We start from the raw sequence: 144179 nt of genomic DNA on the forward strand, positions 1-144179 counted from the left end.
GCATCACATTGTTGGCTCATGTTTAACTTGTTGTCCACGAGGACTCCAAGGTCTTTTTCGCACACACTGCTGTCAAGCCAGGCGTCCCCCATTCTGTATCTTTGATTTCCATTTTTTCTGCCGAAGTGAAGTATCTTGCATTTGTCCCTGTTGAACTTCATTTTGTTAGTTTTGGCCCATCTCTCTAGTCTGTCAAGATCGTTTTGAATTCTGCTCCTGTCTTCTGGAGTGTTAGCTATCCCTCCCAGTTTTGTGTCATCTGCAAACTTGATGATCGTGCCTTCTAACCCTTCGTCTAAGTCGTTAATAAAGATGTTGAACAGAACCGGGCCCAGGACGGAGCCCTGCGGCACTCCACTTGTCACTTCTTTCCATGATGAAGACGACGCATTGGTGAGCACCCTTTGGGTTCGTTCGCTTAGCCAATTACAGATCCACCTAACCGTAGTTTTGTCTAGCCCACATTTTACTAGTTTGTTTGCCAGAAGGTCGTGGGGGACTTTGTCGAAGGCCTTACTGAAATCCAGGTATGCTACATCCACAGCATTCCCTGTATCGACCCAACTCGTAACTCTATCGAAAAAAGAGATCAGATTAGTCTGGCATGACTTGTTTTTGGTAAATCCGTGTTGACTATTAGCAATGACCACATTTGTTTCTAAGTGTTCGCAGACCACTTCCTTAATGATCTTTTCCAGAATTTTGCCTGGTATTGATGTGAGGCTGACCGGACGGTAATTGTTTGGGTCGTTCTTTTTTCCCTTCTTGAAGATAGGGACCACATTCGCCCTCCTCCCATCTGCTGGAACTTCTCCCGTTCTCCAAGAACTCTCGAAGATAATTGCCAGTGGTTCTGAAATAACTTCCGCTAGTTCCTTCAGTACTCTTGGGTGTAGCTGATCTGGCCCTGGGGACTTGAATTCGTTTAGAGAGCCCAAGTGTTCCTGGACAACTTGTTTCCCTATTTGGGGTTGGATTTCCCCCAATCCTTCGTCCATTCTGTGTTGCTGAGGTTGAAGATGGCTTTCTTTTTCTGAGAAGACTGAGGCAAAGAAGGCATTAAGTAGTTCTGCCTTTTCCCTGTCCCCTGTCGCCATCACCCCATCTTCTCCTTGCAATGGCCCTATCGCCTCCTTTTTCTTCCTTTTTCTACCAGAAGTGAACAACATTGAAATCTTATCTGTGGAACTTGATAGTTGCACCGTATCATCACTCTATAAACCACCTGGGGCTGATTTCTATTTTACACCCCCAACCAGTTGCCACAATCATGAAGCCCATTTTGTTGTGGGAGATTTCAATAGCCACAGCTGTGTCTGGGGCTATGACGAAGATGATAGAAATGGCGAAGCAGTTCTAACGTGGGCCGACAATAGTAGAATGAGCCTCCTTCATGACAGTAAATTACCACCATCATTTAATAGCGGCCGATGGAAGAGTGGTTATAACCCTGATCTGATTTTTGTAAAGGAAAGCATAAGCCACCAATGAACCAAAAGGGTATTAAACCCAATACCTAACACACAACACAGACCAATATGCTGCGTAGCATATGCAGCTGTAAGACCGAAAAGGGTCCCATTCCGCAGAAGATATAACTTCAATAAAGCTAACTGGACAAAGTTTACAGAGACCTTGGAAGCTGCTATTTCTGATATAGAACCTTCTATAGAAAATTATGACCTGTTCATAGAAGCTGTGAAAAGATCCTCAAGGCTCTCAATCCCTAGAGGCTGTCGCACAAGCTACCTACCAGGCCTAAACGAAGAATCACTAAATCAGCTACAAGAATATCTCAGATTATTTCAAGAGAACCCATACAGTGATGGGACTATAGCAGCAGGCCAAAAACTATCTACAGCCTTAGCTAATGCTAAGAAAGACCGTTGGATAGAGCTGCTTGAGAACCTGGACATGTCCAAGAGTAGCCGAAAAGCCTGGCAATTGCTGAGACGCCTGGATAGTGACCCCCTGGTCAACCCTGGACACGCGAACGTGACACCAGATCAGATAGCTCACCAGCTAATTCAGAATGGGAAAACCAACTGCAGCAGAATAAAGATGAAAATCAACAGGGTGCCAGAACTTGAAACCCATCTAAAGACAACTTGGCAAGGTGGCACTACCTGGAGGAATCCTCCACCTTGTGTAACTGTGGAGCTGAACAAACAACTCAGCATATGTATGCTTGCCCACAATGCCCTGCCTCATGTACGAAGGAGGAGTTGTTTAAAGCTACAGACAATGCGGTTGCTGTTGCCCGCTTTTGGTCCAAAACTATTTAGTTGCTTGTGATTTCTTTTCTTTTTTATTTTATTTCCATTATTTGAAATGTATTTGCTGTACCAATGCTTTTGACACGAAATATATTATTACCTGTAGGCAGGAATAAATATTACATGTAAAACAACATCATAGCTGATAGGCAGAAGCTGAGAAAAGATTAGAGGACCAAAATAAACATTTTGGGTCTTAACATCTTAACAAGAGGCTTAATTTGGACCTGCATGGCTTTCCAGTCAACTTAAATTTAATAGGATTATTTAGACAGCTGTTGTTGTGTGCCTTTAAGCAATTTCCGATTGAGGCAAACTTGTCAGATGTGTTCAGATAAGGTTTGCTCTTAATTGCATCAGAGGCTGAGAGATTGTTACTTGCCCAAGGTCTCCCATTAGGTTTCCATGGCTAAAGACAGGCTTGAGCCCTAATCTCCCATGCTCATAATCCAACACTCAAACCAGTACTTTTGTCTTAAGAGTTAACACCTTCTCTGCATCTAAAACACATATTATTCCTAATCTGTCCAATTATTATATCATATTGCAAAATCTTAGAGAAGAAACAACTTAATGCTCCTGATAACTATTGTGTCTAACATAAACTCGCAAGCCTATACCCTGGAAATAAGTTATATTATATGAAAGTGTGTTGAGACCATTGCATGCAAAGCGAGGAGCCGGTAATTCAGTATTGTGTCACCACATACTTATTGCATTTTCACTGACAAAACACTTAATAATTCAAAAACTAAAATGCTATTTGGAAGCAAATTTTTGTAGCCAATCAGTCTCAGTCACTCACATTTCCCACTGACAACCACAAAGAAATAGGTCATGCTTTTCTGTATGTCCAAAATACGGCATATGATTAATAATGATGACATCAGTTACAATCATCTGGAACTTTTCTGAGCATGGAGAAAAGAAGGGATTACACATACACCAGTAAGAGTACTAACATACAAAGTGCACAGGAAAAGTAAATGTTTTGCTTAGATTTGAGGGTGTGGATGGTGTCAAGGAAACACTGTGTTTACTAACCAAGACAGTAGAAAGAGAACTTATCTATATCCAGAACTTGAGTTCACCCATATCTATGGCAGGACAACAAATTAAAAGATATTTGTAAAAATATTTGTCCTAATTGTTTATCTCCATTAAACTGAGAAATGTGTACCGTACCTTTTAAAAAGATAAGTTTAATGAAGCGAAAATAAACTATAATCAAACATTTTAGGGCCTTTGCACTGTGAAATACCCAAGTATACAAGGGATTGACTTAAATACATTTGAGTAACTTTAATCTGTATCTAGATGTGCAGAGATTAATGGGCAGAAGCCACACTGATGCTATCATTATCTGGAAGGCCTTGAAAATTCTGAAATAAATACAGTTTTCTGTATCAACCTTTTTTTTCTTGCTTTCTCCAGTTTTATGTGAAAGGCCTACTTGACCTGGTTTTTTGTGTCATGAGAATGTATCCTTGTTAGTATCTCTGGTACTAAATGTTCTAGTAATCTGTTATGTTTTTAATCTGTTTTACTGCTTTTATGTGTGTTAATGTTTTATATGTTTTAACTGTTTTATAGTTTGATATGGCTTGTTTTATTGTTGTTTTATGATGTGGAATTGAATTTTTGCTAGAGTTTGTAAGCCGTTTTGAGTCCCCTACGGGGTGAGAAAGGCGGGCTATAAATAAAGTAAACAAACAAACAAAGAAATAAAATATTAAAGAAGAAGTGTCCAGGAAGACATCTGTTTTGTTTGTGGAAGTATACCTATGCTATCAAATGATTTACATTACAATCTATTTGCAAGGTTTCAGTCCAGGTTACCAAAAGTGTGTGTTGGGCAATGTAATATTCCATACTGTAAATCAAAATATTTTGTGAATTGTGAAGCAATTTTAGGCAAATTCAAAAATAGAAACTTCTTAGGAACAAAGCTTCCTATATGAGTGAACTACACTACAATGTGAATGTGCTCAGAAGCAGCAAATACCGTATATACCGACGATAAGCCGAGTTTTTCAGCCCTTATTTATGAGCTGTGAAAGCCTCCCCCAGCTTATAATCAGGTCAAGGTCAAGCTGGCAGTGGAGCCTGGAGGCTGTTGCTTGCAATATATGATATACAGTAGAGTCTCACTTATCCAACACTCGCTTATCCAACATTCTGGATTATCCAACACATTTTTGGAGTCAATGTTTTCAATATATCATGATATTTTGGTGCTAAATTCATAAATACAGTAATTACTACATAGTATTACTGCGTATTGAACTACTTTTTCTGCCAAATTTGTTGTCTAACATGATGTTTTGGTGCTTCATTTGTAAAATTATAACCTAGTTTGATGTTTAATAGGCTTTTCCTTAATGCCTCCTTATTATCCAACATATTCGGTTATCCAACATTCTTCCAGCCCGTTTATGTTGGATAAGTGAGACTCTACTGGATTTTCTCTCTCATCTTACCCTCCTTTATCAGTGTTTTCTTTTCCAAAGCCTCCCTCGCTCTTAACCAGGAGAATATTTTGAAAAGGGAATGAGGCCCTGGCAAGTCAGGAAGAATATATATATATACCCATTAATCTTATAGAAGCATTTTCCCTGAAATATTTGTTAATCTCTGCTACAGATTTATAGGCATTTTCCCCTGCAAGCCATTGCAATCCCTCTATGTACCTTTATATTTGTATCTATCTATCTATCTATCTATCTACATTAATTTTATATATGAATTTTCCCCTCATATGTCTGCAAGTCTTTGCAAATCCTATAAACATATAGATATCTAGAGATTTCAATGTACCTGTATATCTGTATCTGTGTGTATACATTATTTTATATACGAATTTTCGTCTCATATGTTTGCAAGTCCTTGCAAATCCTATACAGATATAATTATATAGAGAGAGATGTCTAGATAGATATATATGAATATAGAAATGTAGAGTTTGCAAATATTGCAGGGAAAATGCACACACACACACAGATTTCTAGATAGATATAAATATAAATATATCGGGCTTGCAAATATTGCTGGAGGGGAATGCACATATATAGAGAGAGGATTTGCAAATGTTTCACGGGGAAATGCATATGTGAAATTAGTATATATAATTATAGATCTATATCTAATTCTTGCCTTGTTTATATAGGCACTGAATGTTTGCCTGTTACTATGTTGGAAGCTGGCCTGAGTCCCCATGGGGAGCTAGGGCAGGGTACAAATGAAGTGTTTATTGTTGTTGTTGTTGTTGTTGTTGTTGTTGTTGTTATGTTATTGCTAATACCATCTTGTTTTTGTTGACCCTACTTTTCCACTTACAGAGCTAGTTTACTGTTTTTCTTTGAAATACAGTAAATATTAAAAAACCTTTAACCTACTGGTGCCTCAATATAATTTCATTGGGATCTATTTTCATTTTGAAATTTACCAATAGCTGCTGCATTTTCCATCCTCGGCTTATACCCGAGTCAATAAGTTTCCCCCTTTTTTGTGGTAAAATTAGGTGCCTCGGCTTATATTAAGGTCGGCTTATACTCGAGTATATATGGCACTTCTTTTCAAAATAATTATATAATAATTAGTAGAGCAGATTAGTAAGATCATAGAACGGTACACAGGGATAGTAATTTTTCATTTGCTATAAGACGTGCAGATAGCACCGTAGGGTGAAAATAATATTTTAGAGTAAAATCTATGTTTAACTGACAGACATTTAGAAAATATCTAATTGTGATCGTTTTATTGAATATTTTGGACTTTCTCTTTGGCATGCACAATCTATAATTCCTTCATTTTGTTTGTAAGTTTTTAGAGGGTTTTTTTCCAATTTTGATTAGAAGTCGAATAGTGGAACTTACATATGAACCCCATTATGTTTGACTATTTCAGCAAATATGGAGATACAAATAAATAAAATTAGGATTCCCTTTTCATAAACTACTCTTCACATCTGTATGCTGTGGAGCAAATGTTTCCATCCCAGCCATCTAGAGTTCACCCCCGAGAACAGAACTCAGCAATTTAGAAACTGTAAAGAAGCATTTCTATACTATTAAAGACTATATAAATTATATTGAAAGCATAGTTGCAAAGAATTGTAATGAGGAAGAAAGCCAGGAGGTATCTAAAGATACCAAGCTGGATGAACAACTTATTTATGTGATATAGTATTTGATGTAATGAACTTGCTATACTGATTTGAAAATCTGTCCTTCTATATTTATATGTTAATTTGTGGTTTTAATTATACAATAGAGATCCAGTGTGTGTGTGTGCAAACATTTATAGTGGGCAATGTGATGTATGCCTGTATATAGTAATGATCATTGTTTCTTTCAACAGGAGCAATGCAGGAAATTATTCACTTCTGTAGTCATGCCTAATTGTAGTTGATTCTTGGTAATGTATTGAAATAAAAGAACTGTTAAAGTATCTTCTTATGATGTGAAATTTAATTAGATGATGTTACTTAAGGTCCTGACTTACATTTGTCAACCTCTGTATCAAAGCAGCCTTGGAACACTGATGTTTGATATGAAGTTCTTAAATGGGGCTTTAAGGATTTTGCATAAATATTTTCTGTGTGATCTGAAAATACCTAAAGGCCAAAAAACCTGATGTGTTAATTCAAAAATTTCCTCTTTTTTGTGGTTTCTTTGTGAACTGCTGCATTTTCTTTCATGTCAAAGCCTGAACAGAGGAAACAGAAGAAATTATGAAGTTACACTTTAAAACGTACCTGTTCCGAATTACACACAAATTAAATTTAAGAACAAACTTACAGAACTTATCTTGTTCATAACTTCAGGACTGCCTGCAGCAAACTCTTGGTATCTGTATTATTATTATTATTATTATTATTATTATTATTATTATTATTATTATTATTATTATCTGCCAGGGTTTATTCCAGGACCCCTTGTGGATACCAAAATCCATGGATACTCATCCCATTATATATAATGGCTTAATAAAATGGTGTCCCTTATATAACATGGCAAAATTAAGTTTTGAATTTTGGAATTTTTTCATGTAGAGGGGAACATTTTCAAGCTCTGAATGATTGAATCTGTGGATACAGAATTCGTGAATACAGAGGGCTGACTATAGAAGGCAAATGCTTGTTTGCCATAGAAATAAATGTGCAATCTTCTATTGCAGTTTTTCTTCCCACGTGTATACAGAATTCAGAAAATGTAGCAATTGGGTTTTTTTCTTCAAAACAACCCTTTTGTTATGGAAAATGTTTCAATAATCTGATTTCCCACTTTCCCATTTTATATTTGTGACGGCACCTCTGTTTTCTGGCACCTTTGTTTTCTACCACTCTTATAAAGTCTGTCTGCTCACTTTGTGAGTTGCAAAGGGATAGAACTTTATAGGCTACAGGAGTTTTATTCCCAAGGCACTTGGTTAACAGGGAAGCAAATAAAAACTAAACCGCCAGATGCCCCAGGACCATGTTATAAATTTACAAAATTATACACTTCCTTAATAATGTGGAAGCAACAAGACACACCACACACCCTCTTACTTCAAGCCATTAATAATTATAGCACATGTTCAAAAGGAAGTACAACAAACATTTTAAATGACTTTCAGCAACTGCAAAATTCTCTACGCTAACAAAAATGAATAGAAATCAAATTTAGATTACTCAGAAATAGATGCAGATTTGGTTAAAGAAACCAGTGTAATCAGTTTTGGTACATATAAGGTAAAATGCAAAAAGGCTGTTTTTGTAAATGGTATTCTATTACAGCTAGCCAGTATGGTGTAGTGGTTTGAGCACTGGGCTGGGACTCTGGATACCAGGGTTCAATTTGCTGTTCAGCCATGGAAATCCAGTGGGTAATCTTGGGCAAGTCACACTCTCTCAGCTTCAGAGGAACACAAAGGCTTTGAACAAATATTACCAAGAAAACCCCATGACAGGTTCGCATTACGATTGCTATAACTCAGAAATTACTTGAAGATACATATGTTTATGTGAAGAGCATGTTTTGAGGTATCTACATTTTGGGAGCCTCCGGTGGCTCAGTGTGTTAAAGTGCTGAGCTGCTGAACTTGCAGACCGAAAGGTCCCAGGTTCAAATCCAGAGAGTGGAGTGAGCACCCTTTGTTAGCTCCAGCTTCTGCCAACCTAGCAGTTCGAAAACATGCCAATGTGAGTAGATCAATAGGTACCACTCCAGCGGGAAGGTAACGGCATTCCATGCAGTCATGCCAGCCACATGACCTTGGAGGTGTCTACGGACAACGCCGGCTCTTCGGCTTAGAAATGAAGATGAGCACCAACCCCCAGAGTTGGACACGACTGGACTTAATGTCAGGGGAAATCTTTACCTTTACCTTACATTTTGGCTGAAAGTTCAGAAGAAAATGGGGAAAAGACGTATGAAAGAGTGCATCTATAATGCAGTTAACACCACTTCTATTGCCATAGCTTAATGATATGGGATCCTAGGATTTGTAGTTTACATTTTTTGGCAAATGTAAAACTACAACTCCCAGGATTCTTCTTTCTTACAAGGCACACCACACTGGTAATAAGCTATTCAGATCTATATGATCATAAACCAAGGGCTATCCAGTCCAACCCCCTTCCATTGAGGAACACACAACTAAATAAATCAATCAATTACTCTTCAAAGGTACCTAGCTGATGCTTTCCTGTCTTTGTCAGAGACAGGAAGTGTGTGTGTGTGTGGGGGGGGGGCATATATCAAAAATAAGACATTCTTTACACAGCTCCTTTATAGCTATCCCTATGAGCATTATCCATTAGCAAGATCCAAAGGCACTCTTGCTCTGAAGTTTGGCAGTTAGAAAGGCCCTCTCTGAAAGCTCTGCTGTGGGAACCAAATTAATCACTTCTCACAACATCAAACCTAATAGGTGACCTGGTAATTTGTTCCCATACTGGACCAAAGGCAGCATCCTACAGCTCGAAACTGTCATCAACATAATTTTTGTCTGGACTTTAGTATTCCCATATCTGCTTCAAAGCACTAGAACTATCAGATTAAAAGTGAGCTACATTCTCAGAGACAGACATCACCCTCCACGCTTTTTTTCCTGAAGATCTAATGAGAATATTGTGTAAACAGGAAAATACCTATATGCAATGTGAGGTAAGAAGAGTAAAAAAATCTACAAAAATATACACAAATATTTTAGGGATTACAAATAATAATTGGAAGCCTGCTTGTGAAAACATCATAGGGATTGCTTTGAGGGAATAAAAGAATGCCATAGAATCCAGTCACAAAGCGTGACACTTGAAGATGATAAAGTCATTAATTTCTTGTGCACTGATGAGCCATTTCAGGTTTAAAGGGGTTCATTATTGCCACTCTTACAATTCCCATTAATTGCTTTTGCATGTGTCTGGAAATCAGTCAACAAGTAATAATTCTGCTGTAACACGCCTTGAAATCTAGGACAATACGACCGGTAAGATGATCTGCCAATGTTAGGGACAGAAACCTAATTCTAGGGAATGTGAAAAAACATGGCAACTGTATGGCATAGTCATTCGCAATAGTACACAATTGGACTATGCCTCTGGAGCCCAGGTTTTGAATCACCACTCAGGCATGGAAACTCACTGGGTGACACTAGGCAAGTTTCACTCTCTCAGCCTCAAAGTGGGCAACCCCCATGAGCAAATATTGCCTAGAAAATCCTATGATAAGAGCTGCTGTCGTAAGTCAGAAACAAGTAAAAGGCACATAACAACACCAAATTATGCTCTAATTCAAGCCCAGTGGTTCTCTTTCTATTACTTTAAGAAAACATACACAAAAAAATGACTTGTTTTGTTTCACATGCTATCAAACTTCCCATCTTAGGAGCAATTTCTGGGTTTGACAGTATGGAGTTCTCTTGTTCACCAAAGAATGCTTTCTATATAGCACAACTGACCTGTTTCTTACCTGTTTCTACCAGTCTCTGAACTGGTCCTATTCCAAATTCAAACCCTAGTAGGCCCTTGCCAAATCTAATCCTGTACATCCTGTATATTTTACCAAGAAAAGGGAGAATTAGCTTGAGACGATAACGAGACTTGCCTTTCCTTCCCATTTGGTTTTCATAAACAGTAAGCTGCAGGGTGCTCCATATCTTGCCTCGTTGGGCGAAAGAAATGGCTGTTTTCTCCCTGAAGAATACGGACATATGTATATATATATATTCATATATGGATTCCACATAATTCTGCAGACATATTTTCTAGCTTTTGCCAAAGCAGAGGCATCAGTTCCTTCGGAAGAAAACTAGCTATTTATTTTGAATCTAAATAACAAGTGAGGCCTGAAGACTCTCATTACTTTTAATTCCAGCCACCATTTTAAGATTTCTTGTACTTCCCATCCTTCACTAGGAGGCAGGGAGGCCCTCCTCCAAATATTAACCCACAATTCACCAACACCACTGTTTTAGTTACTAGTTACCAGGCCTCAGTACTTCTACAATATTAGGTTCTTTTAACAGTTGTTTGTGCAGTGGTTCCCAAATTTTGGTTCTCCAGGTGATTTGGACTTCAAGTTCCAGAATTCTTGATTGTTAGCAAAGCCTACCAGGGCTTATTGGAACTGATGTCCAAAAAACCTGCAAGGCCAGAGTTTAGTAATCACTGGTTTAGGCCCCTTCCACACAGCTGAATAAAATCCCACGTTTTCTCCTTTGAATTTGAATATATGGCAGTGTGGACTCGGATAACCCAGTTCAAAGAAGATATTGTGGGATTTCCTGCCTTGATATTCTGGGTTATATGGCTGTGTGGAAGGGCCCTCAGGTATTCACTTTGCATTTCTTCACATTTTTGTTCCAAACTTTGCCTCTCCCCACTCTCACATTTTAGACTCTGCTTCTTGGGAGCAAGTATGCTTGCTTCTGCTACAAAATACCATGTAAAGTGAAATGCCGTTGTTGGAACCCTTCTGTGAGTAGAGAGACTAGCGTTTCTGAACGACCCATTGGTCTTTTGACAAGGAACCATTGTGATATACAATGTGCAGCATGATCATTGCTCTCTTAGCATCCATGTGTACTCCCGCTGGCTTTTATTTTAAGACTTCTAAGGCCCCTTCTACACAGCTGAATAAAATCCCACATTTTCAGCTTTGAACTGGAATATATGGCAGTGTGGACCCAGATAACCCAGTCCAAAGCAGGTATTGTGGGATTTTCTGCCTTGATATTCTGGGTTATATGGCTGTGTGGAAGGGCCCCAATGCTCTCCCTCCATCTGACGAGAGTAAATGTCATTGCCTGTCTTCTCCACCAATATTCATCCCAGCTGTTGTGAGGCACCATGTAATACTATGAAACATAGCCAGCCAGACAAAGGAGCAAAAATATGTCAGCCCAATTGTGCTGCTCGCAACTTCTTTTGCTTCCATACTGACTCTTTTGCCTCTACAGTAGACCCACTTAACTGGCACCTATGATGATTAGTAGATGTTGGGTAAATGTAGTTTCTGGTTGCTTGAGAGTTATTATTAAAATAGGCCTAATACTATACCCCAGACTACACCATACCATAACCTCTGTGTTAATTTGGTGCAGGTGTTAGAATACAGAAATTAAAATTGCATTAAGACAAATAAAGACAAAGATTCACATAGTTTTACTGTAGTATAAAAATAATTTTACTGCATCTTGAACAATTATTTTATTTTAATTTGTATTAAAGTATTATTTCTCTGATTTTTTTGCCAGTTGCTTGAGAGTTCCAGATACCTGAGAGTCTACTGTATATTTGGCAGGTTGAAAAGTCAAACTAAGGGCCCTTCCACACAGCCCTATATCCCAGAATATCAAGGAAGCAAATCCCATAATATCTGCTTTGAACTGGGTTATCTGAGTCCACACTCAGGTAATGTGGGATTTTCTGCCTTGATATTCTGGGATATAGGTGTCAAGGACAGAACGCCACAAGATTCAAAGTAACAGAGTTTATTAGATTACAGAACTCAAAAATGCCCGTAAAACACAAGGGCCAGGCAGTTTTTGCCTTTAGGAGCAAAAAGGGGCAAAAGTAAATGTTCAAAAGATAAACCGGATTAAACCGGAGTTTAATCCGGGTAAAAAACAAACTGCTTGCTTCAGCCTGGGTATAAACGAAACGAAAGCCAAGGAACAAAAGATACAAAGAATGCAACTAATTGGCAGCAGATTCCTCTCTGCTGCCAACACTGTGCTTAGAGTAACTTGCGTCGCTCCCCCACACACACAGCAGACAGGATCTCCAACACGAGTAAATCAGCCAAGGATTGTAGCAGTTGAGTAGACCAGTTCCGTTCCGTAGATCAAAGCCAGAAGCAGACGTTTGTAGTTTTTCCAAGTCCAAGAAGGGGGGAAGACAAGCCGTGGTCAGTTCAGTCCGAGTTCTCAAAGCAGGAGATGGCGTCCGTCAAGAAGACGACGGAAGGTCAAGGTCACAGCACAGGAAAGCACACAAGTCTTCAGGGAAGCGTCCCACACACACACGGATCCCAAGCGTTTGCCCAGATTACCTTGCCCAACGCAATTTGCAATTGCTCCCAAGCCCCATTTTATGCCAGTTACAAATCTTCATCACTGTCAGCTGTCCTCCTTAACCCGGGCGTTTCCTCATCACTTTCCTCGTCAGAGCTGGAACACCTCTGACTACGCCCAACAGCATCTCCAGCTGTGGATCCCGTCCCATCCCTCCAGCTAAACCATGGGTCTAATCCTGAAGGTCCCCATTCATCTTCTGTCCCATCATGGCCAGTGGCACCCACTTCCTCCCTTACCCGAGTCCAATCCATCTCATCCTCCTCTGAGCTAACCAGCCCCTCCTCCATTCTCTCCGTAAACCCTTCGAAAGACTCCTCGTCAGATGGTGCTGCAAATATGTCTCGCAGTCTTTTTCTCTCTCGCTCCTCGAGAGTATCTGACTCTCGAGGAGTCTTACGCCCACGTCTGTCAGTAACAGAGCCATGAGGCTCAATCATAACACTATCCCCTCTCACAAAGGCCTCCTCCCCCGATGGCGGAGAAGTGGCAGTGATACCCTCCGCTATAGCACCACGACGACTAGAGGTATCAAGTTTCAACAGCGAACGATGAAAGACTGGATGGACCTTTAAACTAGACGGTAAACGCAAACGAAACGCAACAGAAGAAATCTTTTTAACGATAGGAAAGGGACCCAAATACCGAGGCGCAAACTTTCCCCCAGCCTGTTTAATATGTTTGGAAGATAACCACACCAAATCCCCTTCTTCCAACTCCTCCCCTGCCTGCCTGTGGCGGTCAGCCTGAGTCTTCTGCGTTGCCTTAGCTTCCAACAGTAAGCGACGGGCAACATCATGCAATGCAGCCATTTCCGAAGAGCGGTACACAGGGTCCGAAGAGACCACATTGGTCGACGGCGCCACACCTCCCCGTGGGTGAAAACCATAAGTTAGCTCAAATGGCGTATGCTGACTAGACGTGTGCACCGCATTGTTGTAAGCAAATTCCGCCACCGGTAACCACTTTACCCAAGCCGTGGGTTGATCTAAACAAAAACAACGCAGATACTGCTCTAAGAGCCCATTAACCCGTTCCGACTGTCCATCCGTTTGCGGATGGAAAGCTGAAGACACGTTTAACTTAGTCCCCAAACACTCATGGAAGTGTTTCCAAAAGCGTGACACAAATTGCGGAGCCCTATCTGAAATAATCACCTCGGGTGCTCCGTGCAAACGATAGATGTGCTTTGTAAATAGTAAGGCCAACGTAGGGGCCGCCGGAATGGTTGAACAAGGAATAAAATGAGCCAGTTTACTAAATAAATCCACCACCACCCAAATACAAGTATAACCCCCAGACTTAGGCAAATCTGAAATAAAATCCATGGAAATGATTTGCCATGGCCTCTCCGGAACAGGTAAAGACGATAACAACCCTCTAGGGCGCCCAACAGGCGTCTTACTCTGCTGACAAACGGCGCAGCTGTCACAAAAGCGCAGAATGTCTTGCCGCATCTTTGGCCACCAGTAGCTCCTGGTGATAAGCTGTACGGTCTTGAACCTGCCAAAGTGCCCAGCCATGGGTTCGTCATGGTGGGCTCTAATCACCTCCAACCTGAGGGTCCCCACTGGTACGTAAACCTGCCCCCTACGCACCAATACCCCGTCTTGATCCTGGAGATGTGGCAGTATGGTACGGTTACCTGCAGAGAGCAGCATCAGTTGCTCCTGAGTCCACACATCATCCTTCTGAGCCTCAAGGATCTGGTCATGTAACCCAAGCTCATTATCTACAACACACAGAGAGGCAGTAGGCAAGATGGTCTGACATACTACCTGCTCATTGGTCTTAAATTCCGGCTTACGGGATAAAGCATCGGCCCGCAAGTTTGCCTTCCCCTCCACGAACTGCACCTTGAAGTTAAACCTGGAGAAAAACAAAGCCCAGCGGATTTGACGCTGGTTTAACTTCTTTGCTGTTTGCAAGTGCTCTAAGTTCTTGTGATCAGATCTGACCACGATCTGGTGCCGTGCCCCTTCAAGCCAGTGCCGCCACACCTCAAACGCCACCTTAATCGCCAACAACTCCTTCTCCCATATGGTATAGTTCTGCTCGAAGGGTGTTAGTTGCCGCGAGTAAAATCCACAGGGACGCAAGGTCCCTGAGGAATCCTTCTGAGACAATACAGCCCCCAACGCGTAGCTAGAAGCGTCCGCTTCTACCACGAACGGTCTGTCAACATCAGGATGGGTTAGTATGTTGTCCGATTGAAAACTAGACTTTAGTTGTAGAAACGCCTCGTGAGCTTCCCGCCCCCACACAAATGGCTGTTTCTTGCGCAGAAGCTGCGTCAAAGGTACCGTGAGCTTTGCAAAATTCGGAATAAACTCCCGGTAGTAATTAGCGAAACCCAAGAACCTTTGTACATCCTTCTTAGACTTCAGCTCCTGCCATGAGTTGACGGCGTCAACCTTATGTGGGTCCATTTTAAGTTCCCTACCTGACACTACATGACCTAGGAACTCCACTTCAGGCACATGAAAGACGCACTTGGAAGCCTTGGCGAAAAGCCCATTAGCCCGCAGTCGGTGCAGAACCTGCTTGACATGTTGACGATGTTCTTTCTCGTCCTTAGAAAAAATCAAGATATCATCCAAATAAATCACTAAAAATTGGTCAATTAGGTCCCTGAACACATCGTTCATGAACCTCTGGAATACCGCAGGAGCATTACAAAGCCCAAAAGGCATGACTCGGAACTCGTGGCATCCGAAACACGTGTTAAATGCCGTCTTCCATTCATCCCCTTCCCGTATACGGATTAAGTTATAGGCCCCCCGCAGGTCAAGCTTGGTAAAGACCTTAGCCCCTTGCACCCTTGATAACAGTTCCGAGATTAAAGGGAGCGGGTACCTATCCCGAATGGTGTATTTGTTTAGGATCCGATAGTCACAGACCAGCCTAAGTTCCCCAGTCTTTTTGGCTACAAAGAATACTGGTGCCGCAGTTGGAGAACTAGATGGGCGAATAAACCCCTTGGCTAAATTTTCATCTAGAAACTCCCGCAAAGCTTGCCTTTCCGGTACAGTCAAGGCATACAGCCTCCCTGCTGGCAGTTTCGCACCTTCTGCCAACTTGATGGCGCAATCATATGGCCTGTGCGGTGGTAATTTGTCCGCTTCTCTTTTACAAAATACATCAGAGAACTCCCCATACTCAGCAGGCACTCCCTCCATATCAGAATGAGTAACATTTAGAGTGCAACAGTCCTGCCTCTTTAAGATCACTTTACGTGTTGCCCAATCTATTTGTGGGTTTACTACAGCTAGCCAATCCATCCCCAGGATCACATCATATCTAGGCAAGCTCGTAATATCCCACACAAACGTTCCCGTTACTCCCTGCACCTCCCACGTTACTGCTGAGGTTTCATGGTTAACCACCCCAGTCTCCAGCAGTCTCCCATCTGCTCCTTCCACCCACACGTCGCATGCCTTGCGCACTCTAGGAATGCCATGCTTCTTAGCAAACTCAATATCTACATAGGAGACCGTAGCCCCTGAGTCCAGCAGTGCCAAAGTAGAAACAAGTTCCCTTCCCCCAACAGATAATGTAATGGGTACGAAAACATGCTTCCTCCCCTCAGTTGACTGCTTGAGGAGCCCTAGTGCGTTGGACTCACGTCGCACTAGGGCTGACCTTTTCCCGAAAGCTGGGAAGGTTTCACATTACAATTTTTGGCAAAATGCCCAGCATTCCCACAGTACAAACACAAGCCCAGCTGCCTCCTACGGCTCTTTTCCTCTGTAGACAGCTTTTTAAAGACCCCAAGCTCCATGGGCTCTTCCCCCATCACCACAGGTGCCCTGGTTACATGCATGGGTGGCGCACACATTGCTTTTGAGTGTTCACGAGCCTCGAACCTTGCGTCTAAACGCAGCACCTTAGCTACTAAGGCGTCCCAGCTTTCAGCCGGCTCCAAGCGTGCTAATTCATCCTGGAGCATATCACTTAACCCGGCAGTAAATAAAAGCATGAATGCATCTTCCCCCCAATCCAGCTGGTGGCGATACAGGTTAAACTTATTTAAGTAATCCAACACAGTCCCCTTTCCCTGTTTCAACCGATACAGAGCCCACCCAGCGTTCTCCGTGCGGAGAGGATCCCCAAAAGTATCAGTTAACAACTTTTTGAAATTATTCAAATTGTCCTTGACTGGGTCATTTCCCAAAATTAAATTAGTGGCCCATTGTCCTGCGGGACCGGTCAACAAACTCAAAATAAAGGCCACCTTGCTAGTGTCTGTAGGAAAAGCATGAGCACTGAGCTGAGAAAAATAAAGCTCCACTTGTGCCAAAAAGGTTGGCAACTTGCACCTGGTTCCGTCAAAGCGTTCAGGAGTCAAAACATGTCCTTTCACAGCCTGAGCTGTTTGGCTAACGGTAAAAGCCGTTTGCAATTGGTCTACTTTGGCCCTTAACTCATCCATCGTCTTCCTGACGGGTTTATTGCTGCAATAAACTTTTTATGGGCGTTGGGCAATCTGTCAAGGACAGAACGCCACAAGATTCAAAGTAACAGAGTTTATTAGATTACAGAACTCAAAAATGCCCGTAAAACACAAGGGCCAGGCAGTTTTTGCCTTTAGGAGCAAAAAGGGGCAAAAGTAAATGTTCAAAAGATAAACCGGATTAAACCGGAGTTTAATCCGGGTAAAAAACAAACTGCTTGCTTCAGCCTGGGTATAAACGAAACGAAAGCCAAGGAACAAAAGATACAAAGAATGCAACTAATTGGCAGCAGATTCCTCTCTGCTGCCAACACTGTGCTTAGAGTAACTTGCGTCGCTCCCCCACACACACAGCAGACAGGATCTCCAACACGAGTAAATCAGCCAAGGATTGTAGCAGTTGAGTAGACCAGTTCCGTTCCGTAGATCAAAGCCAGAAGCAGACGTTTGTAGTTTTTCCAAGTCCAAGAAGGGGGGAAGACAAGCCGTGGTCAGTTCAGTCCGAGTTCTCAAAGCAGGAGATGGCGTCCGTCAAGAAGACGACGGAAGGTCAAGGTCACAGCACAGGAAAGCACACAAGTCTTCAGGGAAGCGTCCCACACACACACGGATCCCAAGCGTTTGCCCAGATTACCTTGCCCAACGCAATTTGCAATTGCTCCCAAGCCCCATTTTATGCCAGTTACAAATCTTCATCACTGTCAGCTGTCCTCCTTAACCCGGGCGTTTCCTCATCACTTTCCTCGTCAGAGCTGGAACACCTCTGACTACGCCCAACAGCATCTCCAGCTGTGGATCCCGTCCCATCCCTCCAGCTAAACCATGGGTCTAATCCTGAAGGTCCCCATTCATCTTCTGTCCCATCATGGCCAGTGGCACCCACTTCCTCCCTTACCCGAGTCCAATCCATCTCATCCTCCTCTGAGCTAACCAGCCCCTCCTCCATTCTCTCCGTAAACCCTTCGAAAGACTCCTCGTCAGATGGTGCTGCAAATATGTCTCGCAGTCTTTTTCTCTCTCGCTCCTCGAGAGTATCTGACTCTCGAGGAGTCTTACGCCCACGTCTGTCAGTAACAGAGCCATGAGGCTCAATCATAACAATAGGGCTGTGTGGAAGGGCCCCAGGTTAACTGCTAACCTTTCCAGGAACACACTTTGCTGTTTGATATTAACTAGGGGCCCTTCTACACTGCCCTATAATCCAGAATATCAAGACAGATAATCCACATCATCTGCTTTGAACTGGATTATCTGAGGCCCCTTCCACACAGCTGTATAAAATCCCACATTATCTGGTCTGAACTGGGCTATATGGCAGCATGGACTATCTGGATTATCTGAGGCCCCTTCCATACAGCTGTATAAAATCTCACATTATCTGCTTTGAACTGGGCTATATGGCAGCATGGACTCAGATAACCCAGTTCAAAGCAGATACCGTGGATTATTATCTGCCTTGATATTCTGGGTTATATGGCTGTGTGGAAGGGCCCGGAGTCTACACTGCCAGATAATCCAGTTCAAAGCAGATAATCTGGTTTTTATACAGCTGCATAGAAAGGGCCTTGGAAGCATTAAAATATACAAGCAAAGCAAGACACTAAATATCAAACACAACTTGGCATCCAGTATTTAAAGTTTTGCTTTGTTTGAGATGAATAAACTGGTGAATGCAAACTACAGTGTGTTGTAATAGTTCTGCAACAAGATGTAACAAAATCTCACAGATGCCCACAAGCAAGGCTGGCTGGATTGAGAAGCCTTGTTTGCCATTGTGCTGCAAAGTCACACAAAGCCCTACAATATTTTATTTTATTTATTTATTTACAGCATTTATATTCCGCCCTTCTCACCCCGAAGGGGACTCAGGGCGGATCACATTACACATATAGGCAAACATTCAATGCCTTTTAACATAGGACAAAGACAAACAAACATAGGCTCCGAGCAGGCCTCGAACTCATGACCTCCTGGTCAGAGTGATTCATTGCAATTAATTGCAGCTGGCTTGCTCTCCTGCCTGCGCCACAGTCCGGGCCTGACTGGATTGTCAATTGAGTTTTATTTCAGGGAACTTCCCCCATGCCTGAAGCAAGAGATTAAGGGCCCTTCCACACAGCCATATAACTCAGAATATCAAGGCAGAAAATCCCACAATATCTGCTTTGAACTGAGATATCTGAGTCCACATTGCCATATAAACCAGTTCAAAACAGAAAATGTGGGATTTTATTCAGCTGAGTGGAAGGGGCCTAAGGGTGGATCTACACAGTAGAATTAATGCAGTTTGGTACCACTCTAACTGCCAGGGCTCAATGCTATGGAATAACAAGAGTCGTTGTTTTAGAAGGTCTTTAGCCATCTTGTAGTGACATCCCTTCATAAATCCCCTCAGAAATAAACGTCTCTGGACCCTTCCACACAGCCATATAACCCAGAATATCAAGGCAGAAAACCCCACAATATCTGCTTTGAACTGGATTATCTGAGTCCACACTGCCATATATTCCAGTTCAAAGCAGATAATGTGGGATTTTATTCAGCTGTGTGGAAGGTGCTTTTGTGTCTGTCCCACAGCAGGTGCAGCAGGTGAGACTAAGCCCGCCCACTCCCTCTCTTGATTGGCTGCCTGGCTGAATCCGTCTCAAGATTGACAGAAAACAGTCAGTGCCAGGCAGGTGCACAGATTACCTCATGCGGCTTTTTTCCTCCCTCAATTATTCTGCTGAGGGCGGGGAAAAGCCCTCGTTTTGTGGCATAGCTTGAACTTTTCATGTGCCACAAAGAAACTGAGTGGATCACCAAAGGGGAAATAGCTTCCCTTTATATAGTTTGCAAACGGTTTAACTCCTCATATCAACTCAACAATGGCTTTCACCCACAAGACAGACTGGAGCTTGTTCACTTTATTGGAAAGACACCGGCTTTCCCTCGAGGAAGCAATGGGGAAACCTGTTGGGCCCAGTGATAGCGATGAAATATCTAGGTAAAGGCATAGTCATGAGAGGAGATTGAAATGGAGCCGCTTTCCATAAAAACAGCACAGAAGAGAGTCAGAGCTCTCCATCTCTCTATATCATGCATGGGCAAACTTGGGCCATCCAGGCATTTTGGACTTCAACTCCCGCCATTCCTAACAGCCTCAGGCCCCTTCCTTTTTCCCCTCAGCTGCTTAAGCGGCTGAGGGGAAAAAGGAAAGGGCCTGAGGCTGTTAGAAATGGCTGGAGTTGAAGTCCAAAATGCCTGGAGGGCCCAAGTTTGCCCATGCCTGCTCTATAATCACAGTTGTCTACATACCTAAAATGGTACCACAGAAAGAGGATACCCTATATAGTCCTATATATTATCCTTTCGACTTGTGGAGACCTCATCAATGTCACGGGCCTTATTAGCCTTCACTTTAATCCAAATATACCTACCTAATTTGCAATTTGCTTTGATGCACAGATAATCTGTGTATTTTACTTGGATACTTTTTTGCATCGAAAGGGAAAACATTCAAAGCTGTTTATGTTGTCCTTCAGAATTGACACAAACAAACTGACCCTAATATGTTACAATCTTGTGAAGTTATGGTTTCGTTTTCTTTTCTGTGGTTCCATTAGCTGAAAAAGCCAACGTGTTGTAGTTTTGAATTATGACTCTGAGACCAGATTGGGTCTCGATCCTCACTGCTATATAATCAGTTTCAGAATGCAGATAAACTGCATTGAACTGCTTTATATGACAGTGGGGAAAGCAAGTGTGGAAGAACTTTCCTTCAAGCATGCGCTTATTGATAGTAATAATGGATGTTGGTGATTTTCCCTTAGCTCCACTGACAACACATGCCCCTAGCTACAATGTAACCTGAAGACACAATTATAACCAGAAGTATACTTTATAGACTCACATTTTGAGAGTATGAAGCAGTTACGTATTATAATGAGTGCCTCTGGAGCTCACATTTGCCTTCTTTCTTTAGACTTGGCAGACTCATAACAGGTAAACCTCAGAAGTCCCATGATGGTGAAGTAGGCAAATGGTTCCTCTACAATGCAATTTGACACCATTTTAACTGGCACAGCTCAATGCTATGGCATCCTAGGAGTTTTATTTTGATGAAGCGCCAGCACTATGTAGTAAAGAAGGCTAAAGGCCTAGTAAAACTACAGCTCCCATTGTTCCATGGCGTTGAACCATGTGGTGTCAAACTGTGTTAATTCTACTGTATAGATGCACCCTTAAGACAGCTTGTGCTAGATCCTTTCCACTCATACAACCTGCCTTTACCTGCTTTTGAACAGTTCCAATTACAGCCTCATCAACACTGCAGTAATGCAATTCATTACAATTAAACTGCCGTATAATAAACTGCATTATGAAACTACATTATATAGCAGTGTAGATAGATCCTCTGGGGCCCCATCTACACTGCCATATAAAATCCAGATTACTGGTATCTGCTTTTACCAGGATTATGTGAGTCTACACTGCTATATCATCCAGTTCAAAGCAGATAATCTAGGTTTTATATTGCAGTGTAGATGGGGCCTGAGTGTTGATATTCACTCCTGCTGTCAGCTTGCCACTTCTTGTGGAAATGCTTCCAGTCTTCAGCAAAGACTTTTTGGAGTGAGGTGGCAGTCTGTTAGCAGTCTGTGGTGGGGAGAAGAATGGCAAATTTCAACTTGTATAGCACCTTGTCTGTCTCCTGAGAAATCTGTATAAAGACCAAGTAGCCACAGTAAGAACAGATCACGGAACAACAGACTGGTTCAAGATTGGGAAAGGAGTATGGCAGGGCTGCATACTTTCACCCTCCCTATTCAACTTGTACGCAGAACACATCATGTGACATGCGGGGCTTGAGGAATCCAAGGCCGGAGTTAAAATTGCTGGAAGAAACATTAACAACCTTAGATATGCAGATGATACCACTCTGATGGCCGAAAGTGAGGAAGAGCTGAGGAGCCTTATCACCAAGGTGAAAGAAGAAAGTGCAAAAGCTGGGTTGCAGTTAAACGTCAAGAAAACCAAGATCATGGCAACTACGCCTATTGATAACTGGTAAATAGAAGGAGAAAATGTAGAGACAGTGACAGACTTTATATTTCTAAGCGTGAAGATCACTGCTGATGCAGACTGTAGCCAGGAAATCAGAAGACATTTACTTCTTGGGAGGAGAGCAATGGCCAACCTTGACAAAATAGTGAAGAGCAGCGACATCACACTGGCAACGAAGGTCCGCATAGTCAAAGCAATGGTATTCCCCATAGTAACCTATGGATGCGAGAGCTGGACCATAAGGAAGGCTGAGCGAAGGAAGATAGACGCTTTTGAACTCTGGTGCTGAAGGAAAATCCTGAGGGTGCCTTGGACTGCAAGAAGATCCAACCAGTCCATCCTCCAGGAAATAATGCCCGACTGCTTACTGGAGGGAAGGATATTAGAGGCAAAGCTGAAGTATTTTGGTCACATCATGAGGAGACAGGAAAGCTTGGAAAAGATCACGATGCTGGGGAAAATGGAAGGAAAAAGGAAGAGAGACCGACCAAGGGCAAGATGGATGGACGGTATCCTTGAAGTGACTGGCCTGACCTTGAAGCAACTGGGGGCGGTGACGGCCGACAGGGAGCTCTGGCGTGGACTGGTCCATGAGGTCACGAAGAGTCGGAGACGACTATATGACTGAGCAGCAGCAGCATAGCACCAGATGCAACACCATATCTCCAAAAGGGGAAATTTATAATTTGCTTACAGAAAGAGGCTTAGACAGAACCACGGCCTTGACTTATTCCATCCTGGTTCATCTAGTTTCTTCATCATTCTGTGTCATTTGGTACTTTGGAAGAGATAAAGCAAGAGGACAGGAATAAGGAAAGTATATATATCCTCAGCTCTCCTGATTGAACAGGGAGGATCTTGAATAACTCTTTTACCACCACTCTTTCTGCTGCTTTTAAAATATCCTTGTTTCTCCCTCTTTTCCAACCTTCCCCCTTTGTCCTCAGTTTTCTTCAATTGCTGCGATATCAAAATGAAAAAGTTAACTTGGGAGAGGAGGAGGCAGAATCATGCCCTTCCCAATATAATTGTTTGGTGCCTTCCTGTCATTTCCAGTGAATCTATCACATGATTTTCTTGTCAGAAGGGTTTGCCTTCTTCTGAGGCTGAGAGAAAGTGACTTGTTCAAAGACACTCAGTAGATTTCCATGACTGAGTGAGGATTCAAACTCTGTTCTGCCAGAGTCAAAGTATAATGTTCAAACCACGATGCTACACTGGTTCTCACCCCTTCTCAGTTCACTCAGGCAAAACCAAACTGTTACAGCAGGTATAGGCTGTTAGGAAGTATGAGAGTTGAAGTCCAAAACATCTGAAGGACCCAAGTTTGCCCATGCATGTGCTACAGCCACTCTTAGCTTGTGTATTCTTCCTCATTAATACTTTTGCCACCTTCACCACTCTCTGATGTTTCTTAGCCACATATGTCCTGTTTTTCATACTGTATGTAAAATGTTGGATGGTATCTGAAGTGTCCTTGAGCAAAACAGGGCAACATACAGTTTTGCAGCTGTATTATTTCAACACTATTAGCTTTTCCAGTGTCACACACACACGCACGCACGCACACACACACACAAACACACACAAACACACTGGAATCTGGGGTGTGACATGATCAAACCAACAGGACTAAAACACTTTTTAATCTCTTTTCATCTCTTGCAAAGAGCCTACTACAAAATTTGATAGACAATATAATAGTTTAAAACATCACAAAAGTGAACACTGACAATTTATAGATATATGACACAAATACAATGGATATGTAGTGTAAATAATTTGACATTTAATACAGATATCTTTAGCAATGTATTGTTTTTTCAAATTTAATTCAGAATATTTTGAATATATATTTATATAACATAGTTTGCTAACATACCTAAATGGTCTTCCCCTGCCCCTCCATTTAATTCTGTAACTGATTTTAATTCCTGTTGTGAAACAATGATTTAAGTGCATTTCTATTTGAGTTGCCAAAAAGAAAGAAAGAATGTTCATGCTGTGACTTGCTGGAAAAGAGCTGACAGGCCTTATCCTCATATGATACATCTGTAGTGCCTTGCTGTTCTCAGCTTAGATTTTTCTGTAATTAATGCTGAGAGCTTTTTAAGTTGGCATGTTTGGCCATTAATGCATCTTTTTCTTCTTAAGGGTTACTTCATCTTTAAGAAGTGGGAGCTAAAATAAAAGAGAGAACATATGTGATTTGTTCCAGTAAGCATGCCATACAAATCCTTTCCTTTCTCCTTTAAAGCACTCTCAACTTCTGTTGGCTCCAAACTCCAAGACATTAAGCTGAGATGTGAAACCTGGATCTGTCATTTGGCACTGTTTACCAGCCACACATTTCTGAAGATGAAACAAAAACATATCTGTCTAAATTATCTGATTTAGGCAGAACAATGGCAAAATTCAATACACATGGGTCTTGAAAGAGCACTGCAACCGCATTAGAAATCGAAGGAATCAGAAGTAAAATGATAAAAAGTAGCAGAAAACATGGCAAATCAGCTATGCTGACAGCTCTTTGATTCTGCCCATCAAAATAAGTTTATTCTGAAGCATTTCAACCTTAAACACCAGAAAGTTTTAGATAAAACATATCTGAAATACAAGGATTGCTTATTTATAAAGTAATAATAATAATAAAATAATAAAATTGTATTTATATACCGCCCTGTCTCCTCAGGAGGACTCAGGGCAGTTTCCAACATAAAGACAAACATTTAATTGACCATACAACGGCATGAACATAATAAGCATAATAGAACAAGAACATACAATTCAAAACAATCCACAAAAGTTAAAGTGCAGTTACAATATGCTTCATCAACAGGTTCAATATAACAGTGACGAGAGCTTCAGAGTGGACATGGCCAAGTACTTCTGATTCTGATAAATGTTAGACCTCTAATTTTTTAAAAAACAATTTTCCTCATTTTAAGGCATGATTAATGTACAATCATCTTTAAAAAGAGTTTTATATACTTTTAATAAGAATGAAACGCGTCATGGGAATCTGAAGTTCATTCTAATATATACCTCAAATATGCTCCTCTTCAAGGAAGGACCACAGCTGAATGTGATCACCCAAAGTTAATAATTTAGTTATAATCCAAAGAACCACACAACCAGTTCTTCATGCCAAATGGGACTTTGGATTACTGTTCTTTGAACTGAAGCCAAACTTACTTGCAGTCCACCATCTCCATTCACATGGGAAGCTATTTCTGAAACTGAGGGAAATCGCTAAAGTGGTTTGCAATATGGCAGTAGTTTTCAAGATAAAAAAGGTAAACACTTAGAAATGCCTTGAGTAAATTTTTTGTTGGATTTTAAACACATCACCAATATTAAGAGATGATCAGAAAAATATTCCAAGGTCCTGTGCTGCCTACCAATATCTTGTGGGATCTTAAAACTCTCACACAAAGATATTTTAAGTACTGTACTTACAAAACATTGTCAGCAATAAATGCTGGTTGTGGTTGGCCCCCTGGAATCACATCTGGTGGTATCCTACATGCTTAAAATCTTAGAGACTTGATGTACTGCAAAGCACCCAGTATATTCGGAATAATGCTATAAATATTAAAATTTAAATGATAGGTTTATTTGGAAAAACTTTTAGTTATGAACACTTCCCCTAAAACTCCTCTCTGTTACTGCCTATGTTGTCACACCTCTCAACATGCTGTGGGCATCACTTTTGTTTTGCTGGAAATATATACATTTAAATTGGCTGTTTCGTATCTTGGCATACATTTCTTCTATGAGCAAGTCAGAGCGTCTTTTGGCATAATGCAGATTTTCTATACAGATCACTGAATGTGATTTTATTTTATATATGTTCACAGAGAAACCTAAGCAAGATGTAAATCAACAGATCAGAAATCATTGCCTAAGATAGCTATGGAGGTCTATGGTAAAAAATAACCAACTTGATTCAGTTAATCTAACTGCATATCAAAAAGCATAAAAATCTCTTTTTTACATTCCAACATTTCACAACTGATATATTTACAACTAATATCTGATTTTTAAATAAATTCATAAAACCTCTATGACAGTGGTTCTCAACCTGGAGTCCCCAGATTTTTTTGGCCTACAGCTCCCAGAAATCCCAGCCAGTTTACCAGCTGTTAGGATTTCTGGGAGTTGAAGTCCAAAAACATCAGGGGACGTCCAGGTTGAGAACCACTGCTCTATGAGTTTGCTGCTATATATAAAACAGAATCCACTAAGAGCACAGTTATGCAATTTGAGACGAGGGGATTAAGAAATTAAGCAGAGCTGTCATTTTGTTTACAGGAAGCTCAGATCAAACCACTATTTTTTTTAAAAACAACAACACCGGGAGCAGAACTTCCGCCATTCGTAGTTCAGATCATAATGCATTTTATCTCTCTTCCCTCCGTTGCCACACACACGATGTTCCTATCCAGCCAAATCCTTCATATAATTAAAAACCACAGGCACTCATTCAAAGTGTCAGATCAAAAGGTTAATGTGCTATGGTAAAGAGGAAGTACTTATATTATACCCTTGAACTTTTTTTTTTGAAGTTTACAGCATTTAAAAACAAGTTAAGTCAAACCCTGGCCAAAGCAAATATTACATCATTTGATTTAAAACATTAATCATAGTTGTTTTAAACAAGCTGATCCAAATATTGGCTGGCTGAAGAAAAAGCCTTATCGGTAGAGGTTGGCAATATACTTTCTAAAGTTGAAATTTCTGCACATGGAATGGTAGATTACAATTTCTAGGGGTACTAAAAATGAAACAAAGTGCAGGTTTTTGGTTTTGTAGTTTTAAAAACCCAGAAAACAAAGCAATTATGAATTGTTTTTTTTCTTTTTCTTTACTGTCTTTGTGGAACTAGAATGCATGCTGTGTGATACTGTCAATCAGTTTATTTTGTTTCAGCCCTGAGGTTCTTAGAACAATAGAAAATGTTATTGAAGATGCTATCACGTGTCTGTCCAGAAATGAAGCACCTGTTCTAATCCTGAAAAACAGATCCAATTGGGAAAATATTCAGTAGGTAACTTTTACCATGCTTATTACTCTATTGTAAACTAACTGTTAAGACCAAACTGTTAAGGAAATCATGAACAAAGCATCAGATATATAGAAGCTAGTCTAGACACTGGTCTATCTAGTACAGTCAACTCTGATTTGGTGGCAGCTCTTCATGGTTTTAGGTATTTTTCCTAGTTCTACCTGAAGATCTCTGGTACTCTCTGGTTGTCTTTTATCATGTTCTACAAGGGCTGAACCTGCTTAGCTTTCAATATCAAATAAGATACACAGGGAGATATGTAGTTCTAAATGTATTTATCCTTTCATATTGTCCTTCATTATATTAGTTTTAGAGTATTTTTCTTATGCCCTTGTGTTCAAATCACAATATATACATTAGAAAATAAAATAAAGCTTGGTTAAATAGAAGGCAGTAGAAAAGGAGGAAGACCATATTATAGATGAATTGACTCAATAAAGGAAACTATGATTTGCGAGACCTCATCAGAACTTTTTGATGATCAGGACTCTTGGAACCTCAGAACATGAAGGTTTATATACCAAGAGGCAGCAGGGTGAATCTGTGGGGCAGAGGGGGAAACTGTAAGGCAGAGTCCCATATCGCCCCCTTGCTATCCCACACTGTTTCGCGTCTGACCCAGGCTTGGTCTTGCGCTGTCCCTGGCTTAGTCTAAGACAATGGTGGGCAACCTTTTGCACTTGGTGTGTTAAAATTCACCAAAAAACGTAGCATGACTTGGGTGGTGTGTCACTTCGAGAGAGAGAAACATAATTTCACAATATATATAGTTTAAATAACAAAAATATATAATTGTAATGTATTACTGTATTTAATAAATCAAAAACTACTACCATTATTTCCATGTACAACAATCTATGGTACCTCTTGCAATTTCCATGCTGATTTCTCTCTATTGTAGTTTCAATGTAGTCATGAATAATGAATAATATAATAATATAATAGTAATAATATACTAATATACTACAATAATAATAGAATTTTATATATATATATATATATATATATATATATATATATATATATATATATATATAATGTTCATAATTCCCATGGAGTAAACAACAAAACCGCTGGACCAAATCACACCAAATTTGGCCACAAAAGACATTAGTCATCCAATCAATCTGCATGCGGCAGCGTGTCAGCAAAAATGGCTAGGCGTGTCAGTGCTGACACACGTGTCATAGGTTGGCCATCACTGGTCTAAGAGAACACAGGTAGTTTTCAGGGCTGCCTCTTAGCATGCTATGTCACATGATGGGCTCCGGCGGGCTCAATCCTGGCTGTGTCTCGGCAGCATCCTAGGACGGGCAAAAACCCAATGTGATAAGGTTCTTGGACCTTTTACTGCTTCCTCCTATTTACCAAGCAAAATTGCAATTTCTAATGAGTGATGTCCAACATATGACAGTCCTAAATATCATGGCTTTTTTTCATGTCAAAAGCATTGCGTAATAAATAAGTTTAAAAGCGATAAAATAAAGGAATCACAAACAGCTAAATAGTTTTGGACCAAAAGGGGGCAACAGCAACCGCATTGTCCGTAGCTTTAAACAACTCCTCCTCCATGCATGAGGCAGGGCATTGCAGGCAAACATACATATGAGGAGTTGTTTGTTCTGCTCAAGTCACACAAAGTGGAGAATTCATCCAGGTAGTGCCATCTTGCCGCTTGTCTTTTGATCTGCCCACTCCGCTTCTGAGTCTGTTTAGGGACTTCAAAGTTGTCCATTCTTAGTTTGCCCCTGGAGGCAGACCCTCATGGGGGGGGGGGGGGGCACCCAGTTGGAATTGCCTGATTTAGCTGCCCAGAGGCATACTCTTGCTGTTGCTCGGGGAACATCAGGAGGAGTGGTGGTTCTCATGAAGCTTTTCCTTGATTTGAGTCTACTGGGAGGGGGCAGATAGTCATGCAGTGGATGGCTTTCACAATGTTCGACCTTATTTCTCTCACAGTTAGCAGCAACTTTCCGTCACATATCACGGGAGGCAATGCCAGTTAACCTATAGAGTTTATCAACAGGTGTAGGTTTAAGGCATCCTGTGATTATTTTATATGTTTCGTCCAGTGCTATGTTCACCTGCTTTGCATGGACAGACTTGTGCCAGACAGGACAGGTGTACATCATGGCTTATACAAAGACTTCAGGCTTGAGTCACTTTCAGGCCCACTTATTTGTCTTTTTGGCAATCCATAGAGTCACAGAATTCTCCAGGACCCCATTTCAAATGAGTACACTACTGTGCTGTATGTTAATTCCCCATTTTTAATGGAAAGCAATAGAGCAGGTTGGCAACAAAAAAGAGGAATATGATTGATAGAACTCACACACAATCATGGGAAAAGCTAGTTAAATGTTGTTGATAACTGCCATGAAATCCACTTTAATTTATGGCAACCCTACATGAGAGGTTTCTAAGGGCCCTTCCAGACAGGCCCTATATCCCAGGATCCGATCTCAGGTTTATCTGTTTATCTCAGATTATCTGGCAGTGCAGACTCATATAATCCAGTTTAAAACAGAAAACCTGAGAACAGATCCTGGGATATAGGGCCTGTCTGGAAGGGCCCCAAGTCACTTATCATCAACAGCCCTGTCAGATTCTGGTGGCTCAGATCTGTGGTTTCCAATTATTGAGTCTATCCAGAAGCAGTATGGTCTTCCTCTTTTGTTACTGCCATAAACTACCATACCAGTGTTGTTGTCTGTTTTTTTAGTAAGTCATGTCTTCAAATAATATATCTGAAGTACAGGAGTCTCAGTTTAGGCATCTGTGCTTTCTAAGAAGAATTTAGTCTTTATTTGCTCAGAGATCTTGTCTATTTCTCTCCTAGCTGCTTTTCCAGGTTCTAGTCTTCTTCTGAATACAGTATTTGATTGCAATCTTGACTGAGACAAGATAGAGGTGAACTATTTCATTAGGTCTTCTCTACACATTACTAAGTCTGAATCCAACCCAATGTCTTAACATCTTACAATTTGTATTGGGCTACTACAGCATTTTTTGCGATGTTACCATAGAGTCTGCTGCCACCTTAAGGCCTTAAAAAACAGTGCATTCAACAAACAAAAAACCAAAACTCCAGTCAAGTAATGCTTTGCCTGCTGATATTTTTCATACTGGAAATTCAGTCTTGCTGGCATTTGAATTACAATCTCTCTAGATATTTCATTTCATGATAATTACAATAACCCACAATTATCTAAAATTATCAGTTTGTGTTCTCAGTTCTACACATAATTAATTCTGCAGCTTTTGTGAAATATAATTGGATTAAAATAATATAAGAACAGGAGCAAATTAGTCAAGCTTTTCCTAATGATATAAATTTATGTTTATATTAAGCAACTGTTTCCTAAGGAATCTTACACATTATGGCATACACTGAAAAGTGGTATAAAAGTGATGTTAATTTTCAATCAGAGTATTTGCCAATATAATGAAGCTTCCTTCTAGATACAATTTTTCAGCACAGCCACTATGAATCAGCTTGATCTTTGCCTCTTTCGTGCTACGTAATTTTCAGTTTCTGATATCTTCTCACTTTGTCTGCTAACAGTAAATTCCCCAGACAGAAACAACTTCAACGTGTTTTTATTGACACAGTGAGTGTTACACAGATGATACTGAACAGCTGTTTAAACGTAGTAAGAGATAGCACATAATATTTAATGGTTCTGACAGGATCTCTGAACTGATTTATAAAATTACAGGTTTCAAGATTCTGTAGGTTTGCAGTTAGCCACCAATTGCAGCACAAGGAAAATAAGATGCAACTGTCCCAAATCAGCAACAAACTTTGGTAAGTGTTTAGCTTAACTTTTTGTAATATTGTTCAGTAGGACTCTGCTGCACCTGGTTCGGTTTAGCCCGATATCAGCACATTCAGAAGCAATCTGGATGATATTGACATTCAGAAAACAAAAAATAAGCAGAAAAAAAAGAAATCAGACACATGTCTTCAGCCATACCATAAGGAAACACCAAGATGGTGTCTTGCAAAGAGGCCGGAATGGTGGGAATGTTGTATGTATCACTGCAGCAGCCGGCCAGAGAGCTCATGTCCATTGCCAGGTGCTTTTGCTGATATCAGCAAAGGCGTCTTTGTGACCAAGGAGGAGGGGGTTGCCTCCTTTTCCAGTCAGGAGATCTCTGGAGCTTTCTGGATGGCTGCTGCTGTGAATCAAAAACAACACAGCCCTAATCTCTCCACTTTTTCCTGCACTGGGGAATACAGGGAAAGGGTAATGGTGACACTAGACTTTGTGGACAGATTAGTATAGGTTAAGCTGTGCTCACTAACCCTGAAGTGTACAGCTGATCTGTAGTTTTGCTGAAACTCTGGAGTATTCCCAGACTTCTTGTAATGGGATTAATCAGTTTTGTCCTGCATTACAGACTTGAAGTCCCAGACATCAGGTTCAGCTTCTGATCAAAGTTGGGATTTGAGGTCATATTGACAGGCCTTGAGTCATGAGATATCGCTGCAACAAAAATACAAATAGAGATAATGCCCCAAGGGCCAAATTAAGATAATTGCATCTTTACTTTCTGATGGTTCAGTGTACATAAACTTTGTTTCATGTGTAAAATTATTTTTGAAATGTATAAAATTATCTACAGGATATGTGATGAAATGAATTTCATGTTTAGACGTGAGTCTCATCAACATTATATCCCATGGTGTACATATATGCAAGTACGGGTATTTCAAAAGCCAAAAAAATCTAAAATTCCCAAAACTTTTGGTCTCAAGTTTTTTGGATAAGAAATATTCAACTTATATGTATTTATAATACAATTTCTATTTTAATATGAAGCCTCAATGGTCCATGAATATCAAAAAAGAAGGTGATTATTTTGTTTTTGTATTCCAGCACTATTTCTTAAAATATTTTCCATTGTTTACAAGATGGTGCAGACAAACATTTATGCAACGAAAAGGTAGTAATCATGCATCTAATTGCATCTGTTTGGCTCAAGCTATGATGGTGTGATCATATATTCATTAAGGACTTCATCCCACTCAGTAAAATAAATATTTCTACACACTTAAGAAACTGCAACCCACAGTGCTCTTCATACGACACAAGCTTCAACTGTGAGGTTGAAGTATTTTGCCGTGTCTAAAGTGTTGGTTTCCCCAACAATTCCTAGTTGATAATTATTTTTAAATTCCTTGCATAGAGATGGGCAAATGGCCAATTTCCCCGTGTGATGTTAATCCCTGGTGCCTGGTTGTAAATAAAACAATGATACTGTGTGTGAGAGGAGCTGAAATGCCCATTTCCCCAATTGTCCTGAAAAGATATTGTCAGTTACACTTGAAAAAAAAAATAATCAATTGGTTTTATATGACTAGAGAAAAAATAAAGGAGGATATAACTGTAGCAACTTTTCATCAATTTTAATGTGTTTTCAAGATCTGAATATTGAAGGTGGACCTCAAATTAATTACTTGTGCAGGGTTTTCCTCTGCCCTCTGCCCTGGGGGGAAAAGAGAGTGACTCCCCGCGCTTACCCACATGCTTCGCAACACTTTCTCCACCTTTCCCAGTGGAAGGCAGAGATAAGAGTAACTCAAAGTAAAACCACTTTTCCCTCTCCTCCCAAAAGGAGGAAAGCACTTTGAGGCGCAGCAGAACATGGATAAAAGCTTATTCTATGTATGAAGGACTACATCAATTTTCTTGATATCATATCTTGATGTGGTGTCCTCTCCAGGCATAGCTTAGAAATCGCAAAGTTACAGAAATATGTTATACTCCAAAGATACTGGAACCAACCAGCTAGGGAAACAAAAAATCACATCCTCAACTGAACTAAAACTGTCCCTCACCACTTATATAGTCTGTTCTTTGGTTTTCTACACCTAGAGAAACAAGATTGATTCTTTTGAAGCTGATAGTCAGTATTCCAAGAGGAAAAGCTGAAAGAACAGATAAACACCCCTGGGAACAAATGCAATAAAACGTTCATATCCCTGAACTCCAAAGATTTTAGATGTTTTAGTACCTCTAAACCCTTCTGCCATTCTAAGTGGTAAATTAACCTGCTATTAATATATGAATGATTTGGCAATCTATATATGTGGCTATATCTCAAATGTAATTATAATTATTAATGTGTTTGTCACTGTCAAAGTTTTTAAAAGAATAAAAAGATATTTTAGAGAAGAAAATATCTAAATAAATAAATATTATTTAGTCTTAATATTTATTTTAAATTACTTTTTTCTTGACAGAGATATATTCTACACTGATACAGTACTTTTTGGTAATCAAAAAGTTGTTGATGATATTATCACTGATATTTCCTGTATGCTCAAGATACCTAGAAGAAATCTACATATTGTTAAGTATTAAATCATTCTTATATAGCACGTGAAAATGTATACATTTGGAAACAAGGAGGAAATTCTTATTAATATATGTTTGTGGTAGAAAATGATACAGTAAATAGAGAATGTTGGTTCATTTCTGGCAGAATAGTGCACAAATGCTTCACACCATTAAGTTCCTCAGCTCAAAGCCATTTTGATAAGTGAGCACCTGAGATACTCACAAGGAACAGAATTTAACTATTGCTTTCTTGAGAAAGCCTCTATTTCTTCTAATGAATTACCTTCCCCCTGCTGCATCTTTCTCTCTGTTTTTGGCTATTTCCTGGTCAACTCTCGCTAAAGCAGCAACATATTCTATGCTTTTCAGATGTGGTTATCTTGGTTGCAAAGCTTCCTGTTTGCTTGTATGAGGGCTATCCACAAAGTAGGTTACGTTTTGAATTTTAAAAAGGACAAAGTATAGAAGAAATCATTTACCATATGCAGCTGAAAGACACATTCCAATACTACAATCTCATGTAATCCCCATTGAAATCTAGACACGTCTCATATAGATAAATGAGTTTGGGGTAAATTATAGATAAATTTATAGATAAATTTACTGGGGCAGACCTTTTCAAACTAATTTATCTATATGAGACATGCCTAGATTTCAGTGGGGATTACATGAGATTGTAGTATTGGAATGTGTCTTTCAGCTGCATATGGTAAATGATTTCTCATATACTTTGTCCTTTTTAAAATCCAGAACGTAACCTATTTTGTGGATAGCCCTCGTATATTCAGAGACCTTATTTAATTTTTCAAAGAATTATAATTCCTTAACAAAACATTTTATTTAACACCTGTATTGTGAGAAGCATGTGTCCATTTTAATTCATGTAATTCTTCTTAGGCATTAGTAATTGAACAAAATTTGAATGTATCACCTCAGAAATAAGAATTTCAATACTCATGATATTTGCTTTTTCCTTAAGTTGATTATTACAATGCTGGCATTATTCTGTAGTTCAGATAGACAATCAGTTTCAAACTAATCTTGTTGACAAGGCTAAAGCAGCAATGCAAGCAACAGAAGAGGATAGTTTTTTTCTTCCTCCTCTTTCTGGTGGTGGTACTCAAGTGCCGAGCCACAGCACTCTCCTTTCTATGCATAGCATATTTGACGGAGGTGTAGGCCTTTAAAAACTACACTTCATAGGGAATACTTTTGTGCTAGAAAGGGAAGAAGCAACTTCAATCCCTTGTTGCTACAATCCTACTGCCAAGAGGGTGAATGCCATCCTAAGAATGGTGTGAAGGATTAGAGGTATCAGTGGTCAAACTTGTTTGGCATCTTAGACTGAATCCACACAAGGGCTATATCCCAGCTCCACTGCACAATATCCTGCCCCTGGTTTGAGCATATTAATGCCACACTCAAACATTTAAATCCAAACTCAATGAAAGTCACACAATTCCCATAGAATTTGTTGAAATGTCATCTCAGACCTTTGGGTATATGAAAAGTGGTTATCAGAATAATAATAATAATAATAATAATAATAATAATAATAATAATAAACTGTATTTATACCCCGCCACCATCTCGGGGCGGCTTACATGGGGCCATGCCCAGAACAATACAATATAAACAAAATATAATAGAACAACAAATCATAGCACATTAAACAACACAATAAAAGAAAATATACACTACGTTAAACAAGATCAAAAGAACAATAAAACCAAGGGTGGGCCACATGAACACTAGGTTAAAACTCGGGGTGAGAAAGGAGGTAGGAGTAAAAACCACAGAGGACAGGGTCATAAAGTGGCAGTGCAATCTGGAGGACAAATATTGAAGGAGAGCAGCAAAAGGGATTTATGTAGTGATTACTCTCCAAAGGCACAATGGAACAGTGAATGTAAAAAAAATATGGTGACATCACACTTGTTGGATGAGGGTGCCAAGATAACCTCCCTTCAACCTGTTCAGCCCTCCAGCTGCCTCACCCACTGATTCCATGCCAATCCCAATCCAGGGCATAGGTTATACTTGTTTTTTCCTGGAAGCTGCAAAGTAAATTAAAAATAAAAATAAAAAGCAATTGGATTGAACCCCCCCCCCAGTCATCTAAAAAAAGTGCTCCCATTTTAAAACCATAGGAATGTCATGTGCTTAACCAAGGGTTGAAATAAAAATGAATTATTTTGCAGGTGTGGATTCAACCCTATTCTCTAATTAAATTATTTTCCAATTTCTGGGAACTCACTAAAATAATTGCTAGTCCAAATATTTTAAAATAACAATTACAAAAAAATGAAAATGTCAGTACTTCCATTCACTTAGAAAACTCTAACCTTTTCTACCTAGGATGTACAATGAATAATAAGTACTATCCTTCAACTACATAATTTTAATTTTTTTTTTATCTTGGCAGCTGTCAACCAGCAAAGGACTTATTGCTGGGAATCTAAGTTATATTGAGGAAGATGGTACAAAAGTAAATTGTACCTGCAGTACAACGGTATGCTTGACTTTTGGCTTTAGGTTAATACATTTTCTATATTCATTTATAGTTCTGGAAGGATATGTATTTATGGTATTGCAGCAACACAAGTAATTAGAAGGGGGAAGAACATTCGACCCATAGAAAGCACTATAATATTTCCTCAGGAGCAAGTTTTATTCAATTGTTTCAAAGTGAAATTAAAACTGACCTCTACTCCAGAGCTACTCAAAGTGGTAGCCCCCAGTGAATTGGGGAAAAAAAACACTTGTAGGCAATGGTAATATTGAAATTAGCTGGCCCTGATTGATTCATGTCTGGAATTCCTCTGTTTTCAGAGTGCTGTTCTCTATTTACTGTTTTGATTGCAGTTTCCCAATACAGTAGAGTCTCACTTATCCAACATTCTGGATTATCCAACACATTTTTGTAGTCAATGTTATCAATGCATTGTGATATTTTGGTGCTAAATTTGAAAATACAGAAATTACTACATAGCATTAATGTGTAATGAACTACTTTTTCTATCAAATTTGTTTTATAACATGATGTTTTGGTGCTTAATTTGTAAAATCATAACCTATTTTGATGTTTAATAGGTTTTTTCTTAATCTCTCCTTATTATCCAACATATTCGCTTATCCAACGTTCTGCCGGCCCATTTATGTTGGAGAAGTGAGACTCTACTGTACTAAATAAAGAACAACACTCTGAAAATTCCAGACATGAATTAATCATAATATTATTCAAAATAGTATTTAAATTATGCTTCAGGACTTAAATATTTATCATTTATACTCTCTGGGACTTCTGGTATATTAATTGTATTTTCATAGATTAACTACAATTTCACCAAACATGGTTGCCTGGAAACATGTTAAATTCAACTATTCCAATTTTCATTCAACTTCTTGCAAAGCACCTACATTTTGCAGTCTATTTTGGGAATTCTTGCTGCAGCATCCATTTTCTGACCAAATACAGTTCATGTCAGTCTATAAAGCATCTCTAATGGCTAGTCTAATGTAATTAAATATGGCAGTATATTCCTAAAATGTTAGATTGTACCACTTCTGGATGGAGGTGAAGTGCTGTTTTAGTAAATATGTATCATATTTAAATACATTAAAAAAACAAAAAGAACATAAGACAGGAAATTAGGTAGGAAACCCAAGATATTTCTTGAAGAAAGTTCAATAAAGTGGACGAAGGAGCAGGAAAACCCATGAATATTCAGGTACAATCCAGACAAAAAAAACCCTGGATAGTTCATTTCATGTGTGTGTGTGGGGGGGGGGGGGGGGGGGGGGAGTTGAAGGAGGAAAACTACTTTTCCCATTTTTGCTGGTTATTACCCCCCCCCCCCTTTTTCCCATATCATAAATGATGGTTGTTTTGATGACGGCGACATGGATGGGCGAAATAACAAGAAAACAGGAGGAAATTGTTTAACTCCTTCAACTCCTCCCCCCCCCCCCCCCGAAATGGACAATCCTTCTCTTTCTAGCACCCCCTTGTGGCCTCTGCCCCAATAATGGAACAGTATCAGTGAAAGTTTAGCCAGGAACACATTGGTTTGTCTTTACCTAGAAGTCCTTATGGGCTCATAAAGCTCCCCTGATTGTAGATGACAATAAGACCTTGGCAGGCAAGTTCAGTGAAACCCCATAAACCACAGAGCCTATATACACCATTTCACTTATCTGAGCAAAGGGGAAATAATTTCTAGGAATTTGCTAGGTGCTCCAGATGAATGTGTGGTCAGCTTCTCTGGAAGTTACCACAGAGTCACCCTGGACCATCTAGCAAATTCTTAGAGATGATACCTCTTTAGGAATGTCCTGGTCCTTCAGGGTAACTTTATGGTATGCTAAAGACCAGATGTCAGATAATAATATCTTTGGTTTTAGGTAATTGCAATCCAGCTAGGAACATGTTCCACACTGATATGTAGGTCTTAATGAATCATAATGGACAATATTCTTCAGAAAAATTAATAGGGGAGTTTCAATCCTAAATAAATTAAAACAAGAGCCAATGAAAACATTCTAAATATACCTAAATATTATACTGTGGGCTGCCACAATGACTGTGAAATCATTCTTTAGCTTTTTTTTATCGTGTCAGAAGTGAACTGAGGATACAGTTGTAATGTATTTAAAAACACAAACAAAGTTTAAAAACTTGGCATTATACTAAATATCTTTTAACCAATAGTTGGCCATTTGGAATGCCTCTGGTGTTGCTCCATTGTGCATGTGGCAGACTGCAGACTGCATTGTAATAGATGGTCTATGGTTTGCTTTTCTCCACACTCGCATGTTGTGGACTCCACTTTGTGGCCCCATTTCTTAAGATTGGCTCTGCATCTCGTGGTGCCAGAGCCCAGTCTGTTCAGTGCCTTTCAAGTTGTCCAGTCTTCTGTGTGCCCAGGAGGGACTCTCATCCGATATCAGCCATGGGGTGAGGTTCCGGGTTTTAGCCTTCCACCTTTGAACTCTCGCTTGCTGAGATGTTCCTGTGAGTATATCTATAGATCTTAGAAAGCTATTTCTTGATTTAAAGCATTAATGTGCTGGCTGATATCCGAACAGGGGATGGGCCAGAGAGGTCACTGCCTTGGTCCTTCCATTGTTGGCTGCTACTTCCCGGCGGATGTCAGGTGGTGTAATACTAACTAAACAGTATAATTTCTCCAGTGATGTAGGGCGTAGACATCCTGTAATAATTTACAGTGTCATAGGCTGTTGACAGGTCTATGAAGACAACTCCTATAATCTGCTGCTTTTCAAAACCATCTTCTATGTGCTGAGTTGGGTTCAACACTTGTGATGTGCAGCTTTTGCCCTTCCTGAAGCCAGCTTGCTGTGGAATCATACATGAGCCTATTTTTTCCATAATTCTATGCAGAATAAGTCTCTCCAGATCTTCGTAAAGATGGCACAAGGAGATTGGTCTATAGCTTTTTGGATCATTGCTGTCTTTGCCTGGTTTCAAGATGGTCATGACTCTTGCTATCCTCCAGATTTTGGGCATCTGACAGGATGCAATGCAGTTGTTCATCAGCTTCAGCAGCCAGCACCTTGTTTTATTTATTTATTTATTTATTTATTTATTTATTTATTTATTTATTTGCAACATTTCTACCCTGCCTTTCTCACCCGAGGGGACTCAAGGCCAAAGTTTTGGGCCAAAGTTCTTAATTTGTTCCATTGGTAGATCATCCAGGCCAGCTACTTTGCCATTTTTACATTTATTGGGAGCGATGTCCAATTCAATAGATGTAAAAGGTTCATGAAGGTTGTTCTCATTTTCTGGTTGAGATTCTTTAGCTGAGATGAGGCCATTTGGTTCATATTTTTCCTGCTCCATGTTCAAGGAAAGGTGATAAACTTCCATTCATGGAACTGAAAACTATTAAAATCCAATAGTGTATTTTTGCTGGATCTGCTTCCACCAGAATTAGCAATCACACCTACACTTGCACATTGTAAATAACTATTCTGAGGGTTAGGGAACCTTTTGGTACAGATATTTAAGCATCATGGAGGTTTACATTGGGTGAGGTGAGAAAAGAAAGCCTCTGTTGTTGAATAACAAGTAACAATGCTGGATCTTGGCAGTTATTTGTATATAATATAGTTTTCCAGCCAACAATATCAAGAAATAAGAGAATACAATATTTAGTTTATTGGAATCAGATCACCTATGCTTTCCTGTTAATGTGGAATAGAAGTTTCTCATCTTTTGCTATCACAAAGAAGGGCAAAGATGAGCAAGGGATGTGAGAGCCAAAGATGCACAGCTGTCTGTTTGCAGAATGTTATTCTATAGTACAGTATTATGTCTGGTCAATTAACTTTATAATAAATTCCCAACTAGATGCAGTGAATGTACACACAGTTATCTCATATGCACATAATGGCCCGTTCATCCTGATGATGAAAGATAACCATATGAGCAATGCAACACATGTGTGAGCTGCTTTCACCCCTGAAAAAAACAACAGGTGTAAGCTATTATAAATTTAGAATGCCTATGGGTGCATAAGTGTGTTCCAATCTGAAATAGATTGCTAGATCCAAGAGCTGATCAGAAGCTTTGACAGTTGAGAATTTTTGGTTGAAGGAAAAATATGTTATTGGGAATGCCACTTTTATTTTTCCTGGTTTTGTAGGACTAAAGATAAAGGGCCTTCATTTTTAATTTTCCTCTGATATTCTTCAAATTACAGTATGCTTGGCTGATCTGTCCAGGACACCTGCAGTGATACAGCCATATTTCAATCCTTGGTATATAGATTTCTGTGCCAATTGTTCCCTTTTTCCTGTTTCTTTCTCCATATGTTTGCCATATTGAGGCAAATTCCAATATGAGATATATAAAATGTTAACAAAACATCCCATGGCTCTACATATCAGCTGAAAAACAGTAAAACAAAGGGAAAATAAAGCAGTTTAAATTGTCTGTAAATATCTGTCATCATGTTGTTTAATTTTATCCCTCTCTGTTGACCATATGCATATTTTTGGCACTAGAGGAAGTTATATTTTGGAACTGTGTCTTCAACCAGTTGGCTTCAATTGAATTAACTTTCAGTGGAGTATGATTGAGACTGAATGATCAAACATATACATTAGAATCTCAGACATAGCAAATGTTGTGGCAGAAAATTATTTAGGAAATTGAGAACTCTGAGATATATTTCCTCTTCTGCAGTATCTAATAATTTTAAATTAATATATTTCCTTTACTTATCCAGTTTCTTCTTTTTTTGTTGTTTTAGGCAGCTGTACCGTCTAATGTTGAAGGAATGAGAAGTATCCTTTGCAGACAAAATATATACTTGAAGACTAGGGGAGTGTTTTCAGTTTTGTTTAATACTAAATATAGACTGTGGAGCCCCAGTGGCAAAGTGTGTTAAAGCATTGAGCTGCTGAACTTGCAGACCGAAAGGTGGCAGGTTCAAATCCCAGGAGCGGAGTGAGCGCCCGCTGTTAGCTCCAGCTTCTGCCAACCTAGCAGTTCGAAAACATGCCAATGTGAATAGATCAATAGGTGCCACTCTGTCAGGAAGGTAATGGCGCTCCATGCAGTCATGTTGGCCACATGACCTTGGAGGTGTCTACGGACAATGCCGGCTCTTCGGCTTAGAAATGGAGATGAGCACCAACCCCCAGAGTCAGACATGACTGGACTTAACATCAGGGGAAAACCTTTACCTTAAATATAGACTAATGAGCAGAATTTCCAGACTTTCCTTTAAAAATAAAATATCTGATACAAAGTTACAGAGCAATAAAAGAATGAATCAATTTAACTTTTACAAAAGTATTTGACATTGTATTATGTACTAAAGTAGAATCCCATCAAAATTTTTGCTTAGCCTTAATGTTACAGATTTGATCACAGATGCAAAATTTATTCTAATTGTAGAAAAAGATGCAACGTTTCAGAGATTGCTAGATGACAACTTCTGCAATAAAATGGACCCATGCATAATTGTTACTGTATGAAGTTTGTGTTTTAGTTGATCAGATCCAAGTCCACTTGGACAATGGTTATTTTTTTAAATTGAAGTTTAGGGCTAGCTTTAGGGCTGCAATTGTCTTGGTCATTCTGTCAGTTAATTTGAACAGAGATAAATTTAGTAGCTTCAGTAGTCAATGCACTAATTCACAAGTGTGGAGATGGTAACTGAGAGTTCGAAGCAACTTCAAGTGGAGTTAGTAGAAATGACTGACTCTGGATCCAAAATAAAAACTTGTAATACTAAATACCTAGTTTACTGAATATTTACTTTTATGGGAAATTTTAAAGAGCTTTTTTGTTTGGAAATTTTAATCAAACAAATATATTTTATTTCTAACAATCTAAGTAGTCTGTTTTACATTGCAGTGATGAAATGTCTTCTGTTACTATTTTACTACAGTAAATTTGTTATTACTAGCAAATATATATTTGTCATTTTGAGAGAGTCAAAGTTGGACACTGGTCAGTAGAAAATAGAAGAGTCTGAGTCAAATGTTTAGCATGCCAATTGCATAGCCTTACACTCATGACACCCCATCTACATTACAGTAATATATTAAAAATGAGACTTCCATTGAAAATGACAAATTAACTACAAATTAATTATAGCAAAAATACTGATTGGGTATTTCAACAATATCATGTATACATTTACAGTGGCATTCAAATCTTCCAAGATTCGGTTCAGTGCCAGTTCTCATAAATTAAGCCGTACATGGTTTGGACACTCATTATCTGAAGACCCTTTTCCTATATGTTCTATGTGAACTGAAACTGTCATGAAAGACTAATTTGAATGCCAACACTAATTCAACAGTGAGCCTTCTCTGTAGTAACCTTCCCAATTAGATATGTATGGCATTTTCTTGGCAATATTCATAAATATATTTATTTTTATTTATTTCCAGCATTTTTTTCTGCAACCTTTTAAAACAGTTGTATTCTTGTTAACCAGTTTGTATGTCAAGTGGTTTTTAACTCTTTCAAACTTTTTAAACTATTATGACTTCTGGGGTTCTGAAAAGGGGGATGTTGATCATGTAAAGGTGAGTTACCATATATTTATACCTTTTGTGTTTTATTTGTATGTATGTATGTATGTATGTATGTATGTATGCTACCTTGAGAATAATTACTGTAGAGTGACTAAAAATTGAATAGATACTTAAATGTGTAATTCTAGAATGTTATTTCTGAACATAAAATTGAGGCTTATCATATGATAATAAGACATTATTTCCTTAGGGGAAAGGTGTACCAGATGTGAATACAAGACTTCTACTCAAAAAGTTATGGGATACTTGCCATGTACCTATTTTTGCCCTCATGGATGCTGATCCACATGGTAAGTATAGGAAAATCTAGAGAACACAACTGTATCATATTATTTCAACTGGCAAAATGGGAATAGAGACAATCCACATCAGAAGTAGGACTATTTGTCTTATTAATATGTTGGGGGCCACATGTTGGTGGGTGTGCCCATGAGCTAGTAATGGGTGAAGCCAGAATAACTTCATGCTCTCTCATTTTCTCTTAACGATATTAAAATGAAAGGAAGTGTGAGATCATCAGGGTGATGAATTCATTTATATTATCTAGTGCTGTTCTAAGGGGAGGGCAAATTAAGGAAAGTAATATTTGCTACTCATTTCATTGCTGTTGGTAGGTCCTTGACAGATTTAATGTCTGAAACATGCCAAGCCTTGAAATTAAGGCAAATTAATACATTTGTCAGGGAAAAATTACCATGTTATCCTTAATTTTTATACCACTGATATTTTATATTATCTATATACTAGGTATTGAAATAATGTGTATCTACAAGTATGGTTCTATGGTAAGTCTTTTCTGTTTTAATCACTGATACTTGCTTAAGTGATAACGACAAGTTATACACCATTTTGGTTATGGAATAAAAATAATTTGGGGCTCAATATCCTTAGGAGATATAATTATATCAAAAAAGTGGTTGTATCAACTCAGATTTTGGCAAGTGAGTTTTGTCCTAAATAGCAAGGTGAAATAATTGATATCAAGAAGATTTCCAATGTAACTAGCAGAGAAGGGAATACAAACCTTTTGCTTACCCTACCAGTCACTTTTCTGGTACAGTCACTTCACCCCAATAGATGGATTTCCTCCCCCTGATAAGCAGATGCATTTCAGACCCTGACTGATTGAAATGCAAGTAGATAGAGAGGTTGCTTAGGAAAATATATAGTTAGACGAATGAACTTCCCAAGTGTTCTTGTTCTTTTGGAACCACTACAATTCTGCACATGATAGTGGAAATCAACCAGAAAACCCTACTTCCTGCCAAAATGTACAGCTTAACCCTATGTGTACATTGAAACCTTTCAGCACATAAAACAATTGCTTTATTATATGTTTTGTTCACATTTATTTTTTAAATGTGTGGACAAAATGCGTAAGTAGATTAGCGTAATTATAAAAAATCCAGAAAAGCCAGGATATCGAGGAAAAACAGCTAGATATCATAGCAGATATAATCAATCTATTGTCTATTCCAGTATCGTGCTATCATTTGTATGAAATAAATGTTCTAAATTACATTGACTGATTTCTATTGCTTGAAAACCTTATTTTGACATATGTTACAGTATAACAAAGGCAAATAGAAATATTACAGAGTAAAATAGTTGCTATTTCATGTTTCAGTCTATGTCCTTTGAAGCCCCAAACCTTACAGTTCCAGCTGTAAGATGGCTTGGAATTCTTCCATCTGATTTTGAAAGGTCAGTAATTTTTTAAAAAATGAAATGTATTATTACTGCACAAACTCACACATGTATTCATAGTCCCATATATTCATTGTTCCTTTTTCTTTCTCACTGTCTCATTGGAGATGCTTCCCCTGCTTCCCTTTCCACCCCAACAATAACACTTGATCAGTAAGCTTTAATTGGTATTGTTTTGAGAAGCCCAAATACTGCCTGTATTTAACACTCCAAAGTGGCAGGCTACATTTTTCTAGATAGAGTTATAGTAGGTCATGCAGATACATGTGTTTAAAGATATTAGTGCAAAAATAGATAGAAAAACATTATAACAAAAAAAGATTATGATGAACCACCCCAAAGTAACAACTTCATGCCCCTATAATGTATACTGAAATGAATAGCAGAACATTGCATGTTCTTATCAGTTCTTTCTAGACATTTTGTATTATCATTGGTTCACCAGCATTCTTTTGTGTAAGTAACATAGCTAACTATCTAATTTTCAGACTGAACATACCCAAGACTGCATTGATTCCACTGTCTAAAAAAGATCAAAGTAAACTGGCCAGTTTGCAGATGAGACCATTTATTGCTTATCAGTCAACCTGGAAGAATGAAGTATGTGTGAACCATTATTATTATTTGATGATGATGATGATAAATGTATTACCCATCTCTCCTTGTGGCTTGAGGCAGTGCGCAACAGGTTAACACAGGGAAATAAAACAGTATCACAATAAGCCAAAACTATTTTAATTTTCATTTGAACACAGAAAGAAACACCTGGCTTGTACAAACCATGGCTAAATTATGAGAAAATCAGTGTTCTGGGATGTTCCAGGACATTTGTATTATCTCGGTTTCCAGGAGTATTGGAACCCAATTTTCCATGTGGCGGCAGCTGTGAACTACCGTATATTCTCGAGTATAAGCCGACCTGAATATAAGCCGAGGCACCTAATTTTACCACAAAAAACTGGGTAAACTTATTTACTCGAGTATAAGATGAGGGTGGGAAATGCAGAAGCTACTGGTCAATTTCAAAAATAAAAATAGATACCAATAAGATTACATTAATTGAGACATCAGTAGGTTAATTGTTTTTGAATATTTACATAAAATTGTAATTTAAAATAATAAGACCTTAATAAGGTAAGACTGCCCAACTCGTATACTTGTATACTCGAGTATAAGCCAACTCGAATATAAGCCAGCCAGGACCCTCACTCAAGTATATGCTGAGGAGGGCTTTTTCAGCCCTAAAAAGGACTGAAAAACTCGGCTTATACTCGGGTATATATGGTAACTGAAACAGGATACTGCAACCAGGTTGTTGTTGTTTAATTTTTAAAAGAACACTTTTAATACTTGCTTAACTCAGAGGCTTAACTCAGGTTCTGAATTCGACCATAGCAGTAGCTGAAAGAATTGGTATGCAAACTGTCAATACTTACTTAAGTGAAAAGGAATAAGACCTTCAGCCAACACTGAATTATTTTTAAAGCAAACTGTGCACTTTATATAAAAAGCAATTGTAATGAAAAGATTCTTGTAGCAGCACAGAAAAGTTTAATTAGTATTTCTATTAGGCAGTCACATTTAAGCAAAATAAGCTTTGTCTCTATCCTGTAAAAAAGGTTATTTTCAATCATTGGAAATTGTACATAATAACAATTTAAACTGAAATATGAATTCTGATTTATTTATTTTTTTGCAGCTAGATATTATGGAAACATGCCAAATGAAGGCTGAAATTCAAGCACTGAATTCTTTTTCATCCGATTATCTTTCCAGAGTGTATTTGCCAAACAAATTGCAGTTTGGTGGGTGGATATGAATCTTCAGATAATCTTCCTAAGTTTCTTGAGACAGATTTAGTTCTGAGTTATTAAAATAATACACCTTATAAAATGAGCTTTGTTCATGAAAAAGAGTTATGGGGTGCTATTTACAGTTTGGAATAGATAGATAGATAGATAGATAGATAGATAGATAGATAGATAGATAGATAGAATTTGTTTCTGCCCTTATTTCCAATTTGGGATAATGATTATTCCCTTATCCATATCAGAATTATTTTATAATCACTTAAAAAGAAATTTTATGTACACTGTTTAAAATACAGAAGAGAGGGAACAAGTTTTAAAATTAGGTTACTGTTCCAATATCTGGGTGGAGGCTACCAGGGGGCGCTAGAGAGAGAAGGATAGTCCATTTTATGGGGGTGGAGGATGGATTGCAGGAGTAAAACTATTTCCCCCTGTGTTCCTGTTATTCCACCCCACCCAGGTCCTCGTTGTGGAAACAACCCTCATTCATGATATGGGGAGGAGGGGAAATAGCCAGCAAAAATAGGAGGGGGTAATGGTTTTCCTCCTTCAACTCCCCATGCCTGTAAAATGGACTATCCATCTCTCTCTCTAGCGCTCCCTTGTGGCCTCTGCCGGGATCATGGAACAGTACCAAAATCAGATTAATTCCCCACTTTGGTTTCTAGATAAAGGCAATGAATGTGAAGTGTATGGGAATGGGACTGCCCTAAAGCCTGCTGCAAATTAATTCAGATTTACACATTACTTGTAAATTAAAATTAATCAAGTGTAAGTTTTAGCTCTTGTTTACAATTTATTATAAAAAGCTGATCTTTGAATAAATAAATGTAGGAATCTGTTTTTCCAGTTTGCTTTCTTTGTACTAAACGTAATTAGTAAATAAAACTAATGGCTTCTGCACTTTTCTGTAATACATTTCGTACAAAAACAAACACTGAATTTGTATCCTGAAATATTTTCTCTGTGTCTAATGTGCGCATAATCTCTGTAAAAGCAAGTGTTTTATTAAATATCATAAACATTAATGAGATAGAATTATAGTGTTGGAAGAGACGTCACGGGCCATCCAGTCCAACCCCCTGCCAAGAAACAGGAAGATGACATTCAAAGCACCCCCAACATGGCCATCCAGCCTCTACTTAAAAGCCTCTGAAGAAGGAGCCTCCACCATGCTCCGGGGCAGAGAGTTCCAGTGCCTAACAGCTCTCACAGTTAGGAAGTTCTTCCCAATATTCAGGTGGCATCTCCTTTCCTGCAGTTTGAAGCCATTGTTCCATGTCCTAGCCTCCAGGACAGCAGAAAACAAGCTTTCTCCCTCCTCCCTATGACTTCCCCTCACATATTTGTATATGGCTATCATGTCTCCTCTCAGCCTTCTCTTCTGCATGCTAAACATGCCCAGTTCTTTAAGCCGCTCTTCGTAGGGCTTATTCTCCAGACCCTTGATCATTTTAGTCACCCTCTGGACACTTTCCAGTTTGTCAACATCTCCCTTCAATTGTGATGCCCAGAATTGGACACAGTATTCCAGGTGTTGTCTGACCAAGGCAGAATAGAGGGGTAGAATAGCTTCCCTGGATCTAGACACTACACTCCTATTTATGCAGGTCAAAATCCCATTGACATTTTTTGCCACCGCATCACATGTTTAACTTGTTGTCCACGAGGACTCAAAGATCTTTTTCACACGTACTGTTGTCGAGCCAGGCGTCCCCCATCCTGTATCTTTGCATTTCATTTTTCTGCCTAAGTGGAGTATCTTGCATTTGTTACTGTTGAACTTCATTTTATTAGTTTCAGCCCATCTCTCTAATCTGTTAAGATCATTTGGGATTCTGCTCCTGTCTTATGGAGTATTAGCTATCCCTCCCAGTTTGGTGTCATCTGCAAACTTTATGATCATGCCTTCTAACCCTTCATCTAAGTCATTAATAAAGATGTTAAACAGAATGGAGCCCAGGACTGACCCCTGTGGTACTCTACTCGTGACTTCTTTCCAGGGTGAAGAAGACACATTGGTGAGCACTCTTTGGTTTCCTTCACTTAGCCAATTACAGATCCACCTAACTGTAGTTTTGCCTAGCCCACATTTGACTAGCTTGTTTGCCAGAAGGCCATGGGGGACTTGGTCGAAGACCTTACTGAAATCCAGATACACTACATCCACGGCGTTCCCCACATCTACCCAGCTCGTAACTCTTATCGAAAAAAGAGATCAGATTAGTCTGGCATGATTTTTTTTAATAAATCCGTGTTGACTATTAGCGATGACAGCATTTGTTTCTAAGTGTTTGCAGACCACTTCCTTAATGATCTTTTCCAAAATCTTGCCTGGTATCAACGTGAGGCTGATCCGGATGGTAATTGTTTGGGTTGTCCTTTTTTCCCCTTCTTGAAGATAGGGACATTTGCTTTCCTCCAATCTGCTGGGACTTCTCCCGTTCTCCAAGAACTTTCAAAGATGATTGCCAGTGGTTCTGAAATAACTTCCGCTACATGTAATTGATCTGGCCCTGGGGACTTGAATTTGTTTAGAGCGGCCAGGTGTTCCTGGACAACTTGTTTCCCTATTTGGAGTTGTATCTCCCCAATTCTTCATCCACTCCATGTTGCTAAGGTTGAGGCTGGCTTTCTTTTTGTGAGAAGACTGAGGCAAAGAAGGCATTAAGAAGGTAAGAGGAATTATTACCATCAGCTATAATGAAAGCTAATGAAACATATAAAACCAAGAGTGTCTACTATGATTAATTATGGAGACTCAGATAATCTTCAAAGTAATCTGTATTCATGGTGTTTGCTGGTCCCTACACTGACTATGTATCTAGAAAGAGAAGGGCTCAGTAAGGGTACATCTATACTAGGCATGGCCAAACTTTGGACTTATCGGCTGTTAGGAATTGTGAGAGCTGAAGTCAAATACCTGGAGGGCCGAAGTTTGCCCATGCCTGATCTATACTGTAGAATTAATGCATTTTGACACCACTTTAATTGCCAGGGCTTAATGCTGGCAATATGGGATCCTGGGTATAGTAGTTTGGGGAGGCTCCAGTACTCTTTGCCAGAGAATGCTAAAGACCTTGTAAAACTAAAACTCTCACGATTCCATAGCATTGAGCCATGGCAGTTAAGGTGAAGTCTAACTGCATTAATTCTACAATGCAGCAGATGCACCCTTGGTTAGGAAGCCTAACTATTTCCTGCCACTCCAATAGCGCAAGACCTACAGAGAGAGGGAATAGCATTTGTAAGATGCATACTATATAATATAATATATTGTATATGTATATAATTTTAATATTATTTTGTAATACAATACAATACTAATAATACAATATAATAACATTAATTATATATTTATATTACATGTTATATTATTAATAATATTACAATATATAGATATAGTACAATAGGGTAATTTATTGCCAGTATTGTGCTATGCTAATAATATAATATTGTATGTAAATTTAATTTGTAAGCCGCTCTGAGTCCCTTTCGGGGTGAGAAGGGCAGGATATACTGTAAATGTATTAAATAAATAAATAAGTACCATCCTACCTTAAGTTATCTAGCAAACATCGCCTTAACACTCCAGGAATACGTACATCCAAAAATGTTTGACAAGCTATTAGTGGAATCGAAATGCACAGCGGCGCGGAAACAAAGGGATTGGGCAAACTTTGGCCCTTCAGCTGTTTTGGACTTCAACTCCCACAATTCCTAACAGTATACCGGCTGTTAGGAATTGTGGGAGTTGGGAGTCCAAAACACCTGGAAGGCCAAAGTTTGTCCATGCCTGCTATACACAGTCGCACACACTGCAAGAAACTCAAGTGTACGGTCCTGCGTTTAAAAAATGAAGATTTCCCTCTGCAGCGTCTCAGTCGATTTTGCCTTTAAGCCGAACTATAAAAGAAGGCTGTTATAGCAGTTTGACAGCTCTTTAATTGCCAAGCCTCAATGCTATAGAAACTGGGGCTTGCTATTTTGTAAAACATTTAGCCTTTTCTGTCAGAGAGCTCCCATGCCTCAAAAAAACTACAAATCCCAGAATTCTATTCGAATTGAGCCGTGCAGGTTTCCCCTAGTCACGGACCGCAGCGGAAAAAATATGCCTTCGCCTTGTGTGCGTCCGGAACAGTGACGTCACTACCTGGGGCGTGAAGGGAGGCGGAATGGGACCCGCCTCCGAAGGCAATAGGCCACGCCCACATTTAACCCGTGAGTGGCTTCTGTTTGACGCATGCGCAGTGAGGACGGGCCTATTGAGCGGCGCGGCACTTCTTGCCGCCCGGCGTGGCTTTGAGAGAAGATTGCTGCGTGAAGGAAGAGGAAGGGAGCCGTCGGTAGGTCAGTCCCTTGCCTTCTTTCTCGCATCACTCGGGCGCCTTTTATCTCCCTCCGTTTTCCCTCAGTTCAGTGGGGTGAGTCAAGGGAGGCTTCCCTTTCTTTCCCTCCTCTCTTTCCTTCCTTCCTTCTCCAGCCCTGAGAGGGCCTACCTCACAATGTCTCCATGTCAACATGGTTCTCTTTGTGACTCCTTCTTCCCTTCCCGTCATACACGTGTCACCTTTCCTTCCTAGTGACGTCACAGAGGGCCACTTCACCTACCAACACACTTTGTGGGACAGACAGACAGACAGGCATACTTTGATATATTACATCATATAATCAGTCATGTTATTTAGTTGCATGCTTAGATCTCCCCACTCTAATTTTTTATCTAAAACTAGTCCCCCCCCCTCGTTTGCATGCGTATGTATGTATGCACACACACCCACACAGATTATCTTTACTTGCAATCTCTTTAGAAAGGATATAATATGCAGGCTGTACCCGAGTTAGAAACGACTCATCGTTATGAACGGGATTGAGACAACAGGAAGTGAGAGAAATCTATCCCTTGAAAAGGAAGTTTACTCCTGAAAGAATTATCATAGGGAAAAGGTGTCTCCTCCGAAGCTTTCTCACCAATCCTTGTTTCTACAACGAGCTAAAATTTTCAAAATCCAGTTATCACAGGAACAGAAAGTGAGTTGAAATCTTCTGAACAGGGGCACAGACAGCAAAGCAAACATCACGGACATTAACCCTTCCTTATGCAATCTAAAGCTTATATGGTTGAAGTTTTAAGAACTGAACCTGTTCCGACTTACATACAAATTCAACTTAACAAACCTACAGAATCTATCTTGGGGACTGCCTGTAATAGTAAAAATAGAAAATGCTTTCAAATGCCTTTCAACCACCATAAAGATTTCAATTTGAAATTTAGATTTTTCAGCTTTTATACCGTAGTCAAACTCAAGGCCCGTGGGCCGAATCTGATCTGCCATGTCATTTTATGTGGCCCTCCAGATGCTGGACTACAACTTATGACCGTAGTTGTGATGCAGTTACATCTGGAAGGCTGCAGCTTGTTCTGTTTAGTCATGATAGTGTGGTTTGAATTTAGATACAAAGCTTGTCTTACTTTAAACTGTCCTTTAGCCTTTCCCCAACCTCAGAGCCACAAGTGCTGTTGGGTTGCAATTCCCATTATCCTTAATCCATATGGTGGGTAATCAAAAGTGATGGAAGCTTTCCCATCTGGGAGCTCAAATTGGGTAAAAACTAAAGAGCAGTAATCCCTATGTAAAAAAAAAAAATAGAACTTGCTCTCCACAGATTCTCCATCCATGGATTCAATTACCCTTTGAAGGCAACCATAAGAACGATGTGGCCTTCGAGGGAGATGAATTTGATACCTCTGATTTATAACACCTTTGTGAATCTTTCAGATCACTTTGTCTGCTAAATCATCCAAGTGCATCTCTCTCAAAACATTGCAAAGGATTCCATTCCATTGTGTGCTTCAGAGCATACTCTCAGTTCATATTATTACTATTATTATGTTTATTTATATCCCCTTTTTCTCTCCATAAGGAAACTCAAAGCGGTTAATATTAAAAGCCTTGCAATGCAATTTAAAATATACAAATTTTAAAATAGAATTAAACATCATTAGTATTAAAAACAATTCAGATTAAATCCATAAAAACATAAAAAACCACAGCACCCCCTGAAACGATCTTAAAAACCTCCTTTAAGGCCTGCCTGAATACAAAGGTTTTAGCCTGCCGGTGGAAAGACAACAGGGAGGGAGCCATTCTGGCTTCCCTGTGCAGGGAGTTCCAGAGTCGAGGGGCAGCCACTGAGAGAGAAGGCCTCTTCTCTCATTCCCACCAACTGAGTTTGAGATGGAGCTTAAAATCTCCCGAAGATTTCAGGGCCCGGGCAGGTTCGTATAAGGTCACAGGTCAGCCAAATAGTCTTAGATTTCAACATTATGTATTCATCTGGTTTATACAAATGAGAACACCAAAATGTTGAAAGTCCCATGAGCTGCACTTTAAAACATGATTTGTCATATTCAGATACCTACTCAAGATGTAGAAGTTAATAATAATAATAATAATAATAGTTATCTGCCTCTCAAGGTTCAAAGCTAGATAAAACATAGTTGAAATAAATAGATAAAAATATAAGACCATTTAGACACATATGTTAAAAGACATAGACCAAAGATTAAAACACACAACTGTTCTGTGGTTTATGTAATCACCATCTGGGCCTCAAAACTTGTTCCAGGATTTCCTATAATAATAAACTTTATTTATATACCATCCTACCTCCCCGAAAGGACTAATCTGCCACCAAAATGTAATCATCCTATGTAATCATCTGCACACCAAAAGCACTTCTATACCAGTTTCAAACTGCATTAAATTGTCAAATTAAATGTGACCTAAGTGAGGGTAGGGTTGCAACTTTTGTTTGGATCCACTCCATAAAACCTGCTCAAAATTTAGAGCTAAAATTTGAGAGGCCAAAAAATTCCAGATATCTGTTAAACCTATACGTGCACCCTGGTCAGAAGTGTGTGGGAGGATGGCTTAGAGAGCAGAAAATGATTTCTGAAAAGGTTCAACACTCCCCATCTTGTTTCCATCTATAATACTTTTATCCTGATCACCCAGTGGGTCTGCTATGATTTTGAGGCCTTCCACAAATTAGCAAAACTACAGCAAAATGATAAAAGCATGGAAAACCAATATAAAAGATGGAGCATTTTTGTCAGCAACTTGGAAAAGAAAAAGTATAATGTCATAATCAAGCCACGCGGTAGTTGGTGTTTTCAATCTCTTGTTGCTAGGCAAACTTAAAATACATTCTTTGCCCACAATTCTGCTTCCTTTAGTCCAAGTTAGGGGGTCTTTGGCATTCCAGATATTTTGAAGTTTAATTCCCAGATGCCTCAGCCAACGTGACAAGTGGTAAGGGATTATGGAAGTTTTGAAAATATCTAGATGGTTAACCAATCCCATTTCAGCCATTGATTGCCTTTAATGTGTTTGTAATCCCAATATGGACATTTGAGAATGTGATGAAATCCCGGTAGTGGGCTGGTAGGTGAAGGAATGTTTTGGTTAATCCAAGAGCCAATATTTGACTATTCCATTATGAGAACCAGTACTATAAAATGTGCTTCAATGCTATTTGTGACAATTACCTATAATAACAGTGGTGTTCAAAGTACTATATGTCAGCTCTGCATGTTTGTGAACCATTAGTTACTGGCCTATGCCTCTTTTCCAGGGAAGAAACAGTTGTACTTAATGAGCACCAAAACAATATAAATCACTGGCACATTAGGAGGGGGAAACGAGGCTAAAAAGCATTGCATAATGGGGCATGCTACATCCTGTAAGGAACTCAGAACAAGGCAATTTAATATGAGGAATTGTCACTGCCAAATTGTAGTGTAGACATTTGTATTTGCCTGCACCAAAATAACTTCCAGGTAAGTGTCTATAGATTTACAGTCTTGGATTACAATGCTGAGCACATTTACTTGTTAATCACGGTCAGACTAACATTTATATAAATATGTGTAAGATTGTCTTTTAAAGTCTATTTGGTTCAGGTCAATTTAAATTATTTATAGGAAGCCCTTAAATACAATAAAAGAATTAAAGTCAGGGCGGTTTCCAACAAAAGTAACAAAATGGCAAACATTCAATGCTGAAAATAGACAATGATAAATCAAATCAAAACAGTGGATAAAACAATCTCAAAATAAACTTATAAAACTAAATAAAAATAATACATTATTGAATTTAAGCAAACATAATATAATCCATCGCACACAATTTCCACAGGCTGAAGTAAGGTGTCCAATATCTAGGCAAGGATATAAATAAAGGTGTGCTAGTCTTCCTCCTCTCCATATGCTAAGGTGCATAAATTAGTTTTTAAAAGCTTTTTAAAGGAGAGGAGGGTGGGGTCATTTTTATTTCTTTAGGGAGAGAGTTCCAGAGGAGGGGGGGCGACCACAGAGAAGGCCTCCTCCTGTGCTTGAGGCAGGAGCGGGACCAAGAGGAGGGCCTCCCCCATTGACTGCAGTGCTTGAGCTGTTTTGTGTACAGAGATGAGGTTTTTCAAACAGTTTTGGCCCAAACTGTTTGAGGCTTTATAGATAATGACCAGCACTTTGGATTTAGCCCAGAAGCAGACGGGCAGCCAGTGGAGCTGCTGCAACATGGAAAGCAGTTATATGTAAAAATTCAGATATTTAAACAATTAGCATAAGATCTAGCTGTAGCTGTAGAATATACTGGAGCACCTAGGGAAATAAAAGACAAAAACAATGTTTTAGTGCTAGAAAATGTTAAGCCTGGTGCCAGCTAGTTCTCTCTGGAAGGATGTTCTAGATCAGTAGCTTTCACACTGATGAAGGGGACTCCCTCTCCCACCCCCTCTTTGTGCCAAGGGCTATAATAGTGTTCGTATTGGCTATGACTGTTTCTTTATTTCTGGAAATGTCACAGAATGCCAGCCAATGGCTCATAGATAGGCATTATTCCAGGGACCACTGCCTTAAATAGCACTGTTCTAGATTGAAAGCACCATGATTGAGAAGCCCTCTCCCGATTTGACACTGCTTAATGTGAAGTGACAGGTTAGCCTGGAGGAGAGCCTTAGAGAAGGAATTAAGTTATTATGTTTGACAGAAGATATATTCATGTGCTTCTTTCTAAATCTATAAAGCAGATACATGTTACATGTTCTACGATGTGTATTTATATGTTAAATATTATGTATAGCAAATAATTTTCTGAAATGTTCTCAATTCCTGTTCTTCACAGGGCCAAAATGAGTTTGTTTGGGTCAACATCAGGATTCGGAACTGGTGGCACCAGCATGTTTGGCAACACATCAACAGATAACCACAATCCAATGAAGGTTGGGGAGAAGTAGAATTTTAATTTGAAAATTTGTACAGTACTTGTACATAAAAACCATTGATGTGTTTAAGAATAAAAAATAACAGTAGTAATTATATATCCCATCCAGTAAATATGTAAACAGTCTCTTTCAAAATGGTTATGGCTTGATGTCATGTCTCTTACAACTGGGAAGATGGGCTTCCGCCAAGGTTGTTTATGCTACAGGACTCTTGTAAAAAATCTTCCAAAAACCCATCAGAGCTTTTGGAAAGAGTCTTTCACTGCTAATGAAACAGTGATGGGATCAATCTGGCCTTGCAAAAGAGCATATTCCAGACCTTAAAATTCACTACTGGCAAGGCTCTCTCTAATATTCCCATCATACATACTTGCGAGGATGTGGAGTTGAAGAGAAGCCCTCCTGTAACTATTTCAGAGCTTGGGTAAGTTCATATAGGATAATATGGTCCTTCAGATAGCCTGAACCCAAGTTGTATGAGGGTTTATATGTCATAATCAACACTTTGAACGATGTCTAAATCAGATACGCAGTGGAATTTTTTGAATAAACGAGTTGTGTGCTCACTGTAACTAGCTTAGTCTGCTATTGTTCTAAACACTGTTTGAAGACACACAGAACCATACAACCATAGAACCAAATGGGATTTAAAATGTGTCACTGTGGCCATATCCGATATTTTCAGGTCAATACTGGCTCATTAGCTTTAACTTTGATTACCTGTAATTGCTTTTTAACTTTGGAATAAATATGATTTTAAGTGTACTTAGTTTTAATTTGTTGTATTAATTTGTTAATTTATAAATTAGAGTTTAGTAGTGAAAATGCTGTCCTACAGGCAGTTCCTTATAAGTTTTGTAAGTTTGTTCTTAAATAAAACTTATAAAGGTACATTTTTAAAGTGTAATTCCATCCCATTTTTTTAAAAAAATGTTTTGGATAGCATAGGGAAGGGTAAATACCCCTGTCATGTTTGTTTTGCTGTCCGTGTCCCAGTTCAGAAGATTTCACCTCACTTTCTGTCCCTGTGACAATGGGATTTTCTGAATGTTTTGAGTTGTTATGGAAACAAGGATTGATGATAAAGCTTCAATGAAGACGCCTTTTTCCGTCTTGAATTTCCGTCTTGAATTTCCGTCTTGAAGTGAATTTCCCTTCCGAGGGGTATATTTGTCTCACTTCCTGTTGTTTCACCCTGTTTGTAACTAGAAGTCATACATAAGTCGTATGTTTGTAATTTAGGGATTGTCTGTACTACAGTTGAAGCAGTTATGCACATGGGATGATGGGAATGATGAAAATTAGATTTTTAATGAGTGGAATCACAGTAGAAATGATATAAGTAAATTATAGGCACTTGTTTGCTTATGTTTCCAAAGTGGTTAAATAGAAATGCATGGTCATCTAAAACTAGTTTTAACTCAACCTACAATGAAGTGAGATATTTATGTTTGCCTTGATGGCATTTATATCCAGGTAGGTATGTGATGGAGTAAGCAGAAGCTTTTTTATTTGTGGACATGGAAATTTTGGATTTTTTAAGGATTATTTCAAATAACTTTGCAATTGTGGATCTTTCTTCTTAGATTTTCTAATTAGTTAAATTGTTTGTTGTGTTTATGCATTAAAAATATTTTTAACTTGGGTTGTTGTATGTCTTTCGGGCTGTGTGGCCATGTTCCAGAAGCATTCTCTCCTTTTAACTTGGTTTTCCTTTCAGGATATTGAAGTTACATCACCGCCTGATGACAGCATTGGTTGTTTGGCTTTCAGTCCGCCAGTATTGCCGGGTAATTTTCTTATTGCAGGATCATGGGCAAATGATGTAAGTAACAAATCAAAGATGGTATAGAGCAGTTAGTACCCAAACTAAACAATCCAAACCCCACTTATTTATTGCAAAGTACCAGCATGGCAATTTGACCTGAATACTGTAGTTTAGAAAAAACAATTCAAACATTAACATCTTTCGTCTTAAAAGAAAAACATAATAACAGAGCTTTCAGTGATACAAACAACTTTTTTATTGAAAGGTAAAAGTTTGCATTTGGCATGCTATTGAATAATGTATTTTTGGCTGTCGTATACATGCTGATAATTTGTCTAACCTTTACTCATACTTTGTAAGTTTGAACAACACATGCAGTGCTCATCAAGTCATTTTTTAGTCTGTTTCTGATGTTAGATTTGATATAATTCAAAGCTGAAAACAGCTGCTCACAAGCACAAGATTTTTTTTATCATATCAGAAGCAAATTGAAAATATACTGCAAGTTGCTTCTTGTGAGAGAGAATCAGCTGTCTACAGAGACGTTGCCCAGGGGACGCCCAGATGTGTTATCATCCTGTGGGAGGCTTCTCTCATGTCCCCTCATGGGAAGCTGGGGCTGACAGACGAGAGCTCACCCATCTCGTGGATTTGAACCACTGACCTTCAGATCTTCAGGTCAGCAGTTAGCTGGCACAAGGGTTTAACTCATTGCACCACCGTGGCTCCACAAACACAAGATGATCTAAATAAAGTGATGAAAGCAATCCCAAGTGCTTTCATTGACTTAAAATTATTTGGCAGAGAATTCCACACTTTAAGGAACTAGCTGTGCTGTCCTTTGTCAACCCTTCTATTTTCTCAAGTGATTTACACATAATTTATTTTTCTAGATAGAGCTTTCTTGAAATTCCAATAGCTCAGTTTCCAGATTTCCTAAATCTAACCAGCATAAGCAGGAAAGCTTAGGTTTTTCAAATTTGGCTTTATCTAGATAAGTAAGAAAACAAGATTGTTTTCATCTTATGGAACTGTAAAAATCAGTTACTAAAATTCAACTTGAACATCCATGGATTTTGTTTTTCTTGGAAGTGAATCCTGGCAGATAAATACCAAGGACCCAAGGGGGTGCACCTACGTTGAAGAATTAATGCAGCTTAACACCAACCTCGATAAAATACTGAAAAGCAGAGACATCACACTGGCAACGAAGGTCCGCATAGTGAAAGCAATGGTATTCCCCATAGTAACCTATGGCTGCGATAGCTGGACCGTAAGGAAGGCTGAGCGAAGGAAGATAGACGCTTTTGAACTTTGGTGCTGGAGGAAAATCCTGAGAGTACCTTGGACCGCAAGAAGATCCAACCAGTCCATCCTCCAGGAAATAATGCCAACTGCTCACTGGAGGGAAGGATATTAGAGGCAAAGTTGAAGTATTTTGGCCACATCATGAGAAGACAGAAAAGCTTGGAGAAGATCATGATGCTGGGGAAAATGGAAGGAAAAAGGAAGAGAGGCCGACCAAGGGCGAGATGGATGGACGGTATCCTTGAAGTGACTGGCTCGACCTTGAAGGAACTGGGGGCGGCAACGGCCGACAGGGAGCTCTGGCGTGGACTGGTCCATGAGGTCACGAAGAGTCGAAAACGACTGAACGAGTGAGACGACGACGACGAACACCACTTCAACTGCTATGACTCAGTGCTTTGGAATCCTGGAAATTGTAGTTTGCCCCAGTACCCTCTGGCAAAGTAGGGTAAAACTAGTAACTCCCAGTATTCCATAGAACTGAGCCATAGCTGATGGAGTGGTATCAAACTGCATCATTTCTAGTGTGTAGGAGCTGCAGTTTGGTGGAGGTAACCAACATTCTTGGACAGAAAAGTCCAAAGTATAACAATCATGGTTCCATAGCTTTGACTCATGGCAACTAAAGGAGTGTGAAAACTGCATTAATTGTACAGTGTAGATGCACCCAGGGTCCTTTAGAAACTTGCCAACCAGGACTGGGCTAAACTGGGCAGTAGTTTCAGTGAAGGGCACGGGGAGGGCAGTATCTTATTTCTTCTAGATAGAGCAGACGTTCCTTTCAAAAACAAACATGGAAAGGCTGACCTCTTGCCCATTTCTGAGGGGATCATTTTCCTCATGGGTGTGCCCCATTTACGCTGACCCCTCCATACCACTGCCCTTTTTGGCTCAAGTGTGCTTGCTTTGGTGTTTGACAGTGACTTGTTCCTTTCTAGTCTCTTCTTGCTCCCTCTGTGGCTCCTTCTTGTGATAAGCCTTGCAGAGGAGGAGGAAGTGTTGGTGGTGCAGGAGGGGCGGAATTAGTGATTTGGAGGCAAGGAGGGAAAGAAGGGATCATGGTGCACATGCCCACAGAGAGGGCTATAATTGCCCCCTCTGGCATACATGCCATAGGTTCATCACCATTGGTATAGAGGCAAGCCATGTCCTTAGCCTGTCAAGTTGTATGACAGCTTCTTGCAGTCAAACTATAATAACAACTATTAGAGGGTAATAGCTAAAGTAACATACTACCATTGTGAAGCTAACAGAATAATACTATGCTGCTACTATGTAAGTCACTTGTTGCCTTTTATTATAAGGAACCTGGAGTTACTGACACTGGGTCAAATTGTATGAGAAATTTACATAGGATAAGAAATCTGATTTTCATTTTGTTTGCTGTTGTTTTATTGTGTAGGTTTTGACCCATATCTTAATTTCTTCTTAATATTGCTTTTTATAGTGTAGGCCTTTTTATGCTTGTTCAAAAGCGAATAATTTCAGTTCAATGGCGATTGCTCTTAGGTAAATCTACTCTAGCTTGTCAATCTACAGTTCAACAATTTTGTATGAGCAGACAAAATTCCCGTTCTGTTGCAGCTTTGTTCAAATTCAACTTTAAATTAAATTTCTCTGAGATCAGTAAAACATGCTTTCGTGGAATCTAGGAGCAGGTCATATAAAGGTCCATTTCATCAATATAGTAATGGTTTGAGTCCAGATTTAGTTTTGTTTAAAATTGGTTCATTGTAATTCAAGGGAAAAGTAAGTAATGAAGAACTTGTCACATTGATTCCAGTGAATATGTTCTGATCTTTACTAGATTGGATCAACCCAGATTAGCACTGCTTGAGGTTTTGTAGATTTAATTTCATCAAGTTGTTTTATATTACAATGTTGCTCAGATTCTGAAAGTTATATATTGCTTACAATACTAGTGAGAGCCTGTGTGGTCCTGTGGTTAGATAGGTGTCTCTCCTTGAATTGTGACTACATTGAGAGACTTGTTAGAAAACCATCATTTACCTGCTTCCATTGTTTCTGTGTGAGGCAATAATAACTAATTAATTTTCAAGATTCTTGCAAGAATAAATAAAATAAGGTGTTATATATTGAAAGTAGTGTATAAATGATGTTTTATCTCTCTTTATTTCAGGTCCGCTGCTGGGAAGTCCAGGATAATGGGCAGACTATTCCAAAAGCACAACAGATGCATACAGGACCTGTGCTAGATGTTTGTTGGAGTGATGTATGTTACTTTATTAGACAAGACAATTTCTAAAATAGCTGTGATGGACATGTCAATAAGTTAAAAACCTACCCACAAAACCTTGACTCCTCTTTCAGTGGAGGAAGGAGACAAAGCAATTTCATTCCAGTATATCTGCCATCCATTATAGGCTGTTTTGTGAGAAACATGGGATGTAAATTCAATTAAATAAGTGTGATCTGGTCACAGAAATCTCTGTGTGAGGGGAGGCTCTGATGTATATATCATTACTGGCTCCATTTATACAAACATGAAGTAACACAGCTTTTTCCCTCTTGTCATTCTGCAGGATGGTAGCAAAGTGTTCACAGCATCCTGTGATAAAACTGCCAAAATGTGGGATCTTAATAGCAACCAGGCAATACAAATAGCACAGGTATGATTTTCAAATATAACTGCTCTAAATTGATAGGCTGGGGTTTATTTTCCAAAAATTTCAAGTTAATGAATGCTGCCTTTTTAAAGATTATGTTTAAATATTGGTATAAATTCTTCCATTGCAGTGGCAAAATATCGCTGTAACAATACTTAATGCAGTTTGAATGCCCGCTTCTATGTTGATGAATTTATTTATTTTTCTACAACTGAGGGTGCTTCTCCATTGGTAGAAGGGATTTCTTCCTCGATTCCATTGCCTCACCCCAATTTTAAAGGAATTTCTGCTTTGTTCTCCAAAGAAGGAGCTTCTACCACATTCCGAGGCAGTGAGTTCACTGTTGGATGGCCCTTATGGTCAGAGGTGGCGCAGCGATGCAAGTATCCCAGGACAGCGAGAATGGGAGCCTGCACTGTGCCACCTATCTTCTTCCTTGGAGCATCGGTTCGGCAGCAAGCTGTCCCGATACCTTGATTTAGGATCCATGTATGACTGCCAACCCTGTTTTCACTTGTAACCAATAAGCAAATTGTGGGCTTTGGCTATCCCAACAATGTGTGTGAGTCTGTTCACTGGTTGAGTCTGTGGGTTGGTCACCCTTGTCCACACAATTTATGACATTACAAGTTATCTTTTATTTTGCAGTCCATGTTTGAAATTATGTATTTCCTGATAAGTATGTTTATCAAAAACATTAAAAAGGCGAGGGGAGGGCAGCAAGTTCTCATTTGATGTTAATAAGAATGGAGAATGAAACCTGTAGTGTTTTTAAAAACGTATTTATTCTTCAGCATGAAGCTCCTGTAAAGACTATCCATTGGATTAAAGCACCAAATTACAGCTGCGTAATGACCGGGAGCTGGGATAAAACTTTAAAAGTAAGTGATATTTTAATTCCATTGGTAGTTGCTGTCCAGTTCTGAAATTGCCCATAATTATAGACGAAATTATGTCTTGTTTATCAAGGTTAGTGATACACAGATCAGCACAATGGTAGCTTACTAAGAAGCAAGTCTCATAATGTTCAAAGGGATTTTTTTTCTAAGTAGGAGTTGTAGCCTAAGGCTTGAATTGGAAGCCCCTGATTTGATTCTCAAGTCACTCAAGTCATTATTGATTCAGTTGTTGTTGTCAACTTCAGTCAGACTGGGATTCAAAGTGATTTATGTGTAAAAGGTTTACAATTAAAAATATGTAAAAAGATAACATTAAAACAAAATTAAACTATTCACCATATTAAAACATACACTCTAAAGTAATTTAAAAGGTGAAACAATGTAATTATTAATAATAATCACATAGTGTCTTGCCCAGCCCTTCAAAGTCCCAGTCTGTAGCACAGTTTGGAAGAGTTACTTTTTTTGGATTATGGCTTTGAGAATTTTAGCACTTCCTGCCACAGGAGCCTAGGGGATTTTGAGGAACTGTAATAATTTTTTCTTTCTGACCTGGTAGCATCTGTGCATGGCTTATATTAAAATGGGGCTGTTGGTTCTCTGATACTCTTCAGCTGAGAACTGTGTGAGCTAGGAATAGTTTTTTTTTAGGACGACACATCCCAGAATTCTTAGGCCGGTGCAGGTTTCAGTGCAGTCCTATATGTAAAGGGGTCTTTAGAAAATGTACAAAAGGTGTATATATATATTTATCCAAAATTAGGATTGGTATAGAACTTCCTATGTAGGAATTTGTAGCATATGAAACATAGTGATATAATAAATACTCCTATCTAATGTACATGTAAAGCACCTTGCTGTCCTTTCATTAGGCCACTGTTACTCCAGTTTACTCAGTTTATATCTGAACAGAATTTCCTAGGTTCATCATGAGATTATGGAGAATATACAGGCTTGCTAGAAGCAGTCTTCTGAGTTGAAGGCAACTCAGCTTGTTATTTTAAAACAGTCTTGATATCTGAAGCAAAGGATTGTTAAATGTCTTGATTGATTTTTATTTAGTTTTGGGATACACGATCACCTACTCCAATGATGACTTTGCAGTTGCCGGAACGATGCTACTGTGCCGATGTAGTAAGTAAAGAAGTCCCAGAGACGGTTATACATGCATATGTATTATATGCTTTGCCATTTTTTGTCCTTCACTGTAATGGGAATTAATATCTGGAGTTTGTATTAAATAGTGGTGTTATAAAAAGATTTATTTTGTGCAGGAGGAGTAACAGTATATTGTGTGGTGCAAATGAATTGTTTCTGATATACATTCTTATTGCATGCAAGTGAATTTAAATGCTCCTTTAAAGGCTTTAATTTCTGCCCTTTTGACTGCTGTCTTTATAGCAAATAATTTTAATTCAGTTGATCAACTTGTTTCAAGGTATATCCCATGGCTGTTGTGGCTACTGCAGAGAGAGGCTTGATAGTTTATCAGCTAGAGAATCAACCTTCTGAATTTAGAAGAATAGACTCTCCTCTTAAACATCAGGTAATAACTGAAGTTAAGTCTTGGTTGACGGGATTATGATTGCTACTTCATAAATTCCAAAAACGTATTGATGGTAGTTATTTAATTACTTATAAAAATCAAACATAGTAGGCCAGATTTTAAAAGCTGCCAGTATAAACAGTTGTATCTCAGGAATGCACCAATCAGTGCTTTCTTTTTTTGTGTTGTAGAACACTATCTTGTTTTGAGAGGGAAAAGGAACAAAAGGTACTACAGAAATAGATTTGTTAAAAAGACACAAAAATAATTGAGCCGTTTAATAATTATTATTTTTATTTGACATTTGTCCCCATAAGCATAATAAAATTATGCTTTGCAAGTCCCTTCATATTATCATATTGATAATTATAGTTTCTTTTTTTTACCAGTCTCCACTAAATGGTATATATGTTTACACTTGTTGGTTTCTTTGAGGGCGGGGGGGGGGGGGTCACCATACATAGGAGAAATAATGCTATGCTGTTTGCAAATTGATGGGAGGTAAACATTAACATCAGTGTTTGTTATCTTACGTTATTCTTACTTAACTTAAAATCACATGTAGGGATGTAACACCTGCATTTACCTAAAAGCAACAACAGTAAATGGGTGCCTTTGCCTCATTCTTATTGCTGCATAAGATAAGATGAATGGAGGGCACAACTCTAAGCTCGTACCTGCCTGTTTGTCAAACATTAAATCATGGTTTTGCATTACAGTATATCCAGAATTGATAATTGACTTGAGTTATGTTCTTACAGATGTCTTTTTCTGTAGTTTTCAACACTAATAATATGTGTTGTACGCATGTGTGTAATTGTAAGGTCTTTCTGTCGGAATTTATCATGAATAAATGCTGCTAAATATTTATGTTATCTAATGAAATAAATATATATTTCTACTGATACAGAAATATAAGCTTCAATTTCTTTGTTTTCAAATTGAATGTGATACTTTGTATTATTAGAAGCGCCAACAAAATGGTCAAGATTCCAGATCCACAACTTCTCATGCTTTGTCTATCAGTTGGCCAAAAGCATCAAATGTATATAGTCCTGATTGTCAATTAAATTATCTGTGTAGCCTTAACTGTTTCAGGATGTATTGTGCACCTTCAGAATTTTCCCAGAAGAATTCATGCTTAGGTTCTTCGAGAGCTAACTTAAATACAATCTCTCTTACATAGCATCGTTGCGTGGCTATCTTTAAAGACAAAGTGAACAAACCAACAGGATTTGCCCTTGGAAGCATTGAAGGAAGAGTAGCCATTCATTACATTAATCCAACAAATCCGTAAGTGTCTTGAAATGAGCTGCCTCGTTTCTGCCTTACAAGAATCATGGTTTTTTTTAGAAGTAGTCAGGTTTTTGTGTGACGTTTGAAATTTAGAACTTCTCTGCTTTTTTTGTTTTGTTTTAGTGCCAAAGACAACTTCACCTTCAAATGTCATCGATCCAATGGCACGAACACATCTGCACCTCAGGATATATATGCAGTAAGTATTTCACACGTCATGAAGTAAGTTTCCTCTAGGGTAGTTAAATATAACTATGGTGTGAAATCAGGACTTTCTCCTCATTGACATTTTGTCCCTACAGAGAGGACTTGTAATTTTTGTATAAAGAGAGAAAAGTGACATCTGTAACAACCAGATTGGCAGCAAGCAAAGAGCTTCTGAATTCTATAATGTCAACTTAAGATATTTATCTTCTAGTAAAATATGTTTCGGGTAAAAAATGACATTGCTTTTGGTAGAGATTGATGGTTGCTGCTTTATTAATAATGTTCGGTATTCTCTCTATAACACACTCTCCCAACATTTTGTCATGCTCGGGCACAAAGCCAGAGAACAAAATTTGTCTTGGAAGAACAGATTCCTCCCGGCCTCAGAACAAATCTGGAGGGTTGCCTAATATGATGACAGTCCCCCTCCCTCCATCCTCATACTATAGGGCCCATTCAATTTTTCTCCATAGATTCAGTGGGGTAGAGCTTCATGCCTCTCCTTGAATATTTCCCTGCCAGTTGTCCCACTGGAGATAATAAATCTTAGAGATTTTGGAGGAGCTAGGCCTCTGAAATTGTGGCTGAATTTCAAGGTACGGTAGAGTTCTGGTTATCCGACTTCTGCTTATCCTTACTGTATTATGTGACGCGCCGCCAGGGGCTTGGCAAGGAGGGAAGGGATTTTTGCACACCATGCATGGAGGAGCCCCTCCAGGGGGTGCAGAGGGGGAGGCCAAACTTGAGAGGCGCCCTTTGAGCAACTTTTGAAACGTAGGCTGCGGGAAGGTGCCTCGAGGGAGGCAGGGTCCAAAGGAAGTTTTAATGGAAGTTTTATTCTCCCCGCACCTCGCATGCTCGCCTTTTGAGGAGCTCGGAGGCTCCCACCAGCTGCTCCGAGGCAGCAGACGGTGGGGTGGCCTTCATGTGGAAGAGAGCGCGGAGCTGTGAGGAGGCACCAGAGGAAGCCGCCACCGCCGTGCTCATGGCTGCCTCTGCTGTTGCCTCTGCTGCTGCCTCCTCCTCCGCATCCTCTTGGGGCAGTCCGAGGAAGAGGGAGAGAAAAGTCCTCCTTCCTCTCCCTCCTTCTCTCAAGCTCCCTCTGGCTCAGCAGCGCTCCCTTCCTTGTATACAGACTTTTTATTTCCTTTTGGTCTGGAATGATAAGACAATATAGGCTCGTACAACATATAAAACATTGTTTCTATAGCAGCTGTGCATGCATTGTATGACTGTTTTATATTGGTTTAGGAATCATAGGTTAGAAATAGGTTTTTAAGATCAAGTTAGGGGTTGCTGTGGTTTTCAACATTGAATTTGTTTTAATGGATTTTAACTGAATTTTTAAATTGCCGTTTATATTTAATTCTGTTTTAATGTTTGCATAATTGTATATTTTGAATTGTATGTTAATGCTTTTATGTTAAGCCACTTTGGGAGAGAAAAAGCAGGGCATTAATAATAATAATAATAATAATAATAATAATAATAATAATAATAATAATAATAATAGCAGTTCTCCAGGTAAAGTTGGACTGCACATCCTAGCAACCCTAGTCAGCATAGCCAGTGGCAAGCAGTGCTGGGCATTGAAATCCAACAATACTTGAAGAGTCATATGATTCTCATTTTACATGTGTTCATTAATTTGGGAGGCGATTTTAAAAAGCTTCTCCATTGGCTGTGCTCACCATCCAGCCCCATTTGGCTTTTTATTTACCTAAAATGCTCCCATTCAAGCTGTACTATAGAAACTTTGTAACTTAAAGAACTAGTGTTCAAGTTATTTTCCTCTCCCCCTTCTTTATTTTAGATTGCAAGCCCAAGAAAAGCCTGATTCTGTTCAACATCTTTCTTAATGACTTAGATGAATGGTTGGAAGGCATGATCATCAAGTTTGCAGACGACACCAAATTGGGATGGGTAGCTAATAAGGAGCAGAAACCAAAATGATCTTAACAGATTAGAGAGATGGGCCAAAACTAACAAAATGAAGTTCAGCAGGGACAAATGCAAGATACTCCACTTAAGCAGAAAAAATTAAATATAAAGATACAGAATGGGGGATGCGTGGCTCAACTAAGATGCAGAACAATGTTTTTAATCTACAGGAAACATTAGGAAGAACTTTCTAACTTTGAGAGCTGTTCAGCAGTGGAACTCTCTGCCCCATAGTGCGGTGAAGGCCCCTTCTTCGGAGGCTTTTAAACAGAGGCTGGATGGCCATCTGTCAGTGTTGCTTTGAATGCGATTTTCCTGTTTCTTGGCAGGGGATTGGACTGGATAGCCCACATGGTCTCTTCCAACTGTGATTCTATGAAAAGGCAGTGTTTTGTTTGACATTGTATTATATAAGCCCCTTTTTGAGACCTTTTTAAGATAAAGAGTATGCTAAACTAAATTTCAATGCATTATTGTTTAAAAGGTGAATGGAATTGCCTTTCATCCAGCCCACGGTACACTAGCAACGGTAGGATCTGATGGTAGATTCAGCTTTTGGGATAAAGATGCACGGACAAAGCTAAAAACATCGGAACAGTTGGACCAGCCAATATCTGCTTGTTGCTTCAATCATACAGGCAACATATTTGCATATGCTTCCAGTTATGACTGGTCAAAGGTACGTTGGAAGACAATGGTGTGAGTTTTCTTTTCTTAAGGCCATATCTTACCTTCTTCATTTTCCAATGGCAAAAAAATTAATTTAAAAACCTATAGTTAGCCTAAAACATACCAGAGCCTCTTTAAGCTCTAGCCATCGAAAAAGTTTTTTTGAAAAAAAAGAAAGAAAGAAAGAGAATAAATAAATATTTTCTTAAAAATAAAGAGGGATAAAAGTATGTTGGGGGGAGTGTTTGCCAACCCCATCTTAATTCATAAATTAAAATCTGTCTCGTTACTTTTAGATCTTCTGTAGAGAACATAGGTAATGTATTGCAATATAAAGTTTGTTGTGTTTTTTTAGAATGAGTTTTTAGTTAAATATAAAATTGCACATGGTTGAATGTCATAAGGTTGCATAATTACTTTAAAAAACCTTTTACATTTAGCTTGTCATTTATCCTATACTGTTTTAACTACTCTTGCAGGGGCATGAGTTCTATAACCCACAAAAGAAGAACTATATTTTTCTGCGCAATGCTGCTGAAGAATTAAAACCAAGAAATAAGAAGTAGTGAGTATCATTCAGACCATCCTTTTAGAACTATTTTCCTGCCATGTGTCCTCCTCTGGTCTCCTCCTAGTTATCTGTTGTGGATTATGGACCGCGTGATTCATACCAAAGCACATTCTTACTGGCTGGAAAGCATCCCTTTGAGCAATGTGTTCAATGCTGTTTAGAGCTGTCTATGACATTTGCATGAAGACTTGACGGTGTTCTTATTAGTTGCAAAATGCCTGCTTTGGGCCATGACAGTTGCTTCCTAACTTCTTGTCAATATTTTATAATAACTCAAGTAATTCAGGGTAAAACAGGTTGATTTCTTGCTGGAAGTAGAATTGGGGCTAATAATGTAAAGGGATCTAGTATAATCGTAGGCTGTTTTTCCTCCACAGAAATATAAAATTAATATTAAACTACTGGCCACTTAGAATAAAAATGTTTTGGGAGGGGATCTTATGTTAATTTCCATTTGCAGGCAGAGATATATTTCAGACAGAAATCTAATTTAGACCAAACAGGGATTTCCGATTGCTTTGTTTTAGTTCTAAATTCTGTAAGATTCAGTTTTAATTTATTTTACAACTGTTTCAGACCATGCCTATGAATGTAGTTTTGTGATGTCACACACTTCTAGGAACTAAGGAATTTGCAGATTCTCTTTTGAGATATGGCAATATGCAGAAATTTGGAGATTGAGTATAGAACCAGGGATGCCATCTAATATGTAAGTTCTGATGTGGCTGTAGTTCAGAGAACCTTGCCTTTTGTTTCTTGAAGTCAGTGTTGATGAATAACATACTAAAACTGCACTGTGCCTGCATTGGCAAAAACATGTGGAGAGGAAACCCATTTCATTTGAATGTATGTTCATAACATGCTCACTGTTATAATTAATTCAGTGCCCTAATAAGCTGCAGATACAGTTATATTCCGCATTATCTCAAGCAATAGACTGTTTTTTCCCTTATAGCCCCACTACAGCTGTTTTGCCATTGCCTAATATGAGCACCAGAGAGCAACCAAATAGAAATGATGCACAGGTTTTCATTTGGACCATATAGTCCAGGTTTATTCCCATTAGAAGAACCTGTTGTGCCAATGCCAAAGGGTGCTCTTTCGACAAGCTTGATACTTATTTCCACTTGAAATGAACTGAGTTAAAATGAGGGACCAGAATTTGTATACGACAATGCTTCCGTCAAAACTCTCTGTAATCCTATATGTTGTAAGACTTGCTACGGTTTAAATAAAACTGGTTTGAAATAAATGGCATTTCATGTTAATTATCACTATGCTTGGTAAGCTGGAAAATGTATTGGTGGCAGGAGAATAGCCATAGATGAAATACCATTACTCTGTGGAAGTCACTTCTTATTGTTTGTTTTGTACAGAAATCATCCGTGGATAATCATAGAATCATAGAATCATAGAATAGTAGAGTTGGAAGAGACCACATGGGCCATCTAGTCCAACCCCCTGCTAAGAAGCAGGAAATCGCATTCAAAGCACCCCCGACAGATGGCCATCCAGCCTCTGCTTAAAAGCCTCCAAGGAAGGAGCCTCCACCACGGCCCCGGGGAGAGAGTTCCACTGTCGAACAGCTCTCACAGTGAGGAAGTTCTTCCTGATGTTCAAGTGGAATCTCCTTTCCTGTAGTTTGAAGCCATTGTTCCGTGTCCTAGTCTGCAGGGCAGCAGAAAACAAGCTTGCTCCCTCTTCCCTATGACTTCCCTTCACGTATTTGTACATGGCTATCATGTCTCCTCTCAGCCTTCTCTTCTGCAGGCTAAACATGCCCAGCTCTTTAAGCCGCTCCTCATAGGGCTTGTTCTCCAGACCCTTAATCATTTTAGTCGCCCTCCTCTGGACGCTTTCCAGTTTGTCAACATCTCCCTTCAACTGTGGTGCCCAAAATTGGACACAGTATTAGTTAAACAGTTATAAGTTAAACATTCCAGCCACTGAAAGCACAGTCTTATATCTATCTACTCAGAAATAAGTCCCTTTAATTTGAATGAGGCTTATTTCTTGGGTGACTATGGGACTGTATGATATGATAAGAAAACATCTGTAATTATCTATAAATTCTTGCTGCCTTTCTTATCTTAGTAAGTACACTGAAATATCAAGAGTCTATGTGATGCTTGCATTCCTCTAATAGAAATTTACAAAGCTGCCTTAAATCAAGACAGACTTATTTGTTTGGCTGTCATAGTATTATCTTATCTGTCATTGGCTCTGAGGCACAGAAGAATATTCTTGAGTTCTATTGGTTGAAAAGAATTTAATGTGAGATGCCAGAAATTGAATCTGAGCTGTTGTTTATACAAATCACTTGGCCGTTGAGTTAGGTTCTTCCTCTATAGTAGAGCTGAACTTGAGAGCATGCCACGGATTTACCTGATACAATCTTGCTTTTAGACTACTGTGATCAAAAGCTTGACTTTCAACAAAACATGTGATATGCGACAAGCATTGCACCAACACAGTTTCGTATGATATAACATTTTTCTTTGAGGGATTTTTTGCACATGGATCTTCACATACAATGTGCACATAGGCATGGCTTCTAACAGTGTGATACATTGTTCATGTCTCAACACTACAGAAGGCCTGGGAACTGCATTAGAAAAGATGTTGAACCACATAGATCTTGTTAAAGTCAGAACTGGCATAATATTTTTGAATGAATAGCTGTGTTCACAAAAACAGTACAGCCAGTCTTCCACATTCACTGGGGTTAGGAGTACTGGACTCCAGCAAAAATGACAAAACTGGGAATAAAAAAGGTACTGTATTTTCTTTTTTACCTGAGATAACGCCTAAGAATCTCTAGAGGTGTTATCTAGGAGGTGCGACTCTATGGTTGCATTCTTCTGGAGATTCCTAGGGAGGTGTTATCTAGGAGTTGCTAAGTCCATCAGCACAATTCAGTGAGTCACACTGGGGGACCTAGTGATTCCTATAGAAACATATTAATCAAATCCAGGAATAATCAAATTCACAAAAGTTAAACCTCCAAATGTCAGTTGTAATTTGAATGTAGCCTTATATGCACAATAGTCTATATACAAAGGTGGCATCAGAATTTTTTCAACAAGACAAGCAAACTGAGAATGACAGACTTCTGCTAAAAACATTCTGCTGCTTGTTAATCTAATATATTCTTCATTAAAAGACTCTAGCTCTCATGCTCAATTAGCTAAATAACTGCTGTTCGCCTCTGTTGTATTGTGGCTTCTTTTTAAGCCTTCATATACTCCTGAAATGTAAACAGAATACTATAGGTGTAATGTTTGATCTCCCTGATTATAAAAAAAGAATTTTTCATTTTGCAGTTAAAGCTTATGGATGTCAATAAGAGTCTAGCAGGTAACAACTGTGTGTATGTATGTGTGTGCCTTGTGCAGAGCAAAATACTCCCTGGCTTCATTAGAGTTATTGCCTGCTTATCTGTGTAGTGAATTCAGCAAAGCAAATGCTTCCCTTTATAGCAAGCATTGTTGTAATTACATGTATAGTATAGCAAAACACAGTTATCATTCTGTGGTACAACTGTTCTGGCCAAGATTGAAGAGTAAACATATCTTTAATAACTCTTACAGACATTAAGAAGGCTTGCAGTATGTTTGTGGTATACACTTCTAATGTGCATTTAGTACATTAGGCATTCTTGGTTTGGTGGGTGCTATTTTCCCTCCAGGAATTGCTCAACAGGTTGCAACAGTATTCAGCTATACGCGAAGGATCCGCTTCTTCTTCCTTGCCAAGTCCAGGCTGCGAGAACACCTCCAGGACCACTGTAGCAAATCTATAATAAAGTGGAACTTCAACCAAATCAGAATCATTTTTGCCACCTTAATTTTTGACATTTTTGAGAGCAAGTTGAAAATCATGTAGGAAAGTTGACATTATAAACTGGGTTCTTCCAATAGTTCATAAAAACTGCAGGTTACTTATTTAAATACATGATGGGTTTCTTAAGTATTTGTTTTTGCAGGTGAATATAATCTATAATTTCTGCTTGACTGCAGATATGCTGCATAGATGTAGAAATACCTGTTGATTCATGGTTAGGCTGCACAGATTGTGAATGGGAAGCACTGCTTGGCAGTTGGGCCTATTGATCCAGCACTAACATTAGAAGCTCAATCAAACTGTCATTTGGAGCATGTTTTATAAACTTTGGCTAATGCACCAAAGCAACCTTAGTTGGGTGCAGATAGCCCAGCTACAGCAGGGAACATCTCATTTTAAACTAAAACAAGGCCATGTTTGTGAGGCTGACTTCGTTGCCACATCTTCACTGTCCAATCTTCTAGAGTTGGTTTTCTATCTTTTTCCACTGTTTGTTCCTAAACAGAATTGCAAGATTGTTAATTGGAATAGAGTTTTTAACCATCTTCACATAGCTTTATCATTTGCACCAGCTGTCAGTCCAAGACCCAGTTTCAAATGCTGATTTTAACTTCTAAAATTCTTAATGGCATTAGATAAAATATTAAATTCTTTGAAATAAACTTGCTCAGACGAAATACACTTGCCTTTTGTGAAGCAGATAGCTGTGACAGAGAAGAGTTTTTGTTGGTGTCATTTTTATTATCTTTTTGCTAACAGATGAAGATTTTTTTTATTCACCTAGGTTTTTTGAACAACTTTCACTTTTTTACAATCTGGTTTCTTAATATAGGGTTCATATTTTCATTGTTATCTGGACTTTTAATGGCTTTGTTTCTTTCTCTGCTATTTTCTACAGTTTCAATATAGTATCTTAATACTGTATTTATTATATTAACATTATTTAAGCCACCTAGAGAACATACATAATTGTGTTGCCATACAGTTTTGGTAAAACCTGCAAAGTAAAATGTGAGAAGAGAAAAATGTGAGAGAAAGTTAAAATTATACTGAGTTGATTTCCCTTTTGTACGTAGTATTGCTGGGTAATTTTGAAATTGGTTGATATATTTTTGTGAAGAAAAATGTTTTGTACATGTGAGGAAAGAAAAGGAGCATTTTTACAAAAGCATTGTCCTGTTGGAATAGATGTGATTAAACTGATGAGTAAATCAGTGTGAATCAAAGCATGATAATTTACATCACAGATGAAATTCAAATTATAATTTCTTGCTTCCACTTTAGGTATTTGTTTGCAAATGTCAAAATTTATTTATAAATCATTTTGATTATTGCTATAGTTACTAAACATTTGGTTTAACAAGCAAAACAGCCTAACTTTTAATTGGCCTTTACTAATTAGAAGGTATGTGTTTCTATTTTGTAAATCCTTAACATTATTATTGTAATAAATATTGCAGAGTGTATTGCTTATATGCTAAATAAACTATTTGCTTATAATTCCTCTAAAGTTCTGTTCATATTATTAACTAGAAGTGAATTAAACTTGTAAAAAGCCACAAGTCAGAAACAATTTGAAGGCACACAACAATGTGGGTACATGCTTTGCCAGAAGTGGAAAAAGTTTAATGAGCAAATCTCTTGGGTTTGTCTATGTTCTCTTTTCAATTTAAAGACTTTAAGGTGCTAGAGAGCAATCTTTGTCAATCTTTTTTATCTGGAAGAACCCATGTCTAAAAATCTTACTCTTTATTTTGTCCATGTTTTTAGCCTACTCAAACTTTGTGCTGTCTTATCTCCAGTCTATGGACCAGTTCCAGGTTGACTTAAAATTTCCTTCTGCCATGGTCTACTGTTGATGGTTGTAATGCTGTGTTTGTTTAGTTGACTATACAATCCATTGAACTTGATGGAGACTTGATTCTGAGTAAAGAAGTCTGGAATTGCACAGATGTCAACACACTCTTCCATTGGAACACTTTGAGTTGAGTTGAATTGTAGAATGCTTAACAGAGATAAACCAGATTAGGTTTAAAGTGTTACAACCTAGCCCACAATCAGAAAACAAATGTAAAACAATTTGTATTGTTTCCCATTGCAAACTACTTTTTTTGTTTAATAATCAAACATTTTCCATTTTGTTGCCATCATTATGTTCCAGACCACCCTGAGAAATTCCTCCAAAGTTTCTCTAAGGATTCCCCAATGGGAAGATCACTCTGGGTAGCCAAATTCCTTTGGAAAGCAGTTTTTCCATCCCAACTGATCTCCCCCACGGTTTACATATCCATTTGTTTGCATTCTAGAGCAGATGGTTTCAAACTGTGGCCTACAAACTCTATCTAGGAGGTCCATTGAAAAACGTTAGAAGAGTACAAAATATTTGGCAGTTGGCCCTAGATTAGACATTTCTCCCCAAAGCAGATCAAAGTTATCAAACAACAAGACCTTTGGTCCTTAGTTTTTATAATATATTGTTAGTTTTGTTGATGTTATCAAAGGGGGATTGGGTATTCTGCTTAACACAAGTATTTAGCAATCTTCTGAGGCCTCCAGCAATTTGTAAGAGGTTTAAGGTTGAGAAGAGGACGATATGAACAGTTGTTTTAGGCAGGTTCCTTGTGTAATGATGAGAATCAACAGGTCCAACCAGGGACGTTAGGAGTGGTCCATGCTGTCAACTTCAGAGTCCTCCACAAGCTGATGCAAAACAGGCCTCCTGCAGGTTGAACATTTAGTAAACATTTCTCTCATCTTTGCATCTCTCTTATCTTACAATTTGCGTTGTTTCATAACATGTATCCCACATCAGTGTTCTTCCATCATCAAGATTGGTATAGCTAACAACACTATAAAATAAACAGGATATCCACAGCAACAGAACCATGAAGAAAGCTACTAAAAGGGTGTGATTTTTCCTTATTGGTTTTGTTTACGCCCTTGAAAGAAAGCTGTATTTCTCATCATGGAAGTTCACTACCACAATTTGGCTAGTTTCAAGTTTAAAAATAACTACAAATTACTTCTGTTCTTTTGTTCATTTTCACCTACAGTAGCCATCCATGGTTCCTGGTATCATAATTTGATGGCCAATTTGAACTCAAATGTTTGAAGGCCATATTGAGAAGGTGGTGTTCATTTGGACTGCATGACTCTGGAAAGAGATAGTATCTGCATTGTAATGCTTCTGTCTACATGAAGGCTTGTTTCACACACAATAAAGATGTGATAAAACTGCCTCCGTGCTTTTGTTTTCAACAAATAATACCACTTTCTGTGTGCACTTACACTTCAAATAATGAAATCCAGCCCCAGTCCAAATCTATGACTGCCATTGAAGCAATCTGCTGGTAAAAATTAAAGCTAAATATTGCAAAAATATTACCACTGTCAGGAAAGACCTAAAATAATGTGTCACAATCAGACCTGATTATGGTGACAGGGAGATATGAATACCAGGACATGTCTAAAAACTTCCCACTTTTCTTTAATATGATTGGCTCGTGATATGATAGAACACACAACTAGGGATCACAGCAATCCCCTAAGGTTATCTTTTGGTGAAAAAGCAATCAGTTTACACAATTTCAGAGAATTATAAAATGGCTAGTTGGCAATATTGTGATAATTCTACATTTCTTTCTCAGCAGTCAGTTATTGTCAGGGTGTTATATTCTTGAGACCTCTTGCCTAATTTTTTTTCTTATTTTCTTCCTAGTTTAGTTTACTTAATAACCTGCTTTTGCCTTAAAGAAGAGAAAATAAAACATGCCAGGTTATGACTCCATCAAACTGTGTTTGGGAAAGCATACATTCAAAATATGGTATTGTAAAACAATGGATGGATTTTCTGGATTTGGGGTCCAGTTAAGTATTTACTACAAGAGAAACAGGATACTTACTTTAGCATATGTTAGTGTTGCAGTTGTTGTGTGCCTTCAAGTCAGTCGAATGCAGTCTTAAGATACAGCAATGAAAGATGTTTTTTGCATTTCTTATGGTTTGTTGGGATATGGCACCAATTCCAAACTATAGGAGAGTCCTTGAGCAAAAACCCTTTAGTCAGCTTCATCCCTGTATGGAGCCCCTGGTGGCGCAGTGGGTTAAACCCTTGTGCCAGCAGGACTGCTGACTGACAGGTCAGCGGGTCGAATCCAGGGAGAGTAGGTGAGCTCCCTTTGTCAGCTCCAGCTCCCCATGTGGGGACATGAGTGAAGCCTCCTACAAGGATGGTAAAAACATCAAACATCTGGGCAACGTCCTTGCAGACGGCCAATTCTCTCACACCAGAAGCGACTTGTGGTTTCTCAAGTCGCTCCTGACATAAAAAAATATCCCTTTGTGGAGTCCTCCCTGCCCATGCACAAGCCGCCTCTTTCAGTGTCCAAATGACTGAAAGGAAATCAAGGAAAAGGATGCAGTTAGGCATGGGTCCTCCTCCTCTTTGCTCCTGTCCCTGTTCTCATATTTAGGGGAACAGTAACATCAAGCCACAGGCGGTTGTCAGCGAGTTCTCCCTTGGGTTGTGAGACTCAGCTGATGTCTTACCCAGCCTGGTCTCAACACCATTATTGCAAATGAAGCCTTTTCCACTTTAGGCCAGCTGGAAGAGTTGCCATTCATAGCTCCCTTCAAAAGAGCCTCTGTTGAGCCTGAAAATAGTCCAAGTGAGCTCACACAATCACAAGATCAGGCTGCTAGACTTATCCGCTTGCCCTCTGGCTAGGCTTCCAGCATGACATTCAAAGGGGAAATAGCTGTCTCTGTTCTAGATCTGCAAAAACACTTGTAGCATCCTTCTGTAGCTGAAATGAACAGAATCCATGTTGTCAAAGTGTGGCACTATGGCTATAGCTGCAGGACCTTGTGTCTAATTAGAATGGCATTTGGAGACAGAGTTTTCAGGACTTATACAGGGCCCAAATGCCGGCTGCAATATAAAGAATAGAAAACAGGGTGAGAAGCTGGCCAACTTGAATTTGTATAGTCTTGTCTAAGGAACTGGAGTTTGTATTTTGAGCTCTCCCTTCTCACACTTTTGCACCTTCCCTAATACTCTGAGCATAGAATTTAACTGAAAAAGCATTTTTTCATCTGGAGCATACTCTGATATTGCCTGACCACATGTATTAAATGTTGGAGGATCAAAGCACTCCTGAGAGAGAGATAGCTTTCCAGCCTCTGTTTATAAAGATTGCATGCTGAAAAGCCCAGCAAGATTCATGTAGCAATCCACTGGGTGTCAATAAATTACTATTCTCTAATCTATTGAATCTCTAAATTTTAAGCAGTTTGCTATTGTTTCCCTATGGAAAAGCTTTCCTCGCCCTGTTGTAAACTTTTCTTTGCACCAGAAGATGGCAGCATTTGTATCCTTTGCTTTCATACTTTTAAATGGTTGGATATGTTCTGCCTTGTGCTAAGAAAAGCAAACAATGAAACACAATTGCAACTTTTCTGCCATGCTGTCTTACACGATGTTCTATTCTGTTTCCACTCTACATGTGCTATCTCACATTTCCAGAAGTTTGCCAACATTCAGTGGATCTACAAAGTATGCTCAGTCTTCATTGAGCTATTTCGGATGGATTTCTATTATAGCTTATATTTTCCCATTCTTTCCCAAATCTTTGTGTTCCCGCATGCCAATTGTTTGGGAATGGTGGTTACATGAAGAGCAGCACTCAAATCAGCAATGATAGCTGCAAAACTTTAGGAAGCAAACTGAATCCGTCTGCAGTATGATGTTGCAGCAAAGAAGGCAAATGCTGTTTTAGCCTGCAAGTTAACTGTTGATCTATAGGATTCTCATATTCTATAAAATGAAAATCTAAAAGTAGCTAGGTGGAGAGGGAGACGCAAGAAAAGAGAACAAAGAAATTGCATCCATTTTTTATTTAACCCTGAGCCCCAAAGACAACCAAACAGATAGGTCTCACAATAGTTCCAAAAGGGTGTGGACTTTAGTGAGTCTGTGGTGGTATCAGAGAGAGCCAATGTGGGGTAGTTGCTTTGACTATAAGACCAGGATATTTCTGCTAAAGCTGAGGATGCTTTAGCTGAAGATCTCCCTGCAACAGGAGATTGAACCCAATAGGAATAAGGCCTCCTTCAGTGCCATGATTCTTTCTATGTCCCAGTTATGTCTCCTCTTTCCACTCTCCCCCTTCTGTCATCTGCTCACTTCAATTGTAATTCACATTTAGCAGAGGCAAGAGAAGGGGGTAAAATCTTGCCCTTCCATGTAGTTTCAGGCAAAGGCAAACTGCTGCATTCCCCCCCCCCCCAGCTTCTGTGTTCTTCATTAATGACTGGCCATCTTGACCACATGTGTCCTAGTTTTCATTGGAAATGTTGGTCTGAGAGTAACCAACAGGATTCCAGCCACTCCCATGAGCATAGCAATTGGTGAGCAATACTAGAAATTGCATTCTAACAACATGTGAAGGGCCACACATTGCATTGCAGATAATAATCTATAGCTATCTTTTCTAAACTGAACTTGCCAACCATGACTCCTGTTAGAATTATAGAGCTAGAAGAATCCCCAAGGGTCCAGCCCAGCCCACTGCCATACATGAAAACACAACCAAAGCACCCCTGACAGATGGCCATCCAGCCTCTGTTTAAAAGTCCCCAGAGAAAGAGACCCCTCCACACTCTGAGGCAGCATATGCCACTGCTTCTCTTAACATCAGGGAGTTCTTCCTAATGTTTAGGTAGGATCTTTTTTTACTGCAATTTGAACCAATTGCTCCTTATCCTAGTCTCCAGAGCAGTAGAAAGCAAGCTTGCCTTTCCTCAGCATAACATCCTTTCAAATATTTAAGCATGGTTATCATGCCCCTTCTCAGCCTTCTTTTCTCCAGGCTGAACATACCCAGCTCCCTCAGCCATTCCACATACGGCTTGGTGTCCAGCCCTTTGACTATTTGGGTTGCCCTTCTCTGGATACCTTGTAGCTTGTCAATATCTTGTTTAAATTATGGTGCCCAGAATTGGACACATATATGTTGAGGGGCTGATGTTTGCAAACAGTGATTTTGTATGTTACCTGTTCCATTTCTGACACCTTAAGTATCTTTAAGCCTTAAAATTAAGAAGCAAACCATCTTTGATGTTTATCGTAGAAAGACAGATACTCCTAAGCTGATAAAAAACTTGCTGTTTCCTGACCTATCTATATTCCAACATTTGTGATCTGCATCATCATGTTTGCAGTCTCATTTGCTTTTAAGTCAGACAAAGGATGGAACAGCAGCATTGCTGGCTTCCTAAAGGGGGCAAATTTTCTCCTACTGACTGATTAATTACTCAGTGAATGCGTTCAGCTTGAAGAGACATTTTAATTATTCAAGGGTTTGCGTGGATGATAATATAGGCCTTTTGTGTCTTCCGAGTCACCCAGATCTTGTCACGTGAAACCAAGCCCCTGTTTTTGTGTACTTAAGGAAATGTTTCATATCGGCTGCCTCTCCGGATCAAAATCCACTGGAGGCAAGACCCAGATCCTGGGCCAAGGTAACATTGCAGCCCTGGACAGGGAGTGTTTTGCTTATTCAGGCTGCTTTTGTTGGAACTTTGAAATGAACAGCTGGCCTGTGCACATAAACCGCCTGCAATTGGTAAGCCTGTGTCATGACTCTATTTGCAGAACATGTCCCACAAAAGGGGGGGAAAGAAAGAAACAAATGAGGCAGTTGGGAATCAGATTAAACAGACTTTTCTTTTAGTTTTTATTCTTTATGACAGAAATTGGCAAAGTGCAGCTCCCTTGGCTCCTCCTGGACTCCTCCTTCCAAAACCAGCATTTAATCACAAAGCTGCATCCTGGATACCTTTTTTTCCTGAAAAAAGATTTAGCTACAAATTAGTTTTGGAGAGGCAAGTCTCCAGGGGGAGTAAGGGCTATATGGAAACTCCCACCAATTTTGTGCCCACTGGCTACCATTCTTTCTTTGCTGGAAATTCACCAGGGTCCAACAGTCAATGGCTTCTAGACTAATAGCCACTTTGAGTCTCTTTGTGGAGAGAAAAAACGGCGTATAAAGAAACATAAGCACAATCATCCTCTTCATCATCATATGGGTCCAGGGACACAACTTTGAGTAGCACTGGTTTATACCATCTTAAACTGTGACTTTAATATTTGAGCAGTCATGCTCTCCGGCCAAGGGTAAATCTACCCAGAATAACTTTTACTGACTTGCTTTCCTCATCCAGAGCGTAAATTCATCTGTAGTCCTATCAATATGAAAATTACCTGAGGTCTTCACCTCTCCCTTTCCAAACTGGAACATTTTAAAAGCAGCTGAAAAAGCAAGATAATGGGAGATTAATAACGATACGTTGGAGGATATGCCAGCCGTACTTAGCTTTCAAGATCGGACAGGATCTGGTCCTTCATGATATTTGGGAATCTTACCCTCATAAGAATTCTGTGAAGTAGGTTTCACTAAGGATACACAAAAAAGCTTTTATAGCTGAGAAGGAGTTTGATTCTAAAGCAGTTGTTCTCAACCTGAGGTTCCCAGATGTTTTTGGCCTACAACTCCCAGAAATCCCAGCCAGCCCAGGTTGAGAACCACTGCTCTCAAAGTTTGGTTTCCAAACTGTGTTTTGGGCATCTGCTTCCAGGAGCCCCAGCCAACTGGGCCAACAGTCAGGAATCCTGTGAGTTGAATTGCAAAACATCTGGAGAACCAAAGTTTGGGAACCATTGTTCTAAAATGGCGCAGGCTGGAGAGCAAGCCAGCTGCAACCAGCTGCAATGAATCACTCTGACCAGGAGGTCATGAGTTCAAGGCCCGCTCAGAGCCTATGTTTGTCTTGTCTTTGTTCTATGATAAAAGGCATTGAATGTTTGCCTATATGTGTAATGTGATCCGCCCTGAGTCCCCTTCGGGGTGAGAAGGGCGGAATATAAATGCTGCAAATAAATAAATAAATAAATAAAATGACAGACAGCAAGTGGCCCTCCAGCTATCATTGCTAGTCCCAGCAGCCCTAGCCAGCCCCAAGTGGTTACAGTCCAACACCTGGGGGGCTGCAGAATTTCCTTCCCTGCTGTGAAAGATAGCTAGCTGCTGATTGGTTCAGACAAACAATCCTATCCTGACTCACAAAAACAACACGAGTCTACTGTCACAAAGGTTGATGCCAGCACATTTAGCAACCACTCTGAGCACCTGCCTCCATGGCTGCAGCTGTTGCTTGCTGTGGCTGGCATCAGAGGGACAGATGAGGGGGAAGATGCGGCATTGAATACCAACTTCCTTTCCTTCCCCCTTCCAACCATGGCTGTGCCAGGGGACAAGGTGTACAACAACTGCCTCCCCTTTGCTGAGCCCAATCAGAAACTGCTGGGCACCATCTTGATTGTGTTGGGTCTTTTGGCCTTACTGGAATATACTGTGAAGCTGATTTCTTTGGTAAGCAACCTGAAGCAGGTAGGTATTGTGTACGTACTTGTAATGAGGGGAATGTGCCGCAGAATTATCCACATGTTTTGGAACCAGCAAAATTCCCTTGTTCATTTGTTTTATCTGGGTCCATTTCATATAATGTTCTATACACAGTCTAGTACAGATATGGGGGTTGAACTCCAAAACACCTGAAGGGACGAAATTTACCCATGCCAGGTCTAGAACTGGTTCCTAAATTTTGGTCCTCCCATTTTTTTGGATTTCAACTCCCAGAAGTCCCAGCCAGGTTGGTCACCATTTAATTTAGCATACTTCCTTCTAGGCCAGTCATTCCCAACCTGTGGTCCATTGACCACCAATGGTCCCCAAGAACTAAAATATGGTCTGCAGCCTCATTATTACTACACCGTTGCAATGAGAGTGACTGGACTCACAAAATCATCTTATAGTTCTGAGGCAACGGGGATGTCAGGAGGGGAGAGACTGAAAGGCGCAACAACAAGCCTCCTGACTGTTGCTTCTTCTCCTCCCTCCCTGAGTGGAGCCATTCCATGTGGTTTCTGGAAGTGGGGGTGCCTTGGTGTCTTCGTTTTTAGGTTTGTTCCTGGGGTTATTTGGGGTGCTGATTCAGAAAATTATATTGGGTAGGCCACATCAGCTCTATATTATTAAATATGATTTTCTGTGGGTGAGCAGATGGCAACTACTTGATGGCATATGTTCTGCATCTGAAACTAGAGCTGATGTGGTCGATCCAATGCAAATTTCTGAATCAGCACTCCAAATAACTAAACCGAATATAAAGTTGACCAAAAACAGATTTTTGTAGTACCCCTTTGGTACTAATGTTGGAGAGTGGTTCCTGGTCAAAAAAAGGTTGGGAACTACTGTTTTAAGCAGAAGATGGATTCACAACAGTGGCGGGTGAGTCCTGACATCACAGTAGTTGAGTGGGAAGGAGAAAGCTAGCTAAGTACCCTATTTTCTTAAACCTAATGCTCACCTTTTTTTGGCTAAATTACTTGGCTAAAACTAGGGTGTGTATTAAATTCATATAATATGGTAATCTTAGTGCTGAGCCAAAGCAAAAGGGAAAGCTGTTTCAGGAGCACCTGGAGCTCCTATTTGAGGAACGTCATCTATATTTAAATTGCTATGGCTTAATGCTATTGAATCCTGGGATTTATGGTTTAGTGACGTCTCAGCATTCTTTGGCAGAGAAGGTTCAAGACTTTGTAAAACTACAAACTCCATGATTCCATAGTATTGAACCAAGACAATTAAAGTGGATTTATTCTACAACATAGATAGATCCCAAGGTTTTATTTTCCATTGCTGGAAACTTTGGTGCTCTAACACTTTTGTTTTTAAAGAAGGAATTTGAAGCATGCAGCAACTATAATGCGCACCTATTTTGGCCAAATTACAAAGAATGCACTTTTGCCGCTGTGCATTACAATTGCCAGCAAATACTTTTTTTGGTTTCAGGGTTTTGAAAACTGAGGTGCGGTTAGATTTGATGGTGCATTAGACTCAAGTATAGACTCCTCCTGGAGACCCTTTGTAAGATGCAGGAAAATAAAACCTATGAAGCTTTGCCAGTTGTACTCATCTGTTGCTCCACTAGCTGAGCTAAAGATTTCCATATAGAGTTTTCCTCTTGCCTGGAGGTGATTCCAGCTGAACAGGAGAATCCGTATTTGCCTTCCACTGAGAGATGGCTTACCAAACTGGAGACTGAGGCCCCTGCTGTAGGTTTTGACAACCCTAACCTGTAGTCATTGCTTAGAGACTCCTGACTATGCTTTTATTCACCTTGTACTAATCCTCTGAATGTTAGTGCAGATTGGGTCCAACTTACAAGGCCAGCAAATGTACAAAAACAGTAATAAAGAAGGAGCCTCTTGTTTCCTGCAGTTATCTTGTCCAATTCCCCCTACCCAAAGTTGGTAGGGGGATCATAGTTTTGGGTTAAAACTTCTAGAATCCCTGCTCACCATGCTGGCTGGAGGATTCTGGAAATTATATTTGAAAAAGTACATTCCCCATGTCCTTCCCCTGCTTCAAACCATGGAGCAAGTTGGCAATTAGATATCCTCTGGACTACAAGTGCTATTATTCCAAGCCAGTAGCTGTAGTGAATAAGGCTGATAGGAAAACATCTGGACGGCACTAAGTTGCTCATTTCTCACCTAGATACAGTGGGCTCTTGGTATCTGCTGGGGTTTGGTTCCAGGACCCCTGTGGATACAAAAATCTGTGGGTGCTCAAGTCCCATTATATACAATGCCATAATGAAAATGATGTCTCATATATGAAATGCTAAAATTAAGGTGGGACTTTTGGATATATATATATATTCAAGCCATGAATGGTTGAATCTTTGGATGCAGCAGAATCTGTGATGGGACAACTGTATTGTGCTTTTCCATGTATCCAATATGAATCACTGAGTAGTTTGGGGCAAAACAAAAGGGTGGTGGTGGTTTGTGATCAGATCTCCCAATGTTTTTTCTTTTTTCATCATGGGCAATGGGGGATGTTTTGTAAAATGTAGAAAAATTACTTTTGGAGGGCTACAACTCTCAATAACCCCCTTGCCCCACATCCCCAAAGCCCTGTCTCCATCAGAAGGGAGGCAGAGCAAAGGAAAACAGGGGCTGGAACCATGTTCTCCGCAACTAACTTTGTCCCCCAGCTTTTTCCCAGTGCTTTGAGAGGGCATCATTATTTCCATTAAATGGCTACCAGTCAATACAATGCTTTTGTTTTCCTTCTCTTCAGATCTGGATTAACTCCACTCCATTCCTGAAGAGAATATGCGATTCTTGCTTCCAAAAAGGTAAATTGTAGATGAGTAAGAAATGTGCGGTGAAACAAGCCTTTTGCTTTCCTTCTCACTTTGAATTCTTGGGATGACGACTTGTGCTGCTTTCCCTATTCTGCTTTTTCCAGCTACTACCTTCCTCTTAGACCACATAAATTACAGGCTCAAGTGGTTACTTGCCTCTCACCCAAAAAATGTCAAGCGTTAATCAGTAAGGAAACATCTGAAGGGTGTAAAGCATTTGTCCACAGATTTTCTCTCCGGGATGCTTAAAGAGTCTGGGCCCCTTAACCATCTGAGAGCCAGTGTGTGCAGTGATCACTGGACTACGATTCTGAAGCCCACTGTTCAGATCCCTACTTGGTCATGGAAACCCACTGGGTAACTTGGGGCATTCTCTTAGGCTCAAAGGAAGGCATTTGAATGAATCTTACCAAGAAAACCCTAAGATTGCATGCTCACCTTGGGGGCCACCATAAGTTTGAATGACACCCATTTTTAAAAAGATGACTTGTGCAGGAAACAGACTGAGAATAATGGTCTAGAACTTTCTGAACTTTGTTTCTAAAGAGGCTCTGAGGAAAGCCTTGGAACATACATATAGGCTGGAACACATGGGCCTTATTTATTTATTTATTTATTTATTTTTACTAATAACTGTCTTTGGAACATATTGAGATGTGTCTCCCATTTCTTGCCAGGATGACTGGAAAACAACAAGACTGGTATGGAGAAAATATATGTTGTTAATAACTGTGTGCCTTCAAAATGTTTTTGACTTATGGCACCTCTAAGGCTTTTGCAGTTTTTTCTGGTTCTGAGAGTGAGTGACTCTCCAAAGTGATCCAGTGAGTTCCCATGGCCAAGTGGGGAAGCTAATGCTGGCAAATTGCCAGGAGTAGGGAAAGTGTGGCACTTCGGGTTGTACAATGCCACCACTCTAGCCAAACATACCTACACTTAGGTCTTGAATTAGCAACCAGCAATGGTTGGCAGCTGCCAGAGTCCACCAGTCCACTGTTGTCTATCCTGAGTCCCCAGCATTGGCTGATATGGTGGGTTGCCACTTGAATTTTCCTGCAATTGTTTTCATGTGGGCATCATGGGAATTTTCAAAGTCTCACTTGTAAAACTCTATCCCTGCTATCAGGTTTGCCCATGCCTAGAAACAACTAGCATAGAAAAAGGTCTATCGGAAACCAGAGCTTGTAATGATTAGTTTTCCAAGAATCTCTTGGAGTAATTCTGGAGTTGTAATGAGATCTTCCAATGTTTTTCTTTTTTCATCATGGGCAATGGGGGCTGTTTTGCAAAATGTAATTTCAAATAATGTTTTTTTTCCCCTCAGAAGGCCCATGGCCAAAGATACCTTTAAACCTTGGAGACAGCTCTGTCCATATTACAAACTCATGTTTTAACTGTTGTGGGTTTTCAAAGAGAATCCTGGCAATAATGTTCATTCAGTTTTATCCATCTCAGTTGCTCCCACACCTCTCCCCACGTGAATCTCTTTTATAATAATAATAATAACTTTATTCTTATACCCCACCACCATCTCCCCAAAGGGACTCGGGGTGGCTTACACAGGGACAAGCCCGAACAACATAGCATAGCATTACATGTATAAAATTTAACAGTAAATTAAAACATTTCAACAGTAAACAAAAACGACATTACAAGACAATTACTTTAAAAGCCTTAGCATCAATTTTTGTGCACGGCAAAAATTCACCTGTTTAGGATTAAATGTAAAAAAACGAACTGGACTTTTGTTTGATCTCAGTTTCCACAAACTAATGCGAACACTTTAATATGCCAAGCTATTTTTAATTATTCTCTTTCCCCATTGTGATCGTTGTTGTCTTTATGCTTCTTGTCCTTGCTCTACAGGTGGCAAACTGCTGAAGACCATGAAGATCCTCTCCAGCAGCAAGAAGTTTTGGAAAGATTCAGTTCTGCTGAGAAACCGCAAAAAACAGTCCAACTTGCGGTTCCGCTGTGTTGTGGATCCTGTGAAAGTAACTGTGCGAATGAGCAACCCGCATGAGTCCAAGATCTGCTGTGCTCAGGTTGGCCGGAAAAGTAAAGCCTACTACTCTGGTGAGTGGTCAAGCCATCATGATACAGATGACAAGAAAACCAGCTGGTACAGAAACCAACAACAACACCAGAATAGCCCGTGCAGCTCCCACCTTTCTGACACCGAAACGCCCCAACCAGCATGTCCTGCTGGATCCGTTGCCTCCTGGGTGCGCTTCAGCTTCAGTTCTCCAGAGCGTGCGGCAGGAAGCAGCTCAGCCCACTATGGCATCCATGCCCGTAACCACCAAAGGGCCACTGGTGATAAACAGCTCAGCTCAGAGATTGCGGGAGAAGGTCTCAAAGGGCAGAGATTCCCACCACATGCTGTTGGCTTGAATACAGAAGAACCTGCTCCCTGCCGTTCGGAACACCCCCACGAGCGCTTTAACCACCTACCCAGTGTGACCAATTTCATCCCAAGTCCAATTTTACCCGGCCCAAGACGAGTGGTATACTCTGCTCTGGCTTCAGATACAATATCCAGAACTCATCTCAACAGTGAGGAGTATGCCTACCCACATTCTCCAAGAGGGCCACAGCACCGTCTCGGGTTAGAGTGGCACCAGCATTTGCCAGTGGCCCAGCAAGCTGAGGTGTACGTTTACCTGATCAGCCCACCTACTCCTAGCCCAGAGCACAACACTGAGCAGCCCAACCATCCCTTCTCAATACCTCGGACCACCTCCGGGAAAGAAACGTTAGCCCACCGGTTCTCTCTCAGCCAGAGCAGGGGCAGTTCCAGCCAAAACCATGCCACTCAGGGGACCAGTGACCCCCACAAGCAACGCAAGAGCATCTGGGAGAGGAAACATCAGAGAAGGTCCCTGCAGAATTCAGAGTATGAAAAGCTGGCAGCAGGCCACGGGAGTACCAATGTTGACCATCAAGAGCCATTCTCCCATAATCCATCTCTCTTGGCAGATAGAGGGAGGGGTGGGCTTGATGCTGCACCAACTATCATTGCTAGCTAATGATGCCCAGATATGAGGGTCAGAGAGCCCAACTGAGCTTAATATGGTGAAACAGGCAACAGGTATGGGGAAAAACATCACCCCTTGCTCTCTTCACCAGCAACTTTTGGGCGTCCTTGGGTCAGTTAAAATAAAGGCAAGGCACACGCATTTTTGTCTGGAGATATTTAAAGGGCTACAAAGCTGGGAGTGACGGGATAAGATGACAACTGTTTGGTATCCTAGACATACATGAGGAGCTACCCAGGGCCACACATCTGCACTGTCCCATGTGAACACATCTGGTTGCCTTAAACCATAACAGAAAAGGGTACCAATTCCTCCTGCAAGTCACAGATACGCAATATCTAAGGACTTTATAACACCAACTTACTATTCCACTACAAACATGTTAGCATACATAGTGGATACATACCAAGTTGAGCCCTTTCGTATTTCTCTTCACCAACTCAATTATGCTGGTTTGCCATTCCCATAGTCGTACTTCCACACCCCCTTGTAATCCCGCTTTCCTTCTAGTTTGATTATCATCACCATCATCATCACAATTGCACAAATCCAGCATTAAAAAACCCCACAAATATACATATAAAATTAAAGGAAACCAACCAGTTTGGAAATACTGAGGTGGAAGGGGAAAAGGAGGAGAATCCCACCCCCTGACATCACTATACTGTCGGCATAGAAGCAGAAGAAACTTATCACACCAAAGTTGATGACAGGAACGTTGTGGGATGCTAGGGACAGCAGAATTGCAGGGCAGGGGGAGGTAAGCTGGCAGCGGGATGCACATGACATTGTGTGATATGAATCATCACCAAAAGTGAAGAAGGCCCAACATCAATGACAGTTTGCTTGCCTAGTGTGATAAAGCCCTAAAACCAGCCAAATTATTTTGTTACATGAAGCAGAAAACCCTATAAACATCTCTGCAATAATAACATAGACAACCTTTACTGATACCGATAGTTAACTGCCTGGGGCAACAACTTCACTCTGGCTCTGCCCACTATCTCCTCAGTTTTGCTGCTTTGGAGACTGCACACAGGGAATAGATTGCCTTGAAATGGAAGCAGGCTCTGTTTGGGTCGCATTGCTCTGTTTTGCCAGGCACTAAAATGCACTACGTATCTACCCAGATACCTCTGTATTCAAGGGGGTTTCCTTCCTTATAGATCAATGGGTTATAGGACTACAAGCCCAAGATACTGAAATGCACTAGATTTGCACCAAAATGGCTAAATGGGACAGAAGAAAGAAAAAATGTGTTCATAATCATTTATGGAATTCCAACTTTATTGTAGGAGGGCTTCTGCTGTGGGGGCTGAAGGCTGTTTCTTACCTATCTAATCTATGGTCTCAAGCAAGGGTGGGCAATTGTGATGGGAACTGCAATCAGTAACTGAAGGACCACATTTTGCCCAACCATGGCCCCTAAAGCATCCACGGGAAGTTCCCTGACAACTTTAGACATTGGGGAGGAGGGGGCATTAAAGAAATAGGGAATAGCTTCAGGGTTTAGCTACAACACCTCTACTGTTCTACAGGCACTTGGGATGCATCTTCATTGTAGAATCAATGCACTTTGACACCACTTTAACTGCCATGGCTCAAGGCTATGGAAGCCTGGGTGTTGTAGTTTGATGAGGCAGAAAAGGCTAAAGATCTTATAAAACGACAACTCCCAGGATTCCATAGCCTTGAACCACAACAGTTAAAGTAGTGTCGAACTGCATTAATTCTACAGTATAGATTTTTTTATCGTGTCAGAAGTGAATTGAGACCATTCTGCAAGTTGCTTTTGGTGTGAGAGAATCGGCCATCTACAAAGACGTTGCCCAGGGGGTGCCCGGATGTGTTACCATCCTGTGAGAGGCTTCTCTCATGTCCCTGCTGAGGCTGATGGATTCGAACTGCTGACGTTCAGGTCAACAGTTCAGCCGGCACAAGGGTTTAACCCAAGCATGGGCAAACTTTGGCTGTTAGGAATTGTGGGAGTTGGAGTCCAAAACACCTGGGGGGCCAAAGTTTGCCCATTCCTGGTTTAACCCATTGCTCCACCACGAGTCCTACAATGTAGATGTAACTTTAGTTGTCTATATTAATGTGGTTATACCTGTTTCCACTTTTAATGCATTGGAAACATAGAAAACTACCTTAACGGAGCGAGACAATTCACGCAGTCAACGTGCTGAAATTTGCAGCCAGAATGATTTCCTAGCTTACATTGTTTCCCATCCAAGAACTAACCAGGCCCGGCCCTACCTAGCTTCCAAAATCAACTGGCACCTATTCAGGCTGCTATGGTGATTCTCCTATGGAACTTGCTTTGATATGCCTTTATTCAGCATTTCTGTTGCATAAGCTTTCTGCTCGGTGGTGCAATGAAGAGAAAGGGAGCATGAAGTTTACATAAGAAAAAATAGGTTTAATGGCTGGAGGAGGCGGATCACTTAATAACCCAGATCTACCACCCCATAACACATGCTCTGAGATTGCGCCTGCATGCCAACCTCCGAAGCATCTGAAAAGGTTAGTTGATTCAGAAGAACGGCAAGGTTGGGAACATTTTCTGCTTACATAGTTCACTACACACAAAGATTTCCCCCCACCAACTTTTTATTTAATTCAAAGGCTCATTATTTATAGCAACGGTGATTTAAAAGGCCACAGTGCGCTCAGGGTCATCAGAAAAGCCGAGACAAAGGAAGACGGCTTTGAATGTGGCTACAAACGAAAAAGGCATTTGAGGCATCTCGGCCCAAAATTGCTTCGCAGCCCAGAGAGTGGCACCCATCCAGGGCCGGTATTAGCAAAAGCAACAACACAACTATTCCCACAGTACTATACAAGCTTTTTGGGTAATGGCAGAGGCTACAGTCTAGGAAACACCGAATAGAGTCAACAGTTAGGGCCAAGGGTTCATTGAGCTGTCTGCTATCTCTGGATGTATTTCAGCTCCTACTAAGGCAGGCATGGGCCAGCCTACCGGCTGTTAGGAATTGTGGGAGTTGAAGTCCAAAACACCTGGAGGGCCCAAGTTGGCCCATGCCTGCCCTAAAACTACAATTCTCTGGATTCTGTAGCATTGAGCCATGTCCAAAGTGGTGCCAATCTGCATTAATTCAACAGAGCAGATGCACCCAAAACCTCCCAGTGACCTTCATCAGGAGTGGCAATTATTTGGCATCTTAATCCCTGCAAAAGTGTTTTTAAAAAATGTTGGAAAGCTCCTTTAGGCGCCTTTCTCTGGCGGGCTTCTGCGAGCAAACATTTGCTTTGCAAACGTCTAAGTACGTGTTTCTTAGTCAAATCCACCGCTCCTTTCCCGCCCCCTCTTTTCCCGCCCGTTATGCAAATGACTTCGCCGGAGTTCTCCATCGAGTGGGCGGGGCCCGCATTGCCTGCTGGGAAGTGAAGTCCTAGTAGTGGAGTTGCTTTAGGTTTGGATTAATTCTCCCGAACTCCCTCCAGCATAAAATGTATTTATGTTTATGTTAGGTTAGGAGGACCCCACTGCTCAATGCTATTTTACTTGCACATGGATAGCATCATATTAATAAATGATGAAGTTGTGAGACGTTTTGAGTCTCAATCCAGATAAAAGTGTGTTGTCAAAGGCTTTCATGGCCGGAATCACTGGGCTGCTGAGTTTTCCGGGCTGCATGGCCATGTTCCAGAAGCATTCTCTCCTGACGTTTAGCCTGCATCTATGGCAGGCATCCTCCAAGGTTGTGAGGTCTATTGGATTCTAGGCAAGAGGGGTTTATATATCTGTGAAAAGTCCAGGGTGGGAGAAAAAACACTTGTCTGTTGGAGCCATGGAGAAGAAGAACTAAACAAGTTCTTGGACCATCCACCCAAACATCCAATTCACCATAGAAAAAATAATATGAAGTAAAACTGCCATTTCTAGATGTCCCATTAAAGGTAAAGGTTTCCCTTGACATCAAGTCTAGTCGTGTCCAACTCTGGGGGTTGGTGCTCATCTCCATTTCTAAGCCAAAGAGCCGGCGTTGTCCGTAGACACCTCCAAGGTCATGTGGCCGGCATGACTGCATGGAACACCGTTACCTTCCCGCCAGAGTAGTACCTATTGATCTACTCACATTTGCATGTTTTCAAGCTGCTAGGTTGGCAGAAGCTGGGGCTAACAGCAAAAGCTCACTCCACTCCCCGTATTCAAACTGTCAAGCTTTTGGTCAGCAAGTTTAGCAGCTCAGTGGTTTAATCTGCTGCGCCACTAGATGTCCTAGTCATCCGCAAACCCAATCAACAATTGGACGACACAATTTACAGAAAAACTACACACATGGATAGGATACCTACATAAAAACTCCAACCATCACCCAAGTCAAAAAGGAAGCACAATTAAAGCCCCGGCAGACCATGCAAAAATAATCTGTGAACCTCACCTCCTTCAAGGTGAAATGAACCAACTAAACTGGGCTCTACAGGCCAATGGAGACTCCACCACAGACATCAGAAGAGCTCCAAGGCCAAGAACAAGCCATGAGAGGAAAGACAAAGATCCACACAGAGAAAACGTGTTCTTACCACACATCAAGGGAACTGCTGACTGCTTAGGGAAGCTAATGAAGAAACACAACCTACAAACTATCTACAGACCCACGAAGAAAATCCAACAAATGCTATGTTCAGCCAAGGACAAGAGAGATCCTCTGCAGGAGTCTACCGTATACCGTATATGTCTTTGTGTGATATGTGGTGTGTTTAATAATGTTCAATGTTTTATCAGAAGAGGAACAATTTTGATGTTTTATGCTGTTTTTATTGATGGCATTGAATTGTTGCTAACACTGTGAACCGCCCTGTGTCCCCTTCAGGGTTGAGAAAGGTGGTATATAAATATCACAAATAAATAAACAATAAATAAATAAGTATACCATGCAGCTGTGGACAAGTCAACATAGGGACTACCAAACGCAGCAATGCCCAAACACAGATCAAGGAACATGAAAGGCACTTAAGACTAACTCAACCAGAGAATTCAGCCATAGCAGAGCACTTGATGAGCTATCTTGGACACAGTATATTATTTGAGAACACAGAAATGCTGGACCACTTGTAACAACCACCATGTCAGGCTACACAGAGAAGCCATTGAAATCCACAAGCAGGTGGATAATTTCAACAGAAAGGAGGAAACCATAAAAATGAACAAGATCTGGCTACCTGTATTAAAAAACTCTAAAACCAGGACAGTAAATAAAGAACAACAACTCTGAAAACAGGGGAATTCCAGACAGGAAACAATCAAGACCTCAGAACAAAGCATTCCCCCAGGCAGAAATCAGCCAGGCTTTGAAGCTGCAAGGCCATTCATAGAATCATAGAATCATAAAATAGTAGAGTTGGAAGAGACCTCATGGGCCATCCAGTCCAACCCCCTGCCAAGTAGCAGGAAATCGCATTCAAAGCATTCAGTGCTAATGGCAACATTCAATAGACAAGAGTCCTTTATCCCACCCTGGACATCATTCCAGAGATATAAAAAACCCCACTTTCCTAGTTTCCAACAGACCTCCCAACCTCTGAGGATGCCTGCGAATAGATATGGGCGAAACGTCAGGAGAGCATGCTTCTGGAACATGGCCGGAAAATTCACATCAACTCAGTGAAAGCCTTGGACAACAAACCCTGGACATTTTGGAGACTACAACCCCCAGGGTCCTTTGCCTTCCCCCTCCCTCCCTGGGGCGGGGCTGTGGGGGCGGGGCTTATGCAAAGGGGGCGTGGCTATAGCTTGGCTCTGAAGGAGGCGAATGGGTACAAAGCCGACCGGGCGGCAGAGGAGAGTTTTCCGCGCCGCGGCTGCGAGCGGCAGGGCTTTGCTCGAAGGGGCGGCGGCGGCGGAGGAGGAGGAGGAGATCCAGAAGCCAGACCACCCTATGGCTCCCTCCGCGGACTGAGTCTCCCCTTCCCGCTCCTCCCCTTGGATGCCCTTCTTCCCGGCTCCTTCTTCCACCGCTTTCCTCCTCCTCCTTCGCCATGCACCCGGTGCCCAAGGACACCACCTTCACCAAGATCTTCGTCGGGGGGCTGCCCTACCACACCACCGACGCCTCGCTGAGGAAGTACTTCGAGGGCTTCGGAGACATCGAGGAAGCCGTGGTGATCACCGACCGGCAGAGCGGCAAGTCCCGCGGATACGGATTCGTGAGTGCGCCCTCGCTTCTTCCCCGCCGGGATGAGAGTTTCGGGTCTTCTACAACTTGGGCTCATTGGGTGTTTTGGACTTCAACTCCCACCATTCCTAACAGCCTCAGGCCCTTCGCTTAAGCGGCCGAGGGGGAAAAGGAAGGGGCCTGAGGCTGTTAGGAATGGTGGGAGTTGAAGTCCAAAACACCCAAGGAGCCCAAGTTGGCCCATTACTACTGTCAAGGCATAGCTAAGCATTGATGATGAGTGTTTCCCAAGCTATATCATATGAGAGACCAGTGACAGTATGTAACAAAAGATGAAACATTTTCTGTTCCGGTTTAACTCTACGGTACTTAACTTTGAAAGTCGTTGTTAAACTCCACAAACTTCGCTTTTCTGGCTGCCATGAACTAGGTTGATTCGTTGAAAAGCTACATCAGGATGTCCCGTAGTCCGAGGCTTTCATAGTCAAAACTACTGCGTTGTTGTGAGTTTTCCTGGGCTGTATGGCTTTGTTCCGGAAGCATTCACTTCTGACGTTCTGCCCACATCTATGGTAGGCATCCTCAGAGGTGGTGAGATCTCCCAACAAAGGATTCTCCCCCCCCCCAGGCAGGAAGCAGCCAGACTTTGACACTGCCAGGCCATTTAATGCTAATCAAGGTGGCCAATCGCACCATTCACACTTGCCTCAAGCAGACAAGAGTTCTTTCTCCCACCCTGGACATTCCACAGTTATCCTAAAATATGGTTGATATAATCTGATGTATTTGTTGGATTATTGTGAAGTTGAATACAGACTGGCTCTGACTTTTGGCCCAATGCTACTGGCCCTGTTGTAATGGTCACACAGTGTTTTACTGTTTTAATGGGGTATGATATTGGTTTTTAAGTGTGTTTTTACAATTGTTTTGTTTTTACTGTATTTTGTATTATATGTGGCATTAATCTTGCCATTATGTAAGACTGCTCTGGGACTCCCTGGGGGAGAAGAGTGGTATATAAATTAAATAAATAAACAAACCCCACGTGCCTACTTTCCAACACCTCAAAACCTCTGAGGATGCCTGCCATAGACGTGGGCGAAACGTCAGGAAAGAATGCTTCTGGAACATGACCATACAGCCTGGAAAACTCACAGCAACTCATTGTGAGGTCTGTTAGAAATTAGGCAATGGGGTTTATATATCTGTGGAAAGTCCAGGGTGAGAGAAAGAACTCTTGTGTGTTTGAGGCAAGTGTGAATGATGCAGTTGGCCACCTTGATTAGCATTGAATGGCCTTTGGATTCCCCCAGGCAGGAAGCAGCCAGACTTCGAAGCTGCAAGGCCATTTAATGCGAATCAAGGTGGCCAATTGCACCATTCACAATTGTCTCAAACAGACTAGAGTTCTTTCTCCCACCCTGGACTTTTCACAGATATATAAACCCACTTGCCTAGTTTCCAATATATCTCACAACCTCAGAGAATGCCTGCTATAGATGTGGTGAAATGTCAGGAGAGAATGCCCGGAAAACTCACAGCAACCCAAAGTTTTTTTGCAGTTTAATCACTTTCCGTATGGTTTTATGACAGAACCAATTAGGAAATGGCATTTATCATCCAAGAACAAAAGTCATGTTACATATTGTTATTTGTCTCCTGGAGACCAGTACCATATTGGTGCCCACTCGCAGTAATTGGCCCACTTGCTGTAATTGTTTCTTTCCTGGAAACCTGTCTATAGAAGGCCCCTCTGAAGGTGAGAATGTGCTTTTAGGAGTCCAAAAAAGGGTTTGATGGCATGGGGAGGGGCCACGGACCTGCACCGTTTTCCCCACCTTTCTCAAATTGTTTCTTAGAGCCTCTCCTGAAGGCAGATCTAAGGTGGGTTGAATTTCTGGAGTGAAGCAGACCGGATTGGTAAAACTGCAACCAGTTGTGAAGGGTTGGAAAGAAGTCTTTTTAGTGGCAGCTGCTTCTAAAAGTGACTCTGTGTTGAAAGTAAAGATTGCTTTATTATTAACAAAAAGGATAACAGACCTTGCTAACTGCTTGGGGCCTTACAAGGGGGGTGGAGGAGAAACAGCTCTGTAGGCACATTTCCATCAAGTGTGTCAGTATGTAGCGGGGATCCATTTTTTTTCAGCAGCATTTAACTAGTTCTTAGTCTTTGATGCCATCAGTGTTTTGGGTGTTAACTTCCAGAAGTCCTAGTCAGGGCTTTCTTAGGGTTGAAGCCTAAAACATCTGAAGGATGAAAGATAGCAAGCCACTGGCCTGATTATAGTCTATGAAAGTTGAGGGGTGTATATGTGTGTTCAAGTTCTCTGTCAAGTCATAGTCACCCATACAGATCTTTTGTTGGATTGTTGGCTTCTTGTAGATCTGCTGCATGGGTCCATGGCTGTCCTCTATATTATTATATTTATTTATATCTCTCTTTGTCTCCCCAAAGGGGACTCAAAGCAGCTTAACATAAAAGCATTAGTATAGTTGTCTGTTCTTTTGTTCTTTCACTGCAAAGATGAGCCAACTCTTGTAGACTGTGCAGCACTGATGATATTTTGCTGGGTCCAGGAGCAAGGGCCATCCCTTGAACTTAAGTGCTTGCTTAGCAGCAAACTTAATCTCTCTCTCTGCTTCTCCATCTCCTTTTGTTCCATGCTGTCTTCTGCCTTTCAAGCCTCCTGACTTAACTGCAGCAGTTAACTGGCTGTTATTTTATTCTCTCTTTTCTGCTGAAGCATTGTATATCCTGTTAGGAGACTGGCTTTGTAGGGTAGAAGGAATGTGTTGTCGAAGGCTTTCATGGCCGGGATCACAGGGTTGTTGTATGTCTTTCGGGCTGTGTGGCCATGTTCCAGAAGCATTCTCTCTCAGAGAGAATGCTTCTGGAACATGGCCACACAGCCCGAAAGACATACAACAACCCTGTAGAAGGAATGGTTTTGTAACCTAGTGCATTGTTCACATTGCCTTGGCTTTTGTGTTAGCTGTTTTGTTCTGTGCCAATTTGTCCTTAGTGGTATTGGGATTAGTGGTGTTTTGCTCCCGTTCCCACTCCTGTTGTCATCTCTCAATTTTTCAGGGTTTTTTGGCATAAGGAGATGGAGAAAACCCAACGCTGTCTCCTGAATGAATGGGAATTTGGTTAGAAAGGTGGGGTGGGAGTGCAGTTTATTTTTTTATCCCCCCATTTGCCACCCCAAGCTTGGCATCCTATGTATGCACATTCATACTTTGAAAAAACCCAGTTCTCTCAACTGAGTGAGTTTTAGCCAGAACAGCACCCTTCATTTTGTTTTGCAGCGAACTTGGGGGAGCTGCAAAACATGCAGATGTGCATTAAAAAGAGCTATTTAAAGTTACTATCTCTGGCAGTATTGTAGTCCCTGCCTATCCACATGACCTGGCCAGTTTTTTCTCTCAAGAGTAGCTCAATGAGAACTAAGCATGCTCTTCAACCACAAAATGTAGAGAGGAAGAATGGAAAACTAGGTTGAAGGTTTGTGTACAGGTTGAACCTTTGAAGAGATATATAAATGTAGACCATGTTTTGCTATATGTTCTTCTTCTGTAGAAGTGGTTCCTTGTTAAAATTGTCACTGGAATTTGCTGCCACATGATGTAGCATCCATGACTAGCTTAGATTGCTTTAGAAAGGGGATTAGAAAAAATTAATGGGGGATGAAGCGCCCATTTGGCTACTTGCCACGATGGTTGTGTGCTGCGCTTCTTGGATCAAAGGCAGCATGACTCTAAATACTAGTTGCTGAGCAACAACAGTTAGGAGCGGGCAAGAGACTAGTTGGCCACTGTGGAGATTACATAGACCTTTGCTGTGGGACAGAGGACTTCGTCATGTTAGATATTCTAGAAACCGGAGCTTGGAATGGTTACTTTTTGTTTTTCCTGAAAGTCCCAGAAAACAACAACTGACATAAGCAATGGACCCACTGATTGGCAGGATTCTGGGAGGTTGCCATGAAAAAAGATCACCATTTCAAGCTGTTCCAGAAAGCCACCTATACTGATTCTTGAGCCATTAAGATCTGTACTCCACCTACGAATCAGCATCTCCCCCTATGAATCGGCACGGGCTCTAAGATCTGTCGGGAAGGCCCTCCTCTCGGTCCCACCTCCGTCTCAAGTGCGGTTAGTGGGAACAAGGGATAAGGCCTTCTCGGTAGTGGCCACTCCGCTTTGGAATGCCCTCCCCAGGGAACTTAGGCAAGCCCTCTCACTTCAGCATGTCCGGAAAGAGTTAAAACATGTTTTTTCCAGCAGGCCTTTGATAACATTGAAGGCAGTAACTGAACTGATTGACAATTACGTTAGCACTTTATGTCTACATTCTGATTGGTATGCAGTTGGGACGCTAAATTGATTGGATGGATCTTTTAATCAGTGGCTACAGACACATTTTACTGATTATTTTATCTAAATAGAGTTTGTTTTTGTTAATTTTATAATACAGTGTTCCATCACTACTTCACGGTTCGCTTTTTGCAGACTCGTAGTTTTGTGGTTTTGTAATAAACACTAAAATAATATTATAAATCATAAAAATTATGATTTATAGTGGCGGTGGTCTCAGTCAGGTGCGGGCGGTGGGGCAGAGAAGGAGCCCAAATGGCAGTGGGAGGAGAAGGAGGCGGTGTCATGTTTCCCTGTCTCTTTCTTCTCTTCCATTCCTTCCTCCCTCCCTCCCTCCCTCTTTCTACTTCCTTCCTAAAGAGAAGAAAGTAGTATCCCTACTTCGTGGATTTTCACTTATTGGGGGTGATCCTGGAACGTAACCCCCACAATAAGTGAGGGAACACTGTATGTGGTTTTATGTAAATGTATTATGATTTTAAATATTGATGTAATGCATTTTATATGTTGTATGGCACCATCATGTGCTATTTTATAAACCGCCCGAGTCCCTATGGGAGATGGTGGTGGGATATAAATAAAGCTTTATTATTATTATTATTACTGTCAACCTTAACAGGTTGGATGTTTTGGGGGACTAAGCTTGAGATGGCAGAGATTGAACCGACATTCCTTTGCATGCAAATTGTGTACTCTTGACAGTAAATATACCCCTTTCCCATATTTATTTATTTATTTACAACATTTTTACCCCGCCTTTCTCACCCGAGGGGATTCAAGGCAGCTTACAACACCTGACAAGATTCAATGCCAAACAAATCAGTAAAAATTAACAACACATTAAATCCATTAACAATAAAGAATACATTATACAAGCATTAAAAACATATAAATTACTTAATTCCATTCTTCCAAGAACTTTGTACATAGAACTTAATTCAGACCGTATGTTGGTGATGTTCTTAAAACTACTTATGAAGGATATTTTTGAGAGGAAAGCTGCCATTGAAGGAAGGAACAAATAGGGTTTTAACAGTCTGACCAGGCCTCATTGCTCTTGTCTTTGTGGACAACCTACAGATCTCTCGCCCCCTCCAGCTGCTTGGTGATATTTGTATTAAAATCAAACATCGGAGTGGAAGCATGTGCTCCTTTGGGAAACTGTTTTCCTTCACACATTGTCCTGCCAGCAACTACTTGCTTCACTGGGTGCATTTGAGCTAGGGCTGCCTAACATTTCACCAGTTGCAGTTTCAGTTCCCAGAAGGATTGCTGTTTCAATCTGTTGAAGGAAAAACAGAAGAGTCATGAAGCATCTTTAAAGATGAATGAATTTATTGTGGCATTGTTGTTTATGGACTCAAAAGTTTCTTCAGATAGGTCTGTGGAATTGGACTAGATTTACCAAAACTGAAGCATTAGTGTGTTTATTCATTTTAGGTGCCTGAAGGAGAATTCCATATTCCACTTAATGCTCTTATTTGTTTTGGTAGTTGTGTTCCCATTTATCAACCCATCCTGCCCAGTTTTTAGGTCAACTTGCAACTTAATGAGATCTTGCATGCAACTCATTATCGGAAGATGGAAATTCTCTAAAGTTTCCTTACTAATTCCCAATGTAGTAATAGACAAGAACCAAGATTGCCTTCATGGTAGAGAAGTGTACTCTTGACTCTTAGTCCACTAATTAGAATTGTACCCTCCCCAACCCAGGTTAATGTACTTATTCAGCCTTGCTCTCTTGTTTGAAGTTGGTGCTGCTTCATGGATTTCAAGGTTCTTCTGCAGCAGGGGTTCTCAAATTTTTCAGCCGGGGAGCCCTTTTTGAAGCAAAAGCTTATATTGTGTGTGTGTGTGTGTGTATATATATATATATATATATGTATGTGTGTGTGTGTGTGTGTGTGTGTGTGTGTGTGTATATATATGTATAGAGAGAGAGAGAGAGAGAGAGAGAGAGAGAGAGATAGTGTGAACTAACACATACAGTGCAGAAAAGAAAAGAAACAACAATATGGGAAGTTTGGACCCCTTCAGTTTGCTTTGCAGAGCCCTAAGGGCTCCACAGAGCACAGTTTGAGAACTGCTGTTCTACAGAATACATATGGCCAGTGTTCCCTTTACATTATAATGGCTCTATTCAGTTGTAACACTAGTTATATAGTTTAGCTGTGTGAACAAGACTTTGGCTCCATTGTAATCCTCCAGCACGGAAATGAGGAAAAGATTAGAAGTGTTCACTTCAGTTTGCAACTAATGACAATGAAGCATTATATATGAATCCGGGCAGCTTATTGTTATTCTTACATGTGGTTAACTGAAATCAGTTAACTTAAGCCATGGTTTATGAAGATGACTTGTTTTAATAAATCCTAGTTAAGATAATGGCTTTTTAGTTGGTTGTAACCTCTAAAGTGCAGTTGAAGTTAAACAAAAAAATTTGATGTCCATCTCAGTGACAGCTTGAATGAGGAGTAGTAGGAAAAGTTTAGAGGATTATCCATATGATGCATATGGAACCGTAGTTGAGTTCAGTGGGTACTCCACTTTCATAGGGATTGGGGACACAGGACCCTTGCAAATTAGAGAAACCACAATTTTTTAAAAAATGATAGAACATCTTGCTGGGAATCTCTAGGTCCTTCCATACAACTCTTCTGATCAGCTTTCACCAAGCCTTGATCACAAAGTCCTGCTGAAGGAGCTGAAGAGAGAGAATGTTGATCCTATCTGCAAAGGTTAAATTTGCAAATGCGGAGAATTATATTTAAATCAGTGGAGCCTCCGGTGGCTCAGTGAGTTAAAGCGCTGAGCTGCTGAACTTGCAGACCAAAAGGTCCCAGGTTCAAACCCAGGGAGCGGAGTGAGCGCCTGCTGTTAGCCCCAGCTTCTGCCAACCTAGCAGCTTGAAAACATGCAAATGTGAGTAGATCAATAGGTACCTCTCCGGCGGGAAGGTAACGGCGTTCCATGCAGTCATGCCGGCCACATGACCTTGGAGGTGTTTACGGACAACGCCGGCTCTTCGACTTAGAAATGGAGATGAGCACCAACCCCCAGAGTCGGACACGACTGGACTTAACGTCAGGGGAAACCTTTACCTCTACCTATATTTAAATCAAGCCAATGACATATATTTATGCTTTATTTTAACATTCGTACATATGTTAATATGCTGGAGAGAAACATGTTAATTTCTCTCCAGCAGTGCTTTTCAAGTAGTAAACCTGTTACATGATTAAATAGAAGTTAATTCGTTTTGTAAACTGGAGTGGCACCTGTCTCCATACTGTCCTTGTGTAATGGAATTCTGTACTTGGAAGATTTTCATGTTTGCATTGTTCTCTACTGCCGATCTGATGGGCCTATACTTCTGTCTGCTGGCTTTGCTGTAGGAAGAAAATGAATAGTTGCCATCTGTTGTTTCTTTGCATTATGAAAAGCAATGTGGTGGGTGCTACATAGCAGCTACTCTAAAGTGATTTAAATTACACTCCCCCAGTTTCCTTTTAGGATGCTCCTACTACTCCTGGCCTTCCAGTGCAAATTACTAAGTTTGAAGGAGAAACTTTACTAAAACCGTAGAGCTCCCAGGGTGAATGTACAAGAGTTCAAGGCAACCTTAATCTTTAGTAGCATCTTAAAATACCCAGACTTTGAGGTGTGTTAAAATGGAAACAATTACAAAAACAAGTAACTTAGCATTGATTCCTTTAAAAAATAATTATGATAAAGCAGGGTTCTTTAGCGAGGGATTCTTGCATTGGCTAGAGTTTGAACTAAATCAGAGGTTTCCAAACATTTCCTGTTGGTGACACATCATTTTTAGACACCTAAAAGTACTTTCAAAGAACAATGAAGTTAAGAGAAACATGAGATTATTGTGTGGCACCTGTAAGACAGATATGATATAATATAAACTCAAATAGACTACTTGGGTTACCTTCTCAGGTATAAGGCACACAATCTTTAAGGGTCAGGAGTGTGTACAGTGCCTCTACCTTAAAGAATCCACAAAGGAGTTACAGAATTCTTTGTATTTGTTCTGTAACAGACTTAACACGTACCCTTAACCTTTAAAAAATATTTAACATACGTACCACTTTGGAGTGAGGTCTGAACTTAACTGCAAATCACTGCTTTAAAAAATAATAAGTTTCCAAGCTGTGACTGAGCCTACATATCTTTTTCTTTTGAGATGAAACAACAAACAAGAATTTTGGTGGAGACATAAAATCTTGTCTTTTTGGTGTTGCACAAAGGATTATACCCTCTTACAGCTTGAAGGGAGGATGTGTTTTTTTTCCAGTTTTGTGGCTTGCAAAAAGGGACCTAGACAGTGACCAGTGAGCACACTTGACTTTCTGTCCTTGCAAATACCATTTGTGCTTCTCCCCAGGTGACCATGGTGGACAGAGCCTCCGCTGAGCGGGCGTGCAAGGATCCCAATCCCATCATCGATGGGCGGAAAGCAAATGTCAACCTCGCATATCTGGGAGCAAAACCAAGGAGTATTCAAACCGGTGAGGCATAGATTTCTCTCCTTTTTCCTCTCCCCATTTGGTCAGGCTTGGGCTTAAATTAGTTCATGGTCTCCCTGGATTTGAATGGGACAATCCAAATAGGGCTCTGTGTGTGTGTATTCTGTACCCCAGGAAGCTCATTCTACCGTCCAAATAAACACTGCACATTAAGCTTATTTTGTGCAATTGTTTCTGCTGCCAAGAATGATGGGGCTTCAAAGCTATTAGCAGTTTCTTGGCAAACGGCGGAGGAACTGAAGCAGAGAAAGGCAGCAGCCGGCCATGCAATGGTGTGCGCTCCAGTTCTAAAGAGCTGAGCATGGAGGGCCCATGTGCTTATGGACAGCCACTGCTGCGTGGTGAACGATGAGATCACTCTCTGTTGCTGACTACTGTAGAGTGAAGTTCAAGAAGAAGGCTCACAGGCTACAATAGCCAGCCATATAATATTCGTATTGAAATGGACCACAAGAGCCATCTAGTCTATTTCCTTGCCATGCGCAAATACAGAACTAAAACATTCCTGAAAGCTGCCCTCCAAAAATCAAAAGTCCACCACCTTCTGAGGCAATTTTATTCCATTATCTAACAGTTCTTACAGTCAGTAAGTTCTTCCTAATGTTTAGGTGGAATCTCCTTTCTTGTTATTTTAATATATCAGTTCATGTTCCGAGCCCTGAAACAGCAGAAGACCAGTTTGTTCAATTTTCTACATGATAGCCATTAAGAAATTTAAAGTTAGCTATCATGTCACCTCTTCTCCAAGCTAAACATATCACCTCCCTAAGTCATTCTTATTAAGACTTTGTTTCCAGATCTTTGTTTTCCTTGCTCTTTTCTGGACATGTTCCAGCTGGGCATGACATTTCTTAAATTGCAGTGCCCAGAATCCTCCAGGCAGCATAGCCATGTTGGGAGAAGACAACTTTTCTGGCTTTTGAATAGTCAAAGGTTTGGGCCACAAAGTCAAAGTTACATACTGTTTGAACTACCTTTGACAAAAGCCCTGCTGGTCCAGAATATTCACTGAGGCCAGTTATAGAGATTCTTATGTTGTTTGTGTTGGGGGGTAAGCCACCAAAATGGAAATAAGAAATGATGGCAGGCAAAAGAGGGAAAATATCTCTCATTGCCTTTTGGAAGAAGTCTTCGAGTCTCTAGAAGGCTCAAACTGTTTTTGTTTGATAGAAATATTAGTCAAAAATTGACCCCTAAAATGTGGATTGACTAATCCATGAGTCAATGTAATTTACTTATTATCAAAGAAGGGACCATCCCCTTCTCTGAGCAGAATGACAAAAACCGAGTGTGTGGTCTGACATAAAAGAACCTAAAAGAAGCAGCACCATCTGCTCTCTCTACAAAAGAGCTGCTTCTGGCTTTTTAATGCCTTCATGGAATGACCCTCAACCAGGCATGAGCAAACTTTGACCCTCCAGGTGTTTTGGACTTCAACTTCTACAATTCCTAACAGCCGGCCAAAATTTGCCCATGCCTGCCTTCGACCTATCCACAGGTTTTGTCAAAATCTGTACTTTTGGCTCCAGATCTGACCTCGACTTATACATGAGATCAATGTATACAGGAAATTTATCTAACTGGTTATTTTATTTCACAAGGACATATTACGTTTGAATAAAAAGTCTACTGAAATATGTTGACACACCTTTTTGGGTGTGAAATAGGAACCAAGTGTTATCTCTTCCACGTTTTTCTGCCATTTTCAAGAAGAAATGCCCAGAAACACAAAGTGAATGAGGTATATCTGTACAGCAACCCCACTTCATTCTTGTGTATAGAATTACCACCATTCTTTCATGTCCTACATTCGCCACTTTTTGCCATGAAATAATAATAATAATAATAATAATAATAATAATAATAATAATAATAATGTAAAGTTTCACATTATTGAATAACAGCAATTATTGTATCTCTCTACAAAAGTTGATGGCTGATAGCTTAAGAAGTTAATAAGATACTTGCTATCTAAGAGGAAATAGTAGGTCAACATACTGGAGATGTGCATATGTAGTCACAAATCCAAGGAGCATGGGAACTTCTGAAGCTTCCCAAGTGTAGTGAAGACTGATGAAAGTAAAGAAGTAGTAGATGCACATAGCCGAAGTATGTTTCACAACTGAATAGAATGAGACACAACTCTGACTAGACGGGCCTATTGCACTTATGAATAAGCAGTGAGTTGCATGGACTAATCTATAACATTGCTCTTGTAAATTTCCCTAGGTTTCACTTTAGGGGTGCAGCAGTTACATCCAGCTCTTATTCAGCGACCTTATGGGTAAGCAGAATTTTTTTCCAATCTTTCTGAATTATTATTGCTATTATTATTATCATCATTATCATTGTCTGCAGCTAGTTTGAATAGCCAAGGTGGCAAGGTGTCTACTAATTTCCTTCTGTTCTGGTAAACTTTTTAAAAAGTGTGTTTCTCTCCCTTGCTCTTTTCAACTTATTGTGGCTCTGTCTGTTTCCACAAATCAGAAATCATGTCTTGGATCTTTTTTCACCCTGTGCTAAGGATGTTTTGAGTTTTCTTGTTTTCCTCTACCCTCACCATCCCATTTTCCTCTTGTCATACCTTTTGAGATTGTAAGCCTGCCAGTATGGATTGTTGGTTTGTATTTTTGTTTATGGGTTTAATAAGCCACTCTGAGCCTGTAGAATGGGAATCCGTGTTATTAAATATTTGAAAAACAAATGAAAGAATCTCAACAGAAATCTATTCTACCTTTTCCTTTGAACCTACTTCTCACACATGTCCTCATCCAGTTTTTCCCATTTGCTCAGTTACTTTAAATGAGTTTATGTGATATAGCAGAAATAGATCTCTGGGGTTTTTCTACATGGGGTTAATGCATGGAAAGTTGGTGTATAACAATATTCCCACTCACTCAACCAGTGAGTTCAACTGCAAGGAATTTATTTTTTCTGTGTTTTTCATCTCCCCCCTATTTGCAATGTTGAAGCACTTCATTAATACTGATCAACTGAACTTCTGTTTCCCATAGATGCACTGGGAAGGTCTTCTGAATCATTGGAAATGATTTAGGTCATTGCAGAAACTTAGCATTTCTGGGCTTCTGATGACATTGTGTCCAGGAACAAAGTTGTAATCCCCCAAAAGTTACTTTTTCAAATTATCCTAAGGGCCCCAGCAAGTTGAAGGAGCTTAGTAAAACACAAGCAATGTTATTGTGATGCGTGTGTGTTATTTAGCTTTTGCACAGTTCTCATTTAAATGGGGCCCATGCAGGAGGCCTTTGCTGTGTGGGTTGTACTTCTTTGCTTTTGTGCTCTGTGGAACAATTCCAGACCAGAAAATGAATTGCATTTGGACACAAAGTCTAATATTCACTGAAAGAAACATTAGGTCAAAAATTGATTATGGACAGATGTTATGCGGGGCTTGAAGAGTCTACGAAGTGAGCCATTGTCTCCAGTTTTCAATAGAATATCTCATCCCTTCCCAGTCCAAAACATTCCCTTTTTATGCACCTAATAGGATCTGGCAGCTGCTTTGGAAGACAAGGGGACTCTGAGACAACAATAGCGACTGTCATGCTACCTTCATTTAACTGTTTAATGACTGATGTAAAAAATATCCAAAAGATGTTGCTGTGCATCTTGTCTGTGTATATTCCTAAAGAAGATGAGGAAAGTATGTTTTCTTTTTGAGTGGGAAAGGCTTTGGAAGGCAGCTGTTTCTAAGGGATTTTCCTTGCCGAGTAGATTAATAATTAATTTTCCTTCTTTGTCTTCCACACATTGGCTGCCTTTTGTGCTTCCCCCCAACATTCCTGTTCTTCATTACACAAGTAATAAGTTCATGCTTCAAAAGATTTTACTTCTATTCAGGATGGCATTGTCATGACACACAAATAGTACCTGCTTTGGATGTGCTCGAAGAAAGGGCATTCCTAAATAAGGTACAGTTGTTGTTCTTAATATCCCCAGGGGCCGGGAGAATGGGGGGAAGATCACAAAGTTTTATGTGGGTCTTTTCCCCCTTCCTTTAAGGTCCAGTATAAAAAGGACAGTGTGAAAACAATAGCAACACTCCAGTGCATTCAGTGTACTGGAGTTTCTTGCCATCCTCTTTCTCTCTGTATGTTAATGGCCAAGTGTCTCAGTTGCTGACATTTCCTAACTTTGCAATTCTTGGCTAATGTAGGCATTTGCAAAACTGATTTCAGCAGTAGATTCTTGCATTTTTAACCACCACCCACCACAACACTGAAAATAGAAGGCGTGTTAATGGTAATGTACTATGAATACTGAGCTTATAACCATTGAAACTTGTGCTAAAATACTTATTAGTAGAGCTTTTAATAGCCTGCTAGTTGCTATATAGAACAAAGCACCACTTCACAGCAGCTTAAAGTTCAGTTGACAGGCCAGCAGTAGATGGGTTATGGAACGAGGAGCACAAAATAGAGAGGGAAAACACAACAAAGCACTCTAAATTTTCCAGCCTGGCATTGAATAAGCAGGCTGGAAATTGACCATTGCCTATCTGACAGAAATGGCTTTCAGCAAATCCACTTGCCAGGGAGCAGAGAGAGCTTTTGATTTTGATAGTCTGGAAGGGAGGAGGAGCTGTATTTATTTATTTGTCTCAATTATATGCCACCTTTCTCTCAGAGTGGGACCCAAGGCTAAATTAGTCTTTTAGAAAAAAAGTGAATTAGGTTTTGGAGGCGAGTCTTATATTCTTTAGTTCTCAGGGGCACCTTTCCCCCTTTTCCTATTTGAACTCCTATGTATTATTCCTGTGGATCCAGACCAGATGGATATCCTTTTGTACACCATTTCCATTTCCTTTCAGAGTTATTTAAGTGCTGGCCCTCACCTTTCCTTTTTCAAAGTTGCTTCTTCCATGCACTTACTGGACGGATAGTTGTGTTATTGTGTTTCAGCATAAAACTAGGACTTGGAGATATGGGCAATTGGCAGAGTATGGATCCCATACTCTGGGAGGGTGCGGAGGCAATTTTGCCACATTTTGGAGCACAATTTTAGATGTGGAAGGCTCTTTTGAACAGGAAATATCTTATTTTGGACCTAAAGCAGAGTGGTGAAATAAGTAGCTAGGAATGAGATGAAATTGTTCACCATTTGGCCTCAAAGGTATTTTGTATTTTTGACTAAGGCCCCAGGAGGGCAATAAAGCCCCTTAACCCTGTCAGATGTTCACTTTTGTAATAATAATAATAATAATAATAATAATAATAATAATAATAATAATAATAATTTATTCTTATATCCCGCTCCATCTCCCTGAAGGGACTTGGGGCGGCTCACATGGGGACTAAACCCAGTAATATACAATAAAATACAACCAGATAAATGCATTTAAAGCAAGACATAAAATCATAAGCATAAAATATACATATTTGAAAAATGGAGGAAGGGGGAGGGAATGAGTCTTTTATATCAATAAAAGGGCACGGGATGCAGAAAATGGAAAAATATTGACATTGTAAACAAATCTTCAAAGGGTTGGTGCAGCATAAACATTCTGGCACCTGTAAACTAATATGCAGGTCTGTAACTTAGCAGGCTATTAATTATCTCTAAAGTTTTGAAGGAATACTGTATACTTCATTCAGGAGAGTTAGTTTGATTGTAGGAAGAATTAAAGATGACACAATAGTAATGAACACATGTGTACTATGTGTGTGATGATAAGAAGACACTGTTTCTGTTCTCTAGGAATGAACTGGAACTTGTGAATATATTCCAGTTCAGCTGTTTCCTTTGCAGTCCTTCCTTGAAATTCCCCTTTTCCCGCAACAGCCAAAGTGCCCTGAGAACTAAAGGTCATCTGACTCTGTGTATTGGTATTTCTAATGTCAGATTTGCACTCACTTAGCTTTATGCATAGGACTGTGTTTGTCTCATGTAGACTAGATGGGACATTGCTAACAGAAGATGGCATGGCTTACATTGGAAGACCTTCACATACATGAAACCTTGATATTTTACATCACATTATTAGAACCTCTAATTGTCAGGATACAAGTAGAGACAGAGTTGGGATTTGGGCTCAATAGAAGAGTCTTGTCCCTTTTCTTCCTGTCTTCCTCAGTGTCCGCAGCTGCAAACCCCCGGCTTCCAAGCCTCAATCTGAAATTATAGGCTTTCTAAATATTTTCTCCTATGTCATTAGAACTACCAGTATATTTGCTTTGACTGCCAAAACCACAAATAAATTGAGTGAGAGCAAATCAAGTATAAACTCTCCCTAAGAGCCCAAATGACTAAAATGAAGCCACCATACTTTGGACATATAATGAAATGACTTGACTCCTTGGAAAACGCAATAAACCTCACCAAAAAGAACAACGGTAGGAAAAGAAGACCATGTTGTATTGACTCAATCGGGGAAGTCATAGCCCCGAATGTGAAGACTAGTGATCTTGTAGGGCTTTCACTCATAGGGTCACCATAAATCCAAGGTGACATGATAGCAAACAACAGCCACAGCAGCATGCTCTTTTAAAAGGTTAAAGAAGATTTGCTTTGTATTAAATGGACTAGATCAGAGAAGAGAGAACAATTTCAACTCCACCTTTTAGTTTGCAAAGCTGTTGTCTATTTATCAGATCCACTTGCAACTAATTTCTCTACCTCCTCTCCTCACTCCTTTTGAAAGGAGAAAGTAGACTGGAGCTCTTAATTTCATTTTGCTGAAGGGGATTGGCTGCAGTGAATGACAAAAAATCTGGAATGGATTTCACTGGAAAGCGGGAAAGACTGCAATTTCTTTTTTAACCCTAATTTTGGAAACAGATTTCTGCTGGGTTGTGCTGGGCCTTGCTTGGGAAGTGCAGGTGATACAATACTTAATTTTCAGCTATAAGAATTCCTTATATGAGCCTTCTTTCTTTGCTAGCTCAAAAAAGAAAATTCTCTCCAGATACTTGCCATGTTCCTACTGGCTAATAGAGAACTTATTCTTTGTCAAGTCTCAGTGGCGGAACGTTCCCAAGATGTAAGAGACTGTGATGTCATCTGTGATGAAAAGTTAACAAAGGTTGCACAAAGTGTAGGAATGAAGTGGTGTGTGGCTTTGTGTGTAGGGTGTCCTTCTCCTAGGGCGTATTAAGATATAATTAAAGTCTAGTTTCAGGCCTGGTCATGGTTTGGAGACTGCTTTGGTGTTGGGTGACCTCTGCAGAGAGCTTGACAGGGGGAGTGTGTCCCTGTTGGTTCTCTTGGACATCTCAGCGGCTTTCGATACCATCAATCATGGTATCCTTCTGGGGCGGCTCTCTGGAATGGGCATTGGGGGCACTGCTTTTCAGTGGCTCCGGTCCTTCCTGGAGGGTTGCACCCAGTTGGTAAAGCTGGGAGATATCTGCTCGGAACCCTGGCCTTTGATCTGTGGGGTCCCACAAGGTTCCATTCTGTCTCCCATGCCTTTCAACATCTACATGAAATAGCTGGGTGAGGTCATCCAGAGTTTTGGAATTCGGTGCCATCTCTACACAGATGACACTCAACTCTACTACTTGTTTCCACCAGATTCCAAGGATTGCAAGAACCTTGAGATCTGCTGTGGAGGCCCTCCTCTCACTCGCAAACATGGCTGGTGGGGACGAGGGAAAGGGCCTTCTTTGTGGCAGCCCCCCGGCTCTGGAACTCCCTTCCAAGGAAAATTAGATCAGCCCCAACTCTGACCACATTCTGAAAAGAGTTGAAAACCTGGCTATTTCAGTGTGCATTCGACTGAATAGGCATACTTGACGCTGTCCCTCTCCATCTGTCCCCATCTACTGCACTTTATCCGGCTCAGCTCTAGAGATTGCAAGATTGCACACATATATATTATATCACCTGACTCCATTGAATACCCTATCAGTGCCTTGGCTACTAGTTGACCGTTCACTATGTTTTATTGTTTATATGCTTGTTTTATATGCTTGTTTTATATGTTCTTGTTTTAAATGCATTTGATACTGTATTTTATGCTGTACTGGGCTTGGTTCCCATGTGAGCCGCCCCTAGTCCCTTCGGGAAGATGGGGCAGGATACAAAAATAAAGTTATTAAGCCTCTGGATCCTAGACCAATGGCTGACTGCTGTGATGGACCGGATGAGGGCTAACAAACTTAATCCAGACAAAACAGAAGTCCCCCTGGTCAGTCATGAGGCCAATTGTGGTATAGGGTGGAAATCTGTGCTTGATGGGGTTACACTCCCCCTGAAAACACAGATCCGCAGTCTGGGGGCCCTCCTGGACTCAGCACAGATGCCTGATTCTCAGGTGTTGACATTGGCTGGGAGGGCCTTTGCATACTTAAAACGTGTGTGCCAGCTGAGACTATACCTCTAGAAGTCTGACTTGGCCACGGTGGTCCATGCCTTAGTTACATCCAGGTTGGATTACTGCAACACACTCTACATGGGGCTGCATTTGAATATGACCTGTAAACTATAACTGGTGCCAAGGTTGGCAGCCAGGCTGCTAACTGGAGCTAATTATAGGGAACGGATGTCACCCCTATTAAAACAGCTCCACTGGCTGCCAATAAGTTTCCGGTCCCAATTCAAAGTGTAGGTAATCACCTATAAAGCCCTAAACGGTTCAGACCCTGCCTGTCTTCGTGACCACATCGCCCCCCCCCCCCCCAATGTACCTGCACGAGCATTAAGATCTGCCGGGGACGCCCTTCTCGCATTCACAAGCATGGTTGGTGGGGATGAGGGAGAGGGCCTTCTCGGTGGTGGCTCCCTGGCTTTGGAATGCCCTCCCCAGGGAGATTAGGCCCCACTCTATCCTCCGATTGATGACTTGGATGTTTAGACAAGCCTTTGAGGATGTCTAACCAAATGATCTGCAATTATGATACAGCACAGCGCTTTTATCCCATTCCCTTGTTCCTTAGGTAAAACTTGCACTATCCCTTTCCATTCTTCTTGTTTACAGTTGGCCATGTTTTTACGACAAATGACACTATAGGTTATTAGGTGCTGTTCTGAGTTCAAATTGTTGTTTTATATACTTGTGGTTGTATTTTATATTGTACTGTCTGTTTATTTTATGTGTTGGTTTATGCACCTTGTGCTATATATAAGCCATCCCAAGTCCCTTTGGGGAGATGGAGATGGAGTACAAAAATAAAGTTGTTGTTGTTGTTATTGTAAATATTAGATTGCTTTCTTACTTCCCTGCCTTGGCTTCTCCAGTCACTGTTCTATGTTACTAATGTTGTAGCTACTCACAATGCAATAAGGAATGTCTCAGTAGTATTTAGAAATTGCTTCCTGGATATTGGAAGTGAATTGTAGATGGTGTTTTCAACAGCATTACTCTGATAAAACATGAAGCTTGTGTTAGTTCTAGAGATGCAGCTTTGAGAACTGACTGCACATTCTGTCTAGTAGAAACCTGGGAGTTGTTCTTGGAAGCAATGAAAGTTATTTATGCTGGTAGCAGAGATGTAGAATCTGGACCCCCTTCTACACTGCCATATAATCCAGTTTCAGAATCCAGATTATCTGCTTTGAATTGGATGAATCTACACTGCCATATAATCCAGTTCAAAGCAGATCGTCAGGAGTCAGAAACTGGATTACAGACAGTCCCCGAGTTGCAAACATCTGATTTACAAACAACTCATAGTTAAGGATGGTGATGAGACAACAGGAAGTGAGAGGAATCTACTCCTTGGAAGGGAAATTCATGCCTGAAAGAGTTATCATGGGGAAAGGCATCTCCACTGAAGCTTTGTCACCAACCCTTGTTTCCTCAACAAGCCAATTTTTTAAAAAATCCAATTATCACAGGAACAAAAAGTGAAATGAAATCTTTTGAACAGGGGCACAGGCAGCAAAACAAACACCACGGGTGTGTTAATCCTTCCCTATGTCACTCAGAGTGTGCGCGCGCACACACACGTGTGTGTGTGTGTGTGTGTTTGGCTGGAGTAACACTTTAAAATGCACCTGTTCCTATCTTGTTTGTGACTTGGGGATTGCCTGTATATGGGGACTTGAGAGAAACTGCTTTGTACCTTTCCCCTACCACATTTTCCTGGTCCTTTCTAGCTGCCTTTTCTATTCTTCCCAAAACTGGATTGCAAATATATATGGTTCTGTCTGCTCTGAAATCTCTGCCAGGATGCCATCACATGGTTTGCTTAGATTGTGTAGTTTAGCCTCTGTGCACCTGCTGGATTATATAGGAGCTAGAGAGGGCAATTGTGGTGGGGCCAAAGGTCCCATCTGTTTCTTCTTTGGGGACTGGACTGCATGGCCTGCTGAAAATGTCTAAAAGCATCCCAATGTGTATACAGATTCAAATATTCCAAAATCCAAACAAATAAATAAAAACAAATCAAGTACACTACTGGTTCCAGGAATTTCAGATGACCTGTAAAAATAATCAAGCTTGCACTTGGTCACATGATAGTGAATGTGATAAATTATTATTCCGTTCTCAGGAGATAAGAGCAAGGACACCAGCTGTTTGGCAGAAGACTTTGTTACTTCAGAGTATGGTGGAGTTTCCTTCTCTGCAGGTTTTAAAGCAGAAGCTGCATGGCCATCTGACAGAAGGGCTTTGTGCATTCCTTCATGGCAGAATGGGGTTGGATTGGATGGCCCTTGTGGCCTCATCCAATTCTATGGTTTTATGAGCAAAGGAAGGAAAGTAGATTGGCATCAGTAGGCTATGGCATATATAGTGTTAATGTAGGCTTTGTGTATTGGTAGTGTTTAAATGCAATTTGTGTCTTGCATATATTGCATACTGATTTCATCATCCAGAGTGTGCTATAGTTTGGAAAGAGTTAATTGCTGAGAAGCTGTGATGACCTTGATGTGTGGCTGGAACTGGGGAGTGTCCAGACACAAGTGTGTGTATGCATTACTGATTGCATCAGTTCAGTTCTGAGTAGAGTAGAGTCAAGTCCTGTGTTTGTCTGCAAGTCTGTTTGTCTTGATTATTTCTGCTTACAGTAAAACTTTGTATATAGTTTTACTAACGTCTCTGGGTGTCTCTTCATTCTGCGTGCTACTGACTCCATCCAACTACTGCTGCACTACAATTACTCTGACATATAGCTTGTTTGCATGCATCTGTAATCAAGAACATTTCTGCCCCAGTAATGGGTTAACCGAGGGAGGTGCAGGCTGGCAAGAGTTCCATGTATCTAATTGATCTTGGCTGGGGGCCGTGCCCTTTTCTCCTAGTAGAGAGAGCATCAGGAACTCTCCCAGGCAACACACATTTGGCAGTTGGCTCCATCATTGTCCTGTTGGGACAGCCAGCTTCAGTGCAGCATCCAACACTCCTTGAACATCCAAGATTGTTTCATTTTCTGGAAGGAAGAACAAAATAATGTTACAGCTTTTTATGTGTTCCTTTTCCTCACACGTCTTTCATAGAAATGCGTGGTGGTGGTGGTGATGTTTATTTATACCTCACTTGTCCTCTGCCAAAGGAGACTAAAGCAGTATGTTTTTCAAGAATGAAGAATTACCATATCCAGGTTCTGTGAGCCTGGAATGTTTCTGTTGGTGTGGCTTAATGACCTAGACAGAGTATTATAATATGTCTGCATACATGTCTACATTCTGTCTCTATTAAATCTAGTCTCATTACCACTGTTGAATTAATATAACACATGTCAGTCCACCCAGCTCCTGGATAAAGGATGGAAAGGAAGGCTGGAGATCAAAGAGCTTGGAAAAGTTACTCTTCTGGACTATGTTACCTAGAATATACCAGCCAGTATTGATCATGCTGCATGGGAATTCTGGGGATTGTAATCCAAAATAGTACCAAGTCCAAGGTATGGAGAGGTGTTTGACAATCTTGATGCAGCAAAACATCCCAGGGCAGCCCTGAGCCAAATCAGGATTCAATTGGTGCTTACACCACTGTCTCCTAATTCCAAATGGGGTTTCGCAAAATGTCTGTGTATGGAATTGGCAGATCCAAATAATCCTATCTGTTGCAAGCTTATTTCCAGCATCCAAGTCCAGAAAACAGTGTTTTGATCCTTATACACCTGGAAAGCACCTTGGAGCATCTTTTTTAAAAAACCTCCTGAGAATCCAAAAGCTGTCTTTAAGATCACCCCACTTCACAGGATTGTTAAGGTTAAAGGAGGAGGATCAACATGTAAGAGACAGAATGGATTGTGGCTTCTTCCTGGCCCTTCGCCTTCTTTGTGAAATCTTGCATAGTTCAGGGAAACAGAAACACTAGAACAGGCCTTGCCTGTAGGCATATTGTTAACTGTAAGGTGCCTGTCTTGCAAGTTTGAAAAACTAGCCTCAGAATAATTATTGCAAGGAAGCAATTATCACTCTGCCTGCCCTTGCTATATGTGTTATTTGACTGTAATTTCCATTAGCCATAGTTAGTTAAGCCCATGGTGAGAAAACACGGAAGTGGCAGTCTAGCAGCGTCTGGAATACCAATCAATTTTTTAAAACTAAGCAATTTTATATGGAGCCCTCAGTGGTACGGTGGATTAAATCGCTGAGCTCCTGAACTTGCTGACTGACAGATTAGCAGTTCGAATCTGGGGAGCGGAGTGAGCACCTGCTGTTAGCTCCAGCTTCTGCCAACCTAGCATGCAAATGTGAGTAGATAAATAGATACCGCTTCTGCGGGAAGGTAAGGGCGCTCCATGTAGTCATGCCAGCCACATGACCTTGGAGGTGTCTGTGGACAACACCGGCTCTTTGGATTAGAAATGGAGATGAGCACCAGTCCCCAGAGTCGGACACGACTAGACTTAATGTCAGGGGAAACCTTTACCTTTGCTTTACTAAGCGGTTTTATAGAAATGAATGTGGCAAGGTGTGGAATGTGATCTTCCAGATGCCATGAGACTCCTTTCCTCTTAATTAGTAATATACAGCATGACCTCAGTATTTGTGAGACTAGTGTCATTTATCCAAATCAAACAAAATATGTCCTCTCTAGGTATTTTCTCAATCTGTAGTCCTCTTGGGTGCCTTTATTTCATAGAATTCTGGAGTTGGAAGAGACCACAGCACCATCCAGTCCAACCCCTAGCCATGCAGAAGCAAAATTTCAATAGGATTTTCACTGTTATCAGCAATTTTGCATATTCACACAAAGTCTGGGAATGTATCTTCTGCAGTTATGGGGGTTGTGCTATAATTAATTATTATTATTAAAGTGAGTTAATCTATATGCCTTTGAGCTGCCTCTCAATTGATGGCAACCACATGAATTTTGTGGAGTTTTCTGAGGCCTTGAGTCCTCACAGGTGGTTTACCTGATAACCTTTCTCTGATTATATTTTGTAGCACCTGACATTCCCATTCAAATGATAGCCAGTCCTAATCCCATCTAACTTCTCAGCTCAGACGAAATGTGGTGCTTTTAAATTGGCATTATGGTATTGTCTACTTGGAGGCCCCCAGCCCAGTCTGCTATACCTTTCATCTTATTCATGATTTGAGTCCTTTTGGCTGCATAAATTTTGCAGCTCGAATATCAGAAGAGGATGGGTGGTGAACATCATGCAGTATTTGTTGACAAAGAAAGTGAAAGTAATTGCATTGCCCCAGCTACTTGTGGCCAAGGTTGTTTGGTTGTAAATGTTAACACTCTCTGTTTGGTTTCCTCTGATGCCTCCCATCTATGGCATTTCTCTCTCCTTTCTCTTGTCACCTATCCCCTCCACCCATTGTGTTTGCAGAATAAGATTCGCAGTACCAAGTCTGGTGTCTTTCAGGGACATTTTATTTGCCCTTCTATGTTTTCTTACTAACAAAATCCAGTCCAGACCTAGCCAATGTTCACTAACCAGCCGGGCTGCAGGGATTCTGGGAACTATAGATCAGAAGAAGAGTTATTTTTCTCCAAACACTGGCCTTCAAAAGGCCCCAGATTTAAACCCCACTGGAATCTCAATTTCTGTTTCCAGTACAACAGGAATTAAAGTCAGGCTTCTGGCTGCATTAATGTTTTATTTCTAGTGTTATCTTTGGACAAAAGGTTTGGTCCACTGAAAGTGTGAAAGGTGAAAATCGTCTTCTATGCTCACCATAGTTGATGAGCCAGGGTAGCATAATGGTTTCCGTGTTGGGACGTTCAAATCCCTATTTTGCCATGGAAACTCACTGGTCACATTATCTCAGCCTCAAAGGAAAGCAAGGGCAAACCTCTTCTGAACAAATTCTTCCAAGAAAACCCTCCCTAAATCAGAAATGATTGTGAGGCACATAACAGCAACACAGCAAGCCAATACAATTGCCCATCCTTGCATTGTACAATCCACTTCTAGAAATAGGTTGTTTTTCTAGACCACGATTTGCAGAAATTTTTCAGTCACTAGATGTTGCCATACAAAATGTTCTAGTTTTTTTTTTAAAGCCGAGCAGGTGCAAAGGCAGTTGCTCCTATATGCCTGAAAGAGGTTTTGTTTTTGTTCTTGCATTTCAGTGATGCATGCAGATTACTATTGTAAGCTCTGTTGCCTAACAACCTTTTTTTGACAGCTCGTCCAGAACCAATTTCTGGTTTTGCTAGCTGGGATACACGGCTGCTTATAACAAATGGTCAATAGAATGGCTCTAGACAGAAGTTCCACTTTCTGTTTGTGCTGGATCCATGCAAAGTGGTTTGAGTGGCCAAAGGTCTTTCAATTTTTTCATTAGCTAAGTTAGATATGGTTGTATTCCCTTTCAGAGGTTGTCACCTCTTTTGTTTTTTCCTTCCATTCTTGCCCAATATGTGGGCAGTATCTCTAAAATAAGAATGGTAGGCTCTCTGTAGCCATGTATTTTCTGTTCATAGTTTTATGTTATTACACATACTCCCCCTAAAATGCCAAAAGGCAAGCCTTGATTCTGCCATTTTATATAAGAGATACCATTTTACTACAGGAGCCCCGGTGGCGAAGTGTGTTAAAGCACTGAGCTGCTGAACTTGCAGACCGCAAGGTCGCAGGTTCAAATCCTGGGAGCCGAGTGAGCGCCCGCTATTAGCTCCAGCTTCTGCCAACCTAGCAGTTTGAAAACATGCCAATGTAAGTAGATTAATAGGTACCGCTCTGGCGGGAAGGTAACAGCGCTCCATGCAGTCATGTCGGCATGTTGGCATCCACAAAAGGGGTGGGAGGGGGAGCCTGGAACTAAACCCCAGCAGAAATCAAGGGCCAATTTTAGTAGTAATTACTTTTATTAATTAGTGGTGCAAATGTTTTGCTGTGTTTCAGACCTAGACAACCTGAGGTTGCTAATATATAAGCTCCAAAGATGGTCTTTAAGAGAAAGTGGGCTGGAGGGGGAAAGGAATATAGAAGAACCTTTAAAACGAACTAGTTTTTATTCTAGGATGAGCTTCCATGTATATAAACCCACTTCTTCAGATGCAGTACAGTTTTAAAGATACTTCTGCATCCCTCCTGCTCCCATTTCTTCCTTCTCTTTCTGCTGCAAGAGATGGCCACTTCTTTGAAAACACTTCTTTTCTACACAGCAACTTGTTTTGGAGTATGTCCCCTTCTAACATCCAATTTCTGACCATCTCTTTACTTGCATAGCATCTGAGAAAGTGGGTTTATATCCATGAAAGCTCATGCTAAAATAAAACCAGTTAGTCTTCAAAGTGTTGCTTTATTCCCTCTCCTTTGTTTATGCTGCAACAGACTGACACAGTTACTTTTTTTAAAAGATGTCCTTGAAGAAGGGTGTGAAAGGGAATGAGCAATCCTGGGATTGAGACAGACTGTGGGCAAATATGATAGATCACAGGAGCTGCAGTAGTCTTCATAATCTCAACCACAGTATAAGACCTCTATAATGTAGGTTTTATGTGCATTTTTGTTGAAATTTGGCCTCACTTTTAGTTAAATCAGGGGTGAGAATTATGTGTTCCCCCTCCTTCCCTTAAATATGTGTGTATTAAAAGAATTTGTTGCTCCTTTTTGCCATTCCCATTAGTTTCCAAAATTGGGATAAATTACTTTCCTGGACTATAGATTCCAGTGTCCTCAAGCTAATATGACCACATTGGGTAAGGGGTCAGGGCAGCTGGATGTTGTACTTAAGCAATTTTTCTAAGCTTAGTTGGCCTGTCCCATATACATTATGGTTAAGACAAGTGTGAAAGTGGAGACAATGTCAAGTTTTACTCATCTTGTTGTTTTGTTTTTTTGTTTTTTTAAAAAAAGATATCCAAATGCCAGTCTTGGCCATGTTAATGTTGATATCATGCTGATTTCAATGCAATCTGAAAGTAAATGGCCATTAGATAATAACCAAAGACTGCAATCCAACCTTAGAGTAAGCCCCATTGAACACAGTGGGACTTGTGTCTGAGTAACTGTGCTTAGGATTGTAGTGAAAATACAGTGTACTATGTTACTCTTCTACCAATAAAAAGTAGCAGCATTTACAAAAATTAAGGCTCGCCTAGATGATGTTTTTAGACATGAGTTTGGGGGCTGGGCAGGGCAAGGTAGTTGTTACTAATTCTGGTTACTTGCTTGTTGTTATTCAGTGCCTACAAGCTTTTATCATGGCTTGGGGCTATTAAGAGTTGCAGCCCAAAACAAAAGTTCTCTACACCTGTTTTTAAAGCTGTTATTTGTCCCAACACACGGAGTGGCCATGCATCTTGGCAGGCTTATGTCATTATTTGGATCTCCATCAGAGTGTGCACGCTTGTGAGAACGTGTGCACGTTTCAAGAAGGATCACTAACTGTGTGGACAGAGATATAGGGATATATTTAATTATATCAGCTTGTGCCCTTTCAGTTTTAATGTTTGCCTCTTGCTATAGGGTGGAATGCCAATGCACTCATGGAATTTCAATGTGGGATGCTGAAATTGCCCAGCATATATGTTAAGAATCCATAGATCATTCTTTTCAGGGATATTTTTTTTCTTTTAAAAAGTATTATCATACACCTTCGACTTGGAATTGTCTACAGCAAAGTGTTTTCCTTAATGTACCTCTGAGTTGGCGTGGTTGCCAAGTTACCTTGTTCCTGAATTATTTTTAAAGCCAAGAAAAGCAATTGCACACAATTAAAACCCAGTTCTAGGAAGTTGTAAAACTGTATTCTTGCTATAAGGATTGAGAGGATTGTGACGGCAAAGCCTCCTTTCAGTAGCATTTCCAGGCCAGATTCCGAATACTCTGCCTTGGCCCTCTACGTGTTTTAGACTTCAGCTCCCATCATCCTTTATCATTAATTATACAGGCAAGGGTTTGGGGGAGCTAGTGTCAAAAATATCTAGAGATGTTTGGTGTGTGGGTGGCTGTGAACAGATATTTTTATATGGGAGCCTGTCCTAACAGCATGTTAAGAAACTATGTGTATTTCCCTCATTTGTTGAAGTGCTTTATGCCCAGGGCCATTTTAGGAGAGGCTAATCCCCCCCCTTTTTTTTTTTACTGGCTGGGGGTTCTGGGAATTGCTGTCCAAAAATAGTAACAGTTGAAACTTTGTGTCTTATACATTAGTTAAAATTAGATTGTAACACTAACTGGTTATAAGTTAAAATGTATAAGATGTCTCTGGCTTTGTCTATACTTACCAAGATATGTTGGGGAAAACTGATCCGGAGCTGCTACAAAGCAGCCCAAGAGTATCTTTGGAGCACTTTTGGCATCCAGACAGCCAACCTGGCCAAGGGCATAAGTAGGGTCTTTCAATGATGGACCTGATTTTCTGGTCCACATCGTTGGGCATCCTGCTGTGATTTCAGCAGAAGTGATGTCTCCAGCAAATCCTTGTTTTATGACTGGCGAAACAGCAGTGGGTCTGTGAGATGTGTGGAGAATTGATTCAGCCTAATCCAGCTGTCCACACCTCCAAATATTGAGATCATTCTGGGCTGCAGAGTAAATCCCTTTAAATTAACGGCTGGATGCAGCACTTCTACTGTGAATCCAGCCATACCTCATGTGGACTCTCCACAGCAGCTGAAAAGTGAATCCACATTATTTGGCCTCTGTAGACACTGCCTCTATTTTTGCATCTATCTGTGTATAGATGTGGGTCCCCAGATGTTTTGGCCTTCAACTCCCAGAAACCCTAACAGCTGGTAAACTGGCTGGGATTTCTGGGAGTTGTTGGCCAAAACATCTGGGGACTCACAGGTTGAGAACCACTGGTGTATAATATGTGCTTTTTGTCTCGTGTCTCACTAATTCTGTTTATGGCACATAGTTAGGACAGCATTTTGGTCCTGCCCATGAGTGGTTTCTCACAACCTGGGCCCAAGGTGTCAAATTAAACCTGACCTGGTTGTCTGCAACAAGCTGCAGTGGTTCTAATTTTAGATTAGTTCATGTTCTCTGGTGTTTTTGGTCTTGTTGCAGGAGTGATTAATCCATGGCACCATGAAGCACTTTGTAAGTTGGCCATTCAAAGGGTGAATTTGATGAGTGGTGACAGTTTGATGATCATTCGATTGATTGCTTTTATAATCATATTTCAGATGAAGTTTTCTTCTGGTATTAAGAGCTGCCATCTGGCTTTGATTCTGGATTCTCTTGTGTTTAAAACAGAATGGAAAACAGGATAAAGATGTTAATCTCACCTTATTAACGGGGGGGAAATACTGAAGATTTAATATTTTCGCCTTCCTCTAGTTCCATTTGCTGATGTCCAAAAATGATAAAGTACACCAGCTTCTCATAGTAACATCAACTCCAGTTTTTACACTCTTTCATTTTTTGCAAAAAAAAAAAGTATTTTAAAAACTTTGTATCATGATGCTAAAGTTGTTCTGTGCTTTCAAGTTGATTTTGACATATGAAAACTCTATCATAGGGTTTTCTTGGCAAGATGTCCTCAGTGAGTTTCTGTGGCCGAATTGAGATTCAAATCTTGGTCTCCTAGAATCCAGACCAAACCACTACACCATGCTGGTTCTGTAGGAACAGTAGGGGTTTAGGATTTGGCACAAACCTCCTCAAAAAGCCAAAATATACCTATGCCAGCTCATATAAAAATATTTTAATGGAACAGTTTGCCAGCCTGGCTGCTGTGCTGGGTAAGATCTGCTAACAGATGAGCAAAAAATGGAGTAGGGCAAAGGCTGCTGTGATGGAGAAGCCACATTACACCAGACCTAAATCTGCTTCAACCTAGGAACAAAGATAGGCTAGAGGATGAGGATCATTCTAAGTCAATTCCAGTATCCTTAGAGTAGGAGGAGTTTGAAATCAGCACAACTTTAATTGGTCTAGTGCAGGGGTCCCCAAACTTTTGAAGCAGAGGGCTGGTCCACAATCCTTCAGACTGTTGAGGGGCCGAATTATCATTTAAAAAAAAAAACTAAACAAATTCCTATGCATACTGCACATGTCTTATTTGTAGTGCAACAACAACAGCAACGAAAAAAAACAATACAATATTTAAAAATGAAAACAATTTTAACCAACATAAACCTATCAGGATTTCAATGGAAAGTGTGGGCCTGCTACTAGCCAATGAGATAGTCAAGTTAATTAGGATTGTTGTTGTTGTGTGCCTTCAAGCCATTTCAGACTTTGGCCGAGCCTAATTCTAAAATTAATTATTTATTTACTGCATTTATTTACTACATTTATATCGCACCCTTCTCACCCCGAAGGGGACTCAGAGCAGCTGTATGTACATACAAAATATTATATTATTAGCATAACACAATATTAGCATTATATATTACTATATTGAACTATACCACTATACTATTATATAATATGTAATATATAACATATAATTAATATTATTATATGGTATTACTATTAGTATTCTATTGTATAACATAATATTATATGTATATACAATATATTATATTATTAAAACTGATATAAAAATATTATTATTATAAAACTGAGGGCGGGGGCCAGGTAAATGACCTTGGAGGGCCGCATCCGGCCCCCGGGCCTTAGTTTGGGGACCCCTGGTCTAGTGAGACCCCAATTTGTTGTGATGTACCTGAAAGCTGACTGACTTATGGCAACCCTACCATAAGGGTTTTTAAGGAAGATTTCTTCAGAGCAGATTTACCTCTAAGGCTAATTTCATGGTCAAGTGGCAATTTTAACTGAAGTTTTAGTCTGTCAGTCAAACAGCACTGGCTCTTTGAATGCAGCAGGTTCTTCACTAACTTGATATAAAAACCCAGTCAACTACATTACACTGCCATTAATGTTTGCTTCCTTTAATTGACCAAATAATGAAAAATTAACCTCCCCAGCTTATATTGCTTTTAAAAAAGTGTTGAATAATAAATGATCTGCTACTGCAACCTCCTTTTTAAAATACTTCTGTTTGGTCTGATTACTTCTGTCTTTCAAGACTTCAGGTAACTTATATTAACATGAACGAGTCAGTACTCTTTATCTCCTTTGTTAATATCTAAGCTTGTTGGATGAAGGGAGGGACACCTTCTGCCCAGGGCTTATTTTAATGTTTCCTAGAATAGTCAAAATGATGAATAATCATTTTTGAATTAAAGTAATGTACAACATGGAGTCCACCAAGAATCCTTTGTCACAAATATTTCCCATGCAATCATGTTCCTGAACCTCCCTCCCTTTTTTGGGAGCAAACTCAATCCAAGTAGATAAATGGTCAAGAATAATATATGCAGGTGACGCCATGTTGCCATGCAACACAATATAGCAACATATATAGCAAAATCCAAAAGCACAGATTGTGATCATACCTTTACTAGAACAACCTGTATATATATATATACACACACACACACTGCTAGTAGACTTCATGATGCATGGGGGCTTTTGGTAAGCATGCAGAGGTTTTTGCCCTTTAACCTGACCTCTACACAAAGCAAAATCAGGAGATACTCTGGAGTTTGCAGGAAACTTTTGAGTATGTGCAGGCTTTGCAGTCATCTGAACAAGTGGATCAGGTCCATTTTAACTCAATCTCTTAACACTCACAGCACAACTATCACACTTTCCATGTGCTGATCATGGCAGAGAAGGGAATAGGTCAACCGCACATCTCTTCTGTTGCTCCTTTCCAGCCAAAGAGCTCCCTGCTAGTGCCTGGCTGTTGCATCTACTGAGGTCATAATGGGGCATCTACACTATCAGCAAGAATAAAGAAATCTCTTTATCCCCTCTTTGCTGATTGCACAGGCTTCAGTAGATGCAACCACAGTGGCCAGGTGTTTGCAGAGAACTGTGGCTGGCAAAGAGTGGCAGCAGCAACATGGATGACAAGGGTACAACCTGATGCATGTGGTCTCTATTAGAATCAATCCAGGGCCAGTCCATAGTGTAATGCTTCAGACTGGACCTGGATTAAGCAGTTGGTGTAAATTAGTCCCAAAGGCATAAAATAATAAGGTATGTCTTCAGATCTCACAGGCTATTTCATTTGGCATGACTGAAGAATGTTCTGAAAGTTTGTTGTGTGCTCTAGAACCCTGATTCCTTCTCCCATTCCCCAACATACTTTATTTGACATAAATCAGGAGTGGAACTTATATGACCTTCCAAATGTTGCTAAACTGCAGCTTCCGGGATTCCTCAGCTTTGGGCTAACACGCTAGTGTTACACTATGTAACATTAATTTTGTTCCTGGGTTGTAAGTGTCATTTCCTAATTAATTTTATCATAAAAACATGGGGAAAGTTTATTAAACTAAAAAAAAAACTGCGGTCTGCTTAAAAGATTAAGAATTGGCACATTGAAAACATTAAAATGGGAGCCACAAAAATGGAGTTTCTGGAGTATAACAACTACTTTCAAAGTAAGTACCGCACAATTAAACAGGAAATAGCACTTTCAAACCAAGAACAGAAAATTTTTCAGATTTTGTTACCAAGTGTTATAAGGAGTTACAGTCTAACCACATCTGAATTGTTGTCCAGTCCCCACTCTAACTCAGATTCCGTTGTTACTCCTAACTAGAAGAGATCAATTTAATCAGTAGTGGATAAGTGTTGGCATACCAAGTTTACTCTAATTAACACTAGCTAATAGATATAAGCCTTTTTTTATTTTTAGATGACTTCTGTGGATGTTATGCCAGGTGCCATTTTAGAAGTGCCATTCCAGGTCATGGGAGAGATGGGGAGTACTTCATAAAATTGTGCCAATAACTTTGTTTTTGCAAGTACTAATTTTTTTTGGGGGGGGGGTTAACTTAAAAGTACAGTAGAGTCTCATCCAACATAAATGGCCGGCAGAATGTTGGATAAGCGAATATGTTGAATAATAAGGAGACATTAAGGAAAAGCCTGTTAAACATCAAATTAGGTTATGATTTTACAAATTAAGCACCAAAACATCATGTTTTACAACAAATTTGACAGAAAAAGTAGTTCAATATGCAGTAATGCTATGTTGTAATTACTGTATTTACGAATTTAGCACCAAAATATCATGATGTATTGAAAACATTGACTACAAAAATGCGTTGGATAATCCAGAACATTGGATAAGCGAGTGTTGGATAAGTGAGACTCTACTGTACTAGGTCTATCTATATATATAAAAGAGTGATGGCATCACGGCAATTCACAAAACAACAAAAGTACAGGCCCCCCAACCTCAAAATTTGACAACACAACCCATCATCCACGCCTCAAGGTTGATACAACAAAAAGAAAAGAAAAATAAAGTCCTAATTAGAGGGAGAGGAATAATTTTTTTTATCCAATTGCTGCCAGTTTAGAGGGCTAATCTCTGCCCACTTGGTTGCCTAGCAACCAAGGGACAGCCAGGTTTCAGTTAGGGGACAGGCAGATGTAGGCCTCACTTAGGCTTCTTCCACAGATTATCTAATTTGCACTGGATTATATGGCAGTGTAGACTCAAGGCCCTTCAACACAGCTATATAACCCATTTATAATCTTAGATTATCTGCTTTGTACTGGATTATCTTGACTCCACACTACCATATAATCCACTTCAGTGTGCATTTTATACAGCTGTGAAGAAGGAGCCTCATATAATCCAGTTCTGAGCAGAGAATATAAGATTAGAAATATACAGTAGAGTCTCACTTATCCAACGTAAACAGGCTGGCAGGATAAGTGAATATGTTGGATAATAAGAAGGGATTCAGGAAAAGCCAATTAAACATCAAATTAGGTAATCGTTATACAAATTAAGCACCAAAACATCATATTATACAACAAATTTGACAGAAAAAGTAGTTCCATGCACAGTAATGCTATGTAGTATTTACAGTAGAGTCTCACTTATCCAACACTCGCTTATACAACGTTCTGGATTATCCAACGCATTTTTGTAGTCAATGTTTTCAATATATCGTGATATTTTGGTGCTAAATTCATAAATACAGTAATTACTATATAGCATTACTGTGTATATACTTTTCTGACAAATTTGTTGTCTAACATGATGTTTTGGTGCTTAATTTGTAAAATCATAACTTAATTTGATGTTTAATAGGGTTATCCTTAATTCCTCATTATCCAACATATTCGCTTATCCAACGTTCTGCCGGCCCGTTTATGTTGGATAAGTGAGACTCTACTGTACTGTATTTACAAATTTACCACTAAAATATCACAATGAATTTAAAACACTGACTACAAAAACATTGATTATGAAAAGGCAGACTGCGTTGGATAATCCAGAACATTATATAAGCGAATGTTGGATAAGTGAGATTCTTCTTTAATATGAAATAATTACTGGGATAGAATAATGCAGAACAATATAATCTCTAAAACCAGGACAGTAAATAAACAGGGGAATTCCACACAGGAAACAATCAGGGCCAGCTAACACCTCCCAACAAAGTATTCCCATCATCAAAGTTTGGCAAATCCTGTTTTCTCAGGGCCACAGACAGTAGAAGCACATAAAATATCGCAAACAACATCACTCTGAAAACAAGGGTATTCCAGACAGGAAACAATCAGGGCCAGCTAACACCTCCCAACAAAGTATTCCCATCATCAAAGTCTGGAAAATCCTCTGTTTTCTCAGGGCCACAGACAGTAGAAGCACATAAAATATTGCAAACAACACCACTCTGAAAACAAGGGAATTCCAGACAGGAAACAATCAGGGCCAGCTAACACCTCCCAACAAAAAATTCACTCAGGGAGGAAACAGACAGGCTTTAAAGCTGCAAGGCCATTGCATCCTAATCATTTTTCCTAATTGCAGCATTCATACTTGCCTCCAACAAAAAACAAAAAAAACAATCAGAAATATTGTATATTCACAACCTTTAGGAAATAATATCCCCTGATGGCGCAGCGTGTTAAAGTGCTGAACTGCTGAACTTCTGGACTGAAAGGCCACAGGTTTGAATTGGGGGAGCGGAGAGAGCCCCCACTGTTAGCTCCAGCTTCTGCCAACCCAGAAGTTCAAAAACATGTAAATGTGAGTGCATCAATAGGTACTGCTCCGGCGGGAAGGTAACGCCACTCCATGTAGTCATCCCACATGACCTTGGAGGAGTCTACGGACAACGCCGGCTCTTCGGCTTAGAAATGGAGATGAGCACCAACCTCCAGAGTCAGACACGACTGGACTTAATGTCTGGGGAAAACCTTTACCCTTGACCTTAACTACCACCAATTCCTCAATACTTTATTTCCCATACCACCATACTTCGCCACAGCAACGCGTGGCCGGGCACAGCTAGTTTATTTATAAAATATTATGTCACTTTAAGTCCAAAGATCTCCAGTGGTGTACAATAAAAGCAATTTCAAACAACAAATAAAACCATTTCAAAAGATTTAAATGTATTAAATCAATTATCAAATTAAAAGAGACAATGTAATACCATTTAAAGCAAATTTATATAACAAAATCATAGAACATGTGCATCCTGGATGAAATTTATTACACCCAAAGTTTTTATTTAAAAAGTCAGATTTTACCTGTTATTGAAATTATTCTGTCATTGCCTACCAGCCATCAAAAACAGCAATAAATGCCTTAAAACAGTTGACCCTCCATTTCCATGGATACTGTAAACAACTATGGTCTGAAAATGTTCCAAACTCTCAAAAAGACAGAGCTTGATTTTGCTATTTTATAGAAAGGATGCTGCTACATGATTGTATATGATGGGACATGAGCATCCGTGGGTTTTGATATCTGCAGGGGGTCCTGAAACCAAACCCCAGTGGATATGAAGGACCCACTGTCCTCCTGACCATGAATCAGAGGGGATTTCCAAAACCACAAATAGAACAAAGCAGGAGAAAAACTGGGGGGATTTCTTCCTACCTTCCTTGAAGAGGAGGCATTGTTGGATCATAAAACTAAGTGGTTAGCTAGTGGCGGCTGGTTTCATTCTTTATTATCAGTTAAATCTAGTACAAGTCTCAGCCTGTTAAGGGAATGGGGAGGGTGTTTGCATGGTAACCAACTTCAGGGAAATATGAATAGGGAGTGAGTGGGTGAGGAGAGGGAAGAGTAAACAGCATAAGCATTTTTGTGTGTTACAACAAATGCCCCGTAGTCATTGCCAGAAAAAAAGAAAAGGCTCTGAGTATTGTGGCAATACGTATTTTAAAACATGGAGTCAATGACAACAGAGTGGAATGTTAAATAAACTTGGTGGAGGGGGAACCTGTACTCTGATTAGAGCTGGAAGAAACTGGTCAGAACCTTGCAGATGAGATACTGTAGTGAGAACTGCTGTGGTGGGAAGAAGATAAATGTTCAGACAATAACTTGTTTGTCTGGAAATTCCAACCCGGGATTGCTACGTATGTTTCTTTTTCTGCCAAACTCCATGTCAGATATTGATTTGTTTTTGTTTTTTCATAAACTGTTGTGGAAATTAATAAACGGGCAGCAGCTAATATGCTCTAAATAATAACATAATGACATACTTCCTAAGTGACCTCCAAAGATACAGTATAACAGTGGTTCTCAGCATGTGGATCCCCAGATGTTTTGGCCTTCAACTCCCAGAAATCCTAACAGCTGGTAAACTGGCTGGGATTTCAGGGAGTTGTAGGCCAAAACACCTGGGGACCCACAGGCTGAGAACCACTGCACGACAAGCATGGAAGGCCGGGGGGAGGGGGATATGCAGTCTTATATGTAATGTTGTTCTTTGCCTCAGGTAGCAACGAATCTTTGCCCATTTCTATCCAATGGGGCATTTTGGACAGCATTACCAGTGGGGTCTTCAGAATATTTTATTAAAGAATCATGTGTGGATCAGGTTATGCATTGTGGTGCCAGTGGAGGGGAGGGAAATCATCCAGAAGCCACGTTCATCATTCTCTCCAAAATAGCAAAATAGTGGCCAAACCAGCAACTGTGTGCCATGATTGACCATTTGGAACTTTCCATCCTTCTCAGTCTTCCAGAGATGAATGCCATGGTGAATGCTCAAACCTATGAACAATATACAATGGAAGCATAGAGTTGGATGAGACCACAAGGGCCATCCAGTCCAACCCCATTCTGCCATGCAGGAATACACAATCAAAGCACTCTCAAAACGAGAGGAGAGCTTTGATTTCCTCCTCTCCTTCAAGTCATCAAAATACCTTGGTTTATCTCTGGCAAGAGAATAAAGCTTTCATTTGGTGTCTGCTAGAGCTGTTGCTTATTTCAGCATGCCAGGTGTGGGGAGTTCAAGCTCTCCTCTCTATTTGCTGCTGATCTCTTGGAAATTTTCTAATTCTTGGTGCTTCCTGGTTTTGAAGAAAATTACCTGATAACAGCAGGCAACATGTTTAACATCACATGGAATTATGTCTTGAGCCACTTAAGGAGGTTGTGGTTTGTTATGAGCTCATTTTTGGAATCAAGATCTTACAGCATCCTTACACATGAGGGTGGCTGAGAGGAAAGGGAGGAAGCTGAATCATAAGCTATGAAAAGGAGATAACATCTTTACTGGAGGAGAAATAACCATTAAGCATCAAGCATAATAAAAAGGTAAAGGTTTCCCTGACATTAAGTCTAGTCATGTCTAACTCTGGGGGTTGGTGCTCATCTCCATTTCTAAGCTGAAGAGCTGGCGTTGTCCGTAGAAACCTCTAAGGTCATATGGCCGACATGACACCATTGTCCATAGACACCTCCATGATCATGTGGCCATTACCTTCCCACCACATGTGATCTACTCACATTTGCATATTTTTGAACTGCTAGTTTGGCAGAAGCTGGAACTAACAGCGGAAGCTCACCCCGCTCCCCGGATTCGAACCACCAATCTTTTGGTCACCAAGTTCAGCAGCTCAGCGGTTTAAACTGCTGCGTCAAGCATACAACACAAAATATTGCCTGACTGTACTGAGGAACAGGGAATATCTTGAAAGGGGATGACTGGCTAGAAGCCTAAGCAGGAGCAAACACTTGCAGAACCGAAAGAGTTAAAAGTGCCCCCCATGACTACTGCAGCTCACTTTGTTGGTTTTAATTCTTACTTTGGGATTTTGTTTGATTTTTTGCTTTAATCGTTGGACTATTTTCTCTCCCTATTTCATATCACATGCATGAAAAGTGGTCCTTGTAGTTGCATTGTAATGAAATGACTGTTTTTTCTCTCCCCGCCCCCCCCCCATACACCTGTACATACAATGAAACAACCTGACGGTTTCTACTTGTCTTTGCTTTCAATCCTACAGGCTTGCACATCACTTTATCTACCCTCAAGCGATCGTTCAGCCAAGTGTGGTCATCCCAACCCCGGTACAGTCCATCACCTCTCCGTACATAGACTACACGACCGCGAGCCAAGCCTACTCTCAGTTCACCGCTGCTGCCTACGACCAGTACCCCTACGCTGCCTCCCCAGCCACCGGCTTCATGGGATACGGCTACACAAGCGCTGTTCAACAACCGCTCACAGCTGCCAACCCGCCAGTTGGGGGGCCCACGGCTTTTCTGCAGTATCAGCCGACGCAACTACAGCCTGACCGTATGCAATAGAAGCCCTGGCTTTGGACCCTGCCCATCACCCCTGCTGGGAAGGCTGCTGTTTTCTGACCATGATGGAATAGAATGATACAAAGAATGATGATGATGGTGGTAGAAATCTATGAAATGACACAAGAAAGCAAACTTTAAGAAAAGCTTTTTAAAACAACCACAACCATATTAAGAAGAATGCATAGCAATACCTAAGCTATTTATAGTGTTACAGGAAAGGGGTTTAAAAAATGCAAAAGAGACTTACATGTGCAACAGTGAACTTTGGGGTAAGCTCTTTCTCTCTCTGTTTTCTAAACCAAGACAAATATTATTGTAAGGACGGACTAGAAATTACTTTTTCTCTCTTAAAAGTGAAAACTACAGGTTCTGGCATATGTGCAGCTATCTAGTTCCATCAAGTAATCGTTTTCCTTCTCCTGCTACTGAAGATGTTCCATGCGCACCTTCTTATGCACTGTTTACCCCTTGCGCCCAGCCGCCTTTGAACTCTATAGTTCGATCATTTACCCTCTTCGCAGAAGGTACTTCAAGAAATGAAGAGGAAAAAAAGCAAATGCTTTCTCTTTTGGCTTGTATTAAAACTTTATGATACTCAGATGCCTTACAGGAAAAAAGAAGAACCTATTTTTAATATTTATTGTGATCTCTTTATTCACAGAAACTGTGAATTGCAGGTGAAAGAATAGTAGTATCTGCCTTGTTTAATTCTCAACTAAATTATTGTATGTAGATGGGAAAGGAAGTTGCTAAGTAACTGCTAAATCACTTTTCAACATGCAAAAAGGGAATATTAGCTTTAAGGACGGTGGAATATTCCTTCAGTCAACGCACTGTAATTTTTCTTATTGTTAATTGTTACTCTTAAGATTATCTCAAAGTTTTAGGTATATTTTTAAAGCAGAAAAAGAAGAAAAAGAATATTGAACGTATTGTCTACTTTGATAGATCTTTTGTCTATAATGCTGCAAAGTCTAGAGAAATTTTACAGTATTTATATAAAAGTAAAATGGGATCATGGGCCACCCATGCTTAGAAGAATGCCCGGAATGGAGCAGAGTCCTACAATGGTGTTACACACTTAACAAAAGGGTTTAAAAAGTGAAACAAAACGGAAAAAACCTGGTGGTACAAACCACAACGTAAAAGACAGTGTACGCTCTAAGTGCATTTTTACAAAGAAGAGCAATAAACTATTTTGATTTTTAAACCAATTTTGTGTTGTACCTTATAGTCTTAAAGAAAAAAAGTGTGTAGAATCTGACTTCGTTAGCCCCTGACTATACCAACTAATAACTTTTAAATGTTTCTGCCTTACTTTTTGGGGCTTCATTGAGTTTTGAAGGAAAGGGAGTTTTAATGAAGTTGAGTGCTCAAAGAGAACATTTCTTGGTGTATTTTGCTGGGAACTGACTGATGAATGGAACCGTCAACAGATCATTCACGACAAGCAGTCAGATTTCATTGGAATGAAGGGAATGAGTTCATGGGAAGGCTTATCGGGCAATAAAAGGGCATTTCCAGGAGGCGCAACCATCCTTCTTGGCAAGGGAGAGCTGCCTGTCCCTCTGGAGCAGTTGATCAGTGTTGCTAGAAGTCATTTCTTTTCAACAGCTCTATAGGGCTATAACTCCAACATTGGCCTAAAATGGCAAAATCAATGAGCTACCCATAACTGTGCCTTTTATATAGCTGGTGCTTAAAGCAGCAGTTCCTTGTCTGTCTCACCAAGATCATCCTTTTTAGCTGCTGGGGCCTTCAGCAAAATGTTGCAGTGCGGACTATTGCAATTAATGTCTCAGCCACCTAGCTCTCTTTCAGTATACTCCTTTCCATCCACTTTCCCTGTGTACTGATACAGTTATCCCATACCCTTCTTATATTTTAAAAATAAGCATGCAGATAGTTTTTAATTGATATATTGCAAGGATGAATAACATCAGTCAATGTGCCATATGAAACTCTTCATTTTTGCAGCTGCTGAAGTTCCTTCCATTGTGAGTAATAAAAGCATGGAGAATTGTGCTCCATGAGAGGCGATACCCCTGTAAACCAAGGCATGCAGCCTATACATTCCTTGCAAAAAATATTGAAATTGTTAGTCAACTTCCACAGGAAGGGCTGATGTATCATACTCTAGATTTGAAGGGCGTAGAATTTGATCCTGGACTCTTGGGATTTTCCCTGGAATCCATAGGATATGCTTTCCTGCAGCGGGATTAATCCATAGTGCTGAGCTGCCTCTAATTACTTTTTCAAGACTAATATAGTGGCACAAAATATTCCTGAACTGGAATCCATTCTGTCAGGTAGATGAAGTGTTATCCACAGTTGACATGGCTACAGAGAAACAAAGTTTGCCATTAGTGAGGCCAGAAGGATAATGAAATGTGAATTCTGTCCCATTTCTATGCACAGCCCAAGTGTATACAAGAACAGGACAGGAAACTGGAGTTATTAGACTTCAGGTTTCTCCCAAATGGGGTGGTCTTTTTTCTTCTTCTCTTAAGCGTTAGTTATGATGTTATACTCTTTCCAGGCTGACATAATTTTTAAAATCCTCACAATTATTTAATTTTAAGGATGTGATTCATAGGTTGGTAGCCAAGAGGGTAGCTTTTTTGACAGAAAACTGAGCAGAATCATCATTTATAATGTGGCCCAAAAATCCTTAAAAAAATAGGGCATATAAGGAGTGAGGAGAGCCATGTCCGTTGCATAGCTTTATATTTGGTGCAATCCCTGGTATCTCCAGTTACAGTAGCAAAGTTGAACCAAGACATTTTGGAGCTTAGATTTAAAAAAAAAAAGATGGGCATCTATTTTCATTCCATATATAAAAATGGCACCAGACTGGCACCTGAAGGCAACTGTCAAGTTCAGGAGTCATAGGATCAACTCTGCGGCTCACATTTCTTTCCTTCAACACTTTGCTTTCACCTCCAAGCTTCTGCTACCTGAGGAGATTGCTGAAGTCTTCCCAAAGATAGTTCCAGACCTGTTAGATAGCTAAAGAATGATAACATTGACCAACACACATTTTAGTGCAATAATAATAATAATAATAATAATAATAATAATAATAATAATAATTGTGCGGTTTTCTGGCATTGTATATTTCTGCCGCTTCTGTGACTGTTCATTTGGGTTTTGATGATTCCGTAGCCCACTTGTCGATGGATGTCCAGAATCAGCAGCATCCACCGCGGTCCTTTTTATCCTGGGCGACGACCGAGCCAGTATAGACTTCGTTTGGGTTTGATTCTCAATAATGCTAATGGGTAATGGGTTAGGTGCTCTTGGTTCTGCTCCTCAGTTGAGGCCTCTCTGGCTTGGTTGGACCTGCCGGTAGTTACACTACCGCCAGCACAGCCCTCAGTCATCATTGGAGCAGTTAAGCCCCCCCCCCACCATGTCAAGGTGGCACCTGCGAGGGGGAGATTGATTGTCGCATTGATGAAAAACAACAGGAAAAACTCAGCCGCTATCAGGACCTCAAGATTGAACTTCAAAGACTGGCAGAAACCACTGCAGGTGGTCCCAGTGGTGATGGGCACACTGGGTGCCGTCCCAAAAGATCTCAGCCGGCATTTGGAAACAATAGACATTGACAAAATCACGATCTGCCAACTGCAAAAGGCCACCCTACTGGGATCTGCACACATCATCCAAAAATATATCACACAGTCCTAGACACTTGGGAAGTGTTCGACTTGTGATTTTGTGATATGAAATCCAGCATATCTATCTTGTTTGCTGTGTCATACAACGTCGTTCTGTCAATAATAATAATAATAATTTATTTATACTCCACCCTATCTCCCCAAGCGGACTCAGGGCAGATGACAGTACAAATACACGGCAAACATTAAATGCCGTTTGGAGACAGGACAGAACAGAATAAGACAAACAGAAGGAGGTATGTAGTCTTGAAGTCCAATTTTTTGGTGCCTTGGAGGTTGAGGTCGCACTCAGAATCAGTCACAGGGGGTGCTGTCGATCCATTCTCCATGACGAAAGCCATCAGGACTTCCTCCTTCCACCTTCCTCTCAGTCACTGAATTTCTGGTCTTGTTTATTTATGGTGTTGTAAAATACCATTTATGGTGTTGTAAAATACCATGGTACCTAATTTCCATACTACAGCTTATAAGCTGTTTGTGAACTGCTTAGGTAAACAGTGAGTTGGGCTTGAGGTCGAGCACTCACCCCGACCGGGCTTTGAACCGGCCATCTTTCGGTTGGTAGATCTTATTACTGCTGGTGATTTACCAGCTGTTTCTGGGTATATTTGATCTGCTGATTCTAAAAATGGCACCAGTTTTCCCTATCAGCTTTAGTTTTTGAAATACAGAACATATACCTTATACAAGTCTTCATCTGCTCACCCATAGAATGTCATGATAACCATATCAAATAACTAGAGCTAATGGGGTCTATCCAATGCAACTTTCTGAACCAGGACCCCAAATAACCCCAGAAACAGGACAAAAAAATCAATCAGACCATTGGTCTATCAAGCCCCCAGAAATGGCTGATATCAGTTCTTTGACCCAAAACTTGGATCAAAGCTTTTCATTTTAATCACTTTTAACTGTAGGGCTCCCCCTTCTAGTATCAAATCCTTTGAAAGCACTGGGTTCTGCCAAAAAGTCTGCTTCAAGTCAAGGCTGGGTTCACATGCTTCCTTGTAATAAACTCAACAGAATGCATCTCACTCAAGTGTCGTGCCAATTTCTCATAATTTTTTCAGCATTGCTTGGGTACACTTTTTGTTTCCTGGAATAAGGCTGTGCTGCAGTTTTGAAGAATTAAAAAAGTATTAAGTGACTTGTGTTTAGGATAATGAAAGCAATTTTTAAAGTGTTCACTTTCATTTTCCTAAGTGCATTTTTATGTCAGCCTCAAATCAGCTATTTCCAGAGATAACAGAGACAATGATTTTGGGAGGAGATAATGCATAGAAGTTCTTATGATGTTTCAGTTTTATGGTTTAGCATGCCATCTTTTGTGAGCACGTAAGAACATAATACTCAGGGCTGTTTTGGATTGATCCAAAGACTGATCTAGTGTCCAGTTCTCTACACACAGTGCCCAACCAGTTGCCCATGGAAAACTCACTGGTAAGACATGGATCCACATGCTGGATGTGATGTACTTCAATTAATAAAGTTATTTCTTTAACAGAAAAATTAATACTAGAGGCAGAGATAATATGTCAAGAATAGGGATAGGTTCCTAACATATACTATCTATATAAAAAAAAAACAATTCAAAAACTTTCATAGGTGAAACGAAACAACCAGATCAGATGAGCCTTGCATAAGTAGACAGAAACATTTTGAACCTTCCAGAGACCATTTGAAGGCTTCTTCCAAAGTGCATTGAGGGATGTGTGAAATTTCCATATACCAGTTAGTTACTTTCAGTTACTTTCCACACAGCACCGATATTGCTACAATATCATCATGTCATAACAATGCTTGGTTTCATTTAGTTCTTTCATCTTTTCCCACATTGCAAAATGTCCAATTTTATATACACTGGGCCATTGGAATCCACTGGTTTTTGGTTTCAGGACATCCCATAGATACACAAATCCATACTGTTAAAGTCCCATTATATACAATGGTGTAGTAAAATCGTGTCAATATATGAAACAGAAAAATCAAAGTTTTGTTTCTGGATATTTTGAATTTCTTTTCAAGTTGTAGATGATTGAATCCATGGTACATGTTTGCATATATAAAAACTGAATGCAAACTCAGTAGCCATATGTGAAAATGCCTTTAATTGTGATCTGGTTTTTTGAAAGTGTGATGTTTGGAGTGTAATAGAAAAGAAAATCTGTTACATTTTAAACAGCATTTTATGCATCAACATTTGAGGAAAAATTGTATCCAAAATGATTTCTTCCCTTTCTAAATGACCACCAACAACTAAGCATCCTAAAGTAGATGTGTTTTAGTTTCTTTCTTCTGAATATTGTGGCAATATGTGAGCCCACAAGACCAAAAATGTTCAGAGGAGCACTGTGGGGCAACTTTCATAGGAATGTATCTGTCAAACAGTGCTTTCTAGGATACTCAGTCTGAGATCAGACCAGTTATCCAACAGCAGGAGCTGCAGCAAGGCATTAAAACATTTGCAAGTGCTGATAAGCTTCACAGGGACATTGAGAGATGATTAATGGCAGTAGTTTCAACAGAGGTTTATCACATTCAAACACTTGTAGTGCCTGAAATGTTTTGTGCTTGACAGAGAGGGTTTGTGCATGGTGTGTCTTGAGGACAATATTGCAACCTTCGCATGGCTCAGTTATTTAAACACTATACCCACTAGCCTCCAGATTATTTTGATGTGAAAAAGGGACTGAGTCCCAAGATGTATATAAAAGGGGGTTTTATGCAATGTATTAGCAATTCGTTTTTGCCTAAAAATATTTGTGTGACCTGCTTTTGGGTTTATGGCAACAAAAAAGTAATGGAGGACAATGACATATTGTTACTTGTCATCAGCTTTGATTGATGGTGACTTTATGAATGAGAAACCTGTGTAAGCCTGGCCATCAACAGGCTTGCTGAGGTGCTAGAATTACAGATCTGTGGTCTTCCTCTTTTCCTGCTGCCTCCCACTACATTGGCCATTGTCGTCTTTTTCAATCTGCATTAATAAATACAGTAGAGTCTCACTTATCCAAGCTAAACGGGCTGGCAGAAGCTTGGATAAGCAAATATCTTGGATAATAATGAGGAATTAAGGAAAAGCCTATTAAACATCAAATTAGGTTATGATTTTACAAATTAAGCACCAAAACATCATGCTGTGGAACAGGCTGGTTAGCAGCTAGCTGCAACAAATAACTCTGACCAAGAGGTCATGAGTTCGAGGCCCGCTCGTGCCTGCGTCTGTCTCTGTTCTATGTCATAGCATTGAATGTTTGCCTTATATGTCTAATGTGATCCGCACTGAGTCCCCTTCGGGGTGAGAACGGCGGAATATAAATACTGTAAATAAATTTAAAAAATTATACAACAAATTTGACAGAAAAGTAGTTCAATATGCAGTAATGTTATGTTGTAATTACTGTATTTATGAATTTAGCACCAAAATATCATGATATATTGAAAACATTGACTACAAAAATGGCTTGGATAATCTAGAAACTTGGATAAGCGAGGCTTGGATAAGTGAGACTCTACCGTATAACCAGGTCAGATTGAAGGAGGCCTAATACCCGAAAGGCACCTGATCTCATTGTCTCTTGGAAGCCAGTAGGGTCAAGACTGGCTAATACTTGGATCTGAGACTAACAATAAATATTAGGTGTTGTAGGGCACTCCTTCATAAACTGTGGCTCCTGGCCCCAAATGGGATCCCTTTAGCTCATTCTTGGGGGTCGCAAAAATCTGGCAACAATATAATTTTTCTGAATGTAACCCAAATGCCTGTTTTAGACATGTACATACGGTAATCTGTTGTGCAATGTTTGCAGTGGACTCTGCAGAAGATGCTTCAGCTGTATTTCATAAAAAAGGAAAATCAGCCTCTTTAGCAAGCATTTGTTAAAGGTAAAGGTTTCCCCTGACATTAAATCTAGTCACGTCCAACTCTGGGGGTTGATACTCATCTCTATTTCTAAGCCCATGGAAAGCCACCACCTTACCGCCGGAGCAGTACCTATTGATGTACTCACATGTGCATGTTTTCGAACTGCTAGGTTGGCAGAAGCTGGGCCTAACAGCAAGAGCTCACCCCGCTCCCCATATTCGAACCACCAACCTTTCAGTCAGCAAATTCAGCAGCTCAGGGGTTTAACCTGCTGCACCACCAGGGGGCCCCTTAGCAAGCCTTGCAAATGCTTATTTTATTATCTGTAAGGCTTTGGTTTTTGTATTTATTTTATATACCTGAGGTCATGTAAAAATGTATCAGATTGAAAGGGGTCCCAAGTGGAAAGATTTAAGAAACCCTGCTGTAGGGTATATTTCAGAGATATTCGTTGCCAAAGAAAACCCTATGAAGTTCACCAGACACCTACATGGGACTCAAAAGGACATTGAAGATAACAGAAACCATATATGCAAATGTTTCATATTATCTCACACATAAAATAGAATCGTTAGCAAATAAAATACTGAACAAGTTATAGTGAACTATTTGAGGAGACTCCTTTCCACATTGGTTTGTTTCCTCTGGAATCCCTCATCTTCTGCCAAGGGACTCCAGCTGCAAGAGGCATGAGAGTAGGCTAGATTTCCATGCAATCCTCCTTGAGTTGATATGATGCATGAGCTAGTAAAGTGAGATGGTCAAAGCACTCAGAACTATGACAAATTACTTTTTTGGAGTACAACTTCTTGAATCCCCTTGGCCATGATGACTTGGGGGATTTCAGGAATTGTAATCCAAATAGTAAATTTTCCAATTTTGCTGGCACCACAATAAAATCCTTACTGAATGAGTTGTTCTCCTTCAGACTGATGCATTTCAGAAGGTTATGTGAAAATAAAAGGTGGGATTACAAGTGTGAGTCTTAGGGCCCTTCCACACTACCCCTTTATCCCAGGATCTGATCCCAGGTTATATGTTTATCCCAGGTTATCTGGCAGTGGGGACTCATATATTTAAAACAGTTTAAAGCAGATAATCTGGGATCAGATCCTGGGATAAAGGGCAGTGTGGAAGGGCCCTTAGTTTCGAAGGAAGATCTGGAACATGAAAAAAAAAGTTTTTTGGTGGGAGTGTAAGCCTGAAGAAGTTGTTGGAGATGTTGATAGAGAAACTCTATGGGACTTTAATATTCAAAGTGACAAACAATTTGAACATAATGTGGCAGGAAGAACTGTAATTGAGAAACTGATAGGTTGAATTACAGATGTGGCCATCCTGTGAACAGCAACATTGAAGACAGAAGGAAAAGGTTGTGAGATCTGCAAAATGAACTTTGGCACCTTTGGGGAAAGAAAAGAGTTGTGGTTCCAGCATTGTGAACTCATAAACATCTGAGTGAAATTTCCAAAGGTAGGATCCCAACATCATAATTTCACAAAGTCGCACTGCTTAGTATATGAAGAGTTATCAAGTGATATTTCATTGATTCTTAGATTCTTGGATAGAATTTGAAACATTGATGGTCCAAAACTTCAGTCAATTATACCTGGTAGACTGCAAAACTGGTAATAAATGCATATGGACCTGAAGGTAGGATTGGGACATAGCAATTGTGGAGACAGTGTGGGATAAGAAAATGTACACACAGAGTATCTTGTGCACTTTTGCTTTAGTTTACACTAACATTCACTGTACTGACAACCAGAAAATGCTAACAAAGCCAGTTTTTCTCCCCCTGCTTTAAAATTGGCCCCTTTTCCTTTTTTGTGCCATGAACAATTCTGCCAGCCTAGTCATTTGCTTGTTCCAAAGCTCTCCACCTTACATTTTTGAAAAAAAAAAAAGGCTTTGCTACTGAAATAGTTTGAATAACAAAATCAACTGACAGCTTCAATGGCTGTCACAAATCGCCTGGGAGGGAGGAGAAGGGGTCACATGTGTCTGCAACCAGATCATTCCTGGAAAAGTTTCTGCTTACTGCGATAGAATGCTTTGTCACTGTTATCTTTCTCTCACACTCCGAGTTGAATGTGTCTGTTCAGCTCTGCCTGCGCAAGAGGCGAGCCTCTAACAAGTGTGGAAAGTTCTCTTTAATACTTGCAGTTTAATTGGTGCAAGAGAAGTACATACAACACACTAACAACATGGGCAAAATGTTTTCCCATGACAATTTTTATTACAAGATTATTTTTATCTCAGCATAAAATTAAAATGCAAGCGCTTCATTAAAAAGAAATGACACAAGCTCTGTTTCTGCTGGAAGAAATATACGGTAGTTTTTTAAATATGTAAGAAGAACCATCCCACTACAGAAGAACAAAGGCCTATTTAGTCCAGCATTCTGTTCAGGCATTGGCTGACTAGTTGCCTGCAAAAAATCTACAAACATGGCACAAGTGCAACAGCAGCTTATGGTCAATGAAATGTAATGTTCATACACCATAATCTGCAAATCTTTCTCTCCCCCCCCCCCTCCTCAATTCATGTCGTTCCAGAATCCACATAGAATTAGATGCACAATGTTGGCATCCCAAGACACTGTCACATGCCCAGTTTGTTCAGTAATTTTCCCCCTGAATTTCCGCCACTTGCTAGTAGTGTTTTTTAAAAAAAACAACAAAAAAAAAACAACAACAATGCAGGCACAACAAATGTGTTGCTGTTATGTATCTTGCAATCATTTCTGATTTACTAAGATCCTAAAGAAAATCTATCATGGGGATTTCTTGGCAAAGTTTGTTTGTTTGGGGAGGGGGGCAGTGTCTGGGATGGAGAGTATGTGAGTTGCCCAAGATCACCCAGTGGACTTCCATGGCTAAGCAGGGATTCAAACCTTGATCTCCAGAGTCATAATCCAAGGCTCAAATCAGTACATTGGTTCTTAGTAAGGTAAAGGTTTCCCCTTGACATGAAGTCTAGTAGCGTCCGATTCTGTGAGTTGGTGCTCATCTGCATTTCTAAGTCAAAGAGATGGCATTGTCCATAGGTCATGTGGCCAGCATGACTGAATGGAGCATTGGTACCTTCCTGCCAAAGCGGTACCTATTGATCTACTCACATTTGCATGTTTTTGAACTGCTAGGTTGGTAGAAACTGGGGCTAACAGTGGGAGCTCACCCCTACTCTCCGGATTCAAACCACCAACCTTTCGGTCAGCAAGTTCAGCAGCTCAGCAGTTTAACCCACTGTGCCACCAGTTTTTACACACACAAGAAATATCCCAGTAAATTTGCCTATTTCTGCCATTTTGATCTTTTATCTCCCCCCCCCCCCCCCCGCCCCTGTGCTTTTCAAAGCAAGAACGGCAGTATTATTTGTATTATCTATATTCAGATACCTCACAATCCTCACAGTCCTGTGCCCCCTAGTAGGTGATTCAAGGATTGTAGGTATAAGAGACTGCATTGACTGTAAAGCTCATAATTCAAGAACATTAAGGTGTGGAAAACACTAAGAAAGGGTAAATTTGGGAATTGTATACATTCTGGGTTTCATGGGGCAAAGTGACCCACCCAAGGTCACCCTCTGGGTTTCCATGGCTGAGCTGAGATTCAGACCCTGGTCTTGGAGTTGCAGTCCAGTGTTCAAGCCACTATACCACACTGGCAAAGTTTGTATTCAGCAGTGGGTGCAGTTAGATCTCTACCATCCACGATAAAAGATTTGCTGAAAAATAACATGCCTTAGTCAAATGTCCTACATGGTCAAATAAAGCATAAGAGAGCCACTTGCACAATTCCATGAAGGCTTATCTGCAGAGCCGGACCTAGGTATTTTTCAAGTGTAGGCGAACAGAATTTTGGCGCGCCCCCCCCCTCCCCAGACCAATCACTGAAAAATAAAAGCGTTGGATAAACGAAAATGTTGGATAATAAGGAGGGATTAAGGAAAAGCCTATTAAACATCAAATTACATTAAGATTTTACAAATTAAGCACCAAAACATCAAGTTTTACAAGCAATCAACAGAAAAAGCAGTCTCGACTGTGCCCCCGTATGTTTTGCGCCCCAAGCGACCGCTTAATTTGCCTCATTGTTGGACCGGCTCTGCTTATCTGTCACTGCTTCCAAGACTCAGCATTGCGCAGCAATAGCCCTCTCTCCAGGGCCATGCTGTTCCTGGTGAAAAATCAGGGAGCACATCAGAGAAGCATCAGATTATATTTCCTTAGCTGAACCAAACTGAGGACATCTTCCATCAAAAGGTCTTCTAGAGGTGTCAGCAAATGATGTCATTGATCTGCATCGAGTTATAGGAACATAGCCAGGTACAGACCAATCACATCATATGCCAACATTTGCTACAGGAACATAGCCAGACACTTCTCTGACCTCTCCACTGCTCACCAGCAACAGAAAGGCCATGGTGGTGGGTAGGTGTGTAACATTGAGGTGGGGGAGCTTGGGATGTTGTGGGAGGAGAAAGAAGATGTCTTCCTCCACAGAAACACCAACTACGTATGCAAGCATAAAGTGGACTTATCTGTATATGTCAATACGAAGATGCCAGGCGTTATGCCCTATGCATGATCACTGGTGTAAATATCTTTCACTCAATTATTGGACATAGCATGTGCCAAGTATATGCATTTATTTCCAAGTTTGATCCTTATGGATACTTATGTAGAAACCATGTCTGTAACAGTTTACATGGAACAGACCTGGAACTGAAATAAAGAAAGCTAAAAATACTCCAACCCTCTGAGGTGCCCATAAAGATTAAGTCTTAATTTGTCCATTTATGCTTCTGGGATTGTTGAGAAATTCCTATCTGGTTAGTTAGCAAGTGTTAAGAATTAATGTGATTATAAAGATTTACACCTACCTCATTAATCTAAACTGTCTTAATTTGGAACCAGTAATAACAAAGCAGGCAGGGGGAAGGGGCATTTCTGCTCTGTGTGAAGATATAGATGCCAGCCCTAAAACAAATGCACAGCTACTTTTCTTACAAGCCTCTCTAAGCTTTGGAGGGGTGAAAGGAAGATGCGGGTGCCAGGCTGTAGCTGCAAAGCTGCCAGAATGAGAAAAGCCAGCTGCCTGCTCACAGGGTCCTGCAGCCTTTTGCTATATTTTCTGAACAATCGACTGTCTTAATAATGTGTGTGCGTGCCTGTGTGTGTGTCTTCACCTCATCTATCGACTGATGCAAACCCTATGAATTCATAGGGTTTTCCTAAGCAAACTATTCCTTGCTCTGAAATATAGCCTACAGTGACTGGCATTCCCTGGTGGACTCCCTTTCATGTATCAGTTATGCCTGACCCTACTTAACTTTCAAGATTTGATGGGATTCATTACCGTCTCCTATCTAATGCTAACCAACCTTGACCCTGCTTAGGTTCCAAGCTCAAATGAGATCTGGTGCCTACATCCCTTGGGGCCTTCCATATGATATACTTACCTTTTTTCTTTGCAGCCTATATTAGCGTAGCTAAATTTTTTGCTGCTACTGCATTTTGAATGCGTCATCACTTGAGGCTATGATTTTTCATGGAAGAGAAATTTACAAGGGTATGTGCTGCCTATTTCCACCTGTGCTTGATTTTTCCCTCTATTATTATTTTTGGTTCAAATTCCTTCTCCCCTGCATATTCTTGCAGCAGAAATATGCCACTGTTTCTGTTACATACCATGCAAGTGGCTTGCCATCCTCCAGATTTGTCACATAAGCAAAGAAATTCCTAAACACCTCCTTTGTGCTTCCAATAAAAAGAACCTTGAAATGCCAGATCCCAACTAGAATGAAGAAGAAAGAATAAAAATAGCTTTTCTCCTCCCTCTTCCTTCTTCTTGGCAGGCATGATCTGACTCTAATATCTGGGTGCAATCCAGCACCGCCACTTGCTAATGTCTTTCATCAGGTAGGAGCAGAAAAGCAGTTTATTCTCCCACCTGTCTCCAGCAAGGGAGAAGGCAATGGACACTTTCTGTTGCTCCGTGGCAGAGCACATGCCTTGCATTCACAAGATCCTAAGGTCAATCCTAAGCGGAAGTTAGGCAGAAGGG

The 144179-nt window shown here is 40.2% G+C and overlaps 4 protein-coding genes and 1 long non-coding RNA gene across 12 annotated transcripts; 4 read left to right on the forward strand and 1 right to left on the reverse strand.

Moving 5' to 3' along the window:
- The first annotated feature begins 19556 nt into the window (after positions 1-19556).
- On the forward strand, positions 19557-46515 carry spo11 (SPO11 initiator of meiotic double strand breaks). Its single transcript, XM_062978961.1, has 13 exons — positions 19557-20275; positions 27268-27381; positions 31123-31211; positions 32287-32353; positions 33654-33762; positions 36176-36262; positions 41031-41064; positions 41645-41754; positions 43022-43121; positions 43579-43616; positions 44459-44535; positions 45027-45138; positions 46238-46515. Exons 1-13 carry the CDS (start codon positions 20157-20159, stop codon positions 46355-46357), a joined length of 1176 nt encoding a protein of 391 aa, XP_062835031.1. The 5' UTR covers positions 19557-20156; the 3' UTR covers positions 46358-46515.
- A 2061-nt stretch (positions 46516-48576) lies between these two features.
- On the reverse strand, positions 48577-50551 carry LOC134298519 (uncharacterized). The gene is made up of 2 exons (XR_010005627.1): positions 49908-50551; positions 48577-48999 (listed from the first exon to the last, which is right to left on the reverse strand). It is a non-coding gene; the product is annotated as an uncharacterized LOC134298519 (long non-coding RNA).
- Positions 50552-50577: 26 nt separating this feature from the next.
- On the forward strand, positions 50578-75549 carry rae1 (ribonucleic acid export 1). Of its 7 annotated transcripts, XM_062978966.1 has the most exons (14): positions 50580-50699; positions 55538-55634; positions 57358-57462; positions 60854-60946; positions 61257-61343; positions 62135-62221; positions 63302-63373; positions 63678-63785; positions 64972-65078; positions 65205-65280; positions 67714-67908; positions 68378-68463; positions 71793-71826; positions 72158-73812. In XM_062978966.1, the coding sequence occupies exons 2-13, from the start codon at positions 55545-55547 to the stop codon at positions 71794-71796; spliced, it is 1110 nt and encodes a 369-aa protein (XP_062835036.1). In that variant the 5' UTR covers positions 50580-50699; positions 55538-55544; the 3' UTR covers positions 71797-71826; positions 72158-73812. The 7 variants fall into 7 exon arrangements, with proteins under 7 accessions (XP_062835033.1, XP_062835036.1, XP_062835032.1 ...); XM_062978963.1 differs by lacking the exons at positions 71793-71826; positions 72158-73812 and adding an exon at positions 75366-75549 and having other exon boundaries at positions 50578-50695; XM_062978962.1 differs by lacking the exons at positions 71793-71826; positions 72158-73812 and adding an exon at positions 75366-75549.
- A 5943-nt stretch (positions 75550-81492) lies between these two features.
- LOC100554305 (uncharacterized) lies at positions 81493-87767 on the forward strand. 2 transcript variants are annotated; one of them, XM_003223724.3, is made up of 3 exons: positions 81493-81761; positions 84522-84579; positions 86455-87767. In XM_003223724.3, exons 1-3 carry the CDS (start codon positions 81609-81611, stop codon positions 87615-87617), a joined length of 1374 nt encoding a protein of 457 aa, XP_003223772.1. In that variant the 5' UTR covers positions 81493-81608; the 3' UTR covers positions 87618-87767. The 2 variants fall into 2 exon arrangements, with proteins under 2 accessions (XP_003223772.1, XP_008113447.1); XM_008115240.2 differs by having other exon boundaries at positions 81493-81743.
- Positions 87768-93398: 5631 nt separating this feature from the next.
- rbm38 (RNA binding motif protein 38) lies at positions 93399-131771 on the forward strand. Its single transcript, XM_008115236.3, has 4 exons — positions 93399-93797; positions 102543-102666; positions 104914-104968; positions 130254-131771. The coding sequence occupies exons 1-4, from the start codon at positions 93630-93632 to the stop codon at positions 130555-130557; spliced, it is 651 nt and encodes a 216-aa protein (XP_008113443.1). The 5' UTR covers positions 93399-93629; the 3' UTR covers positions 130558-131771.
- Positions 131772-144179: the final 12408 nt, after the last annotated feature.

The sequence above is a fragment of the Anolis carolinensis genome, chromosome 4 (genome assembly GCF_035594765.1).
Source record: "Anolis carolinensis isolate JA03-04 chromosome 4, rAnoCar3.1.pri, whole genome shotgun sequence".
Lineage (NCBI taxonomy): Eukaryota > Metazoa > Chordata > Lepidosauria > Squamata > Dactyloidae > Anolis > Anolis carolinensis.

Bases quoted from the DNA above. Each gene is read 5' to 3' on its own strand.
- rbm38 (XM_008115236.3), top strand. From the start codon at position 93,630: ATGCACCCGGTGCCCAAGGACACCACCTTCACCAAGATCTTCGTCGGG. The intron at 93,798-102,542 runs GTGAGTGCGCCC...GCTTCTCCCCAG, and splicing joins AGTCCCGCGGATACGGATTC to GTGACCATGGTGGACAGAGC. The intron at 102,667-104,913 runs GTGAGGCATAGA...AAATTTCCCTAG, and splicing joins ACCAAGGAGTATTCAAACCG to GTTTCACTTTAGGGGTGCAG.
- LOC100554305 (XM_003223724.3), top strand. From the start codon at position 81,609: ATGGCTGTGCCAGGGGACAAGGTGTACAACAACTGCCTCCCCTTTGCT. The intron at 81,762-84,521 runs GTAGGTATTGTG...CCTTCTCTTCAG, and splicing joins TGGTAAGCAACCTGAAGCAG to ATCTGGATTAACTCCACTCC. The intron at 84,580-86,454 runs GTAAATTGTAGA...CTTGCTCTACAG, and splicing joins CGATTCTTGCTTCCAAAAAG to GTGGCAAACTGCTGAAGACC.
- rae1 (XM_062978963.1), top strand. From the start codon at position 55,545: ATGAGTTTGTTTGGGTCAACATCAGGATTCGGAACTGGTGGCACCAGC. The intron at 63,786-64,971 runs GTAATAACTGAA...TCTCTTACATAG, and splicing joins ACTCTCCTCTTAAACATCAG to CATCGTTGCGTGGCTATCTT. The intron at 65,281-67,713 runs GTAAGTATTTCA...ATTGTTTAAAAG, and splicing joins CACCTCAGGATATATATGCA to GTGAATGGAATTGCCTTTCA.
- spo11 (XM_062978961.1), top strand. From the start codon at position 20,157: ATGGCTTTCACCCACAAGACAGACTGGAGCTTGTTCACTTTATTGGAA. The intron at 33,763-36,175 runs GTTAAGTATTAA...TTATCTTGGCAG, and splicing joins CTAGAAGAAATCTACATATT to CTGTCAACCAGCAAAGGACT. The intron at 41,065-41,644 runs GTATCCTTTGCA...TTAATGTTACAG, and splicing joins TAATGTTGAAGGAATGAGAA to ATTTGATCACAGATGCAAAA.